The sequence below is a fragment of the Zingiber officinale genome, chromosome 3B (genome assembly GCF_018446385.1).
Source record: "Zingiber officinale cultivar Zhangliang chromosome 3B, Zo_v1.1, whole genome shotgun sequence".
NCBI lineage: Eukaryota > Viridiplantae > Streptophyta > Magnoliopsida > Zingiberales > Zingiberaceae > Zingiber > Zingiber officinale.
In genome coordinates, this window is record NC_055991.1 from 75467037 (window position 1) to 75611215 (window position 144179).

Here is a 144179-nt window from a genome sequence, read left to right on the forward strand (position 1 = left end):
TCTTTTAATTTCTCTTTCACTTTCTTCTTCTTGTTCTTCTTTTCTTTTCTTTTCTTTTCTTCTTTGAGCTCAGGCTTAGTACCATCTTGTTTTGCGCGCTCTCTAATAGTGACTGGGGTAGCGAGCCTCCAGCCCTATGAGGATAAAGACCTCGGTCTTACCAGGGCCAAGACCTCGGAATTGGTCACCTGGATTTGTTTAACGACAACCTCGAAAGTCGGGTACTAGCCTCTTACTTTAATTTACTTGTTATCTCTTTTTAACTAGACTTTAGTCTTTTTCTTTACTCATGCTTCTTATAATCCTTTATTAGAGCCTATTAGAATCCTATAGATATATCTAACAAGTATAGGATTACAACTAACCAAACATGCTACATGAAAATAACACAAAGGAAAGCAAACCTGAACTCTCTAAGCATGATATAAAATAAAGCAAAGGAAAGCAAATCTGAACTTACTAATCATGCTATAAAATAGAGCAAAAGAAAGTAACTTTGGGCTTTCTAGACATGCTGTAAAGTAGGGCAAAAGAATGCAACTTTAAGCTTTCTAAACATGCTGTAAAATAGGGCAAAAGAATGCCACTTTAAGCTCTCTAAACATGCTGTAAACTAGACAAAAGAATGCAACTTTGAGCTTACTAAACATGCTGTGAAATAGGGCAAAGGAAGACTAATTTGATCTTATTAATCATGCTACAAAACACACTTTATATATAGCTCTTCGTGCCCTGTTTTGGCCAGGAAAACTGAACTACAAGGTGCTCTAAATGTATGTTGTTTGTGCTTAATATAACAAGGTAAAACTAAGCTACAAATAAGCTGTTCAATACTACACAGCTTAAATTAAGTTTCATGGCAGCAAGGGGAAATTACACCTGCCCAACTAATTTCTAATGGAAACTATTCCATTTACCTAAAACCTCTTCTCAACTTCCTATAAAACTCACGGCAGCCAAAAGAAAGCTGAAGAATTGCTACTGTTCAGTCCACAGGAATGAACCAAATTCAAAAGAAATCTAAAACAGCAAGTATCTAAAGCTAACCCCACATGCTTTAAACTAGAACAGACTTAAAACCATTCAAATCCCTTCTTCTCCCTTTTATCAACTCACAGCAGCCACCCAAAAGCAAGAATCCAACTTGCTGAATTGAAACTTAAGAAATCCAAATCTAAAGAACTCAATAAACACATAGCAATGTGTACAATTTACAAATAACATAGAATCTACTACTGGAACCAAGTAACAAGGCTGATCGTGCCCCTTTCCTAGCATAATTCTGCTTGCTGAAATGTTACAAACAAAACCCACGTAACTTATTCAAAACTATACCTTCACAGGATCACAGAAACCTTTAGGCATGTTACAACCGAAATGCAAAGGAAATCCACGGCAGAACACCCAAAGCCAAAATCTTCATAGCATGTTTCGGATTCAAGAAACTCAGGAAAACAAGGAAACGAAAACCGAAAGATCGGAGCAACTCCTACCACAGGTGAGTAGTACTTACCCTTGCTTGTATGACTTACAGCCGACGGAGGAAGGGACCTAGGGTTCGAAGGCTTGGGATTCTCGGCCTCTTCTCCTGCCCGTGCGTTCGCCTTGCCGAGGGGAGCTTGGGTTTGTGTAGAACCCTTGAAGAAGAACGCTCGCCGGCCGTCGGAATGAAACCCTAAATTCGGCTTCGCCTTCGTCCAAGCAACGCCGCCGCTGTCGCACGCGAGAGAGGTGAGGAGAGAAAGAATTTCGAGAGGAATTGTTTTGGGTTTTGGAAAATCAAAACCTAATTCCCTTTCTTATACTCGAGTTATAATTAATTACTATCTATGCTTTAACTTTATTTCTCCCCATACTTAGTTAACAAAGCGTGCGCAGCCCAGTTGGTTGGCTGTGTCCGGTTAGGTCGGGTCCAACCCGAGGTCATGGGTTCGAGCCTCGCCTTCAACTCTTTCTGTCAAAATTTCTTTTATTTTGTAAAAATACTAAACGACCTCCAAAAATTACGTAAAAATACTCTAAAAATTTCTAAAAATCTCTAGAATATTTTAAAAGCATTTCCAAATATTTTTATGGACATTTGGAACTCAAAATAGGGAAAATTGGGTCGTTACAATCCCCCATACCTTATAAAAAGTTCGTCCTCGAACTTAGAATAGCTCTGGATACTTCTGTCTCATGCTGTCCTCCCGCTCCCAAGTGATTTCCTCGTGCTTCTGGTTCTGCCAAACGACCTTCACTAGTGGTACTTCTTTGTTTCGTCCACTATCTGTGTAGGTCTGCTCTCATAACTAAGATCCTCTTGGATCTGCACTGACTGAGGCTGAATCACTTGGCTCGGGTCATGGAGACACTTCCTTAACATGGAGACATGAAATACATTGTGTATTGCTGACATGTCTTGTGGTAAGTCCAGCCTGTAAGCTACTTTCCCAATCCTCTCTATGATCAGGTAAGGTCCTACATAGCGAGGACTTAATTTGCCCTTCTTGCCAAATCTCATCACTCACTTCATCGGAGCAACCTTGAGAAAAACTGAATCACCTACTTGGAACTCAAGTGGCCTACGGCATGTGTCAGCATAACTCTTCTGTCTACTCTGGTAATCTCAATTCTTTGTCTGATCTTCTGGATAGCTTGAGTAGTCTCATCTATCAGCTATGTCTGAATGCCCAGTTCCACTTCCATTTCTTTTCTTTCACCTGCTTCTTGCCAGTAAATGGGTGATCTGCACTTCCTGCCATACAACGCCTCATAAGGTGACATCTTGATGGTGACCTGATAGCTGTTGTTGTAGACAAATTCAGCTAAGCACAGGTACTTGCACCAACTTCCCTTGAAATCTAGTGCACAAGCTCTGAGCATATCTTCTAGAATCTGATTTACTCGCTCTGTCTGTCCATCAGTCTGAGGATGGAAGGCTGTGCTGAACTTGAGTTTGGTGCCTAGTGCAGTCTGAACACACTCCCATAAGTGAGAGGAGAAGCGCCCATCTCTATCAAAAACAATAGATTTAGGAACTCCGTGAAGTCTGACTACCTCTTTAACATATAGCTGGGCCAACTGCTCTATGGAGTGGGACACCTTGATGGCTAGGAAGTGAGCAGACTTGGTCAATCGATCTACTATTACCCATATCACATCATATCCATTGGTGGTTCTTGGAAGACCTGTTATGTCGTCCATGGATATGTCTTCCCATTTCCATTCTGGTATTGGGAGAGGCTGAAGAACTCCTCCTGGTCTCTAATGTTCTGCTTTGACCCTCTGGCATGTCAAGCAGGTACTGACATATTTAGCAACGTCTCTTTTGAGTCCTGACCACCAGAACATCTGTTTCACATCTTGGTACATCTTGGAAGAACCAGGATGCATGGAGTATGGTGTGCTGTGAGTTTCTTCTAAGATCTTCTTCCTCAGTTCTTCATTATTGGGCACGCAAATGCGACTCCCCTGATAAAGAATCCCGCTATCTGTTACTCGAAACTCTGATTTGTCTTCTTTCTGTATCCCTTGCTTGATCTTCTGAATGTCTGGATCTTCACTTTGCTTTCTCTGTATGTTCTCAAGCAAGGTAGACTCTAAGGTCAATGCAGAGAGTTGCCCTTCAATAATTTCAAGTCCGGAATCTGACAACTCCTTCTGCAGTGGCAGGGCTAATGATGACAGAGACATCAGGGATGCACTGGACTTTCTGCTTAGTGCATCTGCCACTTTGTCAGCTTTGCCTGGGTGGTAGAGAATTTCACAGTCGTAATCTTTGACCAACTCTAGCCACCTGCGCTGTCTCATGTTTAAGTCTTTTTGAGTGAAGAAGTACTTAAGACTCTGATGCTCTGTGAAGATTCTACACTGAACTCCATACAAATAATGTCGCCAGAGTTTTAGTGCAAAAACCACAGCTGTCAGCTCAAGATCATGAGTGGGGTAGTTCTTTTCATAATCTTTGAGTTGTCTGGAAGCATAAGTTATGACTTTTCCTTCTTGCATGAGTACAGCTCCTAAGCCCATCTTGGAAGCATCACTGTAGATGTCGAAACTCTTGTCGCTCTGTGGAACAGTCAGAATGGGAGCACTGATCAATCTCTTCTTTAGCTCTTGGAAACTCTGCTCACATTTATCTGACCATTCGAATCTCTTGTTCTTTCTGGTGAGAGCTGTTAGTGGAGAGGCTATCCTGGAAAAGTCCTCCACGAACTTCCTGTAGTACCCAGCTAAACCAAGGAAGCTTCTGATCTCTCTGACGTTCTTGGGTCTACTCCAGTTGTTGACCGCTTCCACTTTGGCTGGATCCACTTGAATGCCTTCTTTAGAAATTATGTGACCTAAAAACGCCACCTGATTTAACCAGAACTCGCACCTAGAGAATTTAGCATAAAGCTGCTTCTGCTGAAGAATCTGCAGTACTATTCTCAAGTGCGTGTCATGCTCCTCTGGGGTCCTTAAATAGACCAGAATGTCATCGATGAATACAATGACAAATTTGTCAAGCTATTCTCTGAACACTTTGTTCATTAAGTCCATGAAGACCGCAGGTGCATTGGTCACTCCAAAAGACATAACTACAAACTCGTAATGTCCATATCTGGTCTTGAACACCGTTCTGGGTATATCTCTTTCTTTCACCTTCAGCTGATGGTACCCAGAGCGCAGGTCTATCTTTGAGAACACTGTTGTTCCTCTTAACTGATCAAATAAGTCATCGATCCTGGGAAGGAGGTACTTGTTCTTGATTGTCACTTGATTCAAAGCTCTGTAGTCTATGCACATCCGCATTGATCCATCTTTCTTCTTGACAAACAACACAGGAGTTCCTCAAGGTGAGTGACTGGGGCGAGTAAAGCCTTTGTCAAGTAACTCCTGTAGTTATTCTTGTAACTCCTTCAACTCTGCTGGAGACATGCGATACGGAGCTTTTGAAATTGGATCGGTTCCAGGAACCAATTCAATCTCAAATTCCACCTCTCTGTTGGGAGGTAGTCCAGGTAGATCTGCTGGGAATACCTCGGGATATTCACAGACCACCCAAACCCCCTCTTTCTTACCTTCTTTCTGTTCTTCTGCACTTACTTGCCTGGGGCTCCGGGCTCCCTACTGTCTTGTCTTCTATCTTGGCTGGCTTGAACTCTATAAACTCCTCATAGTGCTTGTTGGTGATCCGTTGACGGAAGACTTCTTCGTAAAACTCTGTCTCGAAGTCAACCTAGCTCATCTGGTTGACTGCTCTCTTACTCTTAACTCGCTCCCACCACCTACAAGCATCTCCAGATAGGCAAAAAGAGGCACACTTACCCTTCTCGACTTCTGGTCAGTCAAGAAGCTCCATTGTGCTCTCAAGTGTCTTGAACCAAGCCTGGGCACCCCAGGGCTCAGTCGTGCCTGAGAATCTTTCTGGTTTCAGCTTCAGCCACTGGATGAGGTATGCTTCTGGTCTTCTAGGTGTTGTGGCGACTTCTAGGGCAACCGATAGGACTTCAGTCACCACTGGGGTCTCCACATTAATGATTGGGGGAGTGGGAGGAGCTGGCTTCTAATTGGCCATTAGATTGGCAATCACTTGCTGTTGCTCGCTACTTGTCTCTGAAGTTGAGTAACAACTTCAGAGAGAATAGGCCCAGGGGTTCTGGGCTCTTCGTTCTCCTGAACTCGGTCCTCAGTACGATCAGTACGAACGGTACGGGGACGTTCTCCTCTTGACATCTAATTATGCAGAGGAAAAAAAAAGACTAAATAGCTTCTCTAACCCTTCTAATCATATATATATATATATATATATATATACATGAATAAAGAAAAGGGAAACAAACTCTTCTATCTTACTTAAGCACTTAAAAACAATTACTTAATACTGCAAATAGTAATAAAGGAAAGCAATAAAGAAAGAAATTAAATACTTTCTTACTTGGAGACGGCAAGGATGATGCTGATGTGTGTGTGATGCTGAAGAATGGGAACTGCTCTGATACCAACTGTAACGACCACCCTTCTTACTACTACTACTCTCTAAAGATGACCGTTACTTAACTACTAACTCTACTTAACCGGTATGATTAAATATCACATGGAAACCCTACCGAAAAATTTCGACAAAGTCTCCCCTGTACCGGTGACCAAATCTATAATACAAACATAATATACGCAGCCACAGACGGCTGGAACATATTTCCCACAACCACACAGTAATAAAAATCACAATAAAAACAAAGAAACTACTCTAGCAATAGCAATGACTACAGCACTCCACAAATAATAAAAGAGACTAGCTAGACATGCGGAAATAAACTCAACTACAATCCCAAATGTAATACAACATTAACAGAGGACTAAAAGAAAGTCTAGACAATTTTGCCAGCTACTTCTGGATCTCTCCACAGTCCAGACATCACACACCTTCATCACCACCACCATCCTGTCGTCTTCCTTTCATATCTTAGCTTTTCCTTTATCTGCGGTAGGAGGAAAAAACAAAAGATCTATAAGCGAAAACGCTTAGTAAGTACTAATCTATCTCACAAAAACATCGAAGTGCATAAAAAGAATGCAACAATACTAAAACTGAAATGCTAAAAGCAAAGCTGCATGTACTCATGGTATACAAAAATAAAACTGAATACTAAACATGCTCACTAACTGACAGGAAAGTAATGAAACAACTACTGTAAGCTTAGAATTAAAGAACTAAACTTTTATTGATTCTAAGCATAAAACTTGTTTCATTTTCTTATATCTTTATACCAGAAATTTATCTTTTAATTTCTCTTTTACCTTCTTCTTCTTTTCTTCTTGCTTTACTTATACTAGAAATTAATCTTTTAATTTCTCTTTCACTTTCTTCTTCTTGTTCTTCTTTTCTTTTCTTTTCTTTTCTTCTTTGGGCCCAGGCTTAGTAACATCTTGTTTTGCGCGCTCTCTAATTGTGACTGGGGTAGCGAGCCTCCAGCCCTATGAGGATAAAGACCTCGGTCTTACCAGGGCCAAGACCTCGGAATTGGTCACCTGGATTTGTTTAACGACAACCTCGGAAGTCGGGTACTAGCCTCTTACTTTAATTTACTTGTTATCTCTTTTTAACTAGACTTTAGTCTTTTTCTTTACTCATGCTTCTTATAATCCTTTATTAGAGCCTATTAGAATCCTATAGATATATCTAACAAGTATAGGATTACAACTAACCAAACATGCTACATGAAAATAACACAAAGGAAAGCAAACCTGAACTCTCTAAGCATGATATAAAATAAAGCAAAGGAAAGCAAATCTGAACTTACTAATCATGCTATAAAATAGAGCAAAAGAAAGTAACTTTGGGCTTTCTAGACATGCTGTAAAGTAGGGCAAAAGAATGCAACTTTAAGCTTTCTAAACATGCTGTAAAATAGGGCAAAAGAATGCCACTTTAAGCTCTCTAAACATGCTGTAAACTAGACAAAAGAATGCAACTTTGAGCTTACTAAACATGCTGTGAAATAGGGCAAAGGAAGACTAATTTGATCTTATTAATCATGCTACAAAACACACTTTATATATAGCTCTTCGTGCCCTGTTTTGGCCAGGAAAACTGAACTACAAGGTGCTCTAAATGTATGTTGTTTGTGCTTAATATAACAAGGTAAAACTAAGCTACAAATAAGCTGTTCAATACTACACAGCTTAAATTAAGTTTCATGGCAGCAAGGGGAAATTACACCTGCCCAACTAATTTCTAATGGAAACTATTCCATTTACCTAAAACCTCTTCTCAACTTCCTATAAAACTCACGGCAGCCAAAAGGAAAGGGTTGATACCGTTCATGAACCAAATTCAAAAGAAATCTAAAACAGCAAGTATCTAAAGCTAACCCCACATGCTTTAAACTAGAACAGACTTAAAACCATTCAAATCCCTTCTTCTCCCTTTTATCAACTCACAGCAGCCACCCAAAAGCAAGAATCCAACTTGCTGAATTGAAACTTAAGAAATCCAAATCTAAAGAACTCAATAAACACATAGCAATGTGTACAATTTACAAATAACATAGAATCTACTACTGGAACCAAGTAACAAGGCTGATCGTGCCCCTTTCCTAGCATAATTCTGCTTGCTGAAATGTTACAAACAAAACCCACGTAACTTATTCAAAACTATACCTTCACAGGATCACAGAAACCTTTAGGCATGTTACAACCGAAATGCAAAGGAAATCCACGGCAGAACACCCAAAGCCAAAATCTTCATAGCATGTTTCGGATTCAAGAAACTCAGGAAAACAAGGAAACGAAAACCGAAAGATCGGAGCAACTCCTACCACAGGTGAGTAGTACTTACCCTTGCTTGTATGACTTACAGTCGACGGAGGAAGGGACCTAGGGTTCGAAGGCTTGGGATTCTCGGCCTCTTCTCCTGCCCGTGCGTTCGCCTTGCCGAGGGGAGCTTGGGTTTGTGTAGAACCCTTGAAGAAGAACGCTCGCCGGCCGTCGGAATGAAACCCTAAATTCGGCTTCGCCTTCGTCCAAGCAACGCCGCCGCTGTCGCACGCGAGAGAGGTGAGGAGAGAAAGAATTTCGAGAGGAATTGTTTTGGGTTTTGGAAAATCAAAACCTAATTCCCTTTCTTATACTCGAGTTATAATTAATTACTATCTATGCTTTAACTTTATTTCTCCCCATACTTAGTTAACAAAGCGTGCGCAGCCCAGTTGGTTGGCTGTGTCCGGTTAGGTCGGGTCCAACCCGAGGGCATGGGTTCGAGCCTCGCCTTCAACTCTTTCTGTCAAAATTTCTTTTATTTTGTAAAAATACTAAACGACCTCCAAAAATTGCGTAAAAATACTCTAAAAATTTCTAAAAATCTCTAGAATATTTTAAAAGCATTTCCAAATATTTTTATGGACATTTGGAACTCGAAATAGGGAAAATTGGGTCATTACATGCTCCTCGTCGCATGCTTCCCATTAGTGATATTTATGAGCGTTGCCCACCAAATGCAACTCGATATCCCCTTCCACGAGCTCTAGTAGTTTCTTCCAAATCTATTGAACTAACCTGTTTTACACAAGCAAACAAGGATCCAAACTGACGTAGTGCAATGGCTACAGAATTTGATGCACTTCTTCGCAATGGAACATGGACTCTAGTTCCGCGCACTCCCTCAATGAATGTTGTGGGCTCTAAATGGGTATTCCGTCTTAAGCATCGAGCTGATGGTTCTCTTGAAAGATACAAAGCTCGACTTGTAGCTAAAGGATTTAGTCAACAGCCAGGTATTGACTTTAATGACACTTTCAGCCTAGTCATCAAAATTACATCTGTCAGACTATTATTATCAATAGCTGTTAGTTCTAATTGGCTTGTACGACAATTGGATATTTCAAATGCATTTCTCCATGGTCATCTTGAGGAAACTATATTTATGGAGCAACCACCTGGTTTCATTCATCCACAATTTCCATCTCATGTTTGCCAACTCAAGAAATCCTTATATGGTCTTCGACAAGCTCCTCGTGCATGGTTTCATCGACTATCTAATTGGTTACAAGCTCAAGGATTTTCTGGATCAAAGACTGACTCGTCTCTATTTCACAAATATAATGATGAAAATATGATATTTTTTCTTATTTATGTGGATGATATTCTAATAACCGGCAATGATCACAAGGGTATCACAACTTTATTAAGTCTTCTCAATCAAGAATTTCCTACTAGAGATTTGGGTATTGCTCGTTTTTTTCTTGGTATTGAGCTTATTCCACATGAGGATGGCTATCTTCTCTCTCAGAGCAAATACATTACTGGACTTCTTCAAAAAGCCAAAATGGATGGAGCGCGTCCGGTCTCTACACCAATTGCTATAAACAACTCTCCAACTTCATCCTCTCCTGCTCTAACTGATCCACAAATTTATCGAAGTATTGTTGGGGTCTTACAATATGTCACTATCACACGTCCTGATATTACTTTTGCGGTAAATCGTGCTTGCCAATTCATGCATGCTCCAACCGAACAAAATTGGGATAATGTAAAAAAGAATACTTCGCTATCTCAAAGGCACTATTCTACATGGTCTTCTTTTATATCGCCAATCATCTCGAGATTTACATGCATATAGTAATGCGGATTAGGCAAGTTCTCCTGAAGATAGACGCTCTACTAGTTGATATGCAATATTTCTTGGACGAAATCTTATCTCATGGAATTCGAAAAAGCAACCTATGGTATCTCGTTCAAGCACTGAGGCAGAATATAAAGCTATAGCAAATACAACGTCAGAAATTATTTGGCTTCAATCACTTCTCTCTGAACTTCATCTTGCATCAAATATTGCACCAAAAATTTGGTGTGACAATATTGGAGCAACATATCTTACAGCAAATCCAATCTTTCATGTTCGTACAAAACATGTGGAAATTGATTTTCATTTTGTTCATGAACGTGTGGCAACTCAGCAGTTATCCGTCTCTTATATTTCTGCTGAAAATCAAATCGCTGACATCTTTACTAAGTCACTATCCAGACAACGTTTCAACAAGTTAGCAAGCAAACTCAACGTCAGAGATCTCCCGCTGAGTTTGTCGGGGGGTAAAAGAGATATAACAGAATTATCCAAATTGACCGGATCAAATTACCGAATCAAATCATATTAGTATTTGGATTATTCTAATAATTCTGTTATAATTATTCTCAGAATTATTCTTAGAATAATTCTGTTATTTATTAATTAGTTATTTGACCAAGTACTTTTGAACATTATATATTGTATTGTCATTACGGCAAATATCAATGAACAATAGATTTTATTATTCTCATCTTATTACTTCCTCTCTCCCTATTCTTCTTCTTACAAACCCCACAAGGGTTCTTTTCGACCCATGTGACATCCCTTATGTAAAGAGGTGAATCTCCAAGATTTGTATTGACATGAGTAGTGGGCATGAGTTTACAAGAACAACTGAACAACATTAGATTTTGATACTAAGAAGGGCCCGTGGATAGGAAAATGTCAACTAGAATTGTTAGGTCGACATCGAAAGTGATGGAGTTGGCTAGCTGGCAATGGAAAGAGCTACAGCTTTGACTGATTTGCCAAACCTCTTTTGGAGGTCCATGTATAGATCTGTAAAGTTAATTACCTTCATCATGAATCGACTTCAAGTTATGATGGGGCCTTATCACCAACCTTCTAATTGAGGCTTTATTAATCCCGGAGATAGACAACCTCCCGCCCTCGATGACACACACTTGATCTTAAAAATATTCATCCTATTTAAAATTCAAATCTCGATCGATCCTCATACTGTTTCTCATTTTCTTCTTGATTCTGTAGAATACATAACTGCTATAATTGTTCGTAACTGTTATACTTATATATAGTAACATAATTATGAGATTGCAGATGTTATAATTATATAATAACTATAGATCCAAAACTGTTATAACAACATCAAAAAGAATAACAGTTTTTAAAAGTAAAATATATTGACTTGGGATGGGTAGTCTTTAGATAATACATGTCCCTTGACTATTCCAATAAAAATATGCCCTTTTGATTTTTTTTTTTTTTAATTTTATTAATTAGAATTTTTTTTCCTCATCATCTAGAAAGTAACCACTTAGTATACTAGTTAGTTTGCTTTTGCCAGAAAATAGTGGTAAATCTTTAGTTATCTTATATCACAGTATATTAATCAAGATTCTTGTAGATGGAAAGCACTTGTCTTATATCAGTATTCATTTTCATAGTGTTACGTTTTGTCCCTTGTCATTTATGTTATTCATAAATTGGTCACTGACAGAGATAATTCAATTAAATGTGCAGGTGTACCATCATACTGAAAACAGCTACATCCAAGCAGTCAAGGCTGTAAATAAGTCAAATTCAGTCAAATTTATATTGTTCGAATTTATTTAATAAAATATTTGAGTTGAATCAAGCTGAATTTAAAATAAATTAAATAAATGGTTATTCAAACTAAACATGATTTTTTTTATAAGTTTGAATTTCAAATTTAAGTTAAACTTGATTCATTTGATGCTATTAAATTCTTAATTTAAATCTATTTGATAGTTTAAAATTTTTATATTTTTAAATTTATTTATTAATGAATATAATTTACAATTTCTATCATCAATATTTATAATGAGTTACATGTTTAAATCTATTTATTTAATTGATCTATATATATTGAATGAATATAAATAGATTTTTATTTAATTGAAATATCAAATTTATGAACAAGATCTAGTAACACCGTGATTACGATGGAAAGTAAATATAAAAGATAAAGGCAATCAACTTGAATGCAACTAACTCACTATTGTTTTTTGTCGTCCTCTTAAGCCAATGATCCTACGTACAAAGAAGCATAGAAGCAATAGATGTGGATCTTCAGTAGGATTTGAGCCACAGTATAATACTCTCCTCACTAATGAGTAGCAAGAAGATTGCAACACTCAATCCTACGGGGACCACAACTTATTTATAATGAATTCTCAATTCTATTATAAGCTCATCAATAATAGCAGGTTAACAGAGTCTATACATATACATGTAAATTCACATCCAATAGTATAAATTCATAATTAATCTTAATTACATCACTGAATGAGTTTATTTTAAAATGGTATAAATCCTTGTGTTACAAATAACATGTAAGCCTACCAAATTGCCAGATAAAATCCAACAAATCATTCATCATTCACTCATTCTAGTTTTTTATCTTCCTTTTCTTAAGAAAATTAATTAATTGCATGAGAAAATGCCAACAGCTATCATCATGTTTCCGTCATGCATGGCCCCAACTGCCACAGACATAGTCAAGTTAGTACTTAAGTGGTAAATTATTACATGAGAGCAGAGATTGAATTTTCGGGAAACAATTCCTTGGGGAATAAAATTTCTCCCATCTAGAGAGGCTGCTTGGTCGTCATGATTTACTCTTTTCATCTCGATATGGAGTCAACAATAAGGGGTGCTCGAGTGAGCGAGTCACATTTTGCCTATTTCCATTATGCATGACATAATTAGAGTTGTAAACAAGTCAAGTTGAGCCAAGCTTGGTGGTGTTCAAGATTGTTTGATAAAGTAACTGAGCCAAGCCAAGCTGAGTCTAAAATGAACCAAGTCATTAAAATGATTGTTCAAACTTGGTTTGATTTCTTTTTTATGAGTTTGAGCTTGGTTTGAGTTTAGTTTGAGCTTGTTTCGTTTAGATATTATCAAGTTTTCAATTTAAGTTTGTTTGATTGTTTGAAATTTTTATATTTTAAACTTGTTTGATTAGTTATTGAGCTTGATAATAAAAATTTATTTGTTAATTTTGAAAGTTTCTTTATTTAGTTAGCAAGTTAATAAGAGTTTTATTGATGAACATGATTCGCGAACATTGATATTGAACGTTGTTCATGAATATTGTTCACGAACGTTGTTTACAAACATGTTCACTAACGTTAACGAGCTGAACACGTGTGTTCAATTTTATTCATTTAATTGATCTTATGTATATTGAATGAACATAAATAAATTCTTACCAAGTCAAATACCAAATTTATTTATGAATGTTTGGTTCATTTACGGAGCTAGACATAATAGAACAAGAAAATACCAAATATAATGAGAAGGAATAAATATACCAGAAAAAGTTAATTGGTTAGATTCACTTTGATTGATTTGTTGAGTTGTGATACTTTGGATAATAATTCTTCTATATAGGCAACTCCCTTTAAGCAAACTTGACACTTGTGACCCGCATACGATCCGCAACTTTAATTGCTAAGATCCAATAACCCATAAGGATTTTGGAGCAAGATGATAATATCTGTAGTAGCCAACTCTAACCTCTCTACTCTTCTCAATTATATATATTTTTTACATTTATTTTTCTATTACTTTCATTGGCATCACAACGACTTAAACATCATAGGAGCCTTATCAAGATAACCATCGATGTCTTTTGGCACGTGTTGATCCATGTAAACTGGACCTCTTATGGAATGGTTGATTTTCGCCACATCAAATTGCATATTATTGTATTAAATAAAATATACTATAATTTTAGTTATAAAAAAATCATAATTATACATAAATTTATGTAGTCACATGTTCGGGTGACATTGTGACCATGTGATTTTATAGTTACGGATTTAAATCGTGGAAATAACCTTTTAAAAGTATGAACCGAGCATGATATGGTTGTTTTTTTTTCTACTTCTATTTAGTTATTTTATTTTATACTCAGTGGAATAAGTTGGATAAGACTTAATTGTTATATTGTATTCGATGATTTTATTCACCTTTGCTTCTTTATTCACTGTCACTTGGGTCTTGCTTATCTTTTTCTTTTCGGGTGAGATATCAGACACAGAGCTATCTTGGGTCCATTAAAAAAAAAAAAAAAAGACTATTTGGGATGAATTTTACGATGATTTTTTTTTAAAAAATATATATTAAAAAAAAATATTTGCGACAAATTTTGCTACGAAATTTTTTTTATTGCAAATAAGACGTCGTCAAATTCAGTGATGAAAACATGTAAATTTGACACCAATTCTATAATGATTTTTTTTATCACCAAGTTTGTTACATTTTGTAATAAAAAAAATTCGGCACAAAATTACCAATGGTAAATGTGCGATGAAATTCTCTTTTCATCCCAAATTTAGTGACTAAAATGGTTTTCGTCTCAAATTTGACAACGAAAATCCTTTCGTCGCCAATCTAAGATGAATGGTTTCATTGCAAATACACATATTTATGACGAATGCAAATCCATCGCCAATATACTAATTTGTCAAATCTACGATGAAACAAGATTCATCGCATAATTGCAATACATAGTAAAATTATGATAATTTGATGAAGAAAAGTTTTCATCCCCAAATTTATCCCGAAACGCTACTATTTTTGCCAAATCCTAGTCATTTCTACATTTTAACAGGTTGTTACAATATATTACATCCAAATTCAAAGCTGTTTATAACACATCCTATTTATATACCGCCAACCCATCCTATTTAACGTATACTTCATATCTTATATTCACAATATACACATTCTATTTACATTCCAAATCAAATCTACAATCATGCAAGTCATCATATCTAAAAATATCTAACATTCTTTAAGAAGTTAAACAAATAAATTCAAATGAAAATATCTGATACACAAACATTACAAATCATCTTCTCTTTCCTTACAAACACTTTCTTCTTCTTCCATTATTCTTCTTTTCCTGCATCAAAATAAATAAACAAAAAGTATCATTTATAACAAGAAAGAAAATTATATAAACTAACACAAAACTTAATATTTACTTTCTCCGACATGGATTTTCAATTTGTATTAGCTGAATTGTAATCACCAACCTTGTTCAAAATAAATTAATAGTATTAATTAAAAATGAAAGGTTCACAATCAAATAATTAATGTTCAAAAATACTAATTATGTGATAAATAACATTCATATATAAAAAAAGTCATGAAGAACTATCAACACCACCATCATCATCATTACCACCATCATCACCGCCACCATTATCATTTAAATGGGAATCTAACTTGGAGCAAAACTTAACTGAAGATGTCGCATTATAAAGTCTTGTTGTCGGTGCAACTCGCTAATTTCATGATCCTTTTGGGACATTTGTTAATCCCTTTGTAATATTATCCCCTTTCAGTGGCTAACCTCTTCAGTCAAGTTATTTATTTGGGCCCTTACTGCTAGTGGGGTGGAAGAATATGTACCAACAACTCTATGGGTTTTGCTCAAGGAACGCATTCCCAATATCTTTTCCCCTTTAGAGCCCCCACTCACCTCTAGCCATAAACTAATATTATTGTCAACAGAGGGCTCAAATCCTTTAGTGCATCATCACTTGCTTATGAGTATCTATGTGCCAACTCTAGCTCATCATATTTATCTTATATTTTTAAAACACATATAATATTGATTAGATATATTAGAACCGCATATAATATTAAGAGATAGCAGGTACATAACTATTATAATCTAAGTTATAAATTAAGATCAAATAAATATTTATTCAAATCTTTATTACTTTAGCTCTATCCCTACTCCAAGTCTTATTTTTTTTTTAAATGTGTAGGTGAAAGTATTTATGAATGCAAACTCCTCCATTTCCTTAGTATAAAAAAATACCATTAGAAATAATGAAATAGTTAGAAATTGATTAAAAAATTAGTGAAAGAGTTAAAAATTATCAATCTGTGTGTATACTCATCGATATTAATAGAGCCTCCCGCATATGTGGTAGATGAGTCTCCAGAATTATAAGTCTGATTCATTCTATTCTGGTGGCTTCTTTATTTGCTTTCCTCAATTGCCCAAACATTGAAGATCCTGACCCAATTTTCATGGGTGATACAGGGTGGCTTTCTCCCCCTATTCTTAGCATGATGCAAGCCAAATGTTATCACTTTTTTTTTAAAATATTCTTTTTATTTTCATCTCTTCACCGCGGTCCCAATTGAATGCTCGTTGAAATAGAAAAAAAATAATTATATATTCACTTTAATTTTATATATAAATTGAAAGAGATATACCTTAAACTTGTTTTACAAGAGTTATTTGGCGGGTACTAAAGTGCTTGTATATGTCATTGAAGCCCCTCCTCATATTCATGATTTTATTAATATCGTGAATAACCCGTACAAAATTTACAAATCTATCATTACAAACAAACAATGTTAAATAATTAAGATAGTTAAAAAAAATAAAATATTTTATTGTGCTTACGAATCTGTGAGTGGGACTATAAACTCTCAAGAGTCTATAAACTTAATAGCTGAGTTTCTCGCCAAATCAGGGGGAGTGGGTACTGGAGACAGTATTGGCAATGATGAATGAGAAGGTGCTAGCGAAAGTACATGAGAAGATCCTATCTGATCGAGGGGGCATAGGTACAGTGACAGGTGATGAGAACTCTATCTACGGCCACTCCGATGAAAGATGTTCTGAAAATTCAAATATAAGATAAAGTAAATTACAAAATTGATGCATAATAAAGAACATTAAAAAACTTAACATATTGCTAACATATAAAAGAATGCATGAAACAAAATACTAAGATGTCACCTCTGATGACCTATAGAAAAAAATATAGTGCATTAACAAATAAAATATATAAATTTAAGAACGAAACAATATATAAACAACTAATTGAGCTATAAGTTTGGTAAATTTACATATTATAACTAAATTTACTTGTAAAAAAAGTAGTACCATATATGAAAATAAAATATGATAATTTTTGTTATATTAAGATAACAAAATTTACCCATCATCAAAAATCAAAGTCCTCATTGTAATTGTCATCCTCATCCTCGTTGTCCTCCTCCTTATCGTCCCCCTCCTCATCATCATCATCATTCTCATGAATTTCACTTGCATCCACGTTTATCACTACTCCGCTGGGATCTCATAACGTTGGAATAATATATTTCTCGGTCTAAAATATATTCGCAACTTTCTCTAATCGATATGCAATGTTTTCCCAATGTTCCTCAATTTTTTTTTTCTATACTTGCATTTTACAAATAGCCCACTAAACAATTTTATCATATTTCAAAATAGAATATGAAGCATAGAATACTTGAATCACTTATTGTGCCAATACAAATTATTCATATCTTTTATACAATCTCTTATAGTTTATTTCAACCAAATTATACCATGGATACACCCTTCATCCCTCTCACAGGGTCAAACTAATGACACATGAATAGAATAACTCGTATTTCTGGGCTAGATTATTCTACCTCTATAATTTCATCCAACAAATCATAAAAATCATTACTTGCACTTCCATTATTGGATGACTGAACATAAACCCCACTATTCATTGTACTCTTACCCATTCCATATTCTTGAGTATGAAAATTATATTCATTTATGAAATATGTTGGCCAAGTGTGTACTAATACTTTTAGACCCCATGATAGATGGCTTAACATATCATGTTCAAGGTGAGCTTGATTAGCATGAACCTAAAGTCAAATACACCAATTGTTAAAAGTTTGTATATGTGCAAACCAAATTTAGATTATCTACTTACATACGATTTGAATCATAGTGCAAATTCTTCTTTGCATAAGTGATTAAACTCTTGTGTCAACAATTCAGAATATAAGTTTTAGAAAATTCTACCATAAAAATAATAAATTATAACATAAACAATTTACGACATAAGGAATATATGATTATAGAAAATATATACTAACTCGTAATATAACAATACTTCTAGATAGTTTAGTAAAATATATGTTTAAGTCGCTCGTCATTCTTAACCAGTTAAGTATCTCAGCTTACATGGTCCACTTGGTCGACCAAGATAGTTAAAAATTAAAAATAAGTTCAAATTGGAATCAATAGGACCCTCGTCATTTCTTCCCGCGCTTCATCATTTGCTTGGAACATGAGATTCAAAATAATATAACACAAAAGTTATTACTTCCTCCATAATATATGCATTAACAATAGAGGTTTCAACTTGTGCCTTATTTTTCACTTTTTTTCTTCAAATGATATTAGGAATATGATAGTAATAAATAAATTGTATTATATATTAATATATAATAAAATTAGTAAATTTTTATGCTTTCAGATTGCAGAAGTATAGAAGATGAAAATTTTATCTTTCAAATGGATATATTCATCAAAAATGGACAAGTCCTCCAACTTTGGCCTCGTATGGAAAGTGAACCAAAAGATATTTCATGGAATCAAAAAAATAAGGGTGAAAATTTCCTTTCCAAGTTACACAAAATAATTAGAATGTCTCTCTCTAATGTCTCCCTGTGTGAATGTCTCAAAATTATTAAGCAAATATCATATAGGAAAATATTTAACTCCATAATGGCACCTCATACAAAAGTTAGTAAGAGTTCCTTGAAAGCAATAGGAATGAGCCATTTCATGAATATGTTAGCATTTCGAGCCGCAAAAACCGCTTTTTGCGTTGCGGAAACCCCGAAGCTAGCCACGGATTTGTGCGAAAATATATAAAATAATCTTGTACATGTTTGTTTACACTAGATCTACCTTAGATCTGCATGAAAAGAGCGTTACCCTTGTAGCGATGCCCTTCGCTTATCCCGCTCGTCCAAAGGTTGCCGAATCTCGTAGAGTGTCAAGTGAACACTCCTCTACATGTATCCACACGGACAAAAAGGTGGAGAGAACAACTTAGAGTGTGCTAGCACCCTTGAGAAGTCTCGGCAATGGAGGATGAGAGGGAGAGAAAATCTAGAGAGGAAGAAGAAGAAGTGAATGAGCACACCATACAATTCATTCGCACACCTAAAGTGGTCGGCCACTTAATGGAGGTTTAATACCTCCATGGAACACCAAGAGTCATGGCTCTTGGTCTTCCTTATGAGGTGGCACACAATGATGTAGCCTTGATGATGTGGAACATCATCATTGGCCGGCCCCATGCCAAGTCACAATGAGGTGGCATTTGGTCAAGTCAAACTTGACCCTTCATCTTCCCTCTCAAGTCAAGTCAAACTTGACTTTTTTTATCTCCCATGGTTGATCAAACCTAACCTTTGATTCAAGTTAATTTAATTTAATGAATCTCTATTCGTTGAATTAAATTGACTCAATAAATCATAGTCAAAATTAGACTTATTCAACAAATGAATCAAATTAAGTCCAACTCAATTAGTCTAATTTGGATTACTCTTAATCCAATTTGGTTCATCATATGAACCTAATCCTCTTGGTCCATCATATGAACCTAATCTCCATCTAATTGCCCTTTGTGTATGACTCTATAAGTTCTTGTAACGTTGGCAATGCTCCTAAATTCATTTAGAAACATAAGTAATGAGCGGTGTCTAACAACACATCATTACTACCCAAGTTACAAGAATGTTGAAATCCAACATTACCTTTGTGACTACTAATTGTGACTCTCATAATATGTGATAATGTCCTTCTATCCTTGACATCTAAATTGATCAATTGAGGTATAGACCGTGTCATCCTCTAATCAATTTATGTCTTGAACTCCAATTAGACTCACTCTGATCAAATGAGCTTAATATCTCATATTGACTCATTTGGGCATGGTCATGCACTTAGTGGTCTCACTCTATCAAGAATCATGATGTCACTCCCATCATATAGGAGGGATAGATCTCATATACATCACTCACATCCCTTCGCATAATTTGTTACATACCCAGTAGTCGCCTTTATAGTCTACCCATTTACGGATGACGTTTGACGAAGCTAAAGTATGCAACTCCTTATGTATGGAACCATGGTGACTTTAGGTCCAATGACTGATAGTCATACTAATAGTCACATGAGAAAGTATATGACACTCATATAATGATCAATGATACTTTCTCATGGCAGGTCATTCAGTATACATTCTCCAATGCATACCTATGTGTCAACTTGATATCTAATATTTATGACTTGTGAGATCAAGTCATCGAGTTGACCTACATGCTAGTCTCAGCGCATTAACATTGTCACTGAATGTTAATACTTTACTATGAATGATTAAGAGTAGTGTTTTTCTATATCATCTCACTATCAATTCAACCAATCGATTGATATAGATAAGAATCTTCCACTCAATGACGCTATTATACTTAGTTATTTGGCACCAATACAAGTAAGTATAATAATCATAAAGAAATATCTTTATATATATAGGAATATGATACATCGAGTCCATACAACAATCATCACATGATTGGTTCTAGGGCTCTCACTAACAGAATATATGGCAGTCAAGACTTTTCAAACCAATCAATTTGTATTCCTTCATATCGGCACATCTTCCAAGATTAAGACATAACCATCTGGAAATTTTAATAATTTCAACCATTTATAAATAACATGTCTCTAATCTTTATTCAATATATAAATTACCTTTGGTTTTGGTTTCCTACTACTTTCATTGACATTAAGAGTAGGTCTTTTACAAAAGAATCGCATATCTTTTCTTGCATTTAGATTGTCTTTGGTTTTTTCATTATATCTATCACTATATTTATTATATTATAAAAAAACATATTTTTCAATATGTATTACACCGAGATTATGATGAATTAAATGACTAAACCAATATAATAAGTCCCAAAATATACTTCATTTAATCCATTTATATGTACTTCCATATTCATATGTTGTACTATATGACTATTCAATAACAAATGAAAAGTTAAATACTCTGAACCAAATTTGTTTACCTATTAATCTCAATGGTAGAGATATTCTTTCAATTATATTCTTAGTGAATTCATCTCTATTCTTTCTGAAATTATGATTTGTGGTAAAAATTATCTATGACAATCAAAAAACTCGGTTTCTTTCCATGTTTCCATCTAATTAACTTTGATATCTCTTCATACATATCATAAGCAGGAAAGTCATTTATGGTCCAAAGAAGAGCAACCTTTATTATAAATATCATATTAGTATAAACATCAAATGTAGAAAAACCTTTATCCCATAGTTGTTTTAGCTTTGTAATCAGTGGTTGTATATAAATATCTATTAACTTCTTCAGATTTTACAACTTAGGCACAACCAATGTTAAAAATATGTAGGATGTTTTCATGCATATCCCAGGTGGAAGATTATATAGAGTTAAGATAACTGGCCAATAAGAATAATTTCTTTCTGATTTGTAAAATAGAGCAAATCCATCAACACAGAGACCTAATCTAATGTTTTAAGTCTCCTTTACAAATTTTGAATATATTTTATCAAAAATTTTCCACGCCTCTACATCTGATGGATAGCACATTAAGCTCTCTTTTATTTGATGATTTGCATGTCAAGTCATATGTTCAACAGTTGTCTTTGATGCATAAAGCCTTTGTAACCTAGGAGTTAAAGCTAAATAAAACAATTGATTGTATGGTTTACATCACTATTGACTCCTTCTAGTGCTCTTATACCTAGCTTGATTAGAAAATTTACAAACATCTGTATTTGCATCATCTCCTCAATATTGCATACAACCATCTCTACAAACATCAATTCTTTCCACCGGAAGACCTAATTCTTTCATAAGCTTTTTCAAACTGTAAAAATGATTGGGCAGTATGTGATCAATGACAATGCCTCTCCAATAACTTGAACAAAATCATTAAAATAATCTTGCAACACATTATGCTCTGCCTTGACATTCAACAGTCTTACAATGAGAGATAATTCAACAGTCTTGTAGTGAGAGATAATTTAGTGTGATTGTCACAACCAGTCCATAATGGTTCCTCTACAGGACTCAATACTTCCTGAAATTAGAGATATGTTTCATCAATACCTAGTACTTCTACCTCCTCTAATGGTGATGTAGTAGTAAACATTTGTTCAATTGTTAGAGGACAACTAAAACTTGCACCATGTTTTTCGGGAATGAAATTCTAACCCACTGCATCAATTAATATCTTCTGATATGAATTTAATTAATTATAATAACTCTGATTCTCACTAACTAAGGCTTGTATGTTCATTCATGATATGTATAGTAATTCAGGGTAAAATCAAATCTATAAAGATGTTCTAAAACTTTTTCGTAGTGTAAAAATTTATCATTATGATACTTTTTGTACAGACACCTTATCCTATTGTCATCTATATACTCAACATTATTAGATGCAAAATTTAAAAATTGGCCCAACCCAATCATAAACTCATCGGTTAAACCTCAACGGTCAGGTAAATTCTTTTTATACATCCAACTTTTTTTATTCTGCATTTTACCTGTTTCTAATTTATTACAACATTAATAAAAAAAACTAGACATAGACTAATGGTGAATATGTACTTACTTCACATACAAATAAAGAGAAAATATAACAAATAAAATCAATAAGATGAGATAGTACACTAATGCTATCATTATTAAAATAATGGGTAAAGTATACTTAACAAAGGTCAACAAAGACGAGTGTCTCTCCAAACACATCAAATATAGATCTGCACAAATAATATTACAAAGTCAACAATCAAATATAAAGGTTCTCAAACAAATATTGCTTCGCGACCATCAACATACCATTTCACTTACGAGCACCTCGTAGCCACCGACCAATCTGGGAAAGCCACAGACTGCTCTTGACAGCCGTAGACAGCTCTGGCCAACCACGGCTAACGAATCCCTACCAACACCGGGCGCAACCAACCGAGGCTAACAAAGGCCTGCCAAGGCTGTGCGACGGCCAAGGCCAACTGTAGCCTCCCACGGACTCGAGGCTAGTCAAGGCTAGCCGCGGTCGGTTGCCGCTAGCCAAGGACAGCCGTGGCAAGATAAGGATAGTCCGGTCAGTTGCCTATTGGAGAGGGAAGACATGGGTGAGGTAGGGAGCTTACCAGCCGGAGATCGTTGTCATAGGAGAGGAATCGCCGCCTCCATCGCTAAAGGAAGACCTTAGGGCAACAGGGGGAGTCGGGCGGGTGGGGAACTCTTAGGGTTTTTTTTGTGACAAAAATAACTTTGTCGCCAAATTTATGGCCAAATCTACGACAAATCCTTAGATTCGTCATAGATTTGGCGACTCATCCTTGGATTCATCGTAGATGTGGCAATGAATCCATGGATTCGTCATAGAATAACCATATTTTTAAAAAAAAAAAATTATGTCCAAAGCTAGTTAATGAACCTAAAAAGCGTGGAATGACAAGAAATGATTCTTATGTATCTATCTAGTTCTCATGATTATATTATGCCTTTAAACATTAATTTGACACAATATATTGAGATAGATGATTTTTTGAACATGATTGTGTCTAAAAAATCTAATTTATGTTTAAAAAATCATTGATCTCAATATATTGAGTCAAATTAATGTTTGAAGAAATGAATATAATTACGAGAATTAAAGGAATACATAGGAACTAATTTCATATCATTTCGAGCTCTCTAGGTATATCAACATGCTTCGGATATATTTATTTCTTAAAAAAAAATATGGTCATTCTACAATTAATCCATGGATTCGTTGCCAAATCGCCATTTTTAAAAAAAAATTAAATAAATATGTCTGAAGTTGGTTGATGAACCTAGAGAATTCGGAATGACATGAAATCAATTCATATGTGTCCCTCTAGTTCTCAAAATTATATCCATACCTTTAAACATTAAAATTTGATCCAATATATTTTTTTTCATAGCTAAGTTAATTAAATAGACTTTAAACGACTGATGACTTAGACAAAAACCTAAAAAGAGTTATTGATTAAATATGTTATTTGATGTTAAAAAATTATTAAACTCAATTATTTAGGTAATATTGATATTTGATGGTATGGATATAATTCTCCCTATTATATTCATACCTTCAAATATTAATTTGACTTAGTATATTGAGATAAGTGATTATTTGAACATGAATGTACTCGAAAAAATTAATTTGTGTTCAAAAAATCATTGATCTTAATATATTAGGTCAAATTAATATTTGAAGTCATGGATATAATCACGAGAACTAGAGGAACATATAAGAATTGGGTTCATGTCATTCTAAGTTCTCCAGGTCAATCAACCAGTTTCGGACATATTTTTATAAAAAAATATGAAGATTTGGTGACGAATCCATGGATTTGTCGCAGAATGGCCATTTTAAAAAATAAATAAATATTTCCACAGCTGAATGATAGACCTAGAGAGTTCGGAATTATATTAAACAAGTTCTTATGTGTTCATCTAGTTCTCATGATTATATTTATGCATTCAAACATCAATTTGACCTAATATATTGAGATCAGTGATTTTTTGAATATGAATATACCTGAAAAATCTAATTTATGTTTAAAAAATTCTTGATATCAATATATTAGGTCAAATTGATATTTGAAGGCATGAATATAATCATGAGAATTAGATGGACACATAGGAACTGGTTTCATGTCATTCTAAGCTCTAGGTCTATTAACCGACTTCTAACATATTTATTTTTTAAAAAAAATATGGAGATTTGGCGACAAATCCATATATTCATCGCCAAATCTGCGACGAATCCAGAATGGTCAATTTTTTAAAAAATAAATATATTTGAAGTCAGTTGATGGACCTAGAGAGCTCAGAATGATATGAAACCAGTTCATATATCTAGTTCTTCTAATTATATTAATGTCTTCGAACATCAATTTGACCTAATATATTGAGATTAGTAATTTTTTTGAACACAAATTATATTTTTTGAACACAAATTACTAATTTCAATATATTAGGTCAAATTAATGATTAAAGACATGGATATAATTATAAGAACTAGAATGATACATAAGAATTGATTTTATGTCATTCTGAACTCTCTAAGTCGATATGATTTTGGACATTTTTTTTTAAAAATAAATAGCTCATTCTATGACAAATTCTTAATTCGTCATAGAGTTTACAACAAATATTATTTTTGTTGCAAAATTTACAACGAATTTCAATTTTGTTGGAAAATTTGCAACGAATCTAGAATTTCATCACAAAGTTTGTAATGAATAAATATTAAATTACGTCACTAATTGGAAACGAAGTTTGCGATGAAATAAAATTTGTTGCCAATTTGTGATAAAACTATTTCGTTGCTAAATTTATTGTTAATTAACGATGATCTCTTATTTTATCACTAAATTTGTTACAAATTTGGAACAAAAATTTTTCGTCCCTAAATCTTTTTTTTTATAGTGGTCCTTTGATCCATGTCTCCATTTGTAATTATAAAATATTCATCATCTTTATAATTGTCGTGACATAATTGTTCAAACTATTTAGAATTGATTAGTGAGTTTAGAGTCATTATCGCTGTCATCATCTTTATATAGTTTTCATAATTGTTCTTATCCCAATATCATTATCATTATCATTGTCATTGAGTCATGTTAGTTCCAATTATTTAGACTTAGTTACATAAGTTTAATTCCTCCGTCGAACTATATGACAAGATATCATTAGAGAAGTAAATGATATTTTTAATCTGTTCTTTGGTTAAGTTTACTTAGTAGTAATCAAATTATGTACTAAATTGGGATTTATTAAATGATGTGATGAGAATCCTCATCTACTTCAGGTATTCGATATGTCATGTTGTTTGTAGTCATTAGGTTTGGTCTAATCGGGTGGAAGACGAGAGGGGGAAAGCACGAGGAAGAGGAAAAAGACGGGTTATGGAGTACAGAAATAGGAGCCTAAAAATCTACAAGAAGTTTTGGTGAATTTTGAAAATAAAGGTAAATGAAAATTTTCCTAAAGTTTGCCTCATGTTTCAGTTCTGTAGCAGAAGAGACCACACAAAGAGTGAGTATATATATTTGGCTTTAGCTCCCTTGCACACTGCTTGACTTCACTTCTCCAGCTCCTATCGAAAACAAGACTTTGGTTTTGCAGAATCTTCTTTCTTTCTTTCTTTCTTTCTTTCTTCGAACTTGCTTCGATTTGGTTGTTCAATGTTCATGGAGGAACAACTGAATCCTTTAGCTGCGAGTCATCTCCTCCAACACACCCTCCGAAGCTTGTGCAGCACCAAGAACACCCAATGGATTTATGCTGTCTTCTGGAGGATCTTGCCAAGAAACTATCCACCGCCCAAGTAAACAGTACTGCGTTCATTTCATCTTTTGTTTCGATCTTACTTTTTGTGCAATTTATTTGCAGGTGGGATTTTGAAGGTGGCGTTTATAACAGAAACAGAGGAAACAGGAGAAATTGGTATGCATATAATACATAAGCCTGCTCGTGCTCAAACTTTAAAAAGGATATTTCATCTAGAATTTCTTTTCTTTTCAATTTCCAATATTTTTCATAGTGATTTTTTAATCTTATTTTTTGGAAAGCTCAAGCACCTTCCAATGTTAAAAAAAATATAGAGGAAATATATAGAGAGAGAGAAAAAAAAAAAGCTTGCTCGAATTTAAAATAATATTTCAGTTTAAATTTTCTGTTTACATTTTTTTTAAGTCTTTTTTTATTTGTTGTAAAAAAAAACAGGTTTTATTATATCAGGGTGAAGAATTATTGATATTTTTTTAATATTTTACTTAAATTTATATCACTAGGATTCTTGCATTGGAAGCCAAGTTATGTGTTTTTCCTTTTTTTTTTTCCTTTAATTTTTGGAAGGGAATCTTAACGCAGTCCTGGATGTGACGGTTTAAATTGTCAAAATAGTCTTTGCAAAGTAAAATAAACTATCCATATCGATGGAAATACAATTCTTTAAGTTTTTAAAGATGATTAATTTTTTCTCTCATTTATTTATTCATAAAATAAATAAAAATCCCTCTTAATTTCTTTAAAAATAATCATCTTTTTCTCAACTTAATCATCAGTCCCCCGAAAGGTAAATATAGAAAAAAAAAAATATTATTTAAAGATGTAGGAAATAAATTATTAAGTTTATAAAATATACTACTATGAATAAACTAAATTTAAAATTAGTATATATATACACAAAAAAAAACTTGCTCATGCGTAAATTTGAAATAATATTTCAGTTTAAATTTTCTGTTTTCATTTTCCTTCAATATATATATTTTTTTAAAAAAAAACAGGCTTTATTATATCAGTGAAAAAAAAAAAGAATTATTGATAATTTTTTTGCTTCTTTGACAATAAATTCAAATGAGTAGGATTCTTGCATGGGAAGATGGCTTCTGCAATTTTGCTGCTTCTTCCAGCTCCAGTTCTTCTTCAGCTTATGAAGAGTACTGCCAAGTTAAAGGCCTGCAACCTGAACTCTTCTTCAAGATGTCCCATGAAATCTACAACTATGGAGAAGGGTAAAATTATTTAATTAATTCAAACAAACTAAAATTTTATTATTTATTTATTTTTCTGTAATTTTGTGTACATTAATATATAAATTTTGATGAATTGATCATGGCAGATTCATTGGAAAAGTTGCAGCAGATGAGAGCCATAAATATGTGTTTAAGGAAGCTAAACAGCATGAGCTTACTTCCATCTCCACTTGGAACAATCCTTCTGATGATGATGCGGTAAGCAAAGCTCTACTGCTACCTCTTTCTCTCCTTTATTTCATTCTCTTGAGTTTTTTTTTTTAATTATTATTATCAAAATTTATCTTTAATATTTCTAAATGGACAATAATCAATAGAGCTCTCCTAATTATTAGAATCATCAAAAGATTTTCTTTTGAAAATAGCATCTCATCATAGTTCTCCGGTATTATTATAGCAACTACAATGTAGTCATAATGTAGTCATGATGCATCCAGAAATTAACAGATGGACTAGACTTTTGGGTGTGAAAGAGATAAATTTTAGTGGGCTAAATAAAAAAAATTACATAGATGATTATATTTTTTTTAATTGTACTATTAAAGAAGTACAATTATGTATCTTAGCAGAGTTGAGCTAGAGCCCAAAACAATCATTATATGGATTCGTAACATAGATAGCTATTAGAATGTGTAAAAATAAATCGATGCAACTTAGTTAAAAAAATCTATAGGTTAAGTATTTTTATATAAAAAATCTATCTCCGACGTACTATGAGCTAACTCCAATATCCACTTGGAACAACCCTTCTGAAGTAAAGCTCTAACGCTATCTCTTCCTCTCTTTTATTTCACCCGCCTTCTAGATTTTTTTTTTAATTATCAAAAATATCTTTAATATTTCTAAATGAGAAAAATTAAATTAATAAGACTCTCCTAATTATTAGAATAATAAAAAAGATGTTTTTTTTAAAATAACATCTAGTCATATTTATCTAAGGTTGTTATAGCAGCTAGAATGTAGCCATGATGAACTAGCCTTTGGATATGAAAGGAAAGAATTTTATGGATTAAATAAAAAAATATACATAGATGATTGTACTTCTTTAATAAAAATATAGATCCGTTATATTAAGGGTCCTCCTAGTATCAATTTTACGGATATGAAGGGAGGTAAATATAGGTGCACAGGCGTTAGGCGCATGGTGGGATAAACCCAAGTCGTCAATTCTCGAGAATTGACCCTGGGTCATTACGCTAAAGATATCATCCGCCGACCATCTACATTATACCCTGGGAGCTGATTGTACTTCTTTAATTGTACTATTAAAGAAGTGAATATCTTAAGAAGAGTTGAGCTAGAGCATAAAGGAGGTCATTATATGGATTCATCCTTAGATGTAGCTAGCTGTTAGAATGTGTCAAAATAAATCTATTCAACTTAGTTAAAAAAATCTATACTTGATCCTGGGGGTAATCAGAGAACGCTACGTAGATAAGGGAGGTTAGTAATCCTGCAGAGGTAACGGCTCAAATCAAAGGAAAATCGAGTCGACCCCGACTCCTTGACATCTTTGACTCCTTGGCGCCCTCAACTCCGTAGTGCCCCCATCTCTTTGGCGCACTTCCCTTTGGAGCCTCAAATTGGGATTTCGGACTATTTCAAGAAAAAATAATGCTCACATAGATATAGATATTTCAGACTATTTCAAGAAAAGAATAATGTTCATGCAAATATAGAGATTTTTTACTATTTCAAGAAGAGGATAACAATCGCGTGGATCTTGAGATTTCAAACTATTTCAGTAAGTGAATAACAAATCGCGCGGATTTTAGAACACACGGGAAACATAGGAATCAACCATCCTCTATAAAAGGAAGTATACCCCTATTGGATGAGGTACATGTAAAAACACATCCAAAACCTTAGAACTACTCTTCTTTATTCTTCCTCCTCCACTACCGTCGAAAACTTACTAGAGCGTCAGAGTGGGTGCACCGGGGAACCCCTTGGTCGTCATTCTAACCCTCACGCTCCTTGGTCTTCTTTTGTCTAGGCTCCAGCGGATCTACTTATTGATCCTTGTTGTCGATAGGTGATTAGCAGTAAGTCAGCGTCCACGCCGGTGGTTCGTTCGATGGCGTTCCCATGCCAGATCAAATTAGCGTCGTCTATGAGAAAACTGAGCTAAGATCTGAACTGGGATATTTAGATGGATGACACCGAAAGACCCAACGTCATCATCGTGATAACAGAGGATTTTGATAAATTAGTAGTAGTAACGATGCAAATAATATTGCAAGGGCAGCCCCAACTTTCCTTTTCACCAGAAACCAATCTACCAACTGAGTCACCACCTCGGTCAGTTGAAATGATGCTAGTGCCTCACCAGAAGATGTCCTAGCCAGTGGAAACATCCCAGAACGCATTCCCTGCACTGATTGGTATGTCAATCATAAAGAAATCTTCCGTAGAATCTATGGGAGAAACCCCCTCCCAATCAAGTGTTGTAAATAAAGCAATAAAAGTAGTATTATATTTGCACAAAAAATAGCATGCAATAGACAGATAAATAAAGGAGTCGGGTTTAGAATATAGTTATCCGGTTGAAGCGTCGGCACGCCGACTGTCCTTAGAGAATTTATTGCCGCCTCTCGGTGCAAAGGATCCCCGGCAAAATCTCCCCCAAGATCCGACAACCGCTCGTCTCGTCCGTAGGTACACTCCAAAACGGACGCGACACTCGGACCCAACCTCAGATCGCCGAAAGACTAAGCCTCAGGACAAGAAAAACTCGACGAGAAGAAAGGCAGAAAAACTGTGCAGAATGTATCGCACAGAGAAGGGAGAAAGAAGGAGAGAGCTCGAGGCTTGAGTGAAGAATAGAGGAGTCGCTGCTCCCCTTTTATTCACTCTGAGAAGGTACGAAGCACTGCTTCGCTAGCGAGGAAACGCGTCTCAGTGTCGCGTCCGCGTCCCTTCCCCTCACGCACGAAACAAAAACCGAACCGGTTTGGTTCAGACCAAACCGGAATCGGAAACCAAACTGGTTTGGTTCAGACTGAACCAAACCAGCAAAAACAAACTGGGCCGCCCGTGAGCGCAAGGCCCACGGGCTGGGGATTTGCACTCCCCCCTGCGCGCGATAATCACGTACGTGATGCCCGGTTTATGGATTTCTGGCTCGAACCCCCCAAATCCACTCGATTTGGACTTGGCCCGCGCATGCGTGTAGGTCCTCTTATCATTGCTAAGCAAGGATGAAAGGGCTTCCTATATAAGCCCTCCCAAGCTTTTCCAATTAGCAATGTGGGACTAAAAACACTACCAAAAAATGCTTTGAATTTTAAAACAAAATTCAACAATCCCCCACAAATTCAAATCATTTCGGTTAAAAACAAAAAAAAAATGTCCTGAGGCTAGGTTGCAATGAGCTTTTAGTGAAAATACCTTCCGGTTTGAATTTTCACCTAAGTACACCAATCTTATTCACATAGGTTTGAAGTGAACTAGGTCTTGAACTTAAACCTTTTTATATGTGAAGTCAATTGGTAACAACTCATCACGGGCGACGGTTGAGTCCTTCTGGGTTGGTGCATTACAGCCATGCCACCGAATCTTGTTTCATAAGTGCTAAGGAGAGTTGCCTAGACCTCCTCCACACTGCGACCACACAGTTACACTTACATAGGTGAGTTCTCCAAGGATGTACTGCGAGCATCCTGTCAATAAGTGGTTCACTCGTCTTCCTGTCTCTTTTATTTGAACTTTTGAGGAGTTTAAGACAATATTCATGTAACACTTTACTGTCCGTCAAAGACATAAAAAAAACCACATGATTTGTTTGCTCTCAAGCAAAAGCCTAAAGAACCCTTGAAAGAGTATTTACAATGACTTAATTGGATGGTCATGGGTCTCCTCTAGTTTCTCTCGAAGTGCAGGTCAGTGCTTTCCAGCAAGATTTAATCAATGGAGATTTCTTCATATCATTGGTGAAGAAGCTCGACCGACTTTGATGGGTTATAAGCCCAGACACTTAAGTATGTTCAAGTCGAGGAAGCTCAACCCGTAAAGAGAAAGGAAACACCGACTTCAGCTCTCGTTTCCACTCATCCAGATCATAGAGCCCCTCCTTCGCCCTTGCGATATTGGGAGTTCACAAATCAAAGGGAAGAAAAGGTGGTACAGGCAATGGAAGTAGCTTCGACTCTGGCACTCGAATATGATTGAGGGTCTTTCGAGGTGACTCAATATTATGCCTATCATTAATCAAGCACTCACTTCACTCGGGATTGTCAGTAATATGTGAGGGCATTGAAACGAGTAGCTAATGAGCAAAAAATCAATCGGAGTTAGCACAACAAAAGAAAATCTCATAAACCTTATATGCGTTATCGCCATCGCAATACTGATACCCATCAACCCTTAAGTCAACGATCTCATTCTCCCTCAAACTAACCCCAAGGTTCCTCCTAGTCTCGTTAAGAGGTAGAAGAGAAAGGAAAAAAATACAAGAAAGAATAAGATCAATGCTCGTGAACATGATCTCAGGTAGTCTCACAGATAGGGACTTCACTTGAGCCCGAAAGGCTCACGGTAGAAGTCTAAAGAGTTACATCGTCAACACCAATTGGGAAAGAGGAAAAGGTTCTTCCATAAACTTCATACCCGAAGATTTGGCATGAATTAAGGCTTCCATGATGATGCTTTAGTGATCGAGGCTTTCATCTCCAATTATCGGATAATAAGAGTGTTTATCGATACTGACAATTCTGTCAACATTATTTTCAAAATAGCTTTCAATTAGATGCAGCTGGACGGGGAGGAATTTCATTATATATGTATCCCTGTACAGTTTCACAGAGCACAAAGTATAATCGACGACCAAATTGACCTCTCCCTTTCCTTGGGGGAGTAACTACTAATGCAGACTCGACAAGCATCCTTTATTATTGTAAACATCATCTCCGTCTACAATGTTATACTTAGGAGGTTGACACTGAGTACCTTCCATATAGTAGTCTCCACTTTTCATCAAAAAATCAAGTTTCCGGTGGAAAGTCAAGTCAAGGAGGTAAAAGGTAACCTATTGGTGGCGAGGGAATGTTATGTTGATATAATATCAAGACCGACTCATGCAAAGACTATTGAATTCAAGATACTGATGTCCAAGTTGTCCTAGAGGACATCCTGACCGAAGGAGAATTATGAAAGTGTGCAAGTTCATCCCGGTCATCCAAGCAGGGTCACTTGAATAGCTACCAACCACCCTTTAGAGCTCAAATAAGAATTAATTGCATGACTCTCACGCAATCGTAATATCTTCTCTAAGTCATTAAAGGACTTTACAAGCATTTCCCAACTATAATGGTTTACCGATTCAATATGCTACCAGAGGTTCGGCTCGTTCGACAAAAGAAGTGAAATGTCTCACCAGAGCAGGAGCAAGTGATTACAAGTTAATGGAAGTCGGACATATACAGCATGTTCAATTCCTAACTTTGTTGGCCAATGTGATACTAGTGTCCAAGCCAAGGAAAAATGGAGAGTCTATATTAACTTTTGTGACCTCAACAAAATTTACCCAAAAGATTACTTCCTTCTATGTTGTATCGATCAACTGGTAGATTTTACTTCCGACTATGAGCTCATATGCATGCTAGATGGTTATCAAGGCTATATCAGATTCTCTTGACTTCTAAAAATCAAGAAAAAGTCAATTTCATCACTCCTAAAGGGACCTTTTGTTATACTATTATACCATTCGGCTTAAAGAATACATGGGTAGCTTATCAACGACTCATGGATCGGGTCTTTAAGTATCAAATCAAAAGAAACATCAAGATATATGTTGATAATATTTTAATCAAGTATATCCGATTTGGAACTTTGATCTCAGATATTAAGGAAACATGTCGTACGCTCAGGCAATACGAGCTTAAATTTAACCCCCAATAAGTGCTTATTCAGGATCAAAAGTGGGAAGATTTTTGAGTGACCAAGCGGGGAATTGTGTTGAACCCCAAGAAATGCAGACGCTCTAGAACATGCCCCTCCCCATTCATCTTCTGCTCAATCAATTAAAGTTTATCCTTTTTAAAGGTATTGAGGAAACTTTTAAGTTTGAGTGGGACATGAAGTGCGATAAAGCTTTTCTTGAGTTGAAGGAGTATTTATCCCTCCTGTTGGACCCATTGCGGTCGATAAGAGGAGAGTAAATTGCCCTAAAATCAGAGTTAAAGAAAATCTCTTGCTATTGAACTTAGGCAAGGATACACAATTAATTAATCAGATAAAAATAACAACTCATACAATTCAAAGAGGCACAAGAATTATTTGGTTGCAACCTAGATGGCTGTTAATCCAAGGCGGTTAAAAAGCTCACTAAAAGTACTCATTCATTGAAGGCAGAGTAACCTTTACACAAATTCAAAACTTAAAAAAGACTAGGAAGTGAATACAAGAGTTGTATTTAAGCTAGAGGATATCCCCTCTTTTTAAAGTGCTCAAAACACTTTTTACTGTTAGCTGACGTGACACTTCAGGTGCTCAATTGAGCTTAAGGCGCCTCTAGATCAGTAAAACTTATCCGATCAAAATTGATCCATCCGATAGGTCGGGACGCATGGAGGCACCTTTGTTCCATTTGAGGTGTCTCCTGTGAGTAGCCATTACTGTGGCTGAGATTTACGCGAAGGTGCCTCTGTTCCACCTAAGGTGCCTCCCCGCCTTTTCAACTGAGGCGCCTCCAATCCATGGAGGTGCCTCTAAGCCTTTCTGTGGCAGAGGTGGTCCCACCCACCCGAGGCACCCCCATTCCATCATAACACCTTGGGTTTTCAAGGCATAACTCTTCACTCTCAAGGTCAACCTCCGAGTGAAGACTTTTGCTCCTATGGGTGATGCTTCCGATCGTCCGAAGTTGAGCTCACTCGAACCCAACTCTGATCTTCTCCTTGAGTAAGTTCCATCTGGCTTCTGGTTCCTATAAATCATCGTGCATGCCCTTCTCGCTCCACCAGTATACTCTTCCGTAACTTTTCATCCCTCGGATGCATTGAGCCCGTCAACTCGCTTATCATGTCATCCTTCTCGTTTTCTATATCTTCCGCTCGACTTCTTGTGTTCCTAAGTTCTTGCACACTTAAATACAAGACATCCTAAATAGACAAGATCCAACTTAAGTTAGTTAGTCACATCAAAATCAACCCGAGATACTTACACTGACTACCTTTACTCTCTAAATTAGTAGTGGGAGAAATACTATGGGTATACCTATCAGTATTTGAAGGAGCAGTCACCACAATCCTGCTTCGACGGGAGGACATTATATAACACCCTATCTATTTTCTAGGCTACTTGCTGAAGGATACTGAAAGAAAATACACTAATCTAGAGAAATTGACTCTCAAATTAGCCCTCGTTGCTCGCCAACTAAGGCTATATTTTCTCGCTCACCCGATCATAGTCCTTACCAATTGTACTTTGGGCAAAATGCTAATGAATCTTAAATCCTCTTAGAGGCCGATCAAGTGTACCACCAAGCTGAGCGAATACGATATCCAATATTAGTCTTGAACAATCATTAAAGTTCAAGGCCTAATGGATTTCGTAATAGAAGTTTTTGATTAGGAAGTAGAAGAGACTTGGAAGATTTACGTTGATGACTCTTCGACCCAGCAAGGTAGTGAGGTCGTGATATTATTAATCTCTCATCAAGAAAATATGCTTCAACTCTCTATTTGACTCGACTTCCAGGCATCCAATAATGAAATTGAGTATGAAGCCTTACTCATAGGACTTAAAGCAGTGAAATAAGTCGGGGCTTCCCGAGTGATCATCTATTCAGATTCCTAGTTAGTTGCTCAGTAACCATTGGATCAATCGCACGTGAAAGGGGGGGTGAATCACGTGATTTTTAAAAACTCATCTTTTCAGTTTTAAAATCAAAGTATAACTGCAGTAGAAAGCTAAAAAGAACAAGAACACAAGAAGACAAGAGCGGTTTACTTGGTTCGAAGGCTTCAGTGACTCCTACTCCAAGACTCATGTCCCATGGTTCTATCGACGGGTAATCCACTAAAGGTCTCTTCTGATACCTTCGGAAGAGGAAATTGAGTACAAAGAAAGTTGAATAAGTGCAACGTATTGCACTTATCCTTTTACAATTATTAATTACAAAAGAAAATTACCGACACTTAAAGATTAAAGTGGGAGAGCTCGTGTCGATATCGGTCTGCTAGCCGCGATCGGAAGTCCTCGGAACAATCGTCGGGCGTAGCAGCTTTACAGCAAAGTCGTAGCAGGAGTCCAGAGCAATCGGAACTTCAAATAAACGCACAGTAACTCGTATAAGTGGCGTTCTTCAATGCCTTCTAGAATAGCCATGGAAGGTGCCTCCAATGAGACAAAATCGATCCCAAACAGCCCGGCACTTATCCGCAACTTCGACCAAAATTTATCCTACGGAAGGCGCCTTCCATAGCCATGGAGGGTGCCTTCTATGAACAATACGAAAGCGCCTTCACTGCTTGAAGGCGCCTTTGACACTGTTCATCCGAAGGCAAATTAGCTCCTTTTATCCTACAAAACGACATTAGTCCAAATAGCCTACAAAACAGGTATTAGGACAAATAATAAATGATAATAAAGGATAGTATTTCATTCATGTCCTCCCAAGACCAGGAATTAATCAAGGTCTCAGCTTAGGGATCCTAAATGGACTAAACTGGACCAACGTCTACCGTCCCTTCAACCGGAACGCGTCCTCACTTGGTCACTCTACTCTAGTGACTTACCTTAACTTACCAGTTTGCTAGACATCCGGTCAGCCCGTTGACCTGTCTGGACTTCATGCCAGCTATCCGGTCGACCCGTTGACCTAGCTGAACTCCCTCAGACTGTCAACTCCTACACACTGGGTTAGTACAATAGATAAAATAGTAAAGTAAAATAGTGTCAACATATTTCAAGATTCGCTGGTCCGTTCGACCGCGCGCGGTCGACCGAAAATTAATCGGTCACACATTACCTAGAGTTACCTCCCTAGGGTTGCCTAGCTTCACTCACTAGGACCCGACTTCACTCACCAGGACTTCCTCCACATAACTTCACTCACTAGGGTTCGGCTTCACTCACTAGAACTTCCACAACCTAGCTTCACTCACTAAGGTCCGACTTCACTCACCAGGACTTCTACCACCTAGCTTCAATCACTAGGGTCCAGCTTCACTCACCAAGACTTCGACCACCTAGCTTCACTCACTAGGGCCCAGCTTCACTCACCAGGACTTCCACTTGCTTAACCTCTAGTTAGAACTTATCACTTGCTAGTCATCTAGTCCTGACTAGACTACTACTCTCTTCCAAATATTAAGTCATGTTTGGATTAACCCTTGGTCAAACTAACTAGACTTAGGTGCATTGTCAAATATCGAAATCCTAAAGGTCAATTGCACCAATAGAACTAGAAGAAAGTTTTGAGATTAGAAATGATCGATTGTAGCGCTACAAAGACATTTTTAAATGTTAAAAGGTATTTTCTAAGAGGTTACTTTGACTTTACAAAAATTTTCTTGAGTGTATAATCAAAAGACAGACGAGCTGGCCAAACTAGTAAACACACTGACAGGTAGGAGAATGGATGACTACGTGTCTTAGACTCTACTGGTTTCATAAATCGACCAAACCTTAATCGGAATGAGTATAACGGTTGGAGTGCACCCATTATTGTTTATCTCAAGTAAGGAATTCTACCTCCCAATCTGGAACAAGGTCGACTGCTCAAAAGAAGAGCTTTCCATTTCACTTTAATTAGAAACATATTGTATCAGTGATACTTTTCACTCCCCCTCCTCAAGTGTCTTGGTCTTAATGATTTTGATTATGTTATGATGAAAATTCATGGAGGTATTTGTGGAAATCATAATGGAGGGAGGATACTTACTCGAAAGGCATTGCTGGCTAAGTATCTTTGGTCGATAATGCATGCATATATTGCCCAATTCGTCATGGTCTGCATTCATTGTCAAATGTACCAGAACCTCTCTCATCGTCGGACAGAGTTTTTGAAGACCTCCATTGTATCAACTCCATTTGACCAATGGAACATGGATATTATAGGTCCCTTTCTAGTTAAACCTCAACATAAAAAATTTCTCCTGGTTGTTGTCGACTACTTTTCTAAATGGGTCGATACTAAAGCCCTGGCCCAAATAATTGATGATACAGTCGAGAAGTTTCTATAGAAGTATATTATCTACCGATATGACTTCCCTTACAAACTTTTCAAGGCTGTAAATTAAAGAAGTGGTGTAAAAGATTCGGAATCCAGCAGCTCTTCACCTTAGTAGCCTACCCATAGAGCAATGGGAAAATTGATGTAGTCAATCAAGAAATACTTTGTGGGTTCAAAATCAAGCTAGACCATATCAAAAGCAGTTGGGTGGATGAGTTGCCGAGTATTCTATATGCCTATCGAATAATATTTTGGGAAAGCATGGAAATGATTCATTTTCATCTTGTTTGTAGAGGGGATGCAATCATCCCAGTAGAAATTAGGGAAAAATCCATTCCACGAAGTACTTATGAACTGGACAATTTTGAACAACGACTCCTAGACCTTAACCTGATAAAAAAAAACCCGAGAAAAGGTGGCTACCTGATCCATCGCGTATTAGCAGTGGATGTGCCTTAAGTACAATAAGCATGTTATTCCTCGTGCTTTTTAAATTGGAGACCTAGTTTGGAAGAAAGTTAAGTCAGTTTTTGACATTAACAAATTGAAACCATAATGGGAGATCCTTATATATGATCTATAAGAATGCTTCTGGGGCATACTATTTGGAAGACGCTAGCAGCAAAAAGCTCGATCTCACGTGGAATGCCAACCACCTAAAGTCTTTTCATCTTAAATTGATTAAATTATCCTTTTAGCATTATGATTTATTTTTTTTCATTCTTTATCAATAAATAAGCATTTTTTGTGAAATTCGAATCCTCTTACCCTTGTCCTTTTCAGGATGCAAAACTCCCCACCCTCGACTCAGATATAGTCAAGGTCAAGATCTTTTAGCATGGAATAGCAACCTCCCCTTTGCACAAGGATCAAAAGTATATCATATCATCATGTCCTTTTTAGGGCACAAAACTCTCCTAATTTAGGCATAGTCAGAGTTGAGATCCTTCAGGTTGCGATAACAATCTCACCTTCCCACAAGGGTCGAGTGCATATCTTATCGCCTTACCCTTTTTAGAGCCCAAAACAAAACTCTCCCGACTTGGACATAATCGAGGTCAAGATCCTTTAAGCTGCAATAGCAACCTCCCCTATGCATAAGGTGTTGGGACCTTGATGTCCGACTAGAGGAAGTGAATAGCCGATCACCCAAATCGTCGCTTCCTACACTCGTTAGTACACTACGGAAATACAAAATAAAATACTAACAAGGAAGCTAAGCCCTAAACAATACAAAGATAAAAAAACACAAACCTAATGACTCGTTTATGTAATGTGATTCAAAGATTAGAGCTCTTACTCCATTGCTATTCATAAGGTGGATGATCTCAATTCATCGATGGATGACTCCTCAAAAAATTCTGACTAGCTCAAGTAGCTCCTTGTGGGTGGAGAAACCTCGTCACAACCCCGTGTAAGCACGCTTGATCACATGATAGCTTGGAAGACTTTAATAGGGGTTAACTACCTCTATTTTCGTCAACCTTAGTCAAGCACCTCGAACTCTCTTAAATAGAGTTCGGGAGGAAACACTTAACTCTGGTTCCCACCACCAGTCGACTTATAAAATCACTAGTCGACTGGTCCTCTATGGAATTCGATCTTTACATGTCAACGGCTCGATACCAATTGACTGATGGAAGTACTAGTCGACTGCTACAGTACTACTATAGTTCCAATTTATTATTTTCATAGTCATTAGACACAGAAATATTCTGTGTCCTCGCCCAATCGACTAGTAAAATTTATCCCTAGGGTTTTGACCCTTAAGTACATTCACCTAACACTCATCCTTACCCGACCAACCTAAATCTAGTCTTCTAGCCTCCTCCATCAGCCTCGCGTCCCTCAGATGTCTCCCCATCCTTCACACCTTGCCTACTGGAGATTCCTTTGGCCTTGTCATAGTTGTCAGGTCTTCCTTTGCCAAGAGGCTCCTCACCTCCGAGACTTCAACCATTGTCAAGTCACATTTGGACTTATGTTGCCAATACTATATACTTAGATTTACACCGCCAAGACTCCTCTTGGACTTTTATCCTTTGCCAAGATTATACTTGGACTTTTCTTATTGTACTTATATCCTACATATTCACAATGCATATTAAATACAACAATAAATTTAACTTAAACATTTATCCAAACATTAAAACCTAGGGCACCTAGAATGCTCCAACATAAGGGTCGAGCATTTATGATATTGCCTTATCATTTTCAGGGTCCAAACTCCCCCAACTAAGATATTATCAGGGTTGAGATCTTTCAATCTGCAATAGCAATCTTCTCTTCGCACAATAGTAGAGCGAGTAACGTATAACCTTGTCCTTTTCAAAGCCCTAAACTCCCTAACTCATATACATTTGAGGTCGAGATCCTTTAGTTTGTGATAGCAACCTCCCCTTCATATAAGGGTCGAGTGAGTATCATATCACTTTGTCCTTTTGAGAGTCATAAATTCCCCCAACTCGGATTTAGTTAGGGTTGAGACCTATGATGTGATGCCCCCCTTGCACTCATGATTGAGTTCAATATTCCTCCTAGCCTTGGTGAAGTGTGCATCTCATTGGAGATTAAACTCTCGATGACCTTTCAAGACAAATTTATATCTCTCGACTCTCATTATAGAGCTCATCACAAAAGGGCAATTTGGAATAAACAAAAGTTTTTTCATTATATTCTTACTGATGTTCAGTAGCAAAAGACATTTCTAGATCGAATTAAGTTAAATCTACTATATCCTTGTCAGAGATGTTGTTGGTGATTCTGGATAAGCTAATAAGAGGAGGTGGCATACTAGTAGGGAGGTGTCCATTCTCCAGTAGTTGTTGAATGGTGTCGTCTATTCTATATCATACCATATGGATAAGGTGGGTACCAATTATATCATAAATTTCTTTGAACGAAGAATTTCTTTCTTCTTGGCGGCCTATCAATAGATCTCTCTATCCTGGAACTTGATCATTTTACCTTTTAGTTGGCCTTTTTGGACATCCGGTGCCACTTGAAGCTTAAACTTGGAGGTTTCCAGGATCTCCATGATAGATTTGGCTGCCTCCACTTCAATATGCAAGGATTCCACCACCAAGGCCTTGGCCTACTCAGCTTCTCATCCGATGGCCCACAATTCCACTTTTAGGAGCCCCATTTAGTGTGACTGGCTTCCAATGTGGTCCCATTTACCACCAACTCGGCCATAGCAGCCTTCGTCCCCGCCCGAGTGCCTTCTAAGGAGGTCTTTTATGCTTCTACCTCAGACTTTGGCTCCTCTATCTCCTTCCACAGCCACTCCCCCTCCTATTTCAACTTCTCATTCTCGGCCTTGAGGGATTCAACCTTCCACATCATCTTGTCTAGGTCATATGTGGTTTGGATCCTCTCCATCAACGCCTCTACTATTCCTCTCTTTAGTTGGGTGATCACTGTCTGATCATAAGCGAGGTCATCTTGTTGTTTCTTCATACAGTCAATCTCCAATTGTGCAAGAGCCATTTCTTCTTGGGTTGTGGTCAATAACTCTTGGAAGGGGGTTGCGACTAGCCAAGACTCTAGTTCAGCCACTTGGACCCACAGTTCTCGTCGAGCCTGCCAAATCTCATGATACCATTGGTCAAACACTATTAACTGGGGCATGTGTTTGGCCTCATTTAGTAAAAACTCCTCTGACAAGGCATGGATGGTCATGTCCTTGGTCACTTCCTCAACATTTCTCCACCCAATAGCTGCCAAACCATAAAGGGTGAGATCCAGTTTATGCGCCACCTGGATTTGTTCTTGAGGATAATCGGGACATCATCATCACCTCAGAAATCTGCCCAACTATCTATAAAACTTGGGTCCGCATGAGGGTGTGAAGAACCAACACCGGTGCAGAAATCCCTTGACTCTGTAAGGGACGTAGGAGCTAGGGTTGGGTGATTCCTTGACCCGACTAGCTTGCTTGATCTTTAAATAGGTGTAGCAATGAATGGACTTGGGGAGTTTGCAGGAGCTAATGGTGGGCAGATTGACCCGAACGATTGGCGGAAGTTCCTGGCGTGCATTGCCTCTTCCTAGTGAACCTAAAAGGTGTTCCCAACTTCTAAGATGGAGTCGATTCCATAGCCACTAGTCACAGAGCTAGAGGCTAGCTTGGTTCCCAGGATAGAGGCAAATCTTCAGTCGTTGCTTGGGTTGACAATCTCCGTTGGAGCTGTAGTCGAGGCGGGGGTGCTCTTTCCTCAAGCATCACCTCATCTGAGGTGAGCTCGACAATTGTCGCCCAGCGTGGCTCCAACTCCGCCTCAATGAGCTTCAACAACTTGTTCATAGATGGCTGCAACATAGTGGCAACTGTAAAAAATGATATACCTTCAGTTAGACAACAAGACTTACTTGAATGAAAAATCCTACCAAATGAAATTCTAAGAGGAATGAAGATATGACTCAACCCGAACATATGCAGCAATCCCTCCTCGAATAGAAGGTTGCTATCAAACTTCAAGTCCTTTAACTTCTGTGATGCACTGAAATAGCATGGGTAACTCGTGTTGTCACCAGGTCAGTTAGGACATTACACTCGGGGGTTTGCCAAAGAAAAATTAGGGTTCCACCCCTTGTGTGATGACGAGAGGCTCTTAATTAGTATAAGCCCAGCTCAGGATGAGAAGAAGAAGACTCCATCATCCATCTTCTTCGAGTAAAAGAAGAAATGGAAGATGCAAGGGGAGAGATGAAAGTGATACAAGCAGAAGAGGATTACTATACTAGTTAAGATGCGGAAGGAGTTAGGGCCAAGTTGTGATAATGGAATACGAAAATACTATGATACTTTGATAAAAAAAAAATATTGGAATAGGGAAACACGACCCACTCAATAGATGACTTCGGAAGAAGGTCACGAAACTAGGAGGAGATGATCTAGTCAGTCACTACCATTTGAAAGCCTTAGTAAAGATGAGAGATGAAGAACAGCGGATATGAAAACAACATTTGTGTGATTTAAAACAAGGAACGACAGAAAGGAACCTAGCAACTTACTAAGTGAGAAGATGCTAGAAGTTCAAAGAGAATGAAGATGAAGAATAACAAACGCAGAAGTAGCGAGTGCAAGGTTAAAGGTAAGGGCATCCTTATCTAACCTTTTATATCTCGACTTAATTATCCAAGGCTGTCAGGTTTCTGATGTTACATGGGTGGGATAAATTTTCAACTATAGGATCAAACGCATGGAACAAATCAAATATCTAGTGAAGGACGCTACCTTCTCTGTTATGGATCACATCACATTAATGTGATGCAACCTTGGATATACACTGGTGCATTCTATGCTCAAAAACCAAGACAAATGATGTAGGCAGTGTGTTTAAAAGGAATGACTGTATTTAAAGATATAATGATAGAGGTGTGCTGACATTTAATTTGTAATCGCTTCAGAAATATGCAAAAAATCTACCACGTAGCTTGGGCAATCGAGGTAGCTAGAATAAGCATGTTTTGTCATACAATATTTTAGTCAGTCGAACTCCTGCCTTCTTTAACTAGATTTGAATGAGGGATTAGTGATCCAGGGGTAATTAGAGAACGTCACATGGATAAGAGAGGTTAGTAATCCTACAAAGGTGGCTATTCAAGTCAAGGGAAAACCGAGTCGACCTCGACTCTTTGACGCCCCTTGACTCTTTGGTGCTCCCCAGTTCTTGGCTCCCTGACTCCATAGTTCCCCCTCCCCCCAGGTGCCCAACCCTTTGGCGCCTCAAATCAGGATTTTATACTATTTTAGGAAAAGAATAATGCTTGCGTGGATATAGGGATTTTGGACTATTTCAGGAAAAGCTCACACGAATGTAGGTATTTTTAACTATTTCAAAAAGAGGATAGCGATCCCGTGGATCTCAGGATTTCAGACTATTTTAGGAAGCAAATAATAAATCATGCGGATTTTGAAACACATTGGAAACATAGGAATCAGTTATCGCTTTATAAAATGTAACCCGTCCCTACGGTTTGAGGTATGTATAAAAACTCATAAAAAAACTCTATAACTACTTTTCTTTATTCTTCCTCCTCCATCTCCACCGAAAACTGACTAGAACGTTGGAATGACTATGCCGAGAACCCCTTGACCATCATTCTAAATGTCTTGCTCTTTAGTCTTCTTTTATCCAGGCTCCAGCGGATCTCCTCGTTGATCCTCATTGTCGATAGGCGATTAACGATAAGTCAACATCCACGCTAACTCACCAGTGGTTTGTTTGATGATGTTCCTAGGCAGGATCAATACCCAAAGGATTTTTATGTAAAAAATCTATACCTAAAGCACTCTAAGCTCTCACCACCATCTCCACTTGGAACAACCCTTCTAATGAAGTAAAGCTCTAATGTTATACCTTCCTTTCCTTTATTTCACCCTCTAGATTTTTTTTAAAAAAATTATCAAAAAATATCATTAATATTTCTAAATGGACAAAATTAAATCAATAGGACTCTCCTAATTATTAGAATAATGGAAAAGATGCTCTTTTTAAAATAACATCTCGTTATATTTCTCCAATATTATTATAGTAGCTACAATGTAGCTATGGATGAATCCAAGAATTATAGATGGACTAAACTTCGGATATGAAAGGGATAAATTTTAATGGATTAAATAAAAAAATTTATATAAGTGATTGTACTTCTTTAATTGTACTATTAAAGAAGTACAATTGAGTATCTTAAGTAGAGTTGAGCTAGAGCCCAAAATAGTCATTATAAGATTCATCCTTAGACATAGTTGTTGATCCGGGGTACTTACAATAACTAGCTGCTAAAATATGTAAAAATAAATTGATTCAACTTAGTTAAAAAATCTATACCCAAAACATTTTTATATAAAAAATATATACCCAAAGCATTATGAGCTTACTTCCATCTCCACTTAGAACAACCCTTCTGATGAATTAAAGCTAATGCTACCTTTTTATCTGCTTTATTTCACCTGATTTCTTTTAATTATTAAAAAAATATCTTTAATATTTTTAAATGGATAAAATTAAATCAATAGGACTCTCTTAATTATTAAAATAATGATAAAGATGCTCTTTTTAAAATAATATCTCGTTATATTTCTCCAATATTTGTTGGAGGCATAAGAAGAAAAAAGGAAATTAAGAGAAGAGGTAAATATGTTTCTCTAACTTTTTATCTTTCCCATTACTTTCATGGATATGTAGTACATGAATTTATAGAGAAATGTTTCAGAATTACATTGATTGCATGGAAAATATAAACTATAGCTAAACTTTAATTAACCTAGGTAAACTTTGACTATCTAGGAAAAGATAAAGATACTTAATACTCAACCTGAACTTGACTCCTAAGAAACATAAACATAATTAATGCTTCATGCTAATTAGTTACAAATTACTATTTAACACCCCCCCTCTTAATTTATAATCTTCATCATATCCTTGAACCGTTGAAGCTTTTCAATAAATATTGCCTTGGTAAGAATATCTGCTAGCTGATCTGTGGTCTTGATAAAATCTAAATGAATTTCCTTCTTTTAAACCATATCACGAATATCATTATGTCTCAACTCTATATATTTTGATCTTCCATGAAAGACTGGATTTTTTATCATTCAAATTGCAAATTGGTTATCACAGTAAATTAGAGTAGGATTTGTATCTTTTTGCTGTAAATCAACCAAAATTCTTCTTAACCAAACTACTTCACGTACAGCTTCATTTGCTGCAATATATTCAGCCTCTGCAGATGATAATGCAACTGAACTTTGTTTTTTTGAACTCCATGAAATGATTTTAGATCCCAAACAAAACACATATGCTGAAGTGCTTCTTCTACATCAAGACTTCTGTCCCAATCACTATCACAAAAACCAACTAACTTGTTGTCCTCTTCTTTCAAATATTTGATTCCCAATGTTTTATCCCTTGAAGGTAACGAAGTATCCTCTTTGCTGCTACAAAATGAAGCTTACTTGGAGCATTCATAAATCTAGATATTAATGCAACATGATATACAATATCAGGTCTTGTATTAGCCAAATAAATCAATAAACCAATAAGGCTTCTATAAATATTTGGATCACACTTTTTTGCTTCATCATTCAGCTATAATTTTTCATTGAAGGCTATAGGAGTTGCTGTTGATTTGCAATTTTCCATTTGAAATCTTTTGAGCAAATCTACTACATATTTTGCTTGAGAAATGAAAATATCTCCTTTCGATTGCTTTACTTGAATTCCAAGAAAATACTTCATCAATCCAAGATCCGTCATTTCTTATTCGTTCATCATTGCCTCTTTGAATGATTACACCATTCTAGCATTAGTTTCTGCATAAATAAGATCATCAACGTAGATACAAACTATTAAAAAATCACCTTCATATTTTTTTCACATAAAGATATGGTTCAAATTGACTTTTCACAAATCCATTTTGTAGGAAATAAGCGTCGATTTTGCTATTCCTTGCTCTTGGAGCTTGTTTAAGCCCATAAAGTGCTTTGTGTAGCTTATAGACTTTCTATTCCTTCCCTTTTATTTCATATCCTTGAGGTTGTTTCACATAAACCTCCTCTTCTAACTCTTCATTCAGAAAAGTTGATTTAACATCAAGTTGAAATATTTGTAACTCTAGTTGAGTTGCCAAGGCAAGAAAAATTCTAATAGTCTCCATTTGTACTATGGGAGCAAAAGTTTTATTTAAATCCACACCAGGTTGTTGAGAATACTCTTTTGCCACTAACCTTACCTTATGTTTTTGCACACTGCCATCTTCATTATACTTGGTCTTCTAGATCCATTTTAAGCCAATTGTTTCTTTTTCTTCTAGAAGGTCTATTAACTGTCAAGTATGATTCTTCTCAATGCTCCTTACTTCTTCATTCATGGCTTTTCTCCAGACTTGTTCTTTTACAGCATCCTCAAAATATTATGGCTCACAAGTAAAAAATACAACATTACAGGATTCATAAATATCTGCCAAGGAAGGATATCTTTTTAGAGGAGTTCCTAAATATAAATCATCTTCATAATTACTCCTTAATGAACCAACATCTTTAACTGATTGATTTGGTTCAAAAAATAAGTCTTCCATAAGTACTTCAGCAACTTCTTCAGTTTCCCATTTCCATGTTGCAGTTTCATCAAAAATCACATCCCTTGAAAGCACTAATTGATTAGTTAATGAATTGAAAAGTAGATAACCTTTGGATTCATCGGCTATTTTGAACAAGAGCATAAGCAACACACCCAAAAACCTTAAATTGACTTACAATTGGTTTTCTGTCATGCTATGCTTCAAAAGGAATTTTATTTTAAACTACTTTGGTAGGAGAACGATTGAGAATATGCACAGTAGTATTTACAGCTTCAGCCCAGAATCTATTGGGAAGTCCTTTGCCTTTTAACATGCTTCTGGCCATTTCTACAATTGTTCTATTTTTCCTTTTGGCGACACTATTCTATTGCGGTGTATATCTGATTGTAAGTTGTCTTTGAATGCCTTGTTCTTTGCAATAATGGAGAAAAGGCTTGTAAATGAACTCTCCTCTACGATTTGTTCTTAAGGTCTTTATAAAACAACCACTTTGCTTTTCAACTAGTGCTTTAAAGTGTAGAAACTTGGTGAAGGCTTCAGATTTCTTCTCAAGAATATAAACCCAAATCATTCTAGTGAAATCATCAACAAAGAGCAGAAAATACCTTTTATTACTGAGAGGAGTTCTAGTTGGACCACAAATATCTGCATGTACTAGCTCAAGAGGAAAATAATCTCTCCAAGTTATTTTTGGAAATGGAAACCGATGTATTTTCCCATAAATGCAACCTTCACAAACCTCATGTTGTTGCTTAATTTCTGGAAGTCCAACAACCATATTCTTTTGTTTCAATAACTGTAGTCCTTTAAGATTTAAATGACCATATGTCAAATGCCAAAGATAAGATTTATTAACACTTTCACTTCTAAAAGTAGTTTTTTGAGATGATTTCATATGAAAGTGAAAAAAATTATTGGAAGTCAACATCACGACAGCAATCTGTTCTTCAGATTTCTTGTCAAAAATTTCACATCTATCATCATCAAAGATTAGCTTGTGACCTTTTCTCATCATTTGTCCAATATTCAAAAGATTCTGGGAAATATTAGGAGAATAATGCACATCATGAATAAATTTTTTGTTACCTCCACTTGTATGAACTGCAATAACTCCTTTTCCTTCGATCTCAACTTACTTTTCGTCACCAAGTTCAACATGAGAAGAGTAATTTTTATCCAGCTCTTCAAATGCTGACTAATTTCCAGTTAAGTGATTGCTGCAACCACTATCTAAATACCACATTTCACCAGATTTCTCATCATCCATAGTATAAAAGAATAATTTATTGTTATCATCTTTTGCTGAAAAATTAACTACCTTTTTCACCTTTTGATTTTCTCCCTTTTCTTTATTCCAGCAATCCTTATAAGAATGATTAAGAATTTTGCATCTAGTGCATCTTAAATAACAATTCTTGGACTCATGGTCAGCTTTCTTACAAATGAAACATGAGAATCATAGTTACCAGGTTTTTGCTGCCATGAAGAATCTCTTCCACTTAAAGAATCTCTCCCTCCTCTTCCTCTGCCTTGAAAATACCTTCCACGACTTCTAATGTCAAACTGTCCATGAAATGTGATCCCTTTACCTTTTTGTTCTGGTTTGGAATTTCGCGAGTTATTCACTTTTGCTTGAAAAGCATGCTCCATGGGTTGATTATTGTATCTGCTTACTCTTTTCTCATGTACTTCTAAAGATCCCATAAGTTAATATTGTGTAAACTTGGTGAGATCTTTTGTTTCTCCAATAACAGAAGCTATATGCTCAAATTTTTTAGGAAGCCTCTTAAGATTTCTCAACAACTTTCTTTTCAGGAATAGCATCTCTACAACTCTTGATTTGATTGATAATCTCAGCAACTCTAGAGAAAAAATCTTTAATAAGCTTTCCTTTCATTGATAAATTTTTAAATTCACTCCATAAGCTTTGTAACTTGATGGAGATGACTTTTTCTAACCTTTGAACTCTATTTTTAGAGTTTCCTAAGCTTCTTTGGCCTTCTTGATGTCATAAGTTATGGGATAAATGGTTTTACTTACCTCTAGTTGGATGATCCTCAATGTTGTAGCATTTTTCTTCACATGCTTCTTGTTTTCCTTCTCTATTTCTCCTGTTTGAGAAGAAGAATCTTGCTGGTCTTGTCTCTCCATATAACCTTCTTCAATCATGTCCCATAAATCTTGTGAAAGAAAGATGATTTCCATTTGAGAATTCTAATAATCATAATGCTCTTAATTGAAAATTGGAATCTGACTTGTTGTGTATGAGAAAATAGAGTTTGAATTTGATAGAGACATCTTTTCTAATAATTACTCTGATACCAAATTTGTTGGAGACCGAAGAAGAAGAAAAGAAATTAAGAGAAGAGGTAAATCTGCTTCTCTAACTTTTTACTTTTGCCATTACTTTCATGGATATACAGTATATGAATTTATAGAGAAATGCTTCAAAATTACATTAATTGTATAGAAAATATAAACTTTAGCTAAACTTTAATTAGCCTAGGAAATACAGTTTGACTAGCTAAGAAAAGATAAAGATACTTAATACTAAATCTGAACTTGACTCCTAAAAAACATAAATATAATTAATGCTTTATGCTAATTAATTACAAATTATTATTTACCAATATTGTTATAACAGCTATGATGTAGCCATGGACGAATTCAAGAATTAGAGATGGACTAGACTTCGGATATGAATGGGATAAATTTTAGCTGATTAAATAAAAAATTTACATAGATTATTATATTATTTTAATTATACTATTAAAGAAGTATAATTGAGCATCTTAAGAAAAGCTGAGTTAAGCCAAGGACAATCATTATATGGATATGTCCTTGGCATAGCTAGCTACTAGGATGTGTAAAAAAAATTGATTCAACTTGGCTACAAAATTTGTAACCGAAATATTTTTATATAAAAAATCTATATCCAAAATAATATGAGCACGTTTCCATCTCCACTTGGAACAACCCTTCTAATGATGGAGCAAAGCTCTAATGCTGCCTCTTCCTCTCCTTTATTTCACCCTCTTTAATTATTAAAAAATATTTGTGATATTTTTAAATGGACAAAAATCAACAGATCTCTCCTAATTATTAGAATCATAAAAAATCTCTTTTTAAAATACTATTTTTTCATATGTCTCCAATATTATTATAAAAAAAATGATTAATCAGACTGCGTTGAATTTGGGATGATCGATCTGGTAGCGGGCAGTCCAAGAGCCCAGCATCCTTTAGTTGCGTGTCTCATTTGGAGGAAAAATTCCTATAAATTCGTTATAACTGAGGCTCGAACCGTGGATATTTGAGTGACAGTCTGAGTATCCTGTCGCTGCACCATAACTCCGGGGGCAAAAATTAAAATAAGATAAATTTTTTATAGTGCATGGATGGATCTCAGAATTAGAGGTGGATTAGATTTTGGATGTGAAAGGGATGAATTTTAATGGGTTCAATAGAAAATTTACATAGGTGATTATACTTCTTTAATTATATTATTAAAGAACCATTATTGAGCATCTTAAGCATAGCTAAGCTAAGCTCAGGACAGTCATTATAAGGATCCATCGTTGCATAGCTAGCTGATAGAATGTATAAAAATAAATCGATTCTAACTTGGTTAAAAAAACTACACCCGAGACATTTTTATATAAAAAATCTATACCCAAAACACTGAGATCACTTCCATCTCCACTTGGAACCACCATTAATCACTTGATGCTGTAAGCAAAGCTCTACTGCTCCCTTTTTCTCTCCTTTATTTCACCTTATTTTTAATTATAAAAAATTATCTTTAATATTTCTACTCTTATCATAGCCTTATAACGTAGGTGAAAGAATGTGTAAAAATAAACCAATTTAACTTGGTTAAAAAAAATCTATATCCATAGCATTTTTATATTAAAAACTTTTTATTGATTTGATTAAAAATATTTGTTGAATTAATCAAAATCACTTTAGTATTCCCGAAATGATCATAATATTGCTGTCAAAATATTTTAATAGTTAATCAATGATTGGTACAATACTATAATAGACATTAACATAATGACTGGTACAATAATACTATCATAATTTTGACTAACTAAATTTATTTTATCTCTTAATTGCTACAATCGTTAGAACATAATTAGAGTATTTTCAGTACGAAAAATATGATAGGTGCTCTTTTATTTTTTAAACCGATTCAACTCCGTTAAAAAATCTATATGAAACATCTTTATGTAAAAAAAACATCTTTACTAAATTAAAAATGTTTAAATTAAATTAAATTAAAATTATTTTAATATATGCTCAAAAGGAGCATAATATTGTTGTCAAAATTTTGTAATTGCTAATTAATGGTTGGTACTATGCTGTAGTAGACATTAATGGCTGTGAAGAATTTTTTGTAATATAAGTGTCTGTGCGTAATTTTTTGATTTAGTTAAAATAGTATTTTTGACGTTATAGCAATTACTAACTAGAATAATAACATTAAAGTAAGAGTATTTTGTTATGGTAAAAGATGAATACGTTCGTTCCTAGTGTTTTCGTCAATTCGTTTCAGGACTAACACGGAAGAAGTAAATTACGACGGCTATTAACCTTTGGAATAATGACTAGTACATAAGAATATTTTATGTTCCTATGTGATAAAAATGATTTATTTACTCAGACGATTATTAGTCATTAGTATAGGTGGTTAAACATAAAAATATATATATATATATATATATATATATATAAATAAAAAGATACCTTAAATTTTCATCCCAAAATTTTATAGGATAATATTTAATATCTTAACTATCGTACTGCAGCTAGTAAAATGTTTTATGTTCCTAGAAAGGAGAGACGGTTGGCATCTCCTTTGAAAATGGCGGTAACGGGCTTTGGGCTTTCCCGTTAACACATGCAGTTAAAATAAGAGTATTTTTCAGTACGAGAAATATAATAGGGCATTTTTATTTTAAAAAAGGGTGCTTTTTGACAATTTTAATAATTATGGGTGCCCTTTCTAAATCATTTAAGAGGTAAAACGACAAGAACACTAAATATTTCCAGGATTTAAAAGTTTCAAAGAATATTGTTTTAAAAAATATATATAAACTTCAGGAGTAAACAAAAAATTTCCTAGGAAAATTTCTAATGAAATTATTAATTATACAATGTTTGTTTAATTTGATCCAGCAACCAAGAACATGGGAGGCTCAATTCCAATCAGGCATCAAGGTCACTGTATATATACATATTAATTCATTCATTCATTCATCATATGATTATTTAGATTAAGCCATGATAGTTTTGAGTAATTGTTATTAATGCTTTATTCATGCAGACTATTGCTCTGGTGGCAGTCAAGGAAGGTGTTGTGCAATTAGGATCCATCGACAAGGTTTATCTCTTTTTTTAAGCTCCTTTAATTTATATGATTTATAATAAATTTTGGAAAAAATCAAATAAGCACCCTTTTCATTTATTATTAAAACAATATCCTATTTTATCTTAATATATTTTTATTTAAAAAAATATCTTTATGTTCAATATTATCGTAACAACTACCAAATCATAACGGAATACTTCAACTATAATCAAAACTAATAACATTAAGGGTACGTTTGGTTCAAGATTATTTTTGATAACCTTAGTTATCCATCCAAAGTTATCAACAAAAACCTTGTTTGGTTTAGGTATTCAATGATTCTCTAGTAATGTTCCATGCCCGACACGTCAGCAAAAAGGTCATGCAGCCCAGAATCGGAAAATCTCAGAAAACTAAGGTTTTTCTTGATTCCGAGGTTAACGAATTTTTTTTACCAAAAATACCCTCCGATAAGAAAAAACATGGAAAAAAGAGAAAAAATGTAAAAAAAAAATAAAAAAAGTTGTTTAAAAAAGTTTAAAATTTTTAAAAATAAATAATTTTAAAAAATAAAAAATATTAAAAAAAATAAAAAATTTAAATTTAAATTTTAAAAAATAAATTTTTTTTACAATTTTAAAAATTTAAAAAATAAAAAATTTATAAAAAAAAAAAATAAAATAAATAAATAAAATTTAAAATTTAAAAAATGTAAAAATATAAATATAAATAATATAAAAAATATAAAAACATTAAAAAAATAAAAACACATAAAAACGTAAAAAAAAATATACAATAAAAAGAAAAGTAAAAAAACATAAAAAAATAAATAATAATAATAATAATAATAATATTATGTTTAGTTGATTTTGTAACGGAGGGTAATACGGTAAAATATTAAACTAAGGTATTCATTAAAACCTTCAAACAAACAAGTTTTTATTGCATTACCTAAGTTGAACCAAACAACATTTAGTTATATTTTATTCCCCATAACCTTGGTTATGTGATTACCTGGTAATCACATAACCAAAGTTATACATGATAATTTGAACCAAACGCACTCTAAGATGTAATAGTCACCGTTTATAGCTATTGCAATATAAACATTTCATGTAATCAGTATTAATTGATATTATATTATAATAATTTTGAATCATAGCTTTTATAATATAGAGAGTTTATTTTTAGTGAATACTAATTGACATTATATTATAGTGGTTAGATAGGATAGAACGGTTAGAGGGGATGAATAGCCTATAATAAAAATTAATTATTTCTCTGGCTTTTGAACTAGTAAAGACACATTAATTACTTAAAAACAAATAACAAAAATATAAAGTAAGAAACTCAGTTAATCCAAGACAATAACAGCTCACTAAAAGATCTCTTTCTTCGATAAGGTCAGAGGCAGAGAAACCCCTTATAGCAGTTAGAAACTTAGACTTCGACAAAATAGAAATGGAAATGAAAGTGCAAGTGTGATATGAACTCCTAGCTTTGGGGCACTCTTTATATGACATTGATCAAAGTGACCATTTTGCTGACATGACAATTTGAGACACCTCGATTAACTGGGGGCGCCTCCGATCGGATGAAGCTTGACGACATTTAATTGATTTGGCTGAATGGAGTGCCTCGGTTCATCGGAGGCATCTTGATTCCAATAGAAGCACCTCAGTTCAATCGAAGGAGCCTTAGATTGGTTGACGTGGATTTCATTGCTTATCTTTTCCCCAAAGGTCTCCAACTCTTTTGAGGTGCCTCAGATCATCCGAGGTGCCTCAAGTCCGATGCATGAGAGGCGCCTTAGACCCATCGGAGGCACCTTAGATTTCACTTCAACAGGGCGCCTCTAGTCGATTAGAGGTACCTTGGATGGTTAACTTCCGAGTTGACCATCACTCTTCGCACGCCTGAGTGATGGTTCGGTCATCCAAAGTTAAGCTCACCTGAATCCAACTCTGACCTTTTTTCTTGAGTTGGTTTCCTCTCGACTTCTCGTCCCTAAGATACATCGCACGCGTACTTCTCGCTCCACCGATGTATTCTTCCATAACTCCTTTTTCGTCGAATGCACTGAGCCCGTTGACTCCCTTCCTATGTCATCCTTCTCACTCGTTGCATCTTTCGATCGATTTATTATGTTCCTAAGTCCCTGCACACTGAGACACAAGATATCAAATACACAAGGACAAACTTAACTCAGTTGATCAACATCAAAATTAACCCGGGATACTTACAATCTTCTTATTTTATATATATATCAATCCAATTTAAAACTAGGATAAACAAATAACAAAAGATTTATGTTAACAATTTAAAATATTAAATCTAGCAATTAAGTATAAATAATAACATTGCAATATCCCCTTTAACTTAACTCTCATAATTTCTTTTTTTATCACATAAAAAAGTAAATAAAATGAAAAAATAGAAAAAAAAATATTTCTAAGGGTTTTACTAACAGCATGATAGTATATAGTGTGGGTATATATATATATATTAAAAAAATTATTTTTCATAGAAACTAATTTTTAAGAATTATACGTTAAATTCTTCAAATAAAATTTAAAATTTATTTATAATTTTCAAAAAATCTTGAATTTTTTTGTCAATATTAAACATATCAATCTAACTATAGAAAAAATTTCACAAGAGAATTTTTCTTACCACCAAAATAAATATGCTGGTATAGAAATAGTTATTTTTGAAATTAAATATTTAAAAATTGATTTTAACGTCAAAACATTTTACTGATTTTTCTAACAATGCAAATTATAACTGATATCTATCAAAAAAAAAAAAAAATTAGGTTTGTCAACAATCTATCTCTGAAAAAATTTAATTTAAAAAATTCCTCTAAAATTATTTAGTGGTTGAAAATTTTCAAAAAAAAAATCTCTTAACAAATAACACATTTTTCTATCAAGGAAAATTTAAACAAAAAACAACCGAAGAGAAAATTTATGAAAAATAATTTTATCACTAATGTTAATAAATAACGCAAATTTATTTTCTGACATGCACATAAAAATAGTTTAATAGGTTAGAACAATCCAAAATAAATTACTACATATTATTGGATTAATCAAATATTTTTTCATAATATCATTTTTATAATTTTTATAATTTGTCTATGTGATTTCTAACATACCAATTAAATTCTCTATAATTTTTAAAATTTAAAATAGATAAGAAATTTGAATTTAGTATGAATAATTCTTTTCTAGTATCTATATTTGATTTTTTTTATTTTACATTTTTTATTTTAACTTTATCATATTCTTCCTTTAAGCATGCATTTTCTATCTTATTTTCTAAGTAGTATTAATCCTTTTTAGATACAGATACTTGGTTTATAATTTGTATAAAGTTCTAGACAACATTTTATAACATCTTAAAGTTGATCAGAAAGAAAATTCCGTACCTCACTTACTGTGTCATATTAGTAGGTTTAGGCTCCCTCTTCATTGTTGTTTTCTTATAAAGAGCTTTCATCATCTTTAGATAGGTGGTTGACCGTTAGTACTAGTCCAGCATATTCCTCTATCTTGGACTCTCTTGATGAAGACTAGCTCCAAGTTGTTTTGATGTTCTTCTATTTAGACCTTCTTGACCCTTTGCCTTTTTTTTTTCTTTGTTCTTTAATCTGTGGTAGTTGTTCTTGATATGTCTTTCTTCATTGCAGTTATAACACCTCATTTTCCCTCTTCCTCATAGAAGTTTTTCGGCCCATGTCTTATCAAAGTTGTTAGAATTTAAAAAACCTTTTTAAATTTTCTTACTATATAAGCCTCTTTATTTTTGTCGAGGGATGATTCTGAATCTGGTTCAATCTTTTTGTTTTTTAGTGCTAGGTTGTGTTTCAACTCCTTTTCTTTTCTGAGTTCTGTACAATGAGATTCATGAAATTTTAAAGTTAAAAATAAACTTTCTAAAGTACTTATCTTGAAATCCTTTGAGATATAATAGAAGTCTATGATTGATATCCATTCCAGGGTTCTTGGAAATGCATTTAATGATTACCTTAGTAAATTTATATTCGTTACTATTAATGAGTACCTCTTTCAATTTTGCATGCAGTTGTACTATCGTTTCCCCTTTCTTTAGCCATAGGTTGCTTAGTTGATTTCAGAACAAATCTCGTCTTGCTAGTTTGACCTCCAATGTGCATTCTATGAAACTCTAGGAACTTCTTTCAGAGTTCTTTACAAGAGTCATATGTGTCAATCTGGTTGACTTCTTGAGACGGTAGTACCAGAGATGGAGCCACCCCAAAGGGTGGGGTGGGCTCCAACCCATTTTTTTTTTTTAAGTTAGTAGTATGTATTGGATTTTATTTGTATTGGGCTTAAGCCCTAGGTAAATTATTTTGGCCTTTAACCTCTTACAATTTTTTTGTCTATTAACTTTCTTTTAGCCTAATAAAACATAGGAAACTCAAATAACCTATCAGTTTTCTCTCTTTATGTCATAATCTAAAACTCGACGACTATTTCTTGTTAGGAAATGTCGCACTCCGCTGGTGCAATCATGAAATCTGAAAATTGATTGAGCTTACACTATAAAGTTCATTTTGATATTAAGTTTGGGATGTAAAATGTAAACCAATTTGAAAGCCGAAATCCTAGCTTGTGGCTCCATTTCTACTAAGTTGTTCTTTAATTTTCCAAATATTTGGTCATTTAATTAATTAAATTAGTCATCCCAATATTAATAGATTTTCTGGCTACGTCCCTCGGTAGTACGCTCAACAGATAAAACTCTACCTTGCCGTTAGCCACAAAATTGGTTTACTGTTTCTTGTTTCATTAGTGCTCTTCATTTTTTTTCTCCGTTCTCATCCCTGGTTGCTTTAAAAACATATTTAATTGTTAGCAATATATCACAATTTGTTTTGAAAATACCTCCATTTGTCGCTTCTAAAGCTTAAACTCCCCCTTGATCTTTGGTGGATGGATGTTTGATCCGACCATCTTCTTGTTTCTTTAGTCGGCAGTTAGTTATTCGAAGACGGTTGGGCTATGATACCACTTGTTGGATTGGATGGACTGACAAGAGGGGGAGGGGGGTGAATAGCTTGCAATAAAAGTTAACTATTTCTCTTACTTTTGAACTAGTAAGGACACACTAATTATTTAAAAACAAATAATAAAAACATAAAGTAAGAGACTCAAAAATTTTACTTGATTTACAACCGAGAAGGTTGTTAATCCAAAGTAATAACAACTCACTAAAAGATCTCCTTATTCGACAAGGTCAGAGGCAAAGAAGCCCTTTATAGTAGTTGGAAGTTTAGACTTTAACAAAACAAAAATGGAAATGAAAGTACAAGTGTGATATGAACTCCTAGCTTTGGGACATTATTTATAGCCTACTGGTCGAAGTAATCATTTTATTGATGTGGCAATTCGGGAAGCCTTGGTTGACTAGGGGCGCCTCTAATTAGATGAAGTTTACCAACATTCTATTGATATATCTGAATGGAACAGCCTCGATTCATCGCCTCAGTTCCAATGGAGGTGTCTCAATTCAATCAGAGGCGCCTCAGATCGACTGACATGGATTCCGCTGTTTATCTCTTCGCCAACATTCTCCAACTATTCTGAGGCACCTCAAATCCACTACATGAGAGATGCATCAAACCCGTTGAAGGCTCCTCGGATCTTCACTTCAACAGGGCACCTCCAGTCGATTGAGGGCGCCTTGGATGGTCAACTTCCGAGTTGATCACTTTCACACGCCTGGGTGATGGTCTGATCATCCAGAGTTGAGCTCACCTGAACCTAACTCTAATATTCTCCTTGAGCATGCTTCCTTCCGGCTTCTCATCCCTCGTATAAGCTGCGCACGTCCTTCTCGCTCCACGGGTGTATTCTTCCACAGCTTCTCATCCCTCGGATGCAACGAGCCTGCCAACTTCTTTCTCGTGTCATCATTCTCGCTAGCTGCGTCTTCCACTCAACTTATTATATTCCTGAGTCCCTATACACTTAGACACAAGATATCAAATACATAGGGACTAACTTACCTCGGTTGATCAACATCAAAACTAACTCGGGGTACTTATATTAGCAGTTATGATTTCATAATTATTTATCTTGTAGCTGCTACAATCATGTAACAGTTATGATCTCATAAATATTACAATATTGTAAAAAATAAAGGTATTTTGAAATAAAAATAGGATAAGACGACGGTAAGGATGATAATTTTCTCTGAATCCGATGAAGGATCCAATATCCGAACCGAATAGAGGAGGGTATGAAGAAATTTTTTTGACCCGATTAAATAATCGGATAATCAAATATGACTATCGAGTAATCGGGTATAGAGACGAGTTTAATATAATCCTATCTATATCTGATATGAATACCTGATTACATTATATATATATATTAAAGGAAATTTTCTTTTCCAAATCCACACACTATTTTTGTTTGTATTTAATATGTTTTTTATGAGGCCAGATCCTCTAGTCCAGAATTTTTTGGATCAGAAGAGACCCTATTCATTTATTGGTTGGATGGACTGGATCCTATCTATTTAACAGGTAGAATCCAACCCATTCAACTAATGAATAAATAAGGAATTAATTATGACTGGTCCAGAGATCCTGGATTAGAGGATCTCTATCATGTTTTTATTGAATATGAATAAATTATTAGTATAGTACATGCTTAATTTATTTTTTATATGATGTTCTACTATATGTTTTTAAAATAATGATAATGTTTGATCCTAATATGGATGAGGATGAATATTTGATCCGGATGAATACTATAGAGATAAAGATAAAAATTAAAAATATCAGTATACAGGAGACAGGACGAAAAAAAATGTTTTTGATAATAAATGAAAAGGGGCATCTTTCTACTATTTCAGTAAAAAAAAACAAAGAAGATGTGTTTTGACTTTGACTACAAATTTTCATACACTCAAATATTAATTAAAAGATTATTTTTCTTCTTCGTATTTATCACTTTAAAATCTTTTACAATACCAATTAGCAATATTATCTTTTTAATTTGAGTGTATATTTGTTTGATATCTGGAAATAATATTTGAATTCAATTAAAATAAAATTTAAACAAATAAATGTGGAATTAAATAATTATCAACATTATTATTTTAATCGATTATCATCATTGGAATTTTATAGAATTATAGATTTCGTATAATATGTATATAATTAATTTTTTTAATTAGGAAAAAATACGTTGTGGCAAAATCTTTAAATTGTTAAATTAAAATCTATAATCACAAATATACTATTTTGTAAAAAATTATAAATGCTAAATTCTATAATAAATTTATATAATACATGAATTTAATTTATGTATGTAATATAAAATGCATCAAATTAATAAATGAAGGTAATGGAGGATTTGAGCTTCATCTTGTTGCTTCGTGAGAAGTTTAACTACCTTGAGAGTATCCCCGGTGTGCTCCTCCCCCACCCATCCTCCATCGCCGCCCTTGCCGCTTTTTCGGTCATCGACAATCCTCCTCCTTCGCAATGGGCCTCCTTGCCTTCGTCATCTATGCCATCGAAATTCTACGATCATTATTTGATCACACCATCGATCAGCAACCTCGAGCTGTTACTCTCAAGTCTACCAGTCTTTAAGTCATTCCCTATGATGGTGGCAAAGGAGGAAGAGACCGGCAATCATGGTAATAATGGTAGTGATTGTCACCTTTAAATCCACTACTTCGAATTAATAATTAATTTTGTAAAATAATTTAATCAGACGAATTGTTCTCTATTTGATGGAATCATATGTATGTGAAATTAATTTTCTGTTATTAAAAAAAATTAGTTAGAAAATCAAATACTAAAAATTTAAAAAATCTAGAGATATTTTTAACGATTTAAATTTTTTGATAGCATCTTGAAACAAAAAAATATATAAAGTATAAAGGGTAAAGTGATATAAATTTAAAAAGTTTATAATTATTTTTTAAACAACCGTCAATATATTCTTCATCCCGAAGATACTTTTTATCTCAATATTATTGTATAGTTACTATAATATACTAAACTAAATGAGCTGATCAATTTAATTAAAATTATTATACATAAAATATTGATATATTAAAGTATTTAAAATATATAAGAGTATTTTGAAGATCATAAATATGATGAAATATTATTTTAATATTTTAAAAAATAATACTACTAATACTGATAAATGGTGCCTTTTAATTTTTGTCTAGAATATTTTATGATCACATGAAAATGTAATGGTTGCTTGCAATACTACTTCCATTTTTTTTAATTACTTCTAAAATTTGTTTAAAGGAAATTATTTTAGAGGTATATTTTTCCTTATCATGTATAAAAAAATATATTAAAGTTTAATATTTATTTAATACAGGACCAGAGGCAATCGAGTCTGTTGGCCAGTTTTTGAATCGGCTTTAAAATATTTGATTTATACTCGAAATTATTGAATTGGAGTTAGAATTTGAAACGTGCTTGATAATTTTTTCTAACTAAATTTAAATTTATAATATTGTATTTAATTATTTATGAGTCATTTGCGAGGCGAGTTGCACTCGAATCCGACTTTAATTATTTTTACATAATTTATCTGAATAACTCGAAACTGAATTCGAATTTAAATTATTTTGAATTATAATTTGATTCTGATATAGATTCAATCAATTCGGACTGAACTGAACTCAAATTTTATTATATTTTCGTGCAATTCTAATATTATATATATTTTTAAATTTAAATTCAAATATTAATATTTTCATACTATTCGTTTGATTAAGTTCGTTTGCTACCTCTATGTATGATGTGAATATAATCAAGTATCCCACGTCTAAAATACATAACAAAAATCGACTTATAAAATGAAAAATATTTACATTTGTATCAGATTTTTTTTTTTTTGTGGATAAAGTTCTAAAATGAATATATATCATACGAGAATTATTATAGAAAAATTATCACCCCTCTCCTCAACCGGAGCCCTGAGACAAGATTAGAGGGGAGTGACTTGTCCATTGGTTAACAATGTAGGACATTCCTTATAAGGACATTAAAAATAATAAATACTATTTTTAATTTTTATTAATATTTATAAATACAAATATATTATTTTATCTAATTTAAATTAAAATTTAAACCAAACCACTTTTCTTTCTTGTATTCCAACAGATTTCCAATTATGAACTAATTCGAAATCGAATCTCGGATTTACCATCCTGGTCTCATCCTTTCTCCCCATTAATGGCGGATACCAGCCAGGGGAGTTCGCTCCTTTTTGAACCCTAAATCTATGTTTGAATGAGATGAGCGAAGGTGAAGGAAAAAGTAAGGAAAATAAAATATTTATATTTTTCTTATTTAGGAGAGAGGGAGGGAGAAAGGGAAGGAGGAAAAGTTCATTAATGCAATATTATTATTGTATTTGGGAGGAAAGTCAGGATAACAAAGGTTAATTATATAAAGTTATGAAATTATGCTCACTTTTATTAAAGATTTACGTATTCAAGTAATTGTATTTCATTTGTTAAAGTTGACATCGATGTTGATGTTAATGTTGACGTCAAAATTGACATCGACGTTAACGTCAAAGTCGGTGTCGGAGTCAGCATCGACGTCGAAGTTGGTATCGATGTCGACATCAAAGTTTGCGTCAACATTAAAGTCGATATTGACATCGACAGAGTGAGATTTTTTATCGCATCGTAAAAAAATATCTAAAACAATAAATTTTAAAATTAATATAATAAAAAAAAAATTAAATTGAAATATAAATTTTTTAACTCTCCTTTCCTTTCTTTGCATCCCAAATCGAGTTACAAAGGAAATTAGAAATTATCCTTCCTTATTTTTGATAGCTCTACTCCCTCCTAAATGGCCTCTTCCCAAACAATAATGCTTGGGATTCAATCCAAACCCAGTTCGACGCGGACCTAACTCGATCCCGTTTCTGAGCCAATCAAAAAAGCAATGGCCGCCGCAGCTGCTCGCCTCATCATCTCATGGCTTCCGCGATGAACATATAGATAGGCCTCTTTTACTTCCCCGGTTCTCCTCTCCTTCCTAGCTCACTCTGCTCTCTCTGCATTTTTTCTTTGTCTTCGCTGCTTCGATCTAGGGTTCGGGTTGGCTTTTATTCGAGGGAAGAAGTGCGGCGGCAATGGCGGAGCCGAAGAACCGGTGGACGTGGGATTTGCCGGGGTTCGAGCCGAAAAGGTCGGCAGAGGACCAGCGCTCCCCACCATTGGTGCCACGGCTGTCGGTTTCGCAGTCGTCCCTGACTCCCCGGCCGGACTCCTCGAAGAAGCCGATCGCCGTCCGGCTCCAGAAGTTGGAGAAACAGGTCAAGGTTTGATTTTGCTTCTCCGCCCCTGTTTTATTAGATGTTTCCTTACCTTACTTCACCTTCCTATTTTGTTCCCGAGCTGTTGGTCTCGCACGTCCTCCCTGCAGTAAAGATATCATTTTTATGCCATATGATATATAAACTGCAGCCACGAGATTGAGCATTTGTTGCAAACTCGATTGTGAGTTTGGTTTGTTGCTTGAAATCTTGAAAACTGTATGGATAACTTATTGGTATTGGGGACGACAAAGGAAAACGGTTAAGTTTGGAGACGATTTGCTAAGAATTTTGAACACATGACACATCAAATTGGTAGTTAAAACGACCTGACGAACTCTTTGAGTCGACTCTTCATCTTGGGATTAATCTGCGCAGACACTTCTAAAAAAGTCCATCATTTACTCCTGTTTGATGAAGGAATGTTGGTTTGATTTTTTTTTGCCTAATTTAATGCATTTTTTTTTACTATATCCAGTGCACCGCTAATAATTGCTATCGATTTGGCTTCTTAGCACACAAGAGATTACTACTTGGAACTGAAGCAGGAAGCCACCGATCTTAAAGAATATTCTCATGCCAAACTCGATCGAGTTACGCGTTACCTTGGTGTACTTGCAGACAGGGCTAGAAAATTAGGTAGGACATGTAAACCTGATGTTTTCTTACATGTTCGAGGTTATCTATTTTTCCTTTTGCCATTTTTTCTTTCATGGTATGTTTGATTGTTTACCTCTCTTGCAGGGTCTTGTAACCATAAATTGATTTCTTGATTAGAATGGTTGTTTACTATACATGCTTCCTCTAGATGGGAGTACATGATGTTTGTTTTTAAAAACCTCATCATAGAGTAGCTTATTATCTCAGTTGAATAATCCCATGTGTGCCTCTTTGGAGAATGCTACATGCTAGTGCATTTTGCAAGCATGACCTAGGAATGGCATGAAGAAGAAACTAGGAGAAAGTCAGTAAGGGTCCTTTTGTTCAAAGAACATGGAAGCAACGTACTCTCTGTAGAAACTCATTATCAAGGTTCCATAAAAAACATATCGGATTTTATCTCTCGAAAACATTTTTGTTCATAATTGTCTGCAGCAAAACTTTGTTTAAAACACTGTTCCAGGAGCATTTTGGCCATTTTGTTCTATTGAGGCCTTATAGGGAATTTTAAAATTGATGGTCTTGTTTGGATTTTTTTTATCACAGGGGAGGGAGGGATCTTGTTTAAGCATTTTCCTAACTATTACTATACAACATGAAAGTTAACAGTTAAAGTGAATCCTTGAGTCTGATAGTTACATATGTAAAAAAATTTAACAGTATGCTTAGTTAATGTAGAATAGGTGGTTGGTTGAAGCTATTCTGTGACTTTTCACTTTTGTTTTTGACAATGAGCTATCATTTCTCTACCTTTGAGTTATTTATATCTTGTTTAATCAATTTCATTTTATTTACATCTGTTAACTTATTATTTTTGCCTCAATATAACAAATAAAATGTGGAAGAAGTATTTTAAACTAATAATCTTTTATTGCCGTAATATCCTGTTATGCCCTTCCTCTGTTGAATATTATAATTCTGTTGTCAATTTTATTAATTATCTAGATACTTCTGTTGGATTCTCATATCATTAGCTGTGTTATATATTGCTTTCTAAATAGCTTCTTTGTTACAATATGTGGCTATTTCTTAATACTCCACTTGGCATGATTTTGAAATAAATGTCATATCCAGCTAACTTGACCCATTGTTTGAAATTTGTATTCTATTTCAGATCAAGCTGCTCTTGAAAGTGAGGCTAGAATAATTCCTCTAATCAATGAAAAGAAAAAAGTTTTCAATGATTTGTTGATGGCCAAAGGTATATAAAATATCCATGATATCACTTCCACTGAATGTATGCTCGTTGTTTTTAGATTTGGCAATCTTTTGTTGCAATCCTCTTATGTTTTGAGGTTTTTGTTATTTCAGGAAGCATTAAAGTATACTGTCGTATAAGGCCACCTTTCGAAGATGAAGGCCCTTCTATAATTGAGCTTCCAGATGAATTCATAGTTCGAGTAAACATCAGTGATGATTCTCTTGCCAATCCTAAGAAGGATTATGAATTTGATCGAGTATATGGCCCTCATGTTGGGCAAGGTAAAATGATGTTACTATTCTATACATTTACCAGGCTCCAACTTCTAATTGTTCACATTTTTGAACCTGCATAAACAACTGGTTGTATGAACTGTGGTTTCACTTGCTTTTTTTCTTCTCAGATGCTATTTTCGATTCTTTGTTCATCTTGTTTTACCATGTATGTGAACAACATTTACCTGACTTCTCATCACTATCTTGTTATATGCATATTTATAGGGGAATTCTTTTGCGATGTTCAACCGTTTGTACAGTCGGCTTTGGATGGATATAATGTATCTATATTTGCATATGGCCAAAGCGGCTCTGGGAAGACGCACACAATGGTTTCCTCCTTTCATTGGATCCTCCTGATCTTATTACTTCTCTCTTTTAGTTTCCTACTAATACACTTCGAAGTTTCGGTAGTTGTATGCATTGAATTTGTTATGACACCAACCACCATTTGTGGACATCCATTTGGACTTCTTGTATATGTGTTAGTAAAACTCCGCCCATGATGACCAGTCATGGCCGGTCCCAAGCCCGGATAAAGGAGGAGGGTTGCGTTAGGTTGCCAGCCAGCGTCAAACTATGGCAAAATTTCATGAATGAATCCATTAAACTATTGTGCTAATGCTAGGTTGTTCCCCGGAAGGAACGCGTTGCAGGGTCCGACTGTAACGTCTTGGCAAGGACCGCTACATCTCCAGAACTCGGGTGTAGTGATAAATATGCAAGAGTTCGCGTTACAGGGTCCGACTGTAACGTCTCAGCAAGGACCGCTACATCTCCATGAGAACTTGGGTGTAGTGTTAAATAGGCAAGAGTTCTCACACCATAGGTTAGATAAGAACAAATATGATAGGAAAACTAATAATTTAAGATTTGGAACATGGAACATAGGAACTCTCACTGGTAAATCAATGAAGGTAGTAGATATGATGATTAGGAGAAAAATTAGTATTTTGTGTGTACAAGAGACAAAATGGATAGGCGAGAAGGCAAAGATGATAGAGAACTCGGGTTTTAAGTTATGGTACACTGGAAAGAGTAAAGCAAGAAATGGAGTGGGTATTATTGTAGATAGTTTGTTAAAGGATGAAGTTGTAGGAGTAGTTAGAAAAGGGGATAGAATTATAGCCCTTAAGATAATAGTGGCGAAAAAAACTATGAATATAATTAGCGTTTATGCACCACAAGTAGGATTAGATGAAGCTACCAAATCAAGATTTTGGGAGGACTTCGATGAAATATTACAAAATATTCCATCAAATGAAATGATTTTAATAGGAGGTGATCTAAATGGGCATGCCGGAGTGAAAAATGAGGAATATGAGAGAGTACATGAGAGTTATGAGTTTGGAATGAGGAATAAGGAAGGGAAAACTATATTAGATTTTGCGATAGCATATGATCTTATATTAGCTAATACTCTTTTTAAGAAAAGAGAAGAACACTTAGTCACATTCAAAAGTGGGATTAATAAATCGCAAATTGACTTTCTTATGATTAGGAAGAAGGATAAAAAGATTTGTAAAGATTACAAAGTCATCCCTGGAGAAAGCTTAACTACCCAACATAGGGTAGTAGTGTTGGATATACGCCTCAAACATAGTATCAATAGAAAGAAAATATATATAATTCCTAGAATTAAGTGGTGGAAGTTAAAGGATGGGAAGCAAAATATATTTAAGAATAAGTAGAAGTACAAGCATTAGGTGAAATATATGATGACTCTAATACAACATGGGATAAGATGGTATCAAAGTTGAAAATAGTAGCTAAGAGTGTACTCGGTGAGTCAAAGGGGCATGTACCACTAACTAAAGAATCTTGGTTGTGGAATGAGAAAGTACAAGAGAAAGTAAAGGACAAACGAATAGCTTATAAGGAATTATATATTTGTAAGAACGAGGAAAACTTAAAAAAATATACAAATAGCCACGAAAGAAGCTAAGAAAGTAGTGAGTGAAGCAAAAAAATGAAACTTTTGAACGGTTATATCAAAAATTGGATTCAAAAGAAGGAGAAAGAGACATTTATAGAATAGCTAAAGTGAGAGAAAGGAAAATAAGAGATCTTAGTCAAATAAAATATATTAAAGATGAATGTAATAGGGTATTAGTAAACGACGGAGAAATAAAAGAGTGGTGGAAGAGGTATTTTCATCAATTTTTTAATGAAAGTTTAAGTGACCAATTTAACTTAGATAATTTAATTAGGTCAAATGAGCATAGAAATTTTAATTTTTATCGTAGAATTTAAACTTCAGAAGTAAAACAAACTTTAAATGAGATGCACAATGGAAAAGCCGTTAGACCAGATGATATTCCGATAGAGGTATGGAAGTGCTTAGGGAAACAAGGTATTGAATGACTTACAAAATTATTTAACATGATATTGAAAACGAAAAAAATGCCTTATCAATGGAGGATAAGTACTCTAGTTCCCTTATATAAGAACAAGGGAGACATACAAAATTGTGCAAACTATAGGGGTATTAAACTAATGAGTCATACTATGAAACTTTGGGAAAAAGTAATAGAAAAAAGATTAAGGAAGGAGACCACAGTGATAGAAAATCAATTTGGGTTTATGCCTGGAAGGTCAACAATAGAAGCTATCATCTTCGACAATTAATTGAAAAATATCGAGAGCAAAAACAATCTACACATGGTATTCATTGACTTAGAAAAGGCGTATGATAGAGTCCCAAGAGAAATTATATGGAGAATTTTAGAAAGAGAGGTGTTAGCGTAGCATATATTAACTAATTAAGGATATGTATGAGGATGTAACGACCAGAGTAATTCAGAGTAACTGAAGGATTTCCAATAAAGATAGGGTTACATCGAGGATCTCTAAGTCCCTATCTTTTACATTAATTATGGACGAACTCATTGCGCACATTCAAGACACAGTATGTTGTTTGCAGATGATATTATTTTGGTAGATGAGACACGCGAAGGAGTAAATGCTAAATTAGAATCTTGGAGGGAAACACTAGAAGGGAAAGGTTTTAAACTTAATAGATTAAAGACAGAATATATGGAATTTAAGTTTAGCAATATTAGAAGTAATGAAACAATTGTTGAGATAGAAGAGGACGAGTTGCCCGGAACCGAGAGATTTAATTATTTAGGATCATTTTTGCAAAATGATGGAGGGATTGAGAGAGATGTCTTACATAGAATACAAGCAGGATGGGTGAAATGGAGGCGTGCGTCGAGTGTTTTATGTGACCGTAAAGTATCTCTTAAACTTAAAGGTAAGTTTTATAAAATCGCAGTTAGACCTGCTATGTTATATGGAGCTATGACTCGAGCACATGAGCAGAAGATGAGAGTTGCAGAGATGAGGATGTTAAGGTGGATGTGTGGACATACGAGGATGGACAAAATAAGAAATGAGAGCATTAGAGAGAAAGTAGGAGTTGCATCTATTGAGGAAAAACTCAGAGAGACACGTTTAAGATGGTACAGACATGTACTTAGACGACCAATAAATGCTCCAGTTAGGCGATGTGAAACTATGATAAACATGCATATAAAACGAGGAAGAGGAAGACCAAAAAAGACTTGGTTAGCAACAATAAAACAAGATAAAATTTATTTAAATATAGATGATGATATAATAGGAGATAGAGCTCAATGGCGTAAAAGGATTCATACAGCCGACCCCACTTAGTGGGAAAAGGCTTGGTTGTTGTTGTATATGTGTTAGTAAATTGCTTCTTAATCAACTATGATTTTTTTTTGATACATTCTTTGCAAATCCTTCTATACTTATATTCAATCATTATTTACTAAGTTTTTTAATCACTTAAAGCTGGAGTTTCCATTCAGTTTTTCTTCTCAAGTTCCATAGTGCCCTAGTTAAGTTTTCTAAAATAAAAAACTTAAGTTAAGCTATGATTCAGCAATCAAGTATTGCCATGTTGATCAACATTAGTTGTCTCAAGCCAAAAATAAGTTAGGCTAGGTGGGTTAACCATGTTCCTTGCTAAATTATGCTAAAGATTTTTGACATATAGTTGTAGATGTTTTGATTTGTGCTGGTCAGCAACAGCTGAAACAACATTGTGAATCATGCTATGTGGAAATGGAATCAGCATACCAGCGTGTCCTGATTTTATGTGCATTATATATCATTGGTTTCTCTACTTCCCCAGATTCTTGCCCTGCTATAGTTTTGCAAACTGGCCATTCTATGGACTGATACATATTGCATGTACTGGAGGATTCATTGAATTATTCTTTGGAGAAGTTATGATTTTTAGAAGAAACAAACAATTAATATATGCATTCTCAAAGAAAGAAACAATTGATTCATAAATCTCGACTATAAATTCTTCATTTGATATTGAGAATGGATGGCATGGTCAGTCTATTATGCATAGCTGAAACCTTACTTTTGTCTTGGAGAAATAGGAAAATTACAAATCTTCCCAACCATCATCACAATGCTCTTCACTATGGAGGTTTAATTGTATGTCTTGTTAATTGTGGGTGTGACAGTTAGTTCGTGTATCTTTTTAGGTTGAGGATAATCAAAGTAATTAACTGAAGGAAATGGTGCTTGCATAAGGAAACTTGAACGCATTGTAAAAATGATGTTCTCAACACATTTTGGATTGGATGCTTGATGATCACCCAACCATTGAGGCATTTCATAAATTTTATATTCTTTCTTTTTATTACTCTTAATATCAAATATTCAATATTTCATTACCTTATGGGGCTTAAAATTGTTATTTAGCAGGTTTGTGTTAATTTTTCTTGCTACCTTTATGTCCTTTACTTTCAAATTCTAGGTATCCATAGTAATTGCAGGATATCATTGACTTGTTACTTTGAAAGGATATTCTTTATGTTGAATAAATTGTTTGTCATTGCTCGTATGCACTCATAGCTCTCTAATTCAGATCCTGTTTTCAGGAAGGATCTAGTCATGAACGTGGTTTATACCTTCGCAGCTTTGAGGAGCTTTTTGATCTGTCTAATTCAGATACCACTTCATCATCTCAGTATACTTTCTATGTTACTGTCTTTGAGCTTCATAATGAACAGGTTGTACCAGACTTCCAGTTTATAATCTTTTCATTTGCTTTCTAGTTATCTCTTAAGATGTGTTTCCTTTGAGAGAATGGGATAAAACAAGGTGTCACAACCTAAATAGATGAGAGGATTCACCCATTAACTTGTCAAACCCAACTAATGACCCAAAATACATAAATGCAAGGTAATAGCTGCTAACTCAACTAAGCTTATAAAGCTTCTTTATTAGCCAACAACTTTCTCTTTGGACTAAATCGAGGTGATTCATGATCAAGGTTTAAAATTTCGACCCGTGCCGAGGTTTCGGTTCTGGACCAGAATGATACAATTTCAGTACTGTATCGTACCGTGCCGATGAGTGTACTAAGAGTGTACTCGGTGAGTCAAAAGGACATGCACCACTAAGTAAAGAATCTTGGTGGTGGAATGAGAAAGTACAAGAGAAAGTGAAGGAAAAACGAATAGCTTATAAGGAATTATATATTTGTAAGAACGAGGAAAACTTAAAAACAATATACAATAGCCAAGAAAAAAGCTAAGAAAGTAGTGAGTGAAGCAAAAAATGAAACTTTTGAACGCTTATATCAAAAATTGGATACAAAAGAAGGGGAAAGAGACATTTATAGAATAGCTAAAGTGAGAGAAAGGAAAACAAGAGATCTTAGCCAAATAAAATGTATTAAAGATGAATGTAATAGGGTATTAGTAAATGATGGAGAAATAAAAGAGCGGTGGAAGAGGTATTTTCATCAACTTTTTAATGAAGGTTTAGGTGACCAACTTAACTTAGGTAATTTAATTAGGTCAAATGAGCATAGAAATTTTAATTTTTATCGTAGAATTCAAACTTCAGAAGTAAAACAAACTTTAAATGAGATGCACAATGGAAAAGCCGTTGGACCAGATGATATTCCGATAGAGGTATGGAAGTGCTTAGGGAAACAAGGTATTGAATGACTTACAAAATTATTTAATATGATGTTGAAAACGAAAAGAATGCTTGATCAATGGAGGATAAGTACTCTAGTTCCCTTATATAAGAACAAGGGAGACATACAAAATTGTGCAAACTATAGGGGTATTAAACTAATGAGACATACTATGAAACTTTGGGAAAAAGTAATAGAAAAAGATTAAGGAAGGAGACCACGATGGAAAATCAATTTGGGTTCATGCCTGAAGGTCGATAGAAGCTATACATCTCCTTAGAATTAATTGAAAAATATCGGGAGCAAAAATAAGATCTACACATGGTATTCATTGACTTAGAAAAATATGATAGAGTCCCAAGAGAAATTATTTGGAGAATTTTAGAAAGAGAGGTGTTAGCGTATATATTGAACTAATTAAGGATATGTATGAGGATGTAACGACCGGAGTAAAGACTTCAGGCAATTTTCGATAAAGATAGGGTTACATCAAGGATCACCCTAAGTCCCTATCTTTTACACTAATTATGGACGAACTCATCACAAGAAATTCAAGACACTGATTTACTTGCTTGTTTCAGATGATATTATTTTGTAGATGAGACACGTGAAGGAGTAAATGCTAAGCTTGAATCTTGGAGGAAACGCTAGAAGGGAAAGGTTTTAAGCTTAGTAGATTAAAGAAATATATGGATTTAAGTTTAGTAATATTAGAAGTAATGAAACAATTGTTAAGATAGGAGAGGACGAGTTATGCGGAATCGAGAGATTTAAATATTTAGGATCATTTTACAAATGATGGAGGATTGAGAGATGTCTTATATATATCTGGCGGGATAGGTGAAATGGAGGGCGTCGGTGTTTTATGTGATCAGAAAGACCTCATAAACTTAAAGGTAAGTTCTATAAAACCATGATTAGACTGCTATGTTATATGGAGTGAATGTTACAAATGAGCATAAGATGAGAGTTGCAGAGATGAGGATGTTAAGGTGGATGTGTGGATATACGAAGATGGACAAAATAAGGAATGAGAGCATTAGAGAGAAAGTCGGAGTTGCATCTATTGAGGACAAACTCCGAGAGACACGTTTAAGATGGTACGGACATATACTTAGACGACCAATAAATGCTCCAGTTAGGCGATGTGAAACCATGATAAACATGCATATCAAACGAGGAAGAGGACGACAAAAAAAGACTTGGTTAGCAACAATAAAACAAGATAAAATTTATTTAAATATAGATGATAATATAATAGGAGATAGGGCTCAATGGCCTAAAAGGATTCATACACCGACCCCACCTAGTGGGAAAATGCTTGGTTGTTGTTGTATCGTACCGTGCCGATATAGTTTCAAAATTTTTAAATATAAAATATATTAATTAAAAACTAAATATTTAACATAAATATTTAAAAAAAAACAAGATAAAATATAATCTTTTAAAAAAGAAAAATATATGAAAATAGATAAATAAATAAATAAAAATTTTATTATAATTTTTAAATTAAAATAAATGAAATATAAAATTAATTAGATAATTTTATTAAGGTTTAATAAAGTATCTTTAGATTATCTCCACCATAACTAGGAGTTGATTAAAAAAATTAACCTAAGTTTAATTAAAAAAAATCTGAAATCCGACACCACTCGCGAGCCCGCACGACTTCGGTGTTGTCATAGGGTTGCGTGACCAGCCATGGCCTCGGGGATTGCATGACTCCTTCAGTGCGACCACGTTGGTCGTGCGACCCTCTACAGTGACCACAAGGTCGCACGATACCTCCACGACGGCAGCGGAAGGGTTATGCGACCTCTCCGCTACTGTTGCAAGGTCAACACCCCTCTGCTGTGACTACGGGGTCGCGTAACACGTCGCACCTGTCGTGGGTCTGGTGCCGGGGTCGTGCCGGTGCCGATCGTCGAGCAGAACGAGACGTTTTGTCCGTTTCGACCGTTTCGGCACGACACTTTAAACTGTTCATGATATCCTCACTTAATATCTTTAGATTCTTGACGATACTTAAAATTCTAACTCATAGTCGAGATTCGAGAATCATCCTTAATCAACTTGCAAGGTCCAATGGTCACTACACCATAAGGAAGCCTTTTCCAACACCTCAACATGTGTTGAATTAACTTTGTTTTAATATCAATTGTCACAACATACTGGAATAAGAAAATTAACCTATGAATTTGTCATGCCTAACCATTATAGCAAAATGCTTAAACCCTCAATGGTAGCTCATTCATCTAAGCATCTTCTTTATTAACCCGTAACACATCATGTGAGACTAAACTCGCGTGAAACAAGGAGGGAAGCTAAAGAGGCAAGCCAATTCTTTACTATTTCGTAGGATGATAAGTGAGAACTACAAAGTTAGGGATATTTTTCTCTCAAAAAGAAACAACCCAACTTGGATGGAAAGCCCCCTCTAGTGCCTATGATCCTTGTGCCCTTGCTCAATGCAGCCATCTGTCTCGGCGTCATCCTTTTGTGTCTTTGCATCCTCATCTTTGCCATTTGACTCTCGAGTCAGAATTTGTGGCCTCTGCCAGCGATAACGTTAAGAGCCATGCAAATCTGACAACATGAGGGTGCAGGGAATGATTTTTGTCTGTTTTGACACTATTCAAGCAACAATCTTGGGTCAATGGTGGAGGGTGGTTAGGGAGATAGCGGAAGATAGGCAGAAATTGTTAGCAACAACAATTCATGTATTTGGCCATGTTTAGGATAGGGATGGAGATGGGTGAGTGCCATGCCTGTACAATAGAAGTTGAGTGTATTTTAGGGATTTTTATTTTTTCTGCCTTTTTTCATTGAGGTGATAACATAAAAGGAAGTTCTTTCTCTTTCTCCCCTTATTTTTATGCCCATATCTCTCATTCCTTGTATATAGCCTTCTAAGGAAGCACAGCATATGTTTCCAGTTCCTAGAATCTGCATGCATGTATTTCTCAAATGAGATTAATTTATCTTGTTGTTTTCACTTTTTATATTGTGCTAGGTTCAAGATTTGCTGGTAAAATCTTTAAGCACCTCATCAAGCAATCAGTTCAGCAACCAAGATTCATCCTTGGAACTAGTGCAGGAGAAAGTAGACAACCCTTTGGAATTTACTAAAGTACTTAAAGTTGCACTGCAGAATCGAGGGACAGATTCTTCAAAAGCCATCATGTCACATTTGTATGTATAAACACTGTCTTGGATGAGGATTCTTTAAGATAGTTGTCGCAGATCCACAGTTGAGCAATTTTATATGCACTAAAAATAGGCTGGATTAATTGTGAATCTGTGAAGAAATGAGCAGTATGTTTTAGTTGGATTTGTTTTGGAACTGGTTGATATTTGTCTATACTCTGCAAGAACTGTTTCCTGGTTGGCATTGTTGCTAGGGTTTATTGTTGAATTTGGTTCATATTTGTCCATATCAGCATAACATCTGCAAAATCTGACACAACCTTAAAAAATTATATTTAATTGTGTCGATAGTATATAGTCTGAGGCTGCTGCATGCCGACCCTATCCTGTTGCTTTCTTGAGTAAAACTACACACGCCACTCCTGTCTTGTAATTAACTTGTCTTTTTCTCTCCATTGGCCATATCAAGAGGTTTGATTGTTGCAATTTATACCAAAGACTCAAGTTTTACTGATCCCTCACATGGTAGTAGACCACTCACCGAAGGCAACACTGCTCTCAGAAATGCTTTACAATGTCGATATGACAGCATCTAGCAGACAGCTAGAGGTAGCTCTTTCTTGAATACTTGCAGCTTTCCTTGCGGGGATAGAAATGTTAGAGAATTTGATATCTTTTCATAGGGTTCAGTTCTTACTGTTGAGAAGCTGGATGGTAACACCGATTCTGTTTTTTGTTCATAATGGAACATATCTCGTTCAAGATGGAGGTTATATATGAGTTGAGCCCATAAGGATTGTCCTCTTCTTCTAGTTACACCTGCAATTTTGTGGCATTGTCATTTTAATTGCCATTGAGCCAACCTCAAATAGTTCCGACAAAAACTTGTTGACGATCTGTTAAAGAATTAACATTCATTATATCCAAGATTCTCTTATTTGCGTTATGTTGTATCTGGACATATTGAACTTCAAGATTGTAGCTTGTATGGCGTAGTTGCTGGCATCAGACTTCCAACTGATTCAGTAAATATGGTAAACATTGTTGAGAGTAATCCCAGTTTCATTCATGAAACTCAATTAGATTAGCTGTTAAACTAAGAAAATGCTGATCTTATATGTTGTAGTTTGGTTGGAGAAAATATTTTTTTTGGTTAATCTCACAGTAGCATTTCATTTCAAACAAAATTTGTCAACTTTCTAGTTCTCTTGATTGTTCGATCGTCGATACTTCTTTGCATTTATTGGATAGTCATTTAAATTGCAATCAAATGGTCAATCACGAAACTTGCCTGCATATAATTCTCATGTTTTTATCTGAGACATGCATTGTATCTTTTTCCCAGGATTGTTACCATTCATATTCATTATTCCAATTGGGTCACTGGAGAAACTCTTTACAGCAAACTCTCTCTTGTTGATTTACCTGGAAGTGAATGCTTTATGGTGAAAGATGCTACAGGAGATCATTTAACAAGCTTTTTACATGTTTCAAAGTCACTTTCTGCGTAAGTTTGAAATGCATGTTGCTCTTACGTTTTGTTGTTAGTTACAATTTTGAAGAATGCTGATTCATGATATTTTTTTATTCTCAAATATCTTTTTCCTTTGTATACTGATTAGGTTGGGTGATGTTTTGAATTCATTGACTACAAAGAAAGAGTCTATACCATTTGAAAATTCAAGGATGACTCAAATTCTTTCTGATTCCCTGGGTAACCCCTATTTCATCAAATTTTTACATGGTGTTTCATGCCATTAAAATATATATTGCAATTTTGATCCCTATGGTTTTTGTGCAGTTTGTTTAATGACTTAGGAGCGCACATAATGTTGCTTGAAGCCTAGGAGTTTCTGTGTGGAATTGTCTTCCACTGATTAACAAATATGCATTTTTTTTATTTTTATTTTTTATTTTTTATTTTTGTTGAATGGGTTTTAGGTCTATGAAACCCTGCTTAACAGGCCTTATAATGGGTTAATTGTTTGGGTCCTGTGGGATAGGCTCAGTTTTCACTCATAGCTCGTTGGCAAAGTGATTTAGGTTGAAGAGCATGGCTAGGTTCACTTCTGTTTCTAGGTATCATAGTGTTGGGTTTTTCGGGCCGCGAAAATCGCTTTTCGCGTCGCGGAAACCCCGAATCACCCAAAGCCGTAGATCCGTGCAAAGAAAAATTTCGAAAACACAAATACGAGTTTTATACTACGATCTACAGTAGATCTACAAAGGAAAAACCATTTTACCTTCGATGCGTGCCCTTCGTTTAGTCCCGCTCGTCCAAGGAAGCGTTGGATCTCGAGAGTGTCAATGTAGACACTCCTCTAGTGATATCCACACGAACAAGGAGTGGTCTTCTACCACTCAAAGATGGAGAAGAGAGCCCCAAGTGTGCTAGCACTTTTCTAGAGCTCTCGGATGGGAACAAAAAGGAGAAAAGAGAGAAATAGAAGAGAGAATCACATACACTCCTTTAGTACCCTCCTTTGTGACCTTCACTTTCCCTTGTGCTCTTGGAAACAACTCAACATCTTCTCCTCACCATGATAGCCACGACCACAGCCACTCAAGAGGAGAGGGGAACCCAAGGAAGAAGAAAGAATAATGACACCACATCAATACCCAAAACAAAAACCTCCACACCATCTAATGTGTGGCCGGCCACACCATAAAGCCCCTCATTAATGTGGCCGGCCACATTAAAACCAATTGGATGTGTAACCTCCAATGAGGTGGCATACCATTATGAGGTGGTGATGTGGCTAATGATGTGGCTAGGTTGGTCATGCCAAGTAGGATGAGTCAACCTTCATGATGATGTGGCAAGACATCAAGTCAAACTTGATGTTTCAACTTCCATTTGGTCAAGTCAAACTTGACCAATTCTCTTCCTTGTTGAGTTAAATCCAACCTTTGATTCAAGTCAATTTTAATTTAATGAATCTAATTCATTAATATAAATTGACCCAATGAATCAAATTTAAATTAGACTCATTCAACATTTGAATCTAATTGAGTCTAACTCAATAAGTCTAATTTTGAATCCAATCTTTGGTGCATCATATGAATCTAATCCAATTGGTTTATCATATGAACCTAATCTCCATCCACGTGGTCGTTGTGTGTGACCCAATAGGTTCTTGTAACGTTGGCAATGTTTCTAAACTCTTTTAGAAACATAAGCAATGAGCGGCATCTAGCAATACATCATTGCTACCCAAGTTACAAGAAATGTTAAGATCCAACATCACCTTGTGACTACTAATTGTGACTCCTCACAATATGTGACATTGTCCTTCTATCCTAGACATCTAGATTGATCAATATGAGGCATAGACCGTGTCATCCTCTAATCAATCTAAATCTTGAACTTCAAGTAGACTCACTCGATCAAATGAGCTCAACATCTAATGTTGACTCATTTGGGCATGGCCATGCACTTCGTGGTCTAACTCTATCAAGAATATTGATGTCGCTCCCATCATATGGGAGGATAGATCCCATTTACATCACTCACATCCCTCTCGCATAATTTGTTACATACCCAAGAATCGCCTTTATAGTCCACCTTATTACGGGGTTTACGAAACCAAAGTACATAACTCCTATGTAGGGATCCGTGGTGACTTTAGGTCTAAGGACTAATAGTCATACTAATAGCGTGAGAAAGTATATGATACTCATATAACGATCCACGATACTTTCTCACGGCAGTCATTCAAGATATATTCTCTAACGACACCCACGTGTCACCGATATCTCTATATCCACGACTCATGAGATCAAGTCATCGAGTGACCTACATGCTAGTCTTATCATTAACATTGTCCCTAGATGTTAATACTCGACTAGGAATAAATTAGAGTAGTGTTCCTATATCATCTCACCATCGATTCAACTAATCGATTGATATAGTATGAACCTTCTACTCAAGGACGTTACTATATTTATTTTATCCGCACTAATACAAATAAGCATAATAACCAAAACCAAATGCCTTAATATATATATAAGAATATGATATACGTGAGTCCATACAATCATCAAACGATTGACTCTGGGGCTCTAACTAACAATCTCCACTAGCACTAGTGCAATCAATATAGGCTCTAAGGCCCAATGACCTAGTGTGACCATCATGCTTCCTCCGTGCCAAAGCCTCGGTCAAGGGATCTGCGATGTTAGATTCGTGGGTACTCTGAAATCTTCACATCTCCTCTATCGATAATCTCTCGAATGAGATGGAAGCGCCGTATATGCTTGGTCCTTCGGTGTGAGCGAGGTTCCTTCGTCTGTGTATAGCTCCATTGTTGTCACAATAGAGCAACTGGGTCGGCGATGCTAGGAACCACCCCAAGTTTAGTGATGAACTTGATCAAACCGCCTCGACGCAAGAATGATTACTCGGTTTACATTGTAGAATCGCCATCGTATCCCGCAACTCTTCCACCGGACCACCATTAATGCAAAATACGAACCCGATTGCGATCTATAGTCATCCCGGTCGCTGGAAGCTAGCATCACCGTAACCCTTTACGCTACTAGCTCATCGTTGCCTCCATATATCAAGAAATATTCTTTAGTCCTTCTTAAGTACTTAAGAATATTCTTGACCGCTATCCAGTGACTTTCACCGATCTGGTATCTGCTCGTCATGCTCAAAGCATACGAGACATCGGGTCGAGTACATAACATGGCGTACACGATCGATCCTATGGCTGAGGCATAAGGGATCCGATCCATGCGGTCTCTCCTCTCTAGAAGAGGGACCTTGAGTCTTGAAAGACTCACGCCACGTGACATCGCAGAAATCCTTCTTGGAGTTCTGCATGGCAAACCCAAGGAGTACCTTGTCGATATATGTACTCGACTTATGCCAGCAATCTCTTAGATCTATCTCTATAGATCCGTATCCCTAGAATGCGGGATGCCTCACCTAAGTCCTTCATCGAGAAGCAACTCCCTAGCCGGTCTTGGCAGATGAAGCATAGGGATGTCCTTCCCAATGAGTAGTATGTCATCCACATACATATGAGGAAGACAACTATATCCCTACAACCTTCTTGTAGACACAAGGCTCATCTTCGTTCTTGATGAAACCAAACTGTTTGATTGCATCGTCGAATCGAAGATTCCAGCCCGAGAAGCTTGCTTTAGTCCATAAATGGACTGTTGACTCTGCTAGTATCTTGTGGATCTACAAAACCCTGGTTGTGTCATGTACACATCCTCGAGTAGGTTTCATTCGAAACGCGGTTTTGACATCCATCCGCCATATCTCATAGTCACGGTAGGCTGCAATGCAAGCACGATCCGAATAGACTTAAACATCATCTTGGAGAAAAGGTTTCATCATAGTCGATACCATGAATTTGCTTGAAACCTTTAGCTACTGCGACCCTTATAGATAAGTCCATCCACGCTTTCTCTTAAAGACCCACTTGCATCCAATGGGTTCATGTGGATCAACCAAAGTCCATACTTGGTTGGTGTACATGGATTCTATCTCGGATCTCATGGCTCTAGCCATTTCTCGAATCTGGTCTCATCACAGCTTCTTGATAGGTGATAGGCTCATCCTCTATGAGCACAATGTCATCGGTAGACAAGAGAAATGAGTATCTCTCGGTGACGATGTACCCTATCACACCTGCGAAGAGGTATGTCTACTTGAACTAGTTGTTGTTCCTCAACTCTTTGTGGAACATCATCCACAACACTTCGTGGTTCCAAATTTCCATCCGGGCATCGGTCTTGTTAACATCTTGAACTTCTTGAGATCGAGCAGCTCCACTAGTCTTTAAAACAAAGTCCCTTTCTAGAAAGACCCGAGTCTTTGCCAGACTGGGAATGTAAAATAATATCCCTTAGTTTCCTTGGGATATCCAACGAAATAGCACTTGTCGGATTTGAATCCTAATTTGTCTGAGACTTGACGTAGTCTCACAACCCCAAATCCTCATGAAAGACACTGGGCATCTCCCAGTCCATATCCTATATGGTGTCTTTATCACGGCTTGATGGAACTCGGTTGAGTATGAAAGCTGCAGTGTTTAGAGCGTATCCCCATAGATATGCCGGAAGATCCGTGTGACTCATCATAGATCGTACCATATCTAATAAGGTACGATTCCTCCTTTCGGATACACCATTCCTGTATCCGGGAGGAGTGAGTTGAGATAAAATCCCACACCCAGCTAAGTAGTTATGAAACTCATGGCTTAAGTATTCACCACCTCGATCTGATCAAGTACCTTAATACTCTTGCCAAGTTGGTTCATTCTTGAATTTTTGAACTTTTCAAAGGATTCGATTTATGTGTCATCAAATACACATAACCATATCTCTGAAGTCATGAAAATGTGATGAAGTACCTATAACCGCCTCTAGCATCAACATTGAAAGGGCCACATACATCACTATGTATGAGTCCCAACAAATCGATTGCTCTCTCGCTATGCCCACTAAAGGGGTCTTGGTCATCTTGCCTCGTAGGCATGACTCGCTATGATTTAAAATCAAATGAGTCCAAGAAACCATCCTTATGGAGTGGATAAGCGCTTGTCATTTATATGACCTAAGCGATAGTGCCAGAGGTGTGGTTCATATCGTTCGATTTGAACCTCTTGGTACTTATGTTATAGATAGGGCTCTCAAGGTCTAGAATATAGAGTCCGTTCATCGGAGGTGCATTATGATAGACATATCGTTTAAATAGACGTAACAACATTTGTTCTTTATTATAACGAAAATCCTTTCTTGTCGAAACAAGAAACCGATATAATGTTCTTAGTCAATGCAGCACATACAACAATCGCCTAACTCTAGTACAAGCCCGGAGGGTAGAGATGAAAATAAGTCCCTACAACAAGCGACCCGTGCTCCATTGCCTACTCGTAGGTCTATCTCTCCCTTTGTCAATGCTCTGCTATTTCTCATTGCTTGTACATTAGTACAAATGCGAGATACATCCAGTATCTAATACCCACGACGAAGAAATAGAGGTTGACTTCATAACATTTATACCAAGTAGAAATCTTATTTCTCTTCTTGTTAAGATCTTCCGGTATCCTGTGAAGTTCCTCTTCGATGCTTGTCCTTGATATAGTTGACGAAGATGTGCAACCATATCGTAAGCACCCATCAACTCATGTTGCTTCGAGCTCGAGTTCATGGTTGCAAGCATTAGACAGGACACATCGAATCGTCGTCTTGATGCTTCTTGTAAGCATCACGCCTCGCGTGGCGGTGGCGGGAGGAGCCTCGAATGGGTGCTCCAACGCATGCCACGTTCTTGGGTGAGAATTATTCTCAAGTTCTGCATCCCGGAAATTTGCTCCGTTGAGCTTGTCCTTCTTAAGGGCAGGAACGCAGAGAGAAGAAGTTCGTATTCGACGTCATGGTTATCTACAACAAAATTTGCGAAATAAATATCATATTCTTTTAAATGATCTAATTAGGCCTTTAATTAAATGATGCTCCCACTGAATTCTATAATTCTTGTGGGACAAGATCCACATCATACTAACCTTGAGTTAGCTTTGGCTAATACGCCCAAGGCTTAGTATGATCGGTAGGTAACGATTACCAATTACATCTCTATGCAACTCTTGTTTATAGAATCAATATCTGCATTTATATTAAAACTCGAGTTAGCTTTGGCTAATACGCCCGAGAGTTAATATAGATGTGATTTTGACCTATCTTTTCCAACCGTTGGAATAATGCCTATAGTTGACTCGATCCAACCGAGTAACTAGGAATACTCAATCTAATTGAGTTTGTATTCACCCATGCGTTGATAGGCGGGACCAAGATTGTCCCTCCGTACCCTACCAAGATAATATGTATTGCTCTGCTTTGGCAGATTCAACAATACATGTGATCGAGGTAGTGATAGGTATCACGGCATGGTTAGGCATTTAGAGTTGGTTCGATCTAGATCTAATCTAATCGAGAAGGATGCATCTTGTGCATGACTTAGATCTAATCTAATCGCAAGGGTGCATCATGTGCACGACTTAGATCTAATCTAATCGTTAAGGCACTAATTAATTAATTAACTATTAAACATGCATCATATACATAACAATTAATTAATTAATTTATTTGTGATTTAGTCATGACCCTACTACGATCTTCTCAAGCCAATGAGAAGATCGAATGGTCAACCTAGGGTCAACAGCTTCTCCAAGCTCCTCCCTTTGACCACCTTGTGTTGCTCGTGCCCGCCTCGGAACTCCGTCTCGTGTGGACCCTCCACCGCTCCAATTTGTACATTACAATTTGAAACTCGAGTTACATTCGAGTCTAAATCTAATTTACAACAAGAAAATAAGAGAAGGCACGACGCGCAGGTCGCGAATATAATACAACACTCGCAAACACATAACGACACGCAGGCCGTATTATGAATTACAACACAACCAATCATATTGGGTTTTGGGCCATGACTATCACAAAATTAATATATAATTCAAAATTATATATTTTCATAATTTTCTATAATTTTAAAACTAATTTTAAAATTTTTTATGAGTAAAATTTCCCGGCGGTCCCGTTTAGCGGTTTCGGGCGCAATCGCGGAACGGATCCCCTTGCGGGGCCCAGGGGCAGCGCCCCTACCCGCGATCTAACCATCGCGAGGGTTCCTTTGCGATCCAACAGCGCCTAAACCCGCTGTCCCAAAACGATTTGGGCCGAGACATTGCCGTTTCGGAAAAATCTTCTCGACGGGTTCGTTTTTAGCGATTTCGGGTGCAATCGCGGAGCAAATCCCCTTGCGGGGTTAGGGGCAGTACCCCTACCCACAATCTAACCATCGTGAGTTGCTCCTTTGTGATCTAATGGCACCCAAGCCCGCTGTCCCAAACGTATTTGGGGCAAAACGAAGCCGTTTTGGAAAAATCTTTCCGGTAGCCGAAGCCTACAAGTGCCGAGACACTTGTGCTTCGCTTCTACGGAAAAATTACCCATAAAAACTATAAAATCATAATTTTACAGAAAATTACAGAAAATTTAGTTTTCATAAAACCAAAAACAAACTCGTATTCGCCTTGAACGTGACTCGATACCACTGTTGGGTTTTTCGGGCCGCGAAAACCGCGAATCACCCAAAGCCGTAGATCCGTGCAAAGAAAAATTTCGAAAACACAAATACGAGTTTTATACTACGATCTACAGTAGATCTACAAAGGAAAAACCATTTTACCTTCGATGCGTGCCCTTCGTTTAGTCCCGCTCGTCCAAGGAAGCGTTGGATCTCGAGAGTGTCAATGTAGACACTCCTCTAGTGATATCCACACGAACAAGGAGTGGTCTTCTACCACTCAAAGATGGAGAAGAGAGCCCCAAGTGTGCTAGCACTTTTCTAGAGCTCTCGGATGGGAACAAAAAGGAGAAAAGAGAGAAATAGAAGAGAGAATCACATACACTCCTTTAGTACCCTCCTTTGTGACCTTCACTTTCCCTTGTGCTCTTGGAAACAACTCAACATCTTCTCCTCACCATGATAGCCACGACCACAGCCACTCAAGAGGAGAGGGGAACCCAAGGAAGAAGAAGGAATAATGACACCACATCAATACCCAAAACAAAAACCTCCACACCATCTAATGTGTGGCCGGCCACACCATAAAGCCCCTCATTAATGTGGCCGGCCACATTAAAACCAATTGGATGTGTAACCTCCAATGAGGTGGCATACCATTATGAGGTGGTGATGTGGCTAATGATGTGGCTAGGTTGGTCATGCCAAGTAGGATGAGTCAACCTTCATGATGATGTGGCAAGACATCAAGTCAAACTTGATGTTTCAACTTCCATTTGGTCAAGTCAAACTTGACCAATTCTCTTCCTTGTTGAGTTAAATCCAACCTTTGATTCAAGTCAATTTTAATTTAATGAATCTAATTCATTAATATAAATTGACCCAATGAATCAAATTTAAATTAGACTCATTCAACATTTGAATCTAATCGAGTCTAACTCAATAAGTCTAATTTTGAATCCAATCTTTGGTGCATCATATGAATCTAATCCAATTGGTTCATCATATGAACCTAATCTCCATCCACATGTTCTTTGTGTGTGACCCAATAGGTTCTTGTAACGTTGGCAATGTTTCTAAACTCTTTTAGAAACATAAGCAATGAGCGGCATCTAGCAATACATCATTGCTACCCAAGTTACAAGAAATGTTAAGATCCAACATCACCTTGTGACTACTAATTGTGACTCCTCACAATATGTGACATTGTCCTTCTATCCTAGACATCTAGATTGATCAATATGAGGCATAGATCGTGTCATCCTCTAATCAATCTAAATCTTGAACTTCAAGTAGACTCACTCGATCAAATGAGCTCAACATCTAATGTTGACTCATTTGGGCATGGCCATGCACTTCGTGGTCTAACTCTATCAAGAATATTGATGTCGCTCCCGTCATATGGGAGGGATAGATCCCATTTACATCACTCACATCCCTCTGCATAATTTGTTACATACCCAGTAATCGCCTTTATAGTCCACCCTGTTACGGGTGACGTTTGACGAAACCAAAGTACATAACTCCTTATGTAGGGATCCATGGTGACTTTAGGTCTAAGGACTAATAGTCATACTAATAGCCACATGAGAAAGTATATGATACTCATATAACGATCCATGATACTTTCTCATGGCAGGTCATTCAGTATATATTCTCTAATGCATACCCATGTGTCAGCTTGATATCTCTATATCCATGACTTGTGAGATCAAGTCATCGAGCTGACCTACATGCTAGTCTTATTGTATTAACATTGTCCCTGAATGTTAATACTCGACTAGGAATAAATTAGAGTAGTGTTCCCTATATCATCTCACTATCGATTCAACTAATCGATTGATATAGGTATGAACCTTCTACTCAAGGACGTTACTATATTTATTTTATCTGGCACTAATACAAATAAGCATAATAACCAAAAACCAAATGCCTTAATATATATATAAGAATATGATATACATGAGTCCATACAATCATCAAATGATTGACTCTAGGGCTCTAACTAACACATAGCATGGGCGGTAGGGGTCTCAGGCCAATAAGATATGCATAATACAAATTATGAATAAGTCACTTGCAGAAATTGCAATAAAATCATTCCTCATGCTTGAGAAGTCAATGTTTCTCTACCTTCTCTCTCTCTTTTTTGTTTTCACTTTTTGTTTTCAGTTCTGATTGATTATGGTGCTGATATATCTATAATTTTGATTGATGATATGACAATGATATAGCAGAACATTTGGATTTCAGTAGGTTGACAATATTCCATTTATATCCTTATTGCTGGTCTTTTGAGTTTTGACGAATAACAAATAACTTTAGTCAGCAGTCTATGCTTACCATTTGGTTAACGGGACGCCCACTGAACAACTTATGAACTCAGGACGGCTTCTATTTCCTTGAGAAAGCATTCACCATTCATATTATGATGTCTCAACATTTATTTGTGACTCTTTGTTTTTTTTTTGTATTATCTTGAGAATTTTTCTATGGTAGGGGAGGATCTACTGAAAAGTGGGCATTTTTTATCTCTTTTTTTTTAATTATTATTTTATATTATACTTTGATTAAGCCTATTGAAGGCAGTACCATTGTGTTCTTTCTTCTTTGAGTTAGGATTAATCCTATTGGATGCTTCACTTCTTGGTTGAGGTGTCATATCCTATTCAAATATTTCCTGCTGTTATGACTCCATAAAAAGATGGTCGTTCTTAATTTATTTAATAGCAGGTTTCATTGATGACAACTACTTTATTAATCATGAGTATTTTGTGACAATGTCTCCTCGGGACGGTCTAGTGGCTAGCACATAAGGTGTTGCCATAGTGTCTAGCAGTGTTGCCACCATGAGGTTCAAATCTCGGCAAAGCTGAGGTAAATACCTCTCTTATGTGCTATGTTAGTAATTAGTCCTAAGAGCCAATTATGAGATGATTAGCCTTTTTGGGTTATTCATTGAGTTAGACTCAAATGAATCCACTCATTGGATTGGATTGAGTCCAATCCGAATTAGACACATTGGATTAATGAGTTAGACTTATTGGGTTATTGGATTAATGGTTAATCCAATATAATAATCTAACCCATTAAGAGGAATACAAAGAGACAAAAAATCCTTGGTATTCATGGGATGAATATAAATAGGTTTTTTGGACTGAATTTTTCATTAGATGAAGATGAGTTGAGAAAGTGATGAGAAAAGTGACTCTTGATCTTCCCTCTTCTTTCTCCTCCTTCCTCCTTGGCCGAATCTTCAAGTTTGGCCGAACCATTTTTCTTGCTAGCACAAGAAGATGGTTCTTCTCCGAAGGCTTCGTTCATGTGATGAACGAAGGATGTGTTCATGTGGATACCGTAGAGGCGCGGATGCTTGATTGCACTGAGATCTGCATCTAAAGAAAAAAGGGATGCTGTCGGGATAGCGAAGGGCACGCAACAAAGGTATATCTCTCATGTAAAACTTAGTATATGATTGTTTTCTCCTTCGCATGGATCTTCCGGAGAGGATCTAGTTAATTTTCCGCTGCGCTTAAGCGTGTTTAGCGCGCTAGATCCCTACATGCTAGTCATTATTTCAAAGGCTAGTAGCCGCCTGTGATTTACCTCCTCCGTGTTGGCCAAGATACGGGTTGGCAGGGGCGCTGGGGGCGAGCGCATTCGCCTTTTGCCATCATGAGTATTTTGTGACAATGAGTATGATGAATTAGAGTACACTGCATCTGCACTTTAATTTAACCAATTCTGTTTGCTAAATTCTTCAACGTAATACTAGACGGTTTATGCCTTTTAACTGTGGCAGGTGGTAGCTCAAAGACCTTGCTGATCGCCCATGTTTGCTCAGATGCTTCAAATCTTTCTGAAACATTGACTACACTTAACTTTTGTGCTAGAGCTAGAAATGCAGAATTGAGCCTGGGTAATCGTGATACAATTAAGAAATGGAAAGATGTGGTAAGAACATTATATAATAATTTCCATAATTTTCTTGCTCAATAATTATAGGGTTGATAAGCTATATGATGAAATTGTTATTTTATTTTCTAGGCAAATGATTCACGAAAGGAACTTTATGAGAAAGAAAAAGAAATCCTTGATCTTAGGAATGAAGTGATGGAGCTTAAGCTTGCTCTTAAAGATGCTAATGATCAATGCAGTCAGTTGTTTAATGAAGTACAAAAAGCTCAGAAAGCTTCTTTTACACTTCAAGCAGATTTAAAGGTCCTATTCTGGCTTTTCTCTATGAATGTTTATATCTCCATTTTAAAAGATTGATCTCCAAAACCAATGGCGGTCCGAAGTTCAAATTGGGTTAAATTCCATACAGTCACAGTTGACTTTTGATCCACCTGAAGTTTGGAAGTATGTATACCCACCAAGCACCCTGAAGTATGGAAGTTTTGTTCAAAGCATTTTATGACCTCTAAGTTGATGTTAGATCTGTACCTTAAACCATGGTTTTTGTTGTTAGCATTATACTGGGAGTTAACGTTACAAATTTAGCATTTCTATGCAAGGGCCCTCCTTCGGTATGGAAGCTTTATTTTCTGTGCCTTAGGATTTGGCTAACAGCCAACAAAATCCATGTTTGGTTGGTTATGGATTTGATAGGACTATAAAACCTATACGGGGTGGGATCTAAAAAATCCATATTAAGAGATGAGACCGTAATTTTCACATAATAATTATGGAATCATATGAAGGTTAATAGTTTTGAAAACTAATAAATTAAGCTTTATTCATATTCATTTTGATAGACAAAATGTTTCATGAATATTGAGGTTTTTTTTTCTTCTAAATATTATTTTTCCAGGATTAATCTTTTTTAGTCTATACTGTACTAACCTAAAGCAATTCTACTATCATGATGTTCATAGGGTTTTACGATTACTGTCAAGTCCTAATGTGCCGCACAATCAACCTTTTTCCTTTCAAACTTGGGACCAACATTAGTAGCCTAAAATAATTTATAGAAGCTTAAAAAATTCACACCCTGCCATGCATTTTAGACTTGTTCATGCCTGATGGTATTTACATGCATGCATTTGAGTAGATCTACTTGTGTTCATTTGTACAAGTTCTTGATTACTATGGTTAATGCTAGAATGTTAATCGAGTATGAGGTCACTGGTAAGGATCTACTGAACGTTTCCATTTGTAGGCAGAAAATTTAACACCGATAGAAAAACAAAACGTTGAAGAACAGAATGTTCAGCTTCAGAATCAAGTTGCTCGCATATTGCAATCTGAGCAGGAACAGAAAACCCAGATCCATGAACGTGATCAAGTCATTCAAAAGCTGCAGGTTAAACCTTGAAGCAAGATTGATTTTTCTATGATCTTGTATTTTATTTCCTTTTTTTTATCTTGGTTTAGATGATAATATAAGTTGGGGAGCTTCGTTCACCTATCTTTTAGTTTTTTCAATAAGATCTTTGATCATTGATGCTACTTTAATCCAGTTTGGATATATTGAATGATTATTATAGTAAAAGATGATTACGCTCACCCCTAAACTCCTCTCACAGTCTGTTCCTAAGTTATGTGAAGGGAGGTAAATCACGGGGTCAGCTCGTAGCAAACTTGTCACCTTCTAGCCAACTGGCACTTCCGTGGGGACATATTGAACGATTATTGAAAATTGAAACAATTCTGTCATATTACCTTGATTGCAGTTTTGAGCATTTAGCTCTGTTCTTGAGTCCTTTGGTATCCACATCTTCTGTCTTCTTATCTCTTGCAAAAAGAATATTTCTTGGACTCCCATTGGTACCTATTCCACTTCCCACTAGTGTTTTCTACATGTTAAACATTGGGTGAAATTGTCATTGTGGGAAAGTAGTGAGTGACCTTACTGACTCAAATAAGAGACTTGGAAGTACAAAATCTAACAGTCTTTTTTTTACGAATCGGAAATGCTTCTGCTACTTATACTCATTTTATTTTTGTGCCTATATATATATTTGCTTTTACCATTCAGCATGTTTTTTCATAGAATCATACTTTCCACTTCTTTGAAATGCACTGTAGCCTTAAACATTCCCAAGGTTATTGCAATAAGTTTCATATTGGAGCTTGTTCAAAATTGAGAATTTACTAGATCAACTAAACATGTCTAGGCACAGTTGTTCATATTAATGACAGAGCACATACCTAGGAATTATGATTCTCCAATAATTCGTTTCTTGTAATGGCAATAAATTAAAAATGGTTTAGTATAGTTTACAATTTACCTAAGGAAAACAGACTTTGTTTCTAGGCCACATTATATTAATACCTGATACTATATCTTTGAATGATTTCCTGCAAAGAGTATTTTGGTCATAGTAATTGTTTAAGTTTTGTATATAACTGGAAGAGAAATATCATTCGATACAACTTTGAAGTTGTTGAGCCTTAATGGTCCCTTTATTCTTGTTGACATTAGTATGACATGTCTTGCATCAGGAACTTTTGGTGATAAGCATCTTGGAAATTTCAAGTACTAGTTAATGTTGTAATATAATAACATTTAAATGCTAAGGTATCATTTCTCTTTTCTCCATAGTTTTCCAATCAAGAATCTTATAAAGTTTGTGATGAAATTGTGCATATTTTCTAAAATGATGCTTTTGATTGAATGTCTTTGTTTTCACTCGGTAGGCCAAACTAAAGGGGATTGAGTCTCAACTTAATGAGGCCCTCCAATCAAGTGATGCCCGTATAATTAGCAGATATGAGACAGGGTCTACTGGAGTTCTTTCAACTGCTAAGGTAACAGAGGATACTGTTGATTCTTCACAGGTCATAAAGAAACTTGAAGAGGAACTGTCAAAGAGGGATGCTCTTATTGAGGTTACTGAACTATTTCAACTTATTCACCTCAGTTATACTTCTCATGCTTACATCACAGATTTTTTCAGTTTATGTAGGATAAATGCTGATGAGAATTGCTTTGGAATCAGTTTTTTGATAGAAAAATATATTTTGGATATAATTTTTTGATGCATTATTTGGTATTTGAACTTCTCTTTTGGAATATGCTTTATGCTAATTCAGATTGGTTTCTTTTTTATTTATTGTGTTGCTTTGTTTTCGAATAACCTGTTGAATTCTGATTTGAATTTGTTTGGAATGCAGAAATTGCACCAAGAGAATGAGAAGCTAGTTGATAGGCTTACAGAAAAATCATCACTTGCTTCATCACCTCAGGTTATCTTTGAATCTTTTTGTACTTCTTTCATCAACCAAGTCATATAGCTTGTAGTGATGCTTGGTTCATCTATTTGACAACTAATTGGGTATTGTATCTATACTTATTGCCAATTAGGCTTTGGTCTAAAGTTGCTGTCATGTTTGATATAGTCGCGTGAAGTTTGATAAATAGATTTCAACTGGAATTTGAGATAGTTGGTAGTATTCAAACTTCGTTATGGTCAGGCACCAAAATTCAGGACATAAAGCATGCTGTGAACTAACATGTCTAAGTGCTACCTGTGTCTGTTGTTGCTAAGAGTGAATTCTTTGAGTACCTATTCATTTAATGTCCTTACATTAATGCTCCTAGCAGATCATATCTATTAAGAATATAAATATACGGAGTGGTCACTTTTCTAGCAGATCAAGCTTTTGAATCATAAGTAATTAGCCAATCAATTTTAGTGTGGTATTTTAATAGGAGGTACTTCGTGAATCTTCAAATATGTTTGTGACAATAATATTGTCTAATTGAATTCATTGGGTTTGGGTTATTGTATCCGACCCCAAAGAGTTGGGACAAATATAGGTTGTTGATGGTGACAACAATGATGATAACATCTTACTTTGATATTGCAAAAAATTATTGTTGCTTCATTGTATGATCTTACATTTATGCTCCTATCCTATGAACCTCTCATTGTATTTGAGATCTCGTTCTTGACAAGCTTGGGAGTAAGCAATATATCAATGCTTGGAACTATAAATATTGTTCAAGCTGAATAAACTCAAAAGAAACAGTCTTCTTGGTTGTTCATTCCATCTCAAATTCCTTCAATTTTTCTATCCCCTAGATTATGTCGAGCCCTGCTGCTGGAAGAAATGTGGACATGCAGAGAAGAGACTTAAACAGGTACATTTTACATTTGATTGCTTTTCTAGTTTTTAAGATTGCAATATATATGTCTTCTTTCTATTTTGGGCAGGGGTGACAACAACAGAGTACCTTCACTCAATGCCCTAGCATGGCCTGGTTCACAGGACAAGAATGAAAACACAGGAGCTCTTGTGAAATCAAGTAATGAGATGAGAAAGACAACACCTGCTGGAGAGTATCTTACTGCTGCACTTGCTGATTTTGATCCGGACCAGTTTGAGAGCTTTGCTGCAATATCTGATAGTGCTAATAAACTTTTGATGCTGGTATATATTTTTGATTGTATAGATCAAGTGTGTTAATAAAGATTTACCTCATTATGGTAGATATTAATGTTTATTTAATCTAGTTGCATGGTGCTATTTTTGCAAAACACAATGTGCATAGTCTTTATTTGACAACAGGGAAGATGCAGGTAATTGTACTTGCACTTACAAAACATTGTCTACTAGGTAAAGCACTCAATGATCTCACAAATGTTAATGTTAAATCTTGGTATCATTACAGATCTTGTTCTGGATTTGGATATCTACTTATTTTATGCCTACACGATGCATTTCAACACCAATCAAAATCAAACGTGATGACCTAATCTCTGATATCCTTTTTTTCAGTCCCATTTCCCTTCTTGTTCTTTTTGTGCTGCCTCCCTTGTTTCCTGCTTATACCGTCTCTTGCTTCTTGATTTTCTCCCACCTTTGTCTTCTTATTCATCTTTCATACTCCCCTATCCCTAGCCAATAGAAGATGTGAAGAGGAAGAATAAAAGAAAAAACAAATGAGATGAAAACCACTTATTCTTCCTGTTCTTGTTGGCTTCCTCCACGCTTGTGGACTTTAAAAACCCTAGAATTTCTAGAGTAAGTTTTTTTTTTTAAATTAATTTTTTATCTCCACTACATTGGACAATAAAGAGCATGCTGGTTGTCTCGGATGACATGAGGGAGTTAACTATGTTTAGTTTTTTTCTTGGTTCCATGTCAAGCTTGTATTTATTGCTATCCTTGTTACTCATTCAGCATGTGTCATCATTTCTTGTGAATTATATGGTGAATTGTGTCCTTCCATTGCAGGATGATAGTCTGATGCTTAGTATAAATTGTGTAGTCCTCCAAAGTTTCATTGTAAAGCATATAGTTTAAATTGCTCTCATTATTACTTAACAAAGTTGGTTCTTTACGAAAAATACAAAGTGATATACTTTTCAATTTTGGTGATAAAATTGACACTTTAAAAGCAGTTTGTAGATGAATAAATTCAATGAGTTAATTAATTGAACTTTTGATACTGCTATTCTAGGGTTGGTATTTCCAAGAATTTTTTCCCTCAAATTTGCAACAACCTACAACTTCTTAAAAATATTTGTTTGGTTCAAATCTCTGGTTTTGGTAAGTTGGGAATTAGTTATAGTTATGGAATTCTATCAAATAGGCACATAATGTTTAGAATAATCATAAATGTTCTTTTTGTGTGTGATAATGGTATTTTTTTGGTTGGTACTTCATAGTCCTTATGACATCTAGAGTGTCTTACTTATAAAATGTAAATCGTGTTGCAGATTTTGGCTGCAGTCATCAAAGCAGGTGCTGCTAGGGAACACGAAATACTTGCTGAGATCAGAGATGCTGTTTTTTCATTTATTCGTAAAATGGAACCAAAGAAGGTTATGGACACCATGCTAGTTTCACGTGTCAGAATATTATATATAAGATCTCTGCTTGCTCGATCACCTGAGCTGCAATCGATCAAGGTAATGTATCCCACTCTCTGCTACCTTCTAAGAATTTCTGACTGAACTGGTTTCATTTCTTGCTAGCTGTGAAATCCTTTAATCTTGTTCCACTCCTTTTTAGTAGGGTTCTTCAGTAGAACGGTTCCTTGAAAAAGCTAATGATGGCCATAGCAGAAGTTCTAGCCGTGGTAGTAGTCCTAGTAGATCTCTGGTTCACTATGATTCAGTCCATGGTTTTAAGGTGAACATAAAACCAGAAAAAAAGTCTAAATTGTCATCCATAGTCTTAAAGCTTCGAGGGATTGATCAGGTATAAACCTGTTTCAAGACAGGGAAAAAGGACTACTTAGACTATTGGCTAACACATATCTTCCTTGTGTCCTAAGTATTCTTTGGTTTGTAAGTGTAGGAGACGTGGAGGCAACATGTTACTGGAGGAAAGCTCCGAGAAATAACTGAGGAGGCTAAAGCTTTTGCAATTGGAAATAAGGCACTTGCTGCACTCTTTGTTCATACACCAGCTGGTGAGTTGCAGCGCCAAATTCGGTCATGGCTTGCAGAGAATTATGATTTCCTCTCTGTCATGGGTGATGATTCTATCAGTGGAAATTCTACCAACCAACTAGAACTTCTGTCAACTGCCATTATGGATGGATGGATGGCTGGTCTGGGTACTGCACAGTTTCCGAGTACTGATGCTTTGGGCCAACTTTTGTCTGAATACACCAAACGGGTTTATTCATCACAATTGCAACATTTAAAGGTGCTACTATTGTTATTATTCTACTATTGGTTGCAAGTTCTTGAAGTTTTATGGCCAATTACATTCGTTTACCTCTTTTTCTTATTTCAAATGGAGTGTTGTATTTTTACAACAGATTATAATTGGTCTGCTTCAGTCCAAGCAGGTGGGTGGAGGTGAGTTGAATGAATTGATTAGGTGGTTGGATTGATTGACTCATCAAGACATGGTGAGCCAGATGATTCAGAAGGCGTGATTAGGCCAGGTGGCCCGATAGGTACTGCTGGATTGAATGGTCCTGACTGGCATGTCGGGTTGCATGTGTTGGACGGTGTAAGACTGAGCAGGCTGATCAATTTGGGTGGGTCAAGTGTACTATATGGTTTGGGCGTAACTACTAACGAATGGGCAGAACAAGTTGGGGAGGGTAAGGGATAAGTTGGGCTGGATGGATTATTCAATCTGAAAATGCATATTAATTGGCCAGTTTGCTTAGTCTGGGAGGCAGGGTGGATCAATCACACCGGACTAGGCAAATCGTGTGAGCTAGATGAATTAGACAATATTTCTTGTAAAGCATTTAATCATTGTAAAAACAACTTTGTATCTATTTCTTATAATATTTCAATGAGTCAAACATAAAGAATAGTTATTTCATATATATTTCCTTCTATGAATCAAAGGAATATTTATTTTATTTTATTTTATTCCTTGTCTATTTTATTCTCTAAGAATAGTTATTCAATTCCATGAATCACACTCCATTAGTATGTCTTCTTTTCTACTTAAGCTCACATGTATGATGAACTGGGAATCAGAAACATTCTTGACTGCATATCTCCATTCTTATCCTGTTGTCTGTATTAACAGTCTATTTCTAATATTCCATTGGATGTACTTATTTTAGTAATTTGAAAGTGCTAATCTATAAAACCTATTTTAAGTACTTCCCATTTTTCTGTTAATTTCTAAATTTTGTACTTGGAGCTTTCCTCATATTTGGGTTAAACAGGATATAGCAGGTACTTTGGCAACAGAGGAAGCTGAGGATGTAGCCCATGTCAACAAGCTGCGATCAGCTCTGGAATCTGTCGATCATAAGAGAAAAAAGGTAATGAAATACAAACTGTCCTATCTTAATTAAAATTTGGGGGTTCATTGATGGACTTTTCCTCTATTAAAAGTTTCATTAATGGATACCAATAGGTGTTAAAAATTCATTGTTGTGTTTATGCAATTAGTTCAGTGGAGAATTAATTACTTGTGTCCAATAATAAAAAGATATGAAAATAATTTCTGCTGAGATTTAAAGCATTGCACCAAACTGGAGTTTTGTTGTCTGGTCGTACAGTTAGGTACTGTGCCAATACTCTGGAATCTTCCTATTATAGTTGATCCCGATGGTACCAACCAAGATGAGTGTGATTTCGGTTGATACTTCCTAAATGTGTCAGCATATTTACCTATGCACAATACATTTATCAGTTGGTGGCTAGAAGATACACTTTAGCCTTGCTAACCAATATCAATGGACACTTGAATCCATGGTTTCTTTTATTATATCATGGTTTATGATATTAATAGTGATATAAGCTTGCATAGAGCTCAATGAAAGAAACAGATTCATATTGCCAACTCTAAATTATTGGGAGAAACATGACTCGATGATTATGTGGTTCATATTTATTGTTGAGAAGTGTGCCTTTGGTGCTCTATATATCATGTTTAATGAGCTACATAATTTGTTTGGTTTTCTTAATTACACACTACCTTTTCTTTTTGAAAAATTCCTTCCCTACATAAATATGGTTCCTTTGCTGCTGCTCTATTACAGATTTTACAACAAATGAGAAGTGATTCAGCGTTATTAACAAAAGAGCAAGGTGGTTCGCCCATCCGAAATCCATCTACGGCTGCTGAAGATGCGCGATTGGCATCTCTCATATCATTGGATACCATCTTAAAAGAAGTCAAGGTATCTTTTGTCTCCTTGCTTTCTGTTACCTCTTGAAAGAGTACTCCATGTTTGTCCTGCAGAGCACTAACATATAGCTTTCATCTTGCAGGAAATTCTGAGACAAACATCCACAAGTTTGCTTACTAAATCCAAGAAGAAAGCGATGCTTGCAAATCTGGATGAACTTTTGGAGAGGATGCCATCGCTCCTTGACATTGATCATCCATGTGCTAAAAAGGAAATCTTAGGTGCTCGTAAAGTTGTTGAGGTAAGTTGAGCACAATATTTTTTCATACATATTTTGTCGTGCCTTGCTTTCTAGTTTTGGTTAAATAAGATTTAAGTTCAATCTGCTGGCTCTCATTTCAAAATTTAGTCGTTAACATTCTCCAATTGGTTTAATGTATCCAACAGTTTAATAGCAAATGTTCATTAGCTGTGATTGGAAATGATTGACATATCTATAAAATTTTCATATAGGTCATAGTTCATTTAACATACGTGACACAAACAGTGAAGATAAATGATTCAGTTTACTGAGTTCAATGTATTTTTGTACTATTTTTTTGCAGACAATACCAGAAAGAGATGATCCCCATGATGATGAAACACGAACATTACAACCACAAGCAGATTCGACTTCCAGTGCAGAGGTTGTATCGCAGTGGAATGTCCTGCAATTCAACACTGGTTCTACGACCCCCTTCATCGTGAAATGTGGCGCAAATTCTAGCTCCGAGTTGGTCATTAAAGCGGATGCACGCGTGGAGGAACCCAAGGGTGGTGAGATCATCAGAGTTGTTCCCAGACCTTTGATTCTCGCTGATATGAGCTTTGAGGAGATCAAGAAGGTGTTTGACCAATTGCCCGAAGCAATTAGCTTGCTAGCCCTCGCACGAACAGCAGATGGTACGAGAGCCAGGTACTCGAGATTGTACAGGACCTTGGCCAGTAAAGTTCCGTCACTGAAAGATCTAGTTGCAGAGCTGGACAAAGGTGGAATGTTGAAAGATGTGAGAACATAAATGCAACAACAGAATAATCTCACCGTAATGTGCTTATGCACTATTTTTCATCTTGTTAACTCAAACAGCTATTTTAGTCATCCTACAGAAGGTTCCTAAGGATGTATCTGAAGGAGTTCCACATATTGAAGCAACTCATCACCGCTTCGACAACTCTTGATGAAGCAAAAGTTGCTGTTGTTTATTATCGGCGTCTTCATGTACACCTTGTCCTCTTTGACTGAGAAAACGAGGAGCAATGAAAATGTAAGAACACTTGAATTGATCAGAATGTATATGTGATTTCAATCTCTTTTGCTGTTTAAGAATGACAGTTTATGCCACAAACCAATCTTATTTATGCTTTTTTTTTTGTTTATTATCAGCAATGTGAATGTTCTAGCACTCAAAACTTGTTGGATTTTGTTTCATTTTTTTTTTGTAACATTTATTTTTATAGTTTGCAAGTATTTCCTCCGATAATATTTGGTTGAATTGTCCTCAGAAACTATCAAGATATTCTTGGAGCTTGAATTGAATGGTGAGGCAGTTCAAATTAAGTGCTCTCTTTTGTAGCTTGCTCGCCTATTGCCTGTCTGTTTTTTTATTCCCCCCTTTTAGAGTACTTTGACAGGTTTTGGTGTACTGGCCTAGCACTATTACTCATCGGCATCCCACAGAAGCCTGATACTTCACAACAGAAACGACTAAGTTAGGGGTGTCAAAAATGACACGTTAGGGTGTCAAAAATGAATCTAATTTAATTTGAGGGAATTTGAAAAAAAAATCAGATAGGAGGATTTTCGAATTAAAAATTTTTAGGTCAGATTTAGGTTCAATCAGATTAATCTAAATTTAGATTTTAGTGATTTTTTAGGTTAAATTAAATTTTATTTTAAAAATTAAGATATTTTTATGTATATTAATATTAATGATGAATTATTTAGATAAAAGTAAAAATTTATAAAGGAAATAGTTAAAAAAAGTTATTTTTAAATTAGGATTGGGTTGGTCGGATTCGGGATTAAGGGTTTTGGGTTATATTTCTATTCAGGCCGGATTTGGATTAGGATTTTTTTTTTAATTTATATTTTAACCTGATCCGAATATGATCTGATCCATCTGAATTGACACTCCTATCATACCCTCATGACAAATGCTAAGCTCATAAAAAAGAAATTAAGTCAAATTTGAACCATTATTTCAACTATTCTATTTATTTTAGGTTCTATTTAATTTGTCACGGTTGTTTTTCAAATAAGTTTAAATATTAGTTTCTGATTCATTTATAACCCTATTATCCTCGGTCACCAACTTCCACCAATGTTGACCCCTTAGCTAGCCCTAGCCAGCCTCTACTCAAATGAGCACCCCTCAAGCCAATGCACCCGTCTATCTCCTCTTTGGCTTCAGTAGTTACATTGTGAATCGACATGCACAGGAGCTCGAGCAAACAAAGGTGGTTAGGGATTGACACCATGGGGGTGCGAGCAGACAAGCAAGGATCAACGTAGGTGAGGATCAACGTGCAGCAACTTCACGGACAAGCCGTTGCTGGTGGTGCGAGCAGACAAGCAAGGAATGGAAGGGAAATGTTTCTTTGTATATAGCCAAACAAGGGAAAAAATCTCATAAAATATTTTACATAAATATGTTCTTTTTTTGAAATAATGAACCTTACGAGCAAATATAAATGTCTAATGACCCATACAAGAACAAATGCATAAATTATTGTCCTTTTATGAAGCATATGTATAGTACGTTTTTTGGTTAAGATAATGACACATGATATCAAAAGATGAAAGGATAATAATACTAAAAATATTATAACTTATAGCATATATATTGATGTGTTTTTTGAGTCAAGATAAATAATGACACCTGATATCAACAAGAAACAAGGATAATAATAATGAAAATATTAATGGAACATACTTGGAAGCAAACACTAAATCCATTTGAGTTGACCTTCAATATCCTAGCCTCAGTGTCCGTTGACCTTCAAAATAAATGGTGTAAACTAGAAAACATGAGTCAAAAATAATAAAATAATTGCACACAAGGTGACAGGATCTTAGAAGACTAAAGAGAGCATTCAAAATTGAGACGAGGAATGAGCACTTGTTAAGACATGCAATTGTGAAAATGTATAGAAAGAAGAAAACAAAATAGAGAAGAGCCACTAGCGGAGCAATAAAAACACAGAAAAAGAAGAAAACCAAACGGATAGATAGAACATTATAAGCATAATGCCGTGAAAGAAGCATAGACACAGTATGCTTGGGATCTTAAATTTATCCATGAACATCCTAGGTTTGAAAAATACCTAGAACTAAGGTTTAAAATTTTGAGTCAGGTTAAAATTTTAATTTTTGATGGAAATGAAACTATTTCGATACCGTGCTAATGTTTTGATGCATGATATCAAAAATTGATTTGAGTTGAAAAAGAAAGAAATGAAACACAGGAAGGAAATATTATTTGTGTCGAGCATAGTTTTAAATCTAGTACCATACCAAGCGAAACAGTCAAAATATATTGATCCAAGGGTAAAGTGGGGCCCGAATGGTAGAGGGGCCAAAGACACGTGGGGGTCATAGTCAGCACGGTCAACAGCACGGGCTAGGCCGACCGACCGGTGCACTGCCCGGGCGGCGGCGCGACAGCCCAACTCAACGCTGGGTTTCCGGCGCTCAGGGGCCGAGCGGAGTCCTCGCTCAGCCGGATGGTGGACATTGCGCGAGGCGAGGCGAGAGCAGGATAAAGCACCAGGGGACAAACATGCCTCCCACTCGGCTCGGTCACTCCCACAGCAGTGTGGGAGCGCAGCCGAGCGGACCCCCCGCTCAGTCTTGTAGATGACCAGATGAGCAAGAGAGAATATCTTCCTCGGGGCAGGTGTCACCGATAGGCGGCATGGTCAGGCAGAGAATCGTACGGTGAAAGTCTCCACTATCACGTCAAGGATATGCCCGGTCTGTTAAGGTATGGCGTCAGACACGCTTTTCTGACACATTCATTATAGGTATACTTTGAGAAGCGTGCATGTCTCGGTAAGCGTGCACGCACCTTCAAGGAGTTCTATATAAGGATCCCCAGACTTCAACGGAGGTATGCACTATTCACCACTGTAGCTACAATTCTCGTTACTCTACTTCGATTTCTCGCCGTCTGGAACTGACTTGAGTGTCGGAGGGTTGTCGCTGGGAACCCCTTCCCGGCTCAGTTTTGTGCTTATAGGTTCTCGACGGAGGCCTACGCCATCCCGGAGCTTATGTGAAGCCAGCAGGGAGCGCCACGTCTCCAGTGACCATTGTCTCAGCACTCGGACATGATCAAATTGACGTCGTCTGTGGGAACACACCTGAATCTGAGTCGAGAAGATGGAGGAAGCTGGACGCTCACACACCGTGACGATCTCTCCAGAGGAGCTCGACGCGCTCATCCAGGCGCGAGCGACAAAAATAGTGGAGTAGCAGCAGAGGGCACAAGCCGAACGGCTAGTGCAGCAGGCCACCTCGGCATATGGTAGCCGAGCAGCGTTGGAAGATTGATCGGAGCAATTTTCTACATGGGCGCAGAATAGAGGGCAGACCGGCACGCCAGGAGATGCACCACCCGCGCCAATTCCCTTCCATCGGGCCCTATTCCAAACTCCCTCCGAACTCACGCAGGCCAACCAAGGATCGTCAGCTGATGAAGCGCCCGCGCGGGACATCAAGAAGGGCAAGCCGCCTCGGATCGATTCTTCTCCTGAGCGGATCAATCGCCAGTTCTCAGAGGCGATTCTGCAGGATCCGCTCCCAAAGTACTATGCTCCCCTGGCGATTGGAGAATATAGCGGTGCAACTGACCCGGACGACTATCTCGGTAAGTTCAATAACGCCGCTACTCTCTATCAATACACCGACGGAGTTAAGTGCCGAGTCTTCCTCACCACCCTGTCCGGCTCGGCGCAACGATGGTTCCGGAGGTTGCCGGACGGATTGATTCAGAGTTTTAAGGACTTCTGAACGGCGTTCCTCCACCACTTCGCAAGTAGTAGACGCTATCAGAAGACGAGCGTCAGCCTATTCTCCATGAAGCAGGGGCCCAGAGAGACTCTCCGAGCCTACATCCAACGATTCAACCAGGCGGCCATGGACATCCCGATAGTTTCGTCCGAGACCATGATGCACGCCTTTACCCAAGGACTGACCGATGGGGATTTCTTCCGTTCGCTCATCCGGAAGCCGCCCCGCGATTACGATCATATGCTAAAGAAGGCAAGCGAGTACATCAACGTGGAGGAGGCCCAGGCGGCCAGAAGGAAAGTGATGCATACTGACCCACCAACGCCAACTGAGTGGAGGTACCTGGTCAGTCAACCACCGAGAGGGCCTCGAGCCGAGGGGATGAGGCCATATCCAGAAGCTAGACCACGCGCCGTTCAGCATGTAACATCCGAACGGCCGAAGGCAAGGGGAAAGGTATGGACTCCCATGTTTTGTTCCCTACACCGGTCAGCCAGCCACTGTTGGTGCGGGAAGCATCCGACGATCGAACCTAAGTTTTGATAATGGCAAAGGATTCAAAGTTAAGGTGCTTTGTTATCTGACAGCTTTTGCTGAGTGTTTCAGGAAAGTCCTAACTGCGGTTAGGCAAGGTAAAACCCTAGGGGGTGGTAACCCTAGGTCATAGGGGGTGGTAACCCTATGCGGAAAGTCTTGGCAGGTCGATGGCTTCAGGCAAAAGTCCTAGGGGGTGGTAACCCTAGGTGGAAAGTCCTGGTGTCGCGAACCAGGTGAAAGTCTGAACTGGCCGGTGAAGCGGATGTTCAGCAGAAAGTCCGGGAGCATCGAGTGCCGAGCAAAAGTCCAGTCGATCTGGAGGATCGTACTGGCAACAGGTAAAATCTCCTGAGAGGAGTAGGTGAGGACGCGTTCCACCTAGGGTTTCCGGCTGGAAACCCGAAGTCAGACCCGGACAGTCCGGAGACTGTCATAATTTCATATTCATACTATTATTTTGTGTTAACTTTGTGTTGCAGGTATCTTTGGATTAACATACTTGCAGGTACCAAAAACACAAAGAAGGACTCGGATGAACAGTGTCCGAGGCGCCTCCATGGAGCTTGGAGGCGCCTCGGGTGCGAGCCAGGAAAAGGCCAGCGCAGCAGACTGGAGGCGCCTTGGATAGGCTGAAGGCGCCTTGAACCAGATAGAGTTCGACCAGGTCAGTGCTGATCCACGCGGGTGACTCGGCTCGTTCAAGGCGCCTTGATGAACAGTGTAAGGCGCCTTGAACCCCCTTTATAAGGGGTCTCGACCAGCAGCTTCAGATATCTTCTTCCAAGTGACTCAAGTGCTACGTGCTGCTCCAAACGACGTTCCGAAGTGCTGCTACTTGTGCCCGACGACCAGGAGCTCCGAATCTTCATTTCTTTGTCGTTGGTATAATTAATTACTGTCGTTTATTGTACTTCAACTTGTAATCGTTTATCGAGCTTATAGTTGTTGCCCACCGGAAGCGATCAAGGATCGCGGGCCTTCGAGTAGGAGTCGCCTTAGGCTCCGAACGAAGTAAACGACCGTGTCTCTGTGTTTGTGTTTATTTACATTTTCCGCTGCTTTAATTACTCTACGAACGTTTTACGATTTCGATAATCGAACGAAATAGCCGCGAGCGCTATTCACCCCCCTCTAGCGCGTCTCGATCCAACAATTGGTATTAGAGCGGGGTCGTTTTGAATTGGTGCAACCACCTTTCAAAACAAATTTTTCGCAGTTTTTTTTCATTTTCGGAGTCGAATTAGAATTTAGCCTTATAGCTATATTCTAATTTTTGTTTCCCTCGAATCGACTTTTGCTCGAAGTAGGTGCAACACCACTCGAGTTCGTTTTTATTATCCTTTACTCCAGCATTACTAATCCAAGACTCGGTCTTGGAATAGATTTTGTTGTTTTTGTTCTTTTAGATCTAAATGGCCCAACAAGAAGGATATAGCACCGTTCGTCCCCCACTATTTTCCGGAGAAGACTTCGGTATTGGAAGGGCGAATGGAGATATATCTGAAGATCGTCAGATACAGGATGATCAACTGCCAACTGGTACCGACGGTAAGCCTACACCCTGTGAAAATTGGGAGCCAGCATTTATCAAAAAGGTGGAAGCTGACGCAAAAGCCACCTGCACCATTCAATGTGGTCTTACCAAAGAAGAGCTCAACAGAGTCGGTCCATTCTCCTCCGCAAAAGAACTCTGGGAAAAGCTCATCGAACTCCACGAAGGCACTGACGACACCAAGGTAAGTAAAAGAGATCTTTTACTTAATAAATTATATAATCTAAAAATGCAGGAAGGCGAAACGACGAGTTCTCTTCACGCGAGAATACAAGACATCCTTAACTCTCTTCACGGAATTGGCCAGAAAATAGAAAATCGGGACGTAATAAGGTATGCCTTAAACTCGTTTCCAAGGAATACATTGTGGGCATCAATGGTAGATGCCTACAAAGTTTCCAAGGATTTATCCTCTTTAAAATTAGATGAACTTTTTAGTGAATTTGAACTTCATGAGCAGACTAATGCACAGCCTACCGAGAAAGGTATTGCGTTGGTTGCAGGTACAAGCCGAACCCGGGAACCAAGACCACGACGGAGAACCGAACCAGCATCGGAAGCTGAACCAGACTCTGACGATGAAGAAGGTGACATTACAACCGAGCTGGTGAACCTCGTGAAGAAGCTCTACAAGACGAAAGGATTCGACAAAAGAGATCTGAAGAAGGCAGTAAAATCAAAGGAAGGCCCACAAAATACAAAGATGAAGTTTGAAGTTACATGCTACGGGTGTAACCAAAAAGGGCACATCAAAACCAACTGCCCTAACCTGAAGGAGATCAAAAAGCAAAGAAGGAAAAAGGTCCTTAAGGCAACATGGGACGAATCTTCATCGGAGGACGACGACGACGAGCTCGAGCAAACGAGTCTACTTGCATTAATGGCCCGGGACCAAGTCGTCGAATACGGATGCGAGAGCGAGTCTGAGGCCGAGTCCGAGCAAAGCCACGGATCCGTATCCGTTTCCGAAGGAACAGACCCCACTGTAAGTATTTCCCGGTTGAATACTTTAGTTAGCTATTTATTGCGCAAATTAGCTAAGTCAAACCTGAAAGTTAAGTCACTTCTAAAGGAAGTAAGTGTCCTTAAAGAAGTGGCTAACACCAAACCTTTACCTGACCAGAGTCAGACTGAATTACCAACTCAAGTTCAAAAATTTGAGAAAGAAAATTCAAATCTAACAAATCAGGTTAAAGATTTAAAAAATACCTTAGAACGGTTTACTTTGGGCTCCAAGAATTTGAACTTGATTCTTGGGACACAAAGAGCCATCTACAACAGAACAGGGCTGGGTTACAAAAGTAAATATAGATCCTATTTATCATTAATAAACAAACAAAGTATTAAAACAGTCCAAGCATGGGTCTCCAAGTCTAACTTGGTTAATCAAGTTGGACTTGGCCAATACTGGGTTCCAAAGGATCAAATATACTACCTCGATAGACCATATCGAGGCCATGATCCAGGGGGAGCAAAGAGAAAAACAATCCTAAAAATTTAAAATTAAAATTCGAAAGTAAAATTTTTTTAAAATTCGAAAGGAAAAAATTAAATTCAAAATTCGAAATTAAAATTAAAATTAAATTCAAAATTAAAATTAAAAATTAAATTCAAAATTCGAAATCTAAATTAAAATTAAATTCAAAATTCAAAATTCAAAATTCAAATTAAGAAATTAAAACTCAAAATGAAGATAAGGGATCCAGACTCGCTGGCACCCCCAACTAAACTACCCGGGAGGGTAACTGAACCTAATCTACCCGAAATGGGTAAAACAAGAGTAGATTACCCGGCAGGGTAATTAAGGTTAGATTAAAACGGACTAAGGTTAACTTGAACCACAGTACTGGTGAAGTTTTTGGATGATAGTACGTTAGGGAAGCTTGGGCATCGCATGTCTAGGAAGATATGGCTTCGACCTGGTGCATTTGGCCAAGTGGAACTGACCGAAGCTACCCTTAAATGGATCCTAACTAGTTAGACCAAGGTTTAGTACTAAGCTCAATGGGTAGGACTATTTGGAAAACCTCGAAGGCATGGTTACTTTAATGAGTTCCTTGTGACTCACCATAGCCCAGAAGTTTATCCAAAGAATGCTTACTTGTTGAACCCAAAGCTAAACCTGAATCTAACACAAAGTTAACCCAAACCTTAAAATTGAATTATAAATCATCTCACATCAATCATAGGTGTCCCTGATTGAAAATTTAGATCGGGTGAGATGACTAAGTAATAACATTCATTTGAAAATCATTTTCAAAATCAATTTTAAAACTCAATTTCAAAATCAATTTTAAAACTCAAATTTCAAAATCAATTTTAAAACTCAATTTTCAAAATCAATTTTAAAAATCATTTTCAAATCAATTTTAAAACTCAATTTTCAAAATCAATTTTAAAAATCATTTTCAAATCAATTTTAAAACTCATTTTCAAAATCAATTTTAAAACTCATTTTTAAAAAATCAATTTTAAAACTCAATTTTCAAAATCAATTTTAAAACTCAATTTTCAAAATCAATTTTAAAAATCATTTTCAAAATCATTTTAAAACTCATTTTCAAAATCATTTTAAAACTCAATTTTCAAAATCATTTTAAAACTCAATTTTCAAAATCAATTTTAAAACTCAATTTTAAAAATCAATCTTAAAACTCAATTTTCAAAATCAATTTTAAAACTCAAATTTCAAAATCAATTTAAAACTCAAATTTCAAAATCATTTTAAAACTCAATTTCAAAAAATCCTTTCAAAACTCAATTTCAAAATTATTTTAAAACTCAACTTCAAAATTATTTTAAAACTTAAATTTCAAAATTATTTTTAAACTTAAATTTCAAAATTATTTTAAAAATTCAATTTCAAAACTCCTTCAAAATTTATCTCTAACAAGTTTACTTCAATTTAACTATCGTGAAATCCATTAAAACAATTCAACCACTTCCTATGTAGGAATTGGATCAATGGATGTTGGATAGTGGCTGCTCCAGACACATGACTGGAGATAAATTGAAGTTTACTAAACTCACATACAAGAACTTAGGATCAGTTGCATTCGGTAACGAAGGTCAACTTAAGGTAATCGGAAGAGGTAATATCGAACTCAACTCCGATTTTATTATTCAAAAAGTCCTTTTAGTTGAAAATTTCAAGTTTAATTTACTAAGTATAAGTCAATTGTGTGATAGCGGATACGTAGTAACTTTTGACAAAACCAGGTGTTTAGTTAAAAACATTGAAAATCCTGAAATCTTACTTAAGGGACTTAGGATAAATAATATGTATTCAATTAATCTACCGACATCCTCAACAAAGTGTTTTCTAACACAAGAAGAGGAAACTGCTTTGTGGCACAGAAGATTGTGTCACACTCACACTAGACTCATTTCAAAAATGAGTCATAATGGTCTAGTTAAAGGTTTACCAAACCTAAAATTCATTGAAAATTCTATCTGTAATGCTTGTCAACAAGGAAAACAAACTAAGTCAACACACAAATCAACAAATCTTGAAAGAACCAGCTCCTTACTTGAGCTCCTTCACCTTGACTTATTTGATTCACATGGAGCTAAGTCACTAAGCAAGAACCAGTATTGCTTAGTAATAATTGATGACTACTCTAGATTTTCATGGGTAAAATTCCTAAAAACTAAAGATGAAACCTATGAAATATTTAGTAACTTTTGTAAATTAATAGAAAATGAAAAAGATACTAAAATTAAAAGAATAAGAAGTGATCACGGAGGGGAATTTGAAAATCATAAATTTACCCAATTTTGTAAAACAAATGGATATCAACATGAATTTTTATGTCCTAGAACCCCCCAACAAAATGGTCTGGTGGAACGTAAAAATAGAACTCTACAAGAAGCCGCTAGAACCATGTTAAATGAATATAATTTAAATCACCAATTCTGGGCAGAAGCAATAAATACTGCAAATCATATTCAAAACCGAATTTTGATCAACAAATTTCACAAGAAAACCCCTTATGAACTATATTATCATAAAATTCCTAACTTAAATTATTTAAAAGTATTTGGATGTAAAGTTCACATTTTAAATACTAAAGATTATTTAAGAAAATTCACACCCAAATCTAACAAAGGAATATTTTTAGGATACTCCTCAAACAGTCGAGCCTATAGAGTCTACAATCAAAACACCCTGAAGGTTGAAGAAACAACTAATATAATATTTGATGAAGAAAATAATCTACCAAATATAAATGAGAATGTTGATATTGATCCAAGAAATATAGAAGATGATGAAATTCAACCAAGTCTTAATAAACTAGAGGAACCAGCCCCTGACCCACTTATAAGACCAACTAGGGTCAGTACCTCTCACCCATCTGATCAAATTTTGGGTGATCCGAATCTAGGAGTCAGAACTAGATCCTCCTATAGAATCCACAGTCAGATTGCCCTAATTTCTAAAATCGAACCAAAAACAATAGAAGAAGCACTACCTGACCCGGACTGGATCATAGCTATGCAGGAAGAGTTAGCCCAATTTGAGAGAAATCAAGTCTGGGAACTTGTATCTAAACCCTCAAATAAATCAATAATCGATACAAAATGGGTATTTAGAAACAAGCTAGATGATCAAGGCGAAATAATTAGAAATAAGGCTAGGCTTGTAGCTAAAGGATTTAGCCAAGTTGAAGGTTTGGACTATGATGAAACCTATGCCCCAGTAGCTAGGCTCGAATCCATTAGAATGTTGTTAGCCTATGCAGCAAACAAAGGATTTAAACTATACCAAATGGATGTCAAGTCAGCATTCTTAAATGGATTTATTAAGGAGGAAGTTTATGTAAGCCAACCCCAGGATTTGAGGACTTAGGATATCCTAATCATGTATTTAAGTTAAAAAAGGCCTTGTACGGACTTAAACAAGCCCCTAGGGCATGGTATGAACGATTATCAAATCACTTAATATCCAAAGGTTTCAACCAAGGTCAAATAGATCCAACTCTGTTTGTAAAAACTGTAGAAAAAGACATCTTCATAGCTCAAATCTATGTTGATGATATAATATTTGGATCAACTAACTCTAATTTTTTAAAAGAATTTATTAGATTAATGGAAAATGAATTTGAAATGAGTATGGTTGGTGAACTTAATTTTTTCTTAGGCTTACAAATAAAACAAACTAAAGATGGTATATACATTTATCAAACTAAATATGCAAAGGAATTAATTAAAAAATTCTGCATGGAAAATTCAAAAATAATAAATACTCCAATGGCCACCAACATTAACATAGACTCTGACCCTGAAGGAAAACCAGTAGATCCAAAGTACTATAGGAGTGCCATAGGAAGCTTGCTTTACCTAACTGCAAGCCGACCCGACATATTATTTGCGGTTGGAATGTGCGCAAGATACCAATCTTGTGCAAAAGAGTCACATTTAACCTATGTTAAAAGAATACTTAGGTACATTAAAGGTACTCTAAATATAGGACTCTGGTACCCTAGAACTTGCACCTTTGACCTTCTTGGCTATTCTGACTCGGATTACGCCGGATGCAAGTTAGATAGAAAAAGCACAAGTGGTAGTTGTCAATTTCTAGGACAATGCCTAGTAAGTTGGTCAAGTAGAAAGCAACATTGTGTTGCTCTATCTACCACTGAAGCTGAATATATAGCCTTAGGTGAATGCACATCTCAATTGCTTTGGATGATGCACACTCTTAAAGACTATCAACTGAACTATCATAACACAAAAATCTCAATTAATAATATAAGTTCCATAAATTTAACAAAAAACCCAATTCATCACTCAAGGACTAAACATATAGAAGTGAAGCACCACTTTGTAAGGGATCATGTAGCTAAGGGTGATATTATACTCAACTATGTTGAGTCAAAATCAAATCTAGCTGACATCTTCACAAAACCCTTACCTGAGTTCAGCTCACTTAGAAGACAAATAGGAATGTGTTGGGTAGAATAGACAATGTTTGATTATCATTTGCTTTTAAATTTCTAGGAAAATACTTATTTCAAAATTCCAATTTCTTAGAATTTTCAACATTTGGATCTAGCCTAAGTTTTCCCCTAGAAATCATGTTCCCCTAGGTTAAAGCCAGAGCATCTCACAAACACCTAGGTCTACCTTGCTTGTGTTTGAAAAACTTAGAAAGGCGTGAGATGCATAGGGTACAGCCTGGACTCAGGAATGCTTATATTTGTGCATCAATATGAGTCTGGGCGTTAAACACATCATAAATAATAATCAAGTCAAGTCTTCCAGCTCTAGCCAACTCTAACTGGACCAAATGGACTTAATTTGACTAACCATGTGAAAGCTACTGCCCTCTAGGCAATCAGCAAGTAGCTAAAGGTTAGACAATTGGGAATAGTGTGTTTCAATTTGTTGTTTAAGCATGATTGTACTCAAATTACTTTACCTGATTATTTTAAAGGCTCTGATACTTAATCAAATTAAACTCAATAATTTAATTTGACTCATGCTTGGACTAGAAAACAAACTACTGCTACTCCCTCTGTCCTAAAACTAAATATATATATATATTTTTTTTCTTCAAAATGAGTATTCAAAACTTAATTATAGTTTTTTCAAAAAACTTGTCAATGTAATTGAGTATTCAAATAGTTTCAAATCTAGTAAACTTTTTATAACGTGTTAAAGTTATTTTTTTCAAGTGACCTCATATTTTCATTCAATTGACCTCATATTCTATAACTTCTAAACAAATCCTTTTATTGAAAATTCAAATGCTCATATTTTCAAACTTAATTAATTTTAAGACTATTTGAACTAGACTTAGTCAGATTGTACTCTAAACTTAGCTATTTGGCAAAATATTTTCTCAATACGAATCATTTTGAAGCTGAATATATAGCTAAGTATTTTCAAATTTGGAAAATTCCAAAACTCAAAAAGCTAAGTCGTTTTTGCTAAGAAGAAAATTGTTCTTTTTCCCTCTTTTGAAAATTTTCCTTCAGAAAATACAAATCTACTCTCAAACTGGTTTATTTTTAATATATGGCAAAGGGGGAGAGTAGGTAAATTAAAGTTAAAAGAAAACTCAAAGTAATTAATAAAAGGAGGGCTTTTATTAAGGGGGAGCCTTATATTACAAAGTTAAAAGTTTCCAGCTTAACTGTTATTGCGTTTGAAGTTTATTTACTTAAGCTTGGTTAACTTTATTTATGTTATTGGTTGACATATGTTATTTTTCTTAACTTTGAATTACGTGTTGCCATAATCAAAAAGGGGGAGATTGTTGGTGCGGGAAGCATCCGACGATCGAACCTAAGTTTTGATAATGGCAAAGGATTCAAAGTTAAGGTGCTTTGTTATCTGACAGCTTTTGCTGAGTGTTTCAGGAAAGTCCTAACTGCGGTTAGGCAAGGTAAAACCCTAGGGGGTGGTAACCCTAGGTCATAGGGGGTGGTAACCCTATGTGGAAAGTCTTGGCAGGTCGATGGCTTCAGGCAAAAGTCCTAGGGGGTGGTAACCCTAGGTGGAAAGTCCTGGTGTCGCGAACCAGGTGAAAGTCTGAACTGGCCGGTGAAGCGGATGTTCAGCAGAAAGTCCGGGAGCATCGAGTGCCGAGCAAAAGTCCAGTCGATCTGGAGGATCGTACTGGCAACAGGTAAAATCTCCCGAGAGGGACCTAGGGTTTCCGGAAGGAAATCCGAATTCAGACCCGGACAGTCCGGAGACTGTCATAATTTCATATTCATACTATTATTTTGTGTTAACTTTGTGTTGCATGTATCTTTGGATTAACATACTTGCAGGTACCAAAAACACAAAGAAGGACTCGGATGAACAGTGTCCGAGGCGCCTCCATGGAGCTTGGGCGCGAGCCAGGAAAAGGCCAGCGCAGCAGACTGGAGGCGCCTTGAATGGAGTTCAAGGCGCCTTGGACCGGAGGTTGGAGGCGCCTTGGATAGGCTGAAGGCGCCTTGAACCAGATAGAGTTCGACCAGGTCAGTGCTGATCCACGCGGGTGACTCGGCTCGTTCAAGGCGCCTTGATGAACAGTGTAAGGCGCCTTGAACCCCCTTTATAAGGGGTCTCGACCAGCAGCTTCAGATATCTTCTTCCAAGTGACTCAAGTGCTACGTGCTGCTCCAAACGACGTTCCGAAGTGCTGCTACTTGTGCCCGACGACCAGGAGTTCCGAATCTTCATTTCTTTGTCGTTGGTATAATTAATTACTGTCGTTTATTGTACTTCAACTTGTAATCGTTTATCGAGCTTATAGTTGTTGCCCACCGGAAGCGATCAAGGATCGCGGGCCTTCGAGTAGGAGTCGCCTTAGGCTCCGAACGAAGTAAACGACCGTGTCTCTGTGTTTGTGTTTATTTACATTTTCCGCTGCTTTAATTACTCTACGAACGTTTTACGATTCCGATAATCGAACGAAATAGCCGCGAGCGCTATTCACCCCCCCTCTAGCGCGTCTCGATCCAACAGCCACAACACCCGCGATTGTCGAGGGTTCACCCCAGTTGTCTCGCCGAAGCCAAGAAACTATCGCCACCGATCACCCTTGCCCAACCAGCGGCATCGTCACTGGGACACCGGGTGACAAGAAGCTAGGCGATCATCCGAGCGGTCACATCACGGTGATCAGCCCCGGACCTCTCACCTGCGAGCTAGACCATCTGCACGGGAGGAAGAAAATAGAAGCAACACCGCTCGGGGGGAGATCTGTTGGTTGGTCCTAGGAAGATCGTACCGGTTCCACTGTACAAAAATTTTGTACAAGTGTCGAACCTTTCCTAAACAACCTATTGTGTTCTTTAGAAATTAAATTAGGAATCGCAAACAGAATTTAATATTATTGATTCCAAATTTAACTTATCTGTTCTTAATGATTTAGATTTGGATCGCAAGCGGAACTTAATACTATTGATTCAAATCCACCTATGTTATAAAATTGATTAAATATTTATTTCTAAAATCAGCTCCCAGGTCAAACATGGCGAGACACTAGGCCTTCTTGGGTATGAGATCATCCACCACTGGCTCGACAAAGCCTTTAATAGAAATTCAATATTTAATTTCCTAAAATAACATTAGGTTTAACCGAAAAGAACAATCGAATCACAAATTCAAAAAATAAAAAAAAAACACAACTTCGAATATCTAATCTGAAAATCTAGAATCATATGCCTCTTGTGTTTGGAATTCATATAAAGAAAAACTAGCATGATGCGGAAAATAATTACTAGTTATACCTTTCTTTGTATGCAACGACCTCTTGATCTTCTACCGTATTCCTCTTCTTATCTCGGACGTCATGTGGGTGACGATCTACCGAGACGAGAACCACCCAAGCTCTTTCTTCTCCAAGCTAGTTTCGGCCACCACAAAAACTCCAAGAGATGTGAGGTTCGACCACTGCCACCAAGCTCCAAGGGATACTAGAAACAAAGCCTCCTATCTCTCCTTCTTCTCCAAGCAAAATCTGGCCACCAAGCTTTCTTCAAGAGGATGATGCCACCGGCCACTTGAGAGGAAGGATAGGGGAAGAGGAGAAAAGAAATCCGGCCACACCAAGGAAGAGAGGAGAAGAGAAGAATAGAATAGAGTTCTTAGCCATGAAGGCACCCCTACCCCCTCTTTTATAATCCTTGGTCTTGACAAATAAGGAAAATTTAAATAAAAACTTCCTTATTACTTTGCCATGAAAAGGAAAATTTAATTTGATTTAAAATCAAAATCCTTTTCTTAAACTATATGGTCGGCCACTCTAAAACTCCAAACAAGGAAAATTTTAATCACAAAAATTAAAACTTCCTAATTTGTTTCCGAAAATTTTAAATAAAAATTTCTCTAACAATTTTTCCCTTCATGGTTGGTTATAAAAGGAAATTTTATAAATTAAAATCTTTCTTTTAAACATGTGGATGATTTCCAAAAAGGAAAGTTATCTTTAAAATTAAAATCTCCTTTCAATTTACAAATAAGGAAAGATATCAAATCTTTTCTTAATCCTTTGTAGAAACTTATAAAAGGAAAAATTTATAATTTTAAAACTCTCTTTTAAATTATGAACATGGTTATAAAAAAGGAAAGTTTTCTCAAAATTAAAATCTTCCTTTCAATCTACAAATAAGGAAAGATATCATATTTTTTCTTAATCTTTTGTAGAAAGCTATAAAAAGGAAAGATTTAAATTTTAAACTTTCTTTTAAAACCATGTAATCCACATAAGAAAAATTTTAAAAATTAAAACCCTTTTAATTTGATTAGGGCTGACCACTTATGCTTGGGCTCCAAGCATTGGCCGGCCACCTACTTGGCTCATCCTATTGGTCTTGGCCGACCCTAGCTTGGGTTCCAAGCTAGCTTGGCCGGCCCCATTAGGATAGGTAGGAAGGTGGGTATAATTCTCTATATACAAGAGGCTACGATAAGGATCGAGAGGAGGAATTGGTTTTGGTCTCCCGATGAAATTAAGCTTCCCGTGTTCGCCCCGAACACCCAACTTAATTTCATCAATAATAATTCATTCCACTAAAGAATTATTATTGAACTACCGCACCAATTCCAAATTACATTTTGGGCTCCTTCTTATTATGAGTGTGTTAGTCTCCCTATGTTTAAGATGTCGAATGCCCACTAATTAAATGAGTTATTGACAACTCACTTAATTAATATCTCAATCCAAGAGTAGTACCACTCATCCTTATCGTCATGTCGGACTAAGTCCACCTGTAGGGTTTAACATGACAATCCTTATGAGCTCCTCTTGGGGACATTATTAACCTAGATTACTAGTGTTGGTGCAATCGACCTCCAAGATTTTAATGTCAGACAAATATGTTTAAGTATGCTTAAGCATGTATGGAGCTTGATATAGGGAAGTCCTAGTTGTAGGCTAGGCAAGGGAAGTCCTAGTTGGAGGCTAGGCAAGGAGGGAAACTTGGTATATCGTGGAAGCCAGGTGGATAGGTCTGGAGGACTTGATCCCTGGGTAGCCGAATACTGAGTCCTAGTTGTAGGCTAGGTAAGGGAAATCTCGGTATGTCGTGGAAGCCAGGTGGATAGGTCTGGAGGACTTGATCCCTGGGTAGCCGAATACTGAGTCTTGGTGAGTGAAGCCAAGTGGAGAAAACCCTAGGGGGTAGTAACCTTAGGTAACGAGAAGTCTTGGAGGAGTGAACTCCAAGCAAGGTTGATCGGATGGTTTCCGGTCGACCGCGCGCGATCGACCGGACCGGCGGATCTCGGTAAATCTAGGTTTAGGTTTACCATTGTGTTCTGTATTACTATTATTGCTGTTGGCTAATATGGTATTGCAGGAAAAGTCTTAGTGAATCAGGTGATCAGACACTAAGCAGACAAAAGACCAAACATGTCTGGAGGATCATGTTTGGCAGGTAAGTTAAGGTATGCAACTGGAAGAGCGACAGTGAGGTCGGGTTCCTAAAGGGAACAACCTAAGGTCGCTGATCCAATTAAAGAAACCGGGAAGGTTTTCAAGTTGAGATCAAGACAGTCCTAACTGTCATACTCATGCATTATATATTACTGTGCTAACCTTTGTGTTGCAGGGATACTTTGCTTAATACTGTGTTGCAGGTTTGGCCGGATCGATCGACCGAACCAGAGGATCGGTCGACCGAACCAAGATGACTCAGCACAAATCAGTTTAATCAGCAACGATCAGATGCAGAAGGAAAATACATTGATCGGTTGACCGAACCCGAGGATCGATTGACCGAACCATCAATATTAAAGGCGCAGTAAATGCAGATCACGGCAAATCTTGACGAACAGGGAAGGAGCCTGTTCGGTCGACCGAACAGAGGGATCGGTCGACCGAACCATTGAAGTCTAGTTAATGCAGAATATCGAGCCAGCGTCAGACTCCAGCTGGAAGGGATCGGAGCTGGTTCGGTCGACCGAACAGAGGGATCGGTCGACTGAACATCCATCATACCTATAAATTGAGGCTCGAAGTCAGAGGCTAGTGAACAATCTTTTCTGATCAATTCTGGTGCTACTCTGCAGAACTACTCGTGCAACACAGCTCCATCAACACTGCAAGCTACTTCACCAGATAGTGCCGACCGAGCTTCGTCTTTCAATTACTTGTCGGTATATTTAATTTTAGCTTGCATTGTAATTTCATTTAAGCAAGATAGTAGGGTGTTACTATCTTGCTCCATTGTATGATTCACTTCTTTCCGAGGACTTCGGAAAGAAGGATTATAGTGCTTTGCCCATCGGTGCGGTCAAGGACCGCGGGCCTTCGAGTAGGAGTCGAGCTAGGCTCCGAACGAAGTAACCGAATTGTGTCTCCTTCTTATTTCCGCTGCACGACTTTGGTTTCAAAAGAAAAGAATAGTTTTAAAGCGCGCGATATTCACCCCCCCTCTATCGCTTCAAACGATCTATCAACTAGGACACAGTTTCCTTCTATAATCAACAACACACACTATAAGTAATATCATTTCCCAACTTATCGGGCCTATTGATTTATCGAGCTAAATCTCACCTTTGATAAGTCAAAGAAATAAATACTAAATATATGTGCTTGTTATTATATTAGGATTAAGAGCACATACTTTCATAATAACTAAGGTCTTGTTCTTTTATTAAGTCAGTATAAAAGAAACTTACCTTAAATGGTCCTACTCAATACACTCAGAGTGTACTAGTGTAATTTATCAGTCAAGATTAACTAATACCTAATTACACTACGACTATTCCAATGGTTTGTTCCTTTCCATCTCAGTCGTGAGCTACTGTTTATAATTTATAAGGAATTGATAACATGATCTTCTGTGTGTGACACCACACACCATGTTATCTACAATATAAATTAATCGAACAACTATACTTAACCTATAAATGTAGATATTTGACAAATATGATTCTTATTTCTAAGTAAATATTTATACAAAAGATAGGCTTTTAGTATACATTCCAACAATCTCCCACTTATACTAAAAGACTATGCTATCATATATCCTGCCATATATCTGATTCACATCCCTTCAACATGCCCATCAAAAGCTTTTGCCTTAAGGGCCTTTGTGAAAGGATATCTAGGTTATCACCTGATGCAGTCTAGGCTGCAACAACTTCTCCTCGTTATACGATGTCTCATATTAGGTGGTACTTGCGCTCTATTGTGTTTACTTGCTTTATGGACTTATGGTTTCTTCGAGTTTGCTACTGCACCACTATTATTACAAAAATTATAATAATCTTTGGACAAATCAGAAATCATGTCTAAGTCCATCATGAAGTTTCTGAACCATATAACTTCTATGGCTGCCTCAGAGGCTGCCACATACTCAGCTTTTATGGTGGAGTCCGAAAAAGCATCTATGCTTAACACTCCTCCATAATTATGACTTTATCTCCTAAAGTAAACATAAAATCCCGAGGTCAATTTACTATTGTCTCTATCTGATTGGAAGTCAGAATCCGTGTAACCCACAGGGATCAAACCATTTGCTTGGTAAACAAGCATATAATTTCTAGTCATTCTCAGGTACTTTAATATATGTTTTACAACAGTCTAGTGTCCCAGTCCAGGGTTACTTCGATATCTGCTAACTATGCCCTGGGTAAAACAGATATCCAATCTCGTACACAGCATTACATACATTAGACTTCCGATAGTCGAAGCATAAGGAACTGCCTTCATGTCTTCTATCTATTTTGATGTCTTTGGAGACATCTCTTTAGATAAAGATTCTCCATGCACAAAAGGTAGAAAAACCTTTTATGGAGTCTTGCATGCTTAAATGAGCTAGGATAGTATGAAGCTCGGGATAAGCACAACATTCTTTTCTTGTGATCCCTTTGTTCCCGAGAATATGTGCACACTCTCTCAAGTCCTTCATTTTGAATTGTTTGGACAACCATACCCTTACTTCCGACAACACTTTGATATTGTTTCCAACTACCAAAAATGTCATCTATGTATAGTACAAGAAATACCACCACGTTTCCATCTCACTTCTTGTATACACAAAATTCCTCCGGTTACTGAATAAATCCATAGGTCTGGATTACTTTATTAAACCGGATGTTTCCAAGACCTTGAAGCTTTACTTCAATCCATAGACCGATGATGCTCTTTTCCCTTTGCAATGAACCCCTCTGGTTGCTTCATATAGATGCTTTCTTCAAGACTTCCTTTAAGGAAAGCTATCTTGACATCTACTTGTCAAATCTCATAATCCATATGAGCAACAATAGATAAAAGAATCCGGATAGACTTAAGCATGACTACCAATAAAAAGTTTTCCTTTTTCAACAAGCCTTGCTTTGAAAGTTTCAACCTTCCCGTCTGTCCTTCTTTTTCTATTGTGGACCTAATGACTTTTACACCATTTGGTTATTCTATAAGCTCCCAGACTTTATTAGAATACATACATTCTAATTCTATATTCATTACTCTTTGCCAAGATGCTGCATCTTTATCTTGGAGTGCTTCATGATATGTCCGGGGACCAGGTTTATGTTCACCAGGGATCAAGTCCAAAGACTCTCCCAAAACATGAATCTTTCAGGTTGCCTAACAACCCTCCCACTACGATGAGGCACTTTGTGCAATTGTGTATCATTTGTGATACGTGTTGCAGTTTCTTGTGGTACTTCATCTTGTACTGTTGGTACTAAATTAGATGTGCCCTTTATTATTTAAGAACAAATTTACTTATGGGCTTGTGGTTCATTACATAGTCCTCTTCTAAAAATAAAACATTGGTGCCAATAATGTCCTTCTGATTTTTAGGACTATAAACCTCCTTTCGTTTTTCTAGGATAACAAGTGAACTCCTGTCCAACTTATCAGTATCTCCCTTCAGCACATATGCTGGACTACCCCAGATCTGAATATGCTTTAGACTAGACTTATGCCCATTCTAGAAATCTATGAGAGTAGAGAGTTTTGACTTAGAAGGTACTATGTTCACTTCCGTTTCCAGTGTATATCCTTAAAATGAATTTGGTAATTCTGAATAACTCATCATCGATCTAACCATCTCCATAAGAGTCCTATTCCTTCGTTCTGCCACACCATTCTGTTGGGGTGTACCAGGTGCGGACAATTGGGATTGAATCCCTGCCTCTGATAAGTAATTTCTAAAGTCTCCTAAGAGGTATTCGCCACCATGATCAGACCGTAGTGTCTTGATACTTTTACTAAGACGTTTCTCCACATCAACCTTGTACTCTTTGAACTTATCAAAGCACTCAGACTTGCGGCGCATTAGGTAAATGTATCCATATCTTGAATAATCATCTATAAAAGAGACAAAGTATTCGAAACCATCTCTTGCCTGGATAGACATAGGACCACACAAATCAGAATGAACTAGTTCTAACACATCTTTGGCTCTATACCCCTTAGCCTTAAAAAGTCTCTTGGTCATTTTACCTTCCAAGCAAGATTCACAGGTTGAAAAATTTTCCAACTCTAATGAACCTAAGAGTCCATCGGCTATAAGCCTTTGAATCCTACTTAAGTTAATATGACCAAGCCTTAGATGCTAAAGATATGTTTGGTTCATTTCCGAAGGTTCTTTTCTCTTATTAGAGTTAGAAGATGTGTTATTAATTTCCATTTGTTGCCTTGAGGGAGAAATTAGATTTAAAGTATATAAATTACCAACCAATGCACCAGAACAGATAATAACCCTATTTCTCTTTATAACCACATTGTTATTGAAAGAAACAGAATATCCATCCAAATACAGTTTAAAAACTGATATTAAATTCTTTCTAAAACTGGGTACATAAAGATAATTTCTTAAAATTAAACTTCTATGCCTATCAAAAGATAAGTAGATGCCTTCCATTGCAACAACTGCTACCTTAGTAGGATTACCCATGTAGGCGGTTATTTCTCCTTCAAATAGTTGTCCGGTTTCCTGGAACCCCTGCAAAGAGCCGCCGATCGGACAGACCCGACTAGCCATATCGCTGGGAGAAGAACCGCTCCGGAGGACGCGGACCACTAACTTTATCGTGGTAGATGCCCCTCCGCCTACAACGTGATCCAGGGACATCCAGCTCTCAACGAGTTTCGGGCGATCGTCTCGACTTTTTGTTAGAAAATAAAATTCCCTGTCGAGGACTAGGTGGGAGAGGTCCGAGGAGACCAGCTAGCAGCTCGGTGCTGCTACGTGGAAATGGTCCGCTCTGAAGCCAAATCTGCACGGAAGGCACCCTGGATCGAGGTAAATGCTATAAGCAAGAAACCTCCTACTTTAGTTTATGAGGAAAAGGTAGAAGTGCAGATTCATCCTTGCCGACCGGAGGCCACCACCTTCATAACATCTGACTTGGAGGGGGAACAGAGGAAAGAGCTCATCAAATGCCTTCAACAAAACCACGATGTCTTCGCATGGTCGATGCACGAATTGCCCGGCATTTCCCCAAGCGTAGCTCAGCACAAACTCCACGTCCAACTGGACGCCCGGTCAGTAAAGCAACAGAAGAGAGACTTCAGTGCCGAACATAATCAAATAATCTGAGCGGAGGTTGAGAAGCTCCTGGAGGCCGACCACATTCGCGAGGTGCAATTCCCGAGTTGGCTTGCGAACATAGTGCTCGTTTCCAAGCCAAACAACAAATGGAGAGTCTGCATCGACTTTCATGACCTGAACAAAGCATGCCCGAAGGACTTTTATCCTCTGTCCAGAATCGATCAGATGGTAGATTCAACCGCCGGGTGCTAGCTAATATGTATGTTGGATGCATACCAGGGATACCACCAGGTGCCGCTCGCCCGCGAGGACTAGGAGAAGGTTAGCTTCATCACGGCTGACGACACCTACTGCTACAACGTGATGCCGTTCGGCTTGAAGAATGCTGGGGCCACTTACCAGCGTCTAATGAACAAAGTATTCAGGCGGCAGATCGGGTGCAATATGGAGGTATATATAGACGATATATTGATTAAATCGCTCCAGGTTGTTGATCTTTGTGTAGATATAAAGGAGACCTGCCATACGCTACGGACGTACGGAATCAAGCTCAATCCCCAGAAATGTCTGTTTGGCGCCAAGAGTGGGTGTTTCTTGGGATACATTGTGACCGAGCGAGGAATTGATGCTAATCTCAGCAAGGTGAAAGCGCTACAAGATATGCTACCACTGAGAAACCTAAGGGAAGCACAACATCTTACCGGCCGTATAACAGCTTTATCAAGGTTCATTTCAAAGTCTGCTGACCGGATCCTACCGTTTTTCAAGATCCTGCGCCAAGCCACGAAGTTCTAGTGGGACGAGGAGTGCGATCGAGCGTTCGAGGAGCTCAAAGGCTATCTCAACTCCCTACCAGTGCTAGCCAAGACGATAGCTGGTGAACCCCTCAAGATTTACCTATCCTCGACCGATCATGCGGTCGGCTCGGCCCTTGTAAGGTCGGACGGTGAGGAACAACCTATATACTTCTTGAGCCATATATTAAAAGACACTGAATCCCGCTACACTGGTCTCGAGAAACTAGCCTTTGCATTGGTCCTCGTCGCTTGAAGGCTCCGTCCGTATTTTCTCGCGCATACCATCATAGTAATGACCAACAACCCATTGAGCAGGGTCCTCCTCAATCTAGAAGCATCAGGGCGGCTGATCAAGTGGACTGCGGAGCTCAGTGAGTTCGATATTCAATATCAGCCCTGGACAACCATAAGGCACAATCACTGGCAGACTTCATCACCGAGGTGCAAGACCTCGAGCCCGAAGTCACCTGGAAGGTGTACGTGGATGGGTCTTCCACCCGGCAAGGGAGTGGGGTGGGAATACTACTGATCTCCCCCAAAGAAGAGCGGATGTAGCTGTCTGTTCAGCTGGACTACCGAGCAACCAACAACGATGCCGAGTACGAGGCTCTCATAGCCGGGCTGCAAGCCGCTCGACACGTGGGCGCCATCAGAGTTCTGATTCATTCAGACTCACAGTTAGCCACCCAGCAGCTCTCCGGAACGTTCGAGATCAATAGCGCTCGACTCAGGCTCTACGCCGAGGCCTTTGAAAAGTTGAAAGCCAATTTCCAGGAGGTGGTTATAAAGAAGGTTCCCCGTGCGGAGAATCAAGCGGCGGATGAACTGGCGAAACTAGCCAGCTTCATATCGCCAATCATCATTCAGCAGCCGATTGACCAAGTGTCCCTTGTGGCCCATATCGACCGGATGGAGGGACTCACCTTTCCCAGCGACTGAAGAATGACGCTGATAGAGTTTCTGCGAGCAGGAGCTACGCCTTCTGATCGGGAAGAGGCTCACCTGCTGAGAAGGCGAGTGGGGCAGCTTCACATTAATCGGAGACCAGCTGTACAAGAAAGCTTTCTCCCGACCACTTCTCAAATGCGTCGGGCCTGAAGACATCGAATACATACTGTAGGAGGTACACCAAGGCTCCTGTGGAGGACATCCGGGCGGCCGTTGGCTAGCAAGGAAGATTTTGCTGGCTGGATACTTTTGGTCGACCCTGCAGGAGGACGCCGCTCGGACCGTATCCACTTGACTGTCCTGTTAAAAGTACCACCATCTCTCACACTGCCCGACGGAAGAAATGAAGACGTCCGCGGTATCCTGCCCGTTCGACCAGTGGGGCCTGGACATAGTGGGCCCCTTCCCCATGGCAACTGGTCAACGGAAGTTCTTACTCGTTGCCATTGATTACTTCTCCAAGTGGGTAGAGGCCGAGTCGCTGGCTAGGATCACCGAGCAGATGATCAAGAAGTTCATCTGGCAGCACATTATTTATCGGTTCGGCATCCCGCGTCGGCTCATCTCAAACAACGGAAGACAGTTTGTCGGACGACAACTCAGAGAGTGGTGCGGAGGATACGACATCCAACAGGCCTTCACCTCAGTGGCTTATCCTCAGAGCAATGGGCAAGCCGAAGTAGCCAATCGAGAGATCCTGTGGATTCTCTGAGTCCGACTCGACCACGTTGGAGGCAGTTGGGTAGACGCACTCCCAGGCATATTGTGGGCAATCCGAACTACGCTAAAGGAGGGAACGGGTGTCACACATTTCCACTTGGTGTATGGGGGCGAGGCAGTCGTTCCCATCGAAGTTGGAATATAATCTGACCAGGTGTAGCAGTACGACGCGGACAACGCCGAGCGAAGACAACTGGAGCTTGATTTGGTGGATGAGACATGCGCCAAAGCGGCCGCTCAGCTGACGGCCTATCGGCAAAGAATGAGGCAAAGCTACAACCGGCGAGTGATTCCTCGATCCTTTCAGGTCGGTGACCTAGTGTGGAAGAAGGTGAAGCCGGTCGGTGACGTCGGCAAGCTGGAGGCTCCATGGGCTGGACCGTTCAGGATCGTGGAGAAGCTACGCTCGGGAGCTTACTACTTAGAAGATAAAGACGGATGATGACTGGAACATCCATGGAGTGCGAACCATCTCCAACCGTACCGAGCTGGTTGAAAGGTGCGCCGATGTATTCAGTACCGTGTATCCCCTCTTTGCCCTACATCTTTTGACTGCAGGATTAAAATCGAAAAGCAAAGAATTGCTGAATGGCTCGGCAACTCTGAAGACCGTCGAGCGACGACGTTAAACGCCAGAGCTGAACCGGCGGCTATAAATACCCGTCCTGAAGACCGTCGAGCGGCGACGTTAAACGCCAGAGCCGAACCGACAGCTATAAATACCCGGCCTGAAGACCGTCGAGCGGCGATGTTAAACGCCAGAGCCGAACCAGTAGCTATAAATACCCGGCCTGAAGACTGTCGAGCGGCAACATTAAATGCCAGAGCCGAACCGACGGCCATAAATACCCGGCCTGAAGACCGTCGAGTGGCGACGTTAGACGCCAGAGCTGAACCGGCGGCTATAAATACCCGGCTTGAAGACCGTCGAGCGGCGACGTTAAACGCCAGAGCCGAACCCACGGCTATGAATACCCGGCCTGAAAATTGTTGAGCGGCGACGTTAAACGCCAGAGTTGAAGCGGCGACTATAAATACCCCGCTCGGAAGACCGTCGAGCGGCGAGGTTAAACACCAGAGCCGAACCGACAGCTATAAATACCCGGCCTGAAGACCGTCGAGCGGCGACGTTAAACGCCAGAGTCGAAGCGGCGACTATAAATACCCCACTCGGAAGACCGTTGAGCAGCGACATTAAACGCCAGAGCTGAACCGACAGCTATAAATACCCGGCCTAAAGACCGTCTGGCAGCGACGTTAAACGCCAGAGTCGAAGCGGCGACTATAAATACCCCACTCGGAAGACCGTCGAGCGGCGACGTTAAACGCCAGAGTCGAAGCGGCGACTATAAATACCCCGTTCGAAAGATTGTCGAGCGGCGACATTAAACGCCAAAGCTGAACCGACGGCTATAAATAGTCGGCCTGAAGATGGTTGAGCGACGACGTTAAAGCCTGGCCTTGGAAAATAATCCAACACATACGCTAATGGAAGTCACGCGGCTACTCTAAACCCCGGAGGTATGATCCTAGGCGAATACTTCAATGAAGGCATGGGTTCCGCAGCCGAACAGAACTACGCATTTGAATACTTGGTAAAGCAAGCAGCATATAAAGGAGGACGCAAAACTATTTCATTAATAGGCGTTGCCGAGCGGCAGGATTACACTAAGTCACAACAAAAAACTCTATTGACCGCTTGCTCACTCGATATATTCAAACACCTCGTTGGGGATACCCTCTAGGAGCTGGACTCGGTTGACATCCCGATCGGAGAAACCTTCAGGGAGGTGGTCGTTCGCCTGCAGCTGGGCGAACGTGGTGGTAATGGCTAGCTCGAACGAACGGACAATACGGTCCGTTGCCTTCTCCAGAAAGGGCTCCGAGCGAAGGTACTAATGCTTCATGGCAGCAAATCGGGTCAGCTCGCCCTCCTGATAGGTCTTCAAAGCAGCACGCAACGCTGTCAGCTCATCTTCAAGGCACTTCACATGGCCTTGTAGTTCAGCCTCCTTGGCCGAGCGACTCTCCCGCTCAGCAACCAGGCAGTCCTCCGCCTCCTTCAGCTTCTCAGCCAGTTGCCTAGCTTGCTGGTTCTTTTCTTCTAGGTCGGCGATGACACGCTGCTTCCTCGTGGAGGCCAGCTCCAACTTTCTATCATAGGTGTTCATCTGTTTCTCTATTTGACCCAGCTTGCTGGCTTGCTCGGCAGATTTTTGCTACTCCTCAAACAGGAGTCGTTGAGACCTCTCCAAATCGGCTTTCAGGCGACCAACCGACGGTCCCTGAGAAGAAGAAGCCTCCTACCTCCCTGGAAAGTTTGAGCTTCTTTAGCTCGTCCTCCACCTGCGCCAACCACTGGCACATTGCGATGCTCTCCACCTAGTACTGCAAACAAACATTAGAGCCGATCGGAGGCAATTTATAAAGTAAGCTGAGAGAACTAACCCCAGTGGACATCTCCAGATGGCTGTCGGCCAGCGCACCTAGGGACTATAGAGCCGCGTGCGCCCTCACCTCTTCCCATACGCATTCGAGCCGACCCCGGATGTAGACCTGATGTTGGGGAGATTCGGCCTGGTCGCCTGGCGAGCGGAGGTCTTCGGTCGGCAGTCGAAGGGTGGCAGTGACGAATTGTCTCCCGCCCGACGCTGATTGGGCAGAGGCAGACGAGTCGGAGGACTGGGCAGCGCGAATGGGATGAATGGGTGAGCGAGTTATCCTCCTCGTAGCCGGAGGAAGGGAGGTGAGTGGCTGCACGAGAAGTGGCTCCTGCAGCTCGGCCAGTGAGGGGGTCCGATCGGAGGATGTAGCCTCCACTATTGCGAGGGCTGTGGATGGGGCGCCTCTCGCAGAAGGTTGCACAACCGACGTGGCGGACCGGGAGGGCACCTCGGCTCGGCGTCTCTTATGGGTGAGCAGCACATCGTCACTCGAGGACCTTGAGCCCTCAGCTTGAATGGCGGGGACCTCTGGGGCCACCCCTAGGTCAGTGGTCCCGCCCACGCTTGGCGTCCGTTTGGCAGTCCCATTGCCCGCAATGGCAGTTTCTTCAGCTGTGACCTCTTGCGAGCCGACCGGGGTCAAGCCAAGTCGGTCCATCTCCTTGTCCGCAGCTGTCTCGATTTCGGCATGCTTGGCCTTCATTATACCGACAGCTCGAGCTCGCATCATAATGTCAGCTGCAAAAGAAAAACAGAATCAGTTAGACTCAAAGGAGGAAGGTTCAAGAAATATTTTACCTAAGCTGCTCGGGAGCTTAACTCGGCTCGGACTCAACCCGAAGATGTACATTACTCCCTCTGGAAGCAATTTGTGTATATCAAACTTCAGACCAGCCGATCAAAAAACACTAAGAAATTTGTGTACTCTCTCAAGATGTACATTACTCCTTCTAGTGCTTGTTGGAGGAGGGCATCCTATCAAAAAACACTAAGCCGATCCAGGATTGGAAGAGGTATGTACCCAGCTCAGATTGTTTGGGGTAGTAAAAGACCTGAGGGGTTAGTGGGATGTTGTGCACTTTGAACAACACCACTACGCCACACAGCAGGCGGAAAGAATTAGAGACGAGCTCGGCAAGCGGGATGCGAAAAAAATTGCAGACTTCAGTTATGAAGGGATGGATTGGGAACCAGAGACCAACCACGAATTGGTCTCAAAAGAAACAAACAGTGCCGGTCGGCGGGTTGTGTGGCCGATCGGACGGTTTGGCCAGGACAAGCTCGTGGTCGGACGGGATGTTGAAGGCGTTTACAAGATGTGCCACATCGTCGGCATCAAACCTGGTCTCCATGGCGGTGTACCAGGGACCAGGAGTCGAGTCAATTGGCTGAGAGGAACTGGCCATAGCCGGGAAACACAGGCGGAGGAATTGGCCAAGGGAGTCGACGGAAGGATAAGGCAGGACCAACAGAGAGTTCGCTAAACAGAATGATGGAATATTGAAGGGCAATGACAGCCGAAAGAAAAGAGACGGAAGTTAGAGCTTACAGGAAAGTGAAGTACCGAAGGAGAAAGCAGGGAGTTGCCGGAGCATTGGAGGGAAGCGAGGTCGCCGGAGCAAACGAAGGAGAAGCGAAAATACAAAGCGGAGGTAGCGGCGACGCCAAGGCTTTATAAAGATGAACACGACCGAGCTGAGCCGTCCGATCTAGGGCACAGGAATCGGAGTGCACATATAACCGTCAAATTTGAACAGCCAAACGTCACATTAGTAGCTGTCACCTCGGACATGCGGTGACTACGCCGGCGACACGTGGCATCCCCCCACAGGGCGACATTTAATGAGCGCGTGCCCAGCCTTAATGGAGGGGATTTGCATGCATCACGAGGAGATTTGGATGGCGTCATCAATAGCTGACCAGCTTGCGCCCCTCGACAACGGTAAGGAGGGTCGTTCGGGGGAGAGGGGACTGTTCGACACTAACCGAATGGGATGTAGCTCGCCCATTAGCCGACCGACCGACCTTGCACCAAACTGTTGGTCCAGTTAGTCGGACTTACAGCCTCCTTCGACTAGACTTGAAGGGGAGACATGCGATCCAGGGGTAAAGTGGGACTCGGATGGTAGAGGAACCAATGACACGTGGGGGTCATAGTTAGCACGGTCAACAGCCCGGGCTCGGCCGACCGACCGGTGTACTGCCCGGGCGGCAGTGCGACAACCCAGCTCAACGCTAGGTTTCCGACGCTCAGGGGCCGAGCGGAGTCCCCGCTCAGCCGGATGGTGGACATTGCGCGGGGCGAGGCGGGAGCAGGATAAAGCACCAGGGGACAAACATGCCTCCCACTCGGCTCGGTCACTCCCTCAGCAGTGTGGGGGCGCAGCCGAGCGGATCCCCCACTCAGTCTTGTAGACGACCAGATGAGCAAGAGGGAATATCTTCCTCGGGGCAGGTGTCACCGACAGGCGGCATGGTTGGCGACATGGTCAAGCAGAGAATCGTACGGTGGAAGTCTCCACTATCACGTCAAGGATATGGCCGGTCTGTTAAGGTATGACGTTAGACACGCTTTTCTGACACATTCATTACATGTATACTTTGAGAAGCGTGCATGTCTCGGTAAACGTGCATGCACCTTCAAGGAGTTCTATATAAGGATCCCCAGACTTCAACGGAGGTATGCGCTATTCACCACTGTAGCTGCAGTTCTCGTTACTTTGCTTTGATTTCTCGCCGCTGGGAACTGACTTGAGCGTTGGAGGGCCGTCGTCGGGAACCCCTTCCCGGCTCGGTTTTGTGCTTGTAGGTTCTTGACGGAGGCTTACGCCATCCCGGAGCTTACGTGAAGCTAGCAGGGAGCGCCACGTCCCCAGTGACCATTGTCTCAGCACTCGGACAAGATCATATATCATCCCGAAATAAAAAATTGATACCACTCAGCACAGACAATATTCTTCCTTTGCCTTGTCTCCTTCCTTCAACATCCAATTTGTCACCAACATTATACGTTAGGCCGACACAATACTAAAGTAGTATCTTTTCAATCAAAGACTAAAACTACAACATGATTAGAGATTTTGAACTTTGGTGTTGAGTGATCGAATTTCGATAATTTACTATAATCATATGTTTCGACTGTTTTGTCGGTACGAGATTTCAAACCATGTCTAGAATAAAATTTTAGTTTTAGAAATATTCTGTAAAAATAAATTTAGTCATAATTTATTTTATGAAAATTTTCTAATTTTATTATGAATTTTCATTTATGGAAAAGTTTCTCAATTTGTTAGAAAATTTTATTTTGGAAAGTTTCTTAGAAATTTGAAAAATTTAGGTTTTGGAAATATTCTTAAAATAAGTTTAGTCATAATTTATTTTCTGAAAATTTTTAATTTTATTACGAATTTTTATTTTTATTTTGAAAGTTTACTAATTTGTTAGAAAGTTCTATTTTTTGAAAAGGTTCTTAAAAATTTAAAAAATTTCATTTTTAGAAATATTTTGTAAAATAAATTTATAAAATTTAAATTTTAGAAAGATTCTAAATTTATTAAAAAAAAATTCTAATTTTAGTTTCCTAGTTATTAGGAAATTTTAAATTTTGTAAAATTTCTAAAATAAATTTGAAATTTCCAAATTTAAAAGTTTCTGCATTAATTTAGAAATTATAATTACATATTTCCTAATTTGTTAGGAAATTTAAGTTTAGTAAATTATTTCCTAATTAATTATATTTTCTTAATAGAGAATTACTTCTAAATTAAATATGTAATTAAATTTTAAAATTTTTTTTTCTAATTTAATTAAAGAAATATTTATTTTTAAAATCAGATTTTAAGATATATTTTATTTCCTAATAATATTATGACAACTATGAAATTATTCACTTTATACTTGTATATCATATAGATGCATTAGATGCATATCATCATTTTGCTATACGCGTTATTTAGATCATGTCATTTTCATGCATTTTGATGCGGCGATAAGGAGGAGCCTACCTTGCACTAGTCAATTGTCACGGTGTAGGTTAAAGTCAAGACGGTCAATGTCAGGGCATAAGCAAGACTTGGTCGTACCCGAACGGGAAGCGGTTCATCGACTGATCGGAGGGATCATTGTCCAGTCGACCATATGAGTAAACCATGTTGGTGCAACGAGACCGGCAAGAGGGGGATGAATTGCCTGCAACTAAAAAGTAAACCCTCCTCAAGAACTTTCAACTAAAAAAAATGGCAACAATAATAAATAGTAAATAAAATAAAAGAAAAGCAGGAAGACTCAGCGATTAACTTGGTTACAACCAAGAAAGTTGTTAATCCAAGGTAGTGGGAAAAGTGCACTAAGAAAGTCTCCTTTACTATAGGCGGAGAAGCCTTTTTACACTGAGAAAGCTCACAAGCTGCTAGGAATTGATTACAGAGTTGAATACTTGAATTGATGAATATTTCCTAGCTCCAGGGGCCTTTACATAGCTCCTGGAAAGTCTATCCCGAGGGTCCAAGACGCCTCCAACAAGGTTCAAGGCGCCTCCAACCAAATCAAGCGGATAAAGTTCTATCCGCGCACAAACGGTCGAGTTTGTTAGGATCGATGATCGCGGCTAGAGAGGGGGGGTGTGAATAGCCGACCCCAAATCGTTTCGTTTCTTTCTACAAACTAGGGTTAGCGCAGCGGAAATAAAAACAAGAAACGAAGACAAGAAATCAAACCTCAATACGCGTCGATGTAACGAGGTTCGGAGATGAAACTCCTACTCCTCGGCGTGTCCGTAAGGTGGACGAAGCCTATCAATCCGTCGGTGGATGAGTCCCCGGAGAACCGGCTAATATATACTCCTTGTGGGTGGAGAAACCTCGCCACAATAACTCTTGCAACAGCAAGATAGAAGTACACAAAAAATAAAGAAGCACAAGACAATATGAATGTAAAACAAACACGCTTGCCTTCTCGTCGACTGGTTGAAGCAGTAACTTCACGAGATGCCTACAACAGCAGGAACCCAGCCGATGAAGCTCACACGAAGCTTCAAGCAGAAGCGAGCTCAGCAAAGCTCAGATCACAGCAGTGAAGAAGAACAGCAGCTCGAGAAGGAAGAAGAAGGGAGGAGAATAGTAGCTCCTCAACCCCTTTTATAACCTGCGAAGAAGACACAACAGAAACTAGCCGTTGCTACGCAACGGCTAGGATGTGGACTGATCAGGCTTCATCCTGATCGGTCCACAAGGGTCCTGATCGGTCATGGTGACCGATCAGGTCCTTCCCTGATCGGTCCCATGACCGATCAGGGCCTTTCCCTCCTTCTGATCGTTTCCTGATCGGTCTGCAGACCGATCAGGAACTTCACTGTATGCTACTGATCGATCACTGATCGGTCTCCAGTCCGATCAGATAACACACAGAAGCTCACTGTGTGGTTACTGATCGGTCACCAGACCGATCCAGATACCCAGTGTATCACTGGATCGATCCACTGATCGATCCAGAGCTTGGTTTTCGCCCAAACCAAGTCCCAAGCCTTCCAAACCAACATCCGGTCAACCTTGACCTGTTGGCACATCATGCTTAGCATCCGGTCACTCCCTTGACCTGCTAAGATTCCCCACCAAGTGTCCGGTCAATCCCTTTGACCCACTTGGACTTTTCTCTTCGTGTCAAGTATCCGATCACTCCCTTGACTTACTTGACCTTCTCAACACCGGATGTCCGATCACCCTTGATCCATTTGGATTTTCCCTTGCCCGGCTTTACTCACCAGGACTTTCACCTAGCTTCACTCACTAGGGTTTTCACCTGGCTTCACTCTTTCCCGGCTTCACTCACCAGGACTTTCCAACTGCCTGGCTTCACTTACCAGGACTTTCCCACTGCCTGGCTTCACTCACCAGGACTTTCACCTAGCTTCACTCACTAGGGTTTTCACAACTGCCTGGCTTCACTCACCAGGACTTTCCCACTTCCGGTCCAGAGAACGAGCTACCGAGCCCTCTCTGACCACAGTTCGGAGAACGAGCTACCGAGCCCTCTCCGACTTCCACTTGCCAAGTTCCCATACTTGGACTTCTCCGTGCCAAGTCTCCATACTTGGACTTTCTCCCGTGCCAAGCTCCCCGCTTGGACTTTTCCCGTGCCAAACCCCCTGCTTGGACTTTTCGGAGTCAGGTCAACTTTGACCAAAGGTTGCACCCACAATCTCCCATCAAGATACAACTCTTTTGTTCTTGTCAAACATCAAAATACAACTCGAGTCAGGTCAACTCGAGTCGGGTCAACCAGGTCAACCTTGACCTAAGGTTGCACCAACAATCTCTCCCTTTTTGATGTTTGACAATACCTTTAAGTTAGGCTAATCCAATAGTCTCAACTTTCCTCATGCCACTAGGTAATGAAACATACGTTACAACCTTACATTCTCCTTCTAAGAAGGCAACCTCCTTCTTAGATAATGAAGGCCTAACTTAAACCCTTCATTCTCCCCCTATTGGCATACATCAACAAACTCTCCCCCTGAAGAGTAAGTTATCGTTGTTCACAACTTCACTCGTCGTGATCAACAAACTCTCCCACTAACTCCAATGTTCCTCCTTGAACATTCTCTAGACATTCTTCCCCTTTTTGACACACATCAAAAGGAGTGAATCAAGGTCAAGAGTTTCTTCCTAATGAAAGTCCCATACCTTTCATTGAAACCCTTAATTTCCCCCTTGATACTAAATTCAACAATAGTCAATTTAGTGATAATCCCATATCACTCATCCTCAAAAATTTCGACGAGTAAAAACTCCCCCTAAAAGTCAACTCCTCCTTGACTAATAAGTAAAACTCCCCCTTGACCATTGCACCAACAATGTCTTGGAGAGTTTCAACCTTTAGAAATCCAAAACACCAACTCCCAGCTGAAATTTCAGACAAAACAGTCGAAAATCAGCAAGTTGGCACGCGCTGATCGGTCACCAGACCGATCAGCCTTCACTGGATCGGTCACCAGACCGATCCACACTCTCCTGGATCGGTCCTAGTGACCGATCCACACTGACCTGGACCGATCAGGGAACCTCCTGATCGGTCCACGACCTCTGATTTCTGATTTTCTGAATTTTTCTTCTCCCGAAATTCAGAAACCTCTAGAAAATTACAGAAAATTCCAAAAATTGTGAAATTTTGAGGATACATTCATCATAACATATACTATCATGGAAAAATAATTTTATATGAAAATAACTTCCATTTTTCAATCTTGATACAAAGTTCAAAAGTCTTTGAAATAGCTCAAAGTTAACTTATCTTTGTATCAACTTGTTCAATGATGAATGCTATCACTAGAAAAGCTTCATCAAGGTTTTTCAAATAAATTTTGAAATGATTTTAAACCATTTAATTTAGGACCACAATCTTTGGGCTAAATGTACATGACTTGTACATAAGCTTTCCCTATGATCCCCAATTAGAATTAGGCTCATCTAGGTACAAGAACTATGCACCTTGATCCTAACTCACAATCCTAATATCTCACACACATCTAAGGTGTATCAAACACATCCAAGTCAATTTTGATGTGAGATATGAGTTTAGGTTATCTTAGACTAAGGTCTCATGCATTTTCTAAACATCAATTTGATCTCCATATCAAATTATGTTTTTAACCTTAAATCAATTTCATTGATAATAAATGCAAGAAATGATGACATGGCATAAAATGATATCATACATAATAACATGTGTCAATGTCATGATGTCATGACATAAAGTATGAAACTTAAATAAAACATGACATATAAATAACCTAAGCATTATCATGACATTTTAAATGATCATAAAATAAATATGATGTCATGACATGGCATATGGCAAACAATATATGGCAAATAACACATAAAGGTATAGAAAATACCTAATTCTAGCCTTAGTTGCCATTTTTGATAATTTTGACCATTTTGCCATAATTTCTATATTCCTAAGTGTAATAGACCTAAAATCATATCCTCAAGACTTTTAGATCACTATGTGCCAACTAGATTGATTCTAGAAAATTCCTCAAATGTGGTTGGCACATTCTAATCACCTTAGGAATAATATTCACTTTCATTTTCAAGGCTTGATTGCACCTTGAAAATTCCTAAAGTGCCACCTTTTGTCATGATTAGGTTAACTACCTATTCAAGTAAGGTTGGCACACCCTAACTCATCTAGCGTGATGAAATCACGCTCCTTGGAACCCAATACCTATTGGAGCTCATTGGGTTCACTAAGTATTCACTAGGGATGACTTCCCTAGCAACCCTTCTAATGACCCTCCTAGGCTTTGAAGCCTTGGTCATTTGGGACTCATCAAGATCAACTCTAGGGGTGACTCCCCTTGTGACCTTGGTGATGGTCTTCCTAGCCCTAGATTTTGTTCCATAATCGAATGGAACATTGTGATAAGTGGGCTTGACCATTTGGGACTTAGGTTTGTGACCCAAACCTTTCTTGTCCTTGGATTTGGGTTTTTGACCCCTAGACCCTAGAGTCAAATCCTCAAGAGCCTTTTCTAGAGAGTCAAGTCTTGACCTCAAGACTTGATTTTCTTTCTCTAATACCTCAAGCTTTAATTTATCATTTTTCTTTGAGGTATTGCTAGGCATGTGTCTAGTTGATTTGGGATTTCTACCTAGATCCTCCTTAGCCTTAGATGAATTAATTCTAGGGTTAACATTTCTAGAATTGTCCTTATCTAGGCTAACATGTTTAGCACCTAAGCATGTGTATCGATTTCTAATGTTATCATGCTTATCATTCTTGACAATAGCAATAAGGCTACTAGCATGCATCCTACTAGAATTGCAAGAATGTGCCTTAGAGATTACCTTAGGGTTTGCCCTAGCTCCCCCTATACATGTGCTTGATCTCTTGTCCTTGTGAGATTGCCTCCCCCTCGGACATTGACTCCTATAGTGTCCCCTTCGCTTGCATTGGAAGCACACCACGTGCTCCTTGCCCTTGCGTATCGGGACTCCGGCTTCCTTGATCTTTGGCGCCGGTGGAGTCTTCCTAACCCTCTTTGGACACTTACTCTTGTAATGTCCAAATTCCCTACACTCAAAGCATAATATATGCAATTTATTCGAAATTGAAATGCTTGAGTTACCTAGGTTTGAGGGTGGATGAGAGCTCTCTTCTTCATCCCTTCCGGAGGTAGACGCTTCTTCTTCTTGCTCCGAACTTGAAGAAGAACTCTTCTCCTCTTCTTCTTTAGATGTTGAGTGACCCTCAACTTCTAAATCCATTCCTCCATGAAATGAGCTCCTTGGCTCACTTGACTCCTCTTCATGGCTTGAAGTGGAGTTCCCCTCATGGAACTTAGCCAAGTTGTTCCACAACTCCTTGGCATTGTTGTATCCACCTATCCTACACAAAACATCATTAGGTAACGAAAATTCAAAAATCTTCAATACCTCATCGTTGACTAGGGATTGGTGGACTTGTTCCTTGGTCCACTCATTCTTCTCTAGGGTTTCTCCTTTCTTGTCCGTCGGAGGCTTGAAACCTAATTGGACACAACTCCAATTTTCAAGATTAGTCATAAGAAAATATTTCATTCTTACCTTCCAAAACGCGAAGTCGTCGCGATCGTAGAAGGGTGGAATGGTGATGTCGTCTCCGAGTTGATCCATCTCTAGCTTGTGCTCCCTCGGGTGTTAATCCGGCGAAGAGCAACCTCGCTCTGATACCACTTGTTAGGATCGATGATCGCGGCTAGAGAGGGGGGGTGTGAATAGCCGACCCCAAATCGTTTCGTTTCTTTCTACAAACTAGGGTTATCGCGGCGGAAATAAAAACAAGAAACGAAGACAAGAAATCAAACCTCAATACGCGTCGATGTAACGAGGTTCGGAGATGAAACTCCTACTCCTCGGCGTGTCCGTAAGGTGGACGAAGCCTATCAATCCGTCGGTGGATGAGTCCCCGGAGAACCGGCTAATATATACTCCTTGTGGGTGGAGAAACCTCGCCACAATAACTCTTGCAACAGCAAGATAGAAGTACACAAAAAACAAAGAAGCACAAGACAATATGAATGTAAAACAAACACGCTTGCCTTCTCGTCGACTGGTTGAAGCAGTAACTTCACGAGATGCCTACAACAGCAGGAACCCAGCCGATGAAGCTCACACGAAGCTTCAAGCAGAAGCGAGCTCAGCAAAGCTCAGATCACAGCAGTGAAGAAGAACAGCAGCTCGAGAAGGAAGAAGAAGGGAGGAGAACAGTAGCTCCTCAACCCCTTTTATAACCTACGAAGAAGACACAACAGAAACTAGCCGTTGCTACGCAACGGCTAGGATGTGGACCGATCAGGCTTCATCCTGATCAGTCCACAAGGGTCCTGATCGGTCATGGTGACCAATCAGGTCCTTCCCTGATCGGTCCCATGACCGATCAGGGCCTTTCCCTCCTTCTGATCGTCTCCTTCTGATCGTTTCCTGATCGGTCTGCAGACCGATCAGGAACTTCACTGTATGCTACTGATCGATCACTGATCGGTCTCCAGTTCGATCAGATAACACACAGAAGCTCACTGTGTGGTTACTGATCGGTCACCAGACCGATCCAGATACCCAGTGTATCACTGGATCGATCCACTGATCGATCCAGAGCTTGGTTTTCGCCCAAACCAAGTCCCAAGCCTTCCAAACCAACATCCGGTCAACCTTGACCTGTTGGCACATCATGCTTAGCATCCGGTCACTCCCTTGACCTGCTAAGACTCTCCACCAAGTGTCCGGTCAATCCCTTTGACCCACTTGGACTTTTCTCTTCGTGTCAAGTATCCGATCACTCCCTTGACTTACTTGACCTTCTCAACACCGGATGTCCGATCACCCTTGATCCATCTGGATTTTCCCTTGCCCGGCTTTACTCACCAGGACTTTCACCTAGCTTCACTCACTAGGGTTTTCACCGCTTCACTCACGGATTTCAATCTGCCTTCACTCACGGGACTTTCCAAGCTGGCTTCACTCACGGACTTTCACCTAGCTTCACTCACTAGGGTTTTCACTGGCTTCACTCACGGGACTTTCCCACTTCGGTCCACGAGCTACCGAGCCCTCTCTGACCACAGTTCGGAGAACGAGCTACCGAGCCCTCTCCGACTTCCACTTGCCAAGTTCCCATACTTGGACTTCTCCGTGCCAAGTCTCCATACTTGGACTTTCTCCCGTGCCAAACTCCCCGCTTGGACTTTTCCCGTGCCAAACCCCCTGCTTGGACTTTTTCGAGTCAGGTCAACTTTGACCAAAGGTTGCACCCACAATCTCCCATCAAGATACAACTCTTTTGTTCTTGTCAAACATCAAAATACAACTCGAGTCAGGTCAACTCGAGTCGGGTCAACCAGGTCAACCTTGACCTAAAGTTGCACCAACAGAGTTAACCCGGGCTGAGGCACCTCAAACAAGCTTGAGGGTGCCTCAAAGGTTTGAGGTGCCTCCAATGCTTGATTGAGGCGTCTCAAAGGTGGAGGCACCTCCAATCTTGATGAATGCACCTTAAGCTGTATTTCCAGCTCGCTTTCTCCTTCGCTTTGACTTCCGAAGCTCCATTTACTTGGATGATTTCGACCAACCGAAATAGGGTTCACCCGAACCTAATTTTCAGCCTTCTCCTCGAGCAGGCTTCCGTCCCGGCTTTACGTCCCTCGAACGTCGCGCACGTTCTTCTCGCCCACCGGTGTACTCTTCCGCAGCTCTCTCGTCCTTCGGATGCACCGAGCCCATCGACTCCCTTCCCGTGCCGTCCTTCTCACTAGCTGTGTCTTCCGCTCGACTTCCTGTGCTCCTAAGCTCCTGCATACTTAGATACAAGGATAAAAAATAAACAGGACCTAACTAACTTGGTTGATCACATCAAAACAACCACGGGGTTCAACAAACCAGTGTGGTCAACCCGGTCGACATGATAGCAAGTTGAGCGGGCCAGGAGCCCTAGCTGAGCGGACCACCCGTCCGACTCAAGGTATGACATTGGCATTGTTCGCATAATGAACCGATAAAATAATAAATAAAAGAGGAAAAAAACACATAATTAATAAGGGAAAGAGAAAACAAAAGAGAACACTCTATCTATCATTAAATGAGAAGAAGCCAAGACAAAGATGCTTTCTGTCGATAATTAATATTATTAAACAGGGGAAGATGGAAGGTCACTAAGAAAGGTATAAAAGAGTATGCCAGGTATGAAGAAAGGCAAGCTGAATCTCTGTCCCTAGTACTTTCACTTTCTCTTCTTCTTCTATTCCTAACTTGAGCGTCGGAGGGCCAATGCTAGGGACCCCTTCCCTGGTCCTGGTTTTGTCTTTCAGAGAGGAGCGAGGTCTTCATCCAGTCAGCAGAACTGCCACCTCCTCGGCTTTCCAGCTTCACACCTTCGGACAGGATCACGTGTGATGTGTTATATCATTTTATACGCCATATGTGCGATGTGACATATTATCATTTATATCATGCGTGTGATGTCATATAGGTAAATCATATGAATGATGACGATGAGACCTAATTCCTTTACAAAATATTAAAATTTATACATTCCGTTAATATGATAAAAACCAGAGTTTGATTATTTGTTTGAGTTGTTGTGCCAAAGCCAAGCTTAACCTAAAATTAAACATGTTCGAATCATTGAGATACGATCTCATGATTAATGGGTTGGTTTTAACTTGAAGCGTTGATTTATTATACCAAAGCCAAGGTCAACGTGGATAGAGGTGAAGTTGGATGATATGCATTTAATGTATATTTGTTAATGTGTTAGCAACCCGATATTTATGCAAATATCAATTAGTTGATAGCATAATATGATAGTTGCATATATGTGATATGTAATCGGTATATTTGATACCAACCACTATATTTAAGAATGACTTGTTGTGTCAAAGCCAAGATTATTCTTATATGAAGAGGATATCAACCCACTTGGAGAAAACCTACAATCTCCCAAATTCAAAGTAAGAGCTCTTGAATTTAATAAATAAGTGAAAATTTTATTCTATGCAAATTGTATACATAGTAGAATCATCTCTAATATATTCTCATTTTTATATTTTTAGGTTAATCATTTAATTATGACGTCTTTGAATTTGTGTTCATTGATGGGCTCGAACAAACTAACTAGGCCAAACTTCTTGGATTGGTTTTGAAACATGAGAAATGTTCTCAAGACTAAAAAACTAGTATGTGTCCTTGAAAATGCACTTTCCATAAGTATAGCAGATGATGCAACACTTGATCAAATATTGGCTTTTTTAAAAGCATATGACTGATTCTGAGCTTACAAGTTGCATCATGATGACCTCGATGTCTCCTGAACTACAAAAACTATATAGGCATATGGATGCTTATATAATTATTTTTCATCTGTGTGAGTTATTTGATAGCAAGCTAGATCCGAATAGTTCAAGGTCACCAAACTACTCTTTTGCTAAAAGATATAGGAGGGTTCATCTGCAGTACAATTTATGCTGAAGATGAATGAGTATACATTGAGTGTTTGGGATCACTTAGATTTGCATTGGATTATGAATTAAGTATTAACTTAATTCTACATAGTTTACTCGGTAGCTATTCACAGTTTGTGATGAACAATCGGATGAACCACATTGAATCTACAATTCCGGAATTGATCAACATGCTCAAAGATGTGGAACCTTCTATAAAGAAATAATAGAAGACATTGATGTTAGTAGACTCCTTGAAGAAAAGTTCTAAGAGGAAACCAAAGCATCTGGGCACTGGAAAGAAGAAAAAGACTAAAATAGTAAAACTGACAATAAAAGGCCCATACCATCATTGTGGCAAGATGGGACACTGACGAAGAAACTATAAGATTTATCTTGAGGCTGTGAAGAAGAAGAAGACATCCGATGTCACATCTACTTCAGGTATTTTCATTATTGTTTATTATGTTATTTCCTCTAACACTTGGATATTAGATACCGGGTGTGGCTCACATATATGTAATGATATACATGGGCTAAGGAATAGCAGAAGACTCGTTAAGGGAGAAACAAATATGTGAGTTGACAATGGAGCAAAGGTTGTAGCTGTTGCCATTGAACATATTTGTTGAAGCTTCCTAATGGACTTGTTTGAGAATTGGATAACTGTTATTTCGTTCTTGCATTAATAAAAAATATTATTTCTATTTCTTATTTAAATAGAAAGGGTTTCCATTTGACTTTTAATAACAATTATTGTTATATAACTTTAAATTATACTGGAACTTTATGCAATAACATCTACGTGTTAGATATGTCTGACGACATATTCAATATCGAAACTGTAGGAACGTTGCGGCCGGCTAGAAGGGGGGTTGGTTGGATAGCCTGCAATCACAAAAACAAAAACACCCTTCTCGAACTTTCAACAAAACACTTGCATAAAATAAATTGAACAGAAACTAAAGAAAGGAAGAGACAAAAGATTTACTTGGTTACAACCGATGTGGTTGTTAATCCAAGGAAGTTGAAGCACTAAAAACTCCTTCAGGCGGAGAAGCCTCTTACAACGTTGAAGCGCAGAAAACAGGTTATCTAAATTACAGCACACAAGCGTTGGAAGTGAATTTCTGAGTTCGTTGAAAAGCTTCTGGACCAAGGCTGTATTATAGCCTTGGTCGTGGCGCCCCGAAGGGTTTTGGGTGCCCTGGGGGGATAAAACTTTACCCCCAACGTTCAGATCGAGTCAAAGCTCGATCTTATGAAAAAGTCAACTTCGGGCGCCCCGGTATGTTCCGGGCGCCTCGGAGGGGTCCGGGCGCCCCGGTTAGCTCTGGGCGCTCGGACCCAAAAGTCAACTCTGGTTGACTTTTTCAGTCCGGGTCCTCTGCTCCGGCTCTGGTCGCCTCAGTTCGGGTCTTCAACTTCGGATCCGCTCGCTTGGATGATTTCTGTCATCCGGAATAGGGCTCACCCGAACCCAACTTCCAGTCTTCTCGAGCAGCTTTCCGCTCCGGCTTCTCGTCCCTCGGAATCGCCGCGTGTTTCCTTCTGGTTCACCAGTGTACTCATCTGCAGTTTTCGTCCGTCAGTCGCACCCCGTGCCGACCTTCTCGCTAGCTGCGTCTCTTGCTCCCCGAGCAATCTTCCGCTCCGGCTTTCGTCCCTCGGAACCACCGCACGCTTCTTTCTCGTCCGCCGATGTACTCTTCCGCAACGCCTCGTCCCTCGGACGCACCGCATGCCGTCCTTCTCGCTAGCTGCGTCTTCCGCTCGAGTACCTGTGCTCCTAAGCTCCTGCACACTTAGACACAAGGTTAGAAACACACATGACCTAACTTAACTTGTTGATGACACCAAAACAACCTTGGGGTTCCAACAATCTCTCCCTTTTTGATGTGATCAACTCAAGTTAAGGTAGGGTAAAAATAGACATGAAAATAAATAATTTGTATTGCAATAACGTGCAACAAGATAGAAAAATTAAATTTGAAAATTTTTAATTTTCAATTTCTACCTCCCCCTAGACTTATACTTTTTCTTCTCCCCCTTTGATCACATAAAAAATTGGGGTTGCAAGAAAAATCTAAGGGTTGACACTTAGAAAAATTATAAAAATCTATTTCAATGATTTTATAGAAAAATTTTCTAAGTCAAGGAAAATTTCTAAGTCAAACATAACTTTTGAAAAATCTCTAAGTTTTCGTCATCAAGAATTAAGAACTTTCTAAGCCGAAAACTTTATGAAAGAATTTTTTTTAAAAAATTTGAGAACATTTATAAGAAAAAAATTCTATGCATTTATTTTATATATATATATATTTTAAATTCTAATGCTTTTATCAGAAAGTTTTAAATTTCCATTTTAATTTTTCATAACTTCTTAAATCACACTTTCTCAGATTTAAAGCAACCAATATTAAACATGCAAAAAATTATATCATGTTAATTTCTATTATTAGTTTGTCAAGATTCTTTAATCGATAAACTATTTCTTTTGACTTAATATTTTTTGTTATATTTTGAATTTCTAATTCACAAAAATATTTCGATAATATAAATTTTAGCTTGATAAAATTTTTTGACAGTATTTCTAATTTACAAAATTCGTTCGACAAAATATTTTGTAATTTGTAAAATTTATTCGACAGAAGATTTTCTAATCCGAAAACTCTTTCGATGATTCAATTTCTAATTCGCAAAATTCTTTCGGTGACTTTTCGATTGATTTAACTAATTGTTCAGAAGGTGGAGACCATACATGACTTACCTTGTCAGCAGTTGATTCTCCTCTTGTCGGGTTACTTTCTTCCGAAGTCTCTCCCCCTTCATCGATGCTCATCTGGGATGAGCTTTCCGTGTCCTCGGGATGAAGTTCGGCTGTCTCGGCAGTTTCCTCATTCTTGGGTTGTTCTGTCAGCAGCTCGGTGTCCATTGAGTTGTCGGCTTCCAAAGGTTCTTCGTAGAGTTTCAAGAACTTTTCCCAAAGTTTTTTTGCACTTTTGTACTCTTCGACTCTGTCGATATTTTCATTTGGTATTACAATTAGAAGGTGAAATTCCGCCCGAGCGTTTGCCATACACTCGTTACGTTGCTTCTCGTTCCAGAGGCGTTTATCGAGTTCTTCTCCATTCGTTGTCTTTGGTGCTTCATAACCAGATTTCATTATTAAACAAATACCAAAATCAGTGTTTAGATATACCTCCATTTGTTTCTTCTATAAAGAAAACTCCCCCTCGAATGTTGGTGGATAGATGCTATCTTTGACCATCGGTTTGTTGCTTCAGACGACGGTTAGTCCTTCTGAGGTGAACTTGGCTCTGATATTACTTGTAGGAACGTTGTGGCCGGCTAGAAGGGGGGTTGGTTGGATAGCCTGCAATCACAAAAACAAAAATACCCTTCTCGAACTTTCAACAAAACACTTACATAAAATAAATTGAACAGAAACTAAAAAAAGGAAGAGACAAAAGATTTACTTGGTTACAACCGATGTGGTTGTTAATCCAAGGAAGTTAAAGCACTAAAAACTCCTTCAGGCGGAGAAGCCTTTTACAACGTTGAAACGCAGAAAACAGAAGTTTAACTTTAAATTACAGCACACAAGCGTTGGAAGTGAATTTCTGAGTTCGTTGAAAAGCTTCTGAACCAAGGCTATATTTATAGCATTGGTCGGGGTGCCCCGAAGGGTTCCGGGCGCCCTGGGGGGATAAAACTTCATCCCCAACGTTTAAATCGAGTCAAAGCTCGATCCTGTGAAAAATTCAACTCCGGGCGCCCAGGACCCAAAAGTCAACTCTGGTTGACTTTTTCAGTCTGGGTCCTCTGCTTCGGCTCTGGTCGCCTCAGTCTGGGTCTTCAACTTCGGATCCGCTCGCTTGGATGATTTTTGTCATCCAGAATAGGGCTCACCCGAACCCAACTTCCAGTTTTCTCGAGCAGCTTTCCGCTCCGGCTTTTCGTCCCTCGGAATCGCCGCGTGTTTCCTTCTCGTCCACCAGCGTACTCATCTGCAGTTTTCGTCCGTCAGTCGCACCCCGTGCCGACCTTCTCGCTAGCTGCATCTCTTGCTCCCTGAGCAATCTTCCGCTCCAGCTTTCGTCCCTTGAAAGCACCGCACGCTTCCTTCTCGTCCGCTGGTGTACTCTTCCGTAGCGCCTCGTCCCTCTCAGACGCACCGCGTGCCATCCTTCTCGTTAGCTGCATCTTCCGCTCGAGTACCTGTGCTCCTAAGTTCCTGCACACTTAGATACAAGACCTAACTTAACTTGTTGATCACACTAAAACAACTTTGGGGTTCCAACAGAAACGAGCAACAAATGTTCTTAAAAAGATGATCCGTAACCTCCTACTCATGGCATTGTTGCCTTGGCTTATAAATAAGAACTGTATGTTCGAATTGCAAAGCCTTGTAATTTTGGAATCATTTAAATTAGGTTCATTTAGTACATGTGATTCATGTTTAAAAGACAAAATGATAAAGTTACCTTTTATTGGAAAGGGTAAACTAGTCAAGGAGTTACTTGGTCTCATACATACCTATGTATGTAGACCAATGTCAACTCATGCACTAAGTAGTTATATCTACTGCATCACCTTTATCGATGATCATTCACGATTTGGTTATATGTATCTTATGAAACACAAATCTGAAACCTTTAAAAAGTTTAAAGAATTCAAAAATAAAATAGCGAAACAACTTGATAAAAGTATTAAGATATTTCGATCCGATCAAGGTGGTGAATACTTAAGCAAAGAGTTTTAAGATTATCTAAAAAACAATGGAATATTGTCTCAATGAACTCCACCTTATAGCTACAACATAATGGTGTATTTGAAAGGTAAAACCGAACTTTGTTGGACATGATTAGGTCAATGATGAATCATACAATTCTTTCCAAAGTCTTTTGGGGCTATACACTCGAGACAGCTATTTACTTACTAAACAGAGTCCCGACTAAGGCAATCTTTGCTACCTCATTTGAACTATGGGCTAATAAGAAACCTCATCTATCTCACTTGAAGATATAAGGTTGTCTTTCTTATGTGAAGAGGATTGTATCAGACAAATTAGACGCTAAGTTTGATAAGTGTCTATTTGTTAGTTACCCTAAGAAAATAAAGGGCTACCAATTCTATAATCTCTTAGAGCAAAAAGTGTTTGTTTCAAGGCATGTTGTGTTCCTAAAGAAAGAGTTTCTCTTACAGGAAATAAGTGGGGGTATAGTTAAACTTGATGAAGTTCAAGAGACTCCAATAGATGCTGAAGAGATGCCTAGTTGAGAACCACAATCAATTACTCATAATGAAACCCTTGGTTGAATCTATGGTAACACAGGCTCTTCATAGATCTCGTAGGACACATAATATTCCTGAAAGATATAGATCTCTCATAAGTGAATCGAATAAAGAGTTACTCATTAATGATGAGAACCCTACTGATTATGAAGAAGTTATGAAAAATTTAGAAAGAGATAAGTGGCTTACAGCCATGGAGTCAGAAATGGATTCCATGTATGAAAACCAAGTTTAGAGCTTAATGAATCCACCTGAAGGCATTACACCTATTGGATTCAAATGAGTTTTTAAGAAGAAAACTGATATGGATGGTAATGTAATTACCTATAAAGTAAGATTAGTGGCAAAAGACTATTGTCAAAGGCAAGAAATTGACTATGACGAAATCTTCTCAGTAGTAGCTATGCTTAAATTCATTTGGATACTCTTGGCCATATTAGCTCATTATGATTATGAGATATGATAGATGAATGTAAAAATAGCTTTTCTTAATAGAAACCTACTCAAGGACGCATATATGATACTATAGGTCCCGTGCAGCCAGTAAGAGGGGGGTGAATTGCCTTAAAAAATAAGTATACTCTTCTAAAACTTACAGATTAAGACAAACACTTTAATAAAATAAACTAAAATGCATAAAATAAGTACGAGACACAAACTGTTTACTTAGTTTGCAACCAGGGAGGTTGCTAATCAAAGGCAAATATAGCTCAACTAGAAAACTCCTTCTTCGACACAAGTTGAAGGCGGAGAGTCCCGTACAGGACATTGACAGCACAAGAACTTGAAAAATAGAATAAGAACTTTGAGTACAGAAAGTGTTGTTCGAAACTATTGAGATCAATACTCAATTTATATCCTGCTAGTCGAATATGACCGTTTGCTGATGTGGCATGATCCAGGGGCCCAGACCCTATCCGGGTGCCCCAGCGTGGCAAACTCTATTTCCACACAACGACCTTCGCAATAGTGTGAAGATAACTTTTTATCCACTCCTGGGCGCTCGGACCACTATAGACGTGGACATAAAGTTGATCCACTGGGTTGAGGCACCCTTTCAACACTAAGATGATCTGAGCGTCCGGATCAATCAGCCTTGTGCTGACTGTTCAACACCTTTTTTGGTTGCTTGGTTAATCTTGATCATCTGGAATTTGGCTCATCCGAACCCATCATCCGGCCTTCTCCTCGAGTAATCTTCCGCTCCAGCTTCTCGTCCCTCGAAAATGCACGTGCTTTATTCTCATCCGCTAGCGTACTCTTCCATGGCACCTCGTCCCTCGGACGCACCGAGCCCGTCGACTCTTTTTCATGCCATCCTTCTGGCTAGCTGCATCTTTCGCTTGACTTCTTGTGCTCCTAAGTTTCTACACACTTAG

The 144179-nt window shown here is 37.8% G+C and overlaps 2 protein-coding genes and 1 pseudogene across 3 annotated transcripts; all 3 read left to right on the forward strand.

Moving 5' to 3' along the window:
• The first annotated feature begins 26052 nt into the window (after positions 1–26052).
• LOC122056566 (protein RICE SALT SENSITIVE 3-like) lies at positions 26053–60208 on the forward strand. The gene is made up of 7 exons (XM_042618572.1): positions 26053–26545; positions 26611–26664; positions 27585–27734; positions 27842–27953; positions 52198–52239; positions 52346–52402; positions 59749–60208. The coding sequence occupies exons 1-7, from the start codon at positions 26403–26405 to the stop codon at positions 60076–60078; spliced, it is 888 nt and encodes a 295-aa protein (XP_042474506.1). The 5' UTR covers positions 26053–26402; the 3' UTR covers positions 60079–60208.
• LOC121968968 lies at positions 51843–51973 on the forward strand (annotated as a pseudogene).
• A 2055-nt stretch (positions 60209–62263) lies between the features above and the next one.
• On the forward strand, positions 62264–96948 carry LOC122056567 (kinesin-like protein KIN-14L). 2 transcript variants are annotated; one of them, XM_042618574.1, is made up of 23 exons: positions 62264–62721; positions 63231–63354; positions 64490–64576; positions 64687–64857; positions 65077–65183; positions 69777–69908; positions 73839–74017; positions 75318–75479; positions 75595–75686; positions 86821–86972; positions 87066–87239; positions 88180–88323; positions 89661–89852; positions 90138–90209; positions 91049–91107; positions 91181–91397; positions 92690–92881; positions 92988–93173; positions 93273–93626; positions 94618–94716; positions 95440–95580; positions 95672–95830; positions 96135–96948. In XM_042618574.1, exons 1-23 carry the CDS (start codon positions 62533–62535, stop codon positions 96585–96587), a joined length of 3837 nt encoding a protein of 1278 aa, XP_042474508.1. In that variant the 5' UTR covers positions 62264–62532; the 3' UTR covers positions 96588–96948. The 2 variants fall into 2 exon arrangements, with proteins under 2 accessions (XP_042474508.1, XP_042474509.1); XM_042618575.1 differs by lacking the exons at positions 62264–62721; positions 63231–63354; positions 64490–64576; positions 65077–65183 and having other exon boundaries at positions 64846–64857.
• The last annotated feature ends 47231 nt before the right edge of the window (positions 96949–144179 follow it).

Coding starts and splice junctions, on each gene's coding strand:
- LOC122056566 (XM_042618572.1), top strand. CDS start 26,403: ATGTTCATGGAGGAACAACTGAATCCTTTAGCTGCGAGTCATCTCCTC. Junction 27,954..52,197: donor ATCCTTCTGATGATGATGCG/GTAAGCAAAGCT, acceptor AATTTGATCCAG/CAACCAAGAACATGGGAGGC. Junction 52,403..59,748: donor AATTAGGATCCATCGACAAG/GTTTATCTCTTT, acceptor TAATAAATGAAG/GTAATGGAGGATTTGAGCTT.
- LOC122056567 (XM_042618574.1), top strand. CDS start 62,533: ATGGCGGAGCCGAAGAACCGGTGGACGTGGGATTTGCCGGGGTTCGAG. Junction 64,858..65,076: donor TGGCCCTCATGTTGGGCAAG/GTAAAATGATGT, acceptor GCATATTTATAG/GGGAATTCTTTTGCGATGTT. Junction 95,831..96,134: donor GTGCTCGTAAAGTTGTTGAG/GTAAGTTGAGCA, acceptor ATTTTTTTGCAG/ACAATACCAGAAAGAGATGA.